This window comes from Diospyros lotus, chromosome 5 (genome assembly GCF_014633365.1).
Source record: "Diospyros lotus cultivar Yz01 chromosome 5, ASM1463336v1, whole genome shotgun sequence".
In the NCBI taxonomy this organism is placed as follows: Eukaryota; Viridiplantae; Streptophyta; class Magnoliopsida; order Ericales; family Ebenaceae; genus Diospyros; species Diospyros lotus.
Window position 1 is genome coordinate 32,733,733 of NC_068342.1, and position 144,179 is coordinate 32,877,911.

Below are 144,179 nucleotides of genomic sequence, written 5' to 3' on the forward strand. Positions count from 1 at the left end.
TGGAGCCGTTTGAGACATTAAAATCTTGCAAAAACTAGTCATTAAACATGTTAGTGATGAAATAGTTGATAGTTTTTCACAATGGTCGACAATTTCCATTGAGAAAACTGAAATCCTTTTTCAGCTTGGGCAAACGGTTGACTCTTTTAAAGCACCAGTTGACAATTATATAGGAGCGATCGACTGTTTTAACAAGAAGTCGATAGTTTTGAGAGAATGTCAACATTATACAGGAACATTCGACTTTTTTTGAACTTACACGAAAAGTATAGAGAGTGAAAAATTACTTGGTGAACAGTTGACAAGAACGGTCGACAATTTTTGCATAACCCATTCACCTAAGACTAAAAAAGGGTTGATTCTTTTCGAAAACGGTAAACTCTTTTTCAACTAATTTTCACCAAAGGCTTAAAACAGTAACTCTTTCTTAAAAATAGTCAACTCTTTTTCAATTGTTTTTCACTTAAGGCTTAAAACTGTTAATACTTTTAAAAAATTGTTGACTCTATTTGACTGTTTTTCTAAAATATTTTTCCTTGGTGTTAGAAGAGTGTTTATGCTTTGAAAATATTTTGACATTCTAAATCATTTAATTTTAAAATAAATTTTCTTGAAGTGCATAATATTATCTTTCAATTTAAACTTCATGCCACAAAACATTTATTTTCATTAAAAAATATTTTATCATTTGACATGATTTGCAATTTACATTTTCGATCTCTTTCAATTTCCAAAGATAAGTTGTAATTTATTTTCAAATGCCAAATATATATGAAGTTTTTCATCATCAAAGGTAAAACAATAGGGTTACTTGTCCAAATGCTAGTATTAATGGTGCTAAAAGGTCTTATGCAGCTGCAATAGTGGCTTCCTAGTCTAAAAGGCAAATTAATTGTGATGAGGGGAATGCAAGTCTTGTACAACGAAGTTATTGGGGTCATGACATATGAGGTATATTGTTTACATATATCAACAATGTCATTAGGTGTTAATTTGTATGATTGATTGAATTTAGTATTTATTAGTATGCAGTTGCTAAGTTCCACTCTAAGAATTATACATGCCTCAAGGGAGATAAAAGAGCTCAACAGTTGTCACAGGTGACATTGACTTTAAACCACCAAGGATGAATTGGAAAGGGAAGAATGCAGTAATATCCAGCCAACTTCATCAGCAGAAGGTTGACTAGTTGCAAAGAAGACAAGAACAAAATGGAGCCACCTCAACCCAAGACTCCAGACAACCAATGTGCTTTATCAGCAAAGTGCCACCAAGCAACCAACATTTTAGGGACATGCTTCAAATATAAGTACTAAACAATTTATGTAATTAAATAGTGCAATCAACACTTAATGTTTGTTTTTTTGGATTTAAACTATTAGGTGAATATTGAAGTCCAATATGGCATACCTTGTGTTGAATGTTTGATTTTGAAATGAACTTATGCTTGATACCTTGTGTTGGATTGGGAGTGATTTGCTTGACAGAGGTCCAAAATGCCAAAGTATATTATAACAACCTAAACACCGAAAGAAAACAAAGGATTAAATTTTTCATTCCAAAATTCAATAAGAACAAGTTCAACTTGGAGTTTACAAAAACATAACCAAAATCAAGTTCCCTAAAATATAATTCTAGAGTTGAACTCAGAAAGGTCTAATTTCTTCCTTCACTCGGACCTACAGTTCTCCAATATCTATATTCCAACAAAGGTAGATGACATTGACAGCAAGCAGCAAGAAAAGACATGGTTCCAATTTTTTACTTCAAGCTATCCTCTTTTTCTCAAGCTCCTTCACTCTTTTCCCCATTAATAGCATACTGGACGTGATCAAGCATGGGAGGATCATGCCATTGAAAAAATTTCCGTGCTTCACCTCTCTCTGTAAGTCAAGCTCAAGAAACAAACCCAAACCTCAGACAACAACGTATTACATTATCTAATATGGAAAAAAGTTTAAATTAATTACCCCATATCAATGGCAACGGCGCCGTGTCGGCGAGGAAGGCCAGACTCAACAATAGCATGGTGGCTTCAAGCAACGACGCTGCATTGGCGAGGAAGCAGTGTCAGCGGGGAATGAAGGAGTCAACAGCAGAGAATGTGGCCCATCGTGAAGGTTGAACTCTTTTAGCTGTTAAAGGATTCAATTGCGCTTGAGTGCACGGTATCTGCTATATAACTAGAGAAAGAGATGTGTAATAGTTCAAAATTAGACAGAGGAGGGGCACAATATATCTAAGTCTGAGTTGAAGGTGTCACACGGCCAAAATGAGAGAGGTCAAGGTTATTTTGATACCTCTTGCCTTAATAACATAAAACATATAAATAAAATATTTCTTTCTTATAAAATAATCCAATTTATTAGGACCCGATTATTTCTGAAATAATTTTTTATATTTTAAATGTTATTTTTAGATTTTTATAATCAACTAAAAAACAGAAAATGAAATTGTCTTTACTTTTGTCTGAATATTAAAAAAAATCTGAAAAAAAAAAGCCAGAAAACGTAAAAGTATTAAAATGTTATAATTTTTTATAAAGAAACTTACTAAAAATATAATTTCCCACGTAACAGTTAACACCCACATTAGATACAGAGTCAAATTGAATGTTTGTTTTTATTTTTATTTTTTAGGCGAGCAGTCAAATAATACTTCTGTTTCTTCTTCAGTGGCAATGCCATGCAAATCCCAAGCGTACAGATCAAATCTTCTGTAATTCCCATTTTTAGAATTTCCAAAACGAAACCGTTCTGAATCCACACACCAATTAGATCATATCTTTGATGGATTTTCCATTCCCATTTAAGAATTCCTTTAGGCATTCCCATGGCTCATCTTCGCGCAAGCATTCCACGAGAATCTCCACCGCCGCCGGCGACGAGGAACTACCCATTCTCATCGATCCCCACCCCCTCGGCATGGCGGCCCCCGGCGATCAGGACGATCGCCGGGACCGAGAGGTCATCGTCATGGTTGACCAAGGCGAGAATATACCGGCCTCCTGGAACAGACAGCACCATCGCCGTCCGCTTTCCGCTTCCAGGGACGTGAAGGTCTCCTTCGTGTCCCGCTCTGCCGATAATGCCTTTGATATCGAGCCCGAAACATCCATGGCCGACGGGGAGGAAAACGACGAGGGTGGCTTCCAACATTTCCAGAACCGTTCCCGGCGGCCGAGCGCCTCTCCGGAAGACGGTGGAGGAGAGGTTTTGAGGTGCACGTCGTTCGACAGCCGGCGGAAGAGCATGCTGAGGACGAAGACGAAGTCCCGGTTGATCGACCCGCCGGAGCCTGAGCCCGACAGTCTCTCCAACCGGACCGGAAAGTCGGGCCAGCTGAGATCCGGCATGTTAGGTAGACCATCGGACGAAGAAGAAGACGACCCATTGTTCGACGAAGACATTCCCGAGGATTTCAAGAAATCCAAGCTCGGCGCACTCGTCATCCTCGAATGGCTCAGCCTCATACTGATCGTCGCCGCTTTGATATGCACGCTCGCTGTCCCGCAGTGGCGAAAATGGCAAATCCGAGGACTCTACTGGTGGAAATGGGAGCTTCTGATTCTTGGTCTTATTTGTGGAAGACTGGTCTCCGATTGGGTGATCAGAATTATGGTTTTCTTCGTGGAGAGAAATTTTCTGCTGAGAAAAAGGCTTCTTTATTTCGTCTACGGATTGAGAAAAGCTGTGCAGAATTGCATTTGGCTGGGCCTGGTCTTGCTCGCCTGGCATTTATTGTTCGACGAGAGATTCGAGGAAGAAACAAACAACCAGTTCGTCAGATTCGTGAACAAGGTTCTGCTTTGTTTCTTGATCGTTACGTTGCTGTGGCTTGTGAAGACGCTCATGGTTAAGGTCCTGGCCTCGTCCTTCCATGTCAGCACCTTCTTCGATCGAATCCAGGAATCGTTGTTCAACCAGTATGTCATCGAAACGCTCTCAGGCCCTCCGTTGGTCGGAATCCCGCACCGCCGCGAGGACGAGGAGCGGTGGGTGTCCGAGCTCCAGAAGTTGCAGAACACCGGCGGCGCGACTCTGCCGCCAGAAATCCTCTCGCCACAGGCAGCATTGCCTTCGTTCAAGAATCGGGGGGTTATCAGGAGCGGAAACGGTCAAGAATTGGAGAATCCGTTGAGCCAGAAGTCGAGAGAATCGCTCAAGAAGCAGGATTCCGGGATAAGCATCGATCATTTGCACAGGCTGAATACGAAGAACATCTCGGCCTGGAACATGAAGAGGTTGATTAGAATCGTCAGGCATGGCGCCCTCTCTACCCTGGAAGAGCAGATTATGGAATCCAACGACGGCGACGAGTCGACCCGGCATATAAGAAGCGAACTGGAGGCTAAAGCTGCCGCAAGGAAGATCTTCCAGAATGTGGCTGGAAGGGGCAGCAAGTATGTTTTCATCATTTTACTCTTTCCTCTTTTAACTATGAGACCCGCAGTCATCATCCTGTGTTTGCAATTGTTGATTTCAAGACACGGCTTTGAAATCGATCTCTATTGTTGTTGTCGTGTTGCTGGAAGGTTCATCTACCTGCAGGATATAATGCGATTCATGCGAGAAGACGAGGCTTTGAAGACCATAACCGTTGTTGTGGGATCAGCGGAGGGCGAAAGAATCAGCAAGGCTGCACTGAAGAACTGGGTGGTAAGTAAAATTTAATCGCAAACCCATAAATTGCTTTCAGCTAGTATTTTTTTGGTGCTCTTATTACAAGACCTAGCTCGTTGATCTTTCAGGTTAACGCTTTCAGGGAGCGGAGAGCTCTAGCCTTGACGCTCAACGACACGAAAACAGCCGTGAACAAACTGCACCACATGGTGAATGTAATTGTCGGCATCGTCATAGCCGTGGTTTGTGTCCTCATACTTGAAGTGGCCACCAGTAAGTTTCTTCTCTTCCTGAGCTCCCAGATTGTTGTTGTGGCATTCATATTTGGAAACACCTTGAAGACGATATTTGAAGCCATCATCTTCTTGTTCGTGATGCACCCATTCGATGTGGGCGATCGCTGCGAGATCAATGGAGTTCAGGTATATATATATATATGTATATATTTGTCTATCGTTAATTCTTAGCTTCAGGATTAATCCACATCATTAATTTCCAAATTCAGAATCTAAGATTTGATATGTATTGCTTTAATTAATTTGCTTGGTTAATTTCAGATGACAGTGGAAGAGATGAACATCTTAACCACCGTGTTTCTGAGATATGACAACCAGAAGATCATTTATCCAAACAGTACTCTCTCCACATTGCCCATCAGCAACTATTATCGCAGTCCAGACATGGGCGATTCCGTCGATTTCTCTGTCCACATTGCAACTCCAGCCGAAAAGATTGCCATTATCAGGCAAAGAATCACAAGGTAATTAAGTTTGCTTTTTTTGCTTAATTTGCTTCATTGACTACGGAGATGTCGTGTTGAGTCTCGTGACATTCTCCAAATAGATCTCCAGTGATATAACATTAACATTCTTCTTGCCTGCTTGCTTTCCTTTCTTTAACGATGATCAGTTACATTGAGAGCAAGAAGGACCACTGGTACCCCTCTCCCACAATCATACTGATGGATATACACGGACTAAACACAGTAAAGGTATCGATATGGCTGAGACACCGAATGAACCACCAAGACGTAGTGGAGAGGTTTCAGAGGCGAGAGCTCGTGATAGAAGAGATGGTTAAGATTTTCAAAGAGCTCGACATCGAGTACAGGCTGCTCCCTCTGGACATCAACGTTCGCAGCATGCCAACCGCTATGGAATCCACTCGGATGCCTTCTAGCTGGACAGCCTCTTACCAGTGAGCAATTAAATTAAAGGAGTGTGTATACGCCAAATTCTTAGAACAACTTTCTTGTAAAGGTTAAATCTACTTGGACATTGGAGGCATGGAATTTTTTTTTCCAAGACATTCCCCATAAGGTCCATTCGTAAACCTTTACTATTTACATCTTATTTTCAAAATCTTCATTTACTTTACCTTTTATTTTCATTATTTACTTTTTTTCAAATTCACTAGATATTATTCTCGATCCAAAATTTAAATTTGACTGAGATTGAAATTCCTAATTTTATCGTAATTAGGACTGCAAATTTGACTATGATTAGAACATCAAATTTGATTTTGATTGGAATTTATCTCATCAAAATATGATTTCTCGTGTATATCTACAAATGATTTTATGTCTATAAATAAGTGTTTAATACTCTGAAATTAGTGTAGCAATATCACTTTTGTTGCAGTAATATCATCTTTGTGATATTTTGGTAGTAGCTATATCACTCTTATTGTACCAATTTAATCATAGTAATATTTTGTTATATCTGCATGTGATTTTTCCCGATTTGAGTTTTTCACGTTAAATTTGATGTTCGTTTATATGGTTGATGGTCAATTTGTTCGTGATTTGTTTTCGATCCAAATTCATAACAATTCTCTTAAGCGATCCTAGAAAGGTTTACAGAGTGGTCTCGCCTTTCAATCGAAACTCTTGTTATTGGTTTAGTTGTCAAGGTGAGATCTTTGTAAGTGCGTTTATTTTAATAAATCAAACTTAATTTAAATCATAACTCATAATAAAAGGTCAAAATCTCAAATCATTCCAAAATATCGAGTTTATGAAAAAAAATTAACTTTTCAAGTGTCCTAACCAAAAAACTTAAGAAATTTTCAATGTAAATTTCTAGATCACTATAGATCGAGACATGAATGTAAAAGTCATCTATTTTTACTAAAATAAAATAACAGGCTTTAAATGAAAATAGAGTTCAGGCAATGGGTTTGCATGTTTAATACATTTGATATTCACCAAAATAAAATCTATATATATTTCTAGTGTATCTCATAAAAACACATATAATATGTACAAATCATTACATATCACAAAAATAACGAAACTTCTCAAAATCTATGTTTCAGGAATTTGTTTCCCTTTCGAGCCACTCGCCTTGCTTAAACGTTTGAATATTCTACGGGATGACCCAAGTTAAAAGATGAATTTTTTAAGTGAGCACCAATAAATAAAGCATTTATATATAATGTGTGTATGAAAGAAAATGCAAGTTTCTATTCCACAATCCTATTGAAATAGTAACAATAATTTATATATGTATTGCACTGATTATAGCAAATCCTCATAATGATAAACAACAATATACTCAGCACAATAACAGCATGGAAACAAAACAGTAGGTAAAGAAATAAAGTATTCTGCAAACCCAGATTTGGGCGAGGCAGGCGACAACCGAAGAATAACATATTGGCAGGTACACATCCAAAATAGGAAAACCAGCAGGAAGCAAAAGGAAAATGATGACCGAGGCACGTCGAAAAGCGTTGTTCTGAAGATAGAAATGCCCTGCTCCAGTCACACGCAAGCTCTGGCAACTGTCTCAGCATGATCCAATGGTCGGCTCTGACGAGTCGACAACCACGAATAGTCAAATCTGTCAAAACTCCCAAAGACACTTGCTCTCTGTGACTGATAGAAACTCGGGAAAACAAATATGCGAAGGAACTCTGAAGCAGGTGATCCAACAATAAAGCTCAACTAATCTTATATAGTTGAGTTGAAGGCACCGAACAGACGTTTCATTCAAGACAACATTGATTGCCAGCATAGATCTTTGATGCTTGAAGCAACTGAAGTGACGGGAAATCACACAAAAGCCTGCTTAAAATCCTACATGTGCTCAAAAAACAAAATGTCGTTGGAAAATTTTGAAGGGAAGAAAAGAAAAGAAAATAAAAATAAAATAATTATTATTTAAATTTTCATTATATAAAAATATATATATCACTAACTTGCCTGCTCAGACGAACTACGATGCCCGCATGGGGACCAAGGGGATCACCCACTCGCAAAATTTGGGTGCCACGTGGGGCCCAACCCCAAGTGTAAGGAAGGGATATAAACACCCGCTCCCTTCCATTTGCACAACTGATGTGGGACACAAATGCGCACACACACACTTACACTCACACACAGACACACAACAATCCCCCACGTGAGTATAAGTGTGCTAAAACAAATAAACTGATATGACAGCGCCATGGAGAGAAAACAGACAAGTTATACATTAGGTAAGGTGTCTTTTGGATTTGAACATTTCTTAGTGAATATCCATCGAACTTACGGAAGAAGTAGTGAAGCCAGCTTTTAAACTATCCTTCTTGTGGTAAATTAAAAAAATGGATATCACAAACAACTTGTCTTATACCATTGAGTTATATACGATTATGTCTATTTTTGTCCTAGACAACATCCTGAATTCATGAGAGTTCTAGAGAACCCAATCCCTTTGAACAATTCTCATAGAAGTGACCCATTTCTACTCTCACATAGGTTATCATTGATTAAGAATACTTTGTCACTACTCCTCTCGTAACAAGATATCAATATTACATGTATCATCAACAGATCACACACTTTTTTTTTTTACCGCGAACTGGGGAAGAAACTATAAGTTCCTTAGTGTGTAAACTATGAATTATTCTAACCAATTTGCCTATTTAATCTAGATCTTGGGATCTCCAATTAACTAGGTTAGGTTACCATCAAAAAATTCATTTCACAAGCTTTAACCCCATTCCCTTAGACGTATAGGCGGCTTGCTTTCTTATCACTCCTTTGGTCAAAGGATCGACCAAATTTTCCTTAGACTTCACATAGTCAATGGAAATTATTCCATTGGTAAGCAATTGCCTTATTGTATTGTGCATGCACCTTATATGTCTTAACTTCCCATTGTAAACACTATTTTTAATTCACATCGAAGCACTTTAAGTTGTCACAATAGATACATATGGCATTTACAGGCTTTGGCCACAATTGAATGTCTTTAAGGAAATTTCGAAACCATTTTGCTTCTTCACCTATTTTATCCAAAGCAATAAATTATGACTACATAGTAGACCATGCGATACACGTCTGTTTTGAAGACTTCCACGACATAGTAGCACCACCTAAGATAAACACATGCCCACTAGTTGTTACAATAATATCATCTTTGTGATATTTTGGTAGTACCTATATCACTCTTATTATATATACCAATTTAATCATAATAATATTTTGTTATGTTTATCCATGATTTTTCCGGATTTGGTTTTTCACATTAAATTTTATATTCGTTTGTATGGTTGATGATTTGTTTGTGATTTGTATTTGATCCAAATTCGTAACAATTCTCTTAAGCGATCTTAGGAAGGTTTGCAAAGTGGTCTCACCTCTCTATTGAAACTCTTGTTATTGGTTTAGTTGTCAAGGTAAGATCTTTGTAAGTATGCTTATTTTAACGGATCAAACCTAATTTAAATCATAACTCATACTAAGAAGTCAAAATCTTGAATCATTCCAAAATATCGAGTTTAAAAATAAAAATAAAAAGACTTTTCAAGTGTCCTAACAAAAATCTTTTGAAATCCTCAATGTAAATTTCTAAATCACTACAAGCCAAGACATGAATGAAAAAGTCATCTATTTCTACCAAAATAAAATAACAGGCTTCAAATGAAAATAGAGTTCAGACAATCACTACAAAAATTTTGAGTTTTAGCAATAGAATTCTGTCGCTAAATCCCAAAAAATTGTCGCTAAATCAATTTAGCGACGAATTAACGACATAACATATCCTTCACCAAAGTGCTCATCAGTAAATTTTTCTAGTGATAGATCAGTCGCCAATTTAGCGACGAAAATTTCTTTGCTATTTCGCCTCTAATTCAATCGTCTAATATCATAACCAAACAAATCAATGACGGAATATTCCATCGCTAATAATATAATTTTTTAAAAATTTAGCAACAAAAAATTTCATTGCTAAAACATATTAAAAATTTAAAAATATATATATACAAAATTAAAAAATTATTTTAGTGGCAAAAATTTTCATCGCTAAATTTAAAAAAATTACATTTAGCGACGGACATTTCCATCGCTAAAACATATTAAAATAATTAAAAATATATATATACAAAATTAAAAAAATTATTTTAGCAACGAAAATTTCTGTCACTAAATTTAAAAAAATTACATTTAGCGATTGACATTTCCATCATTATATTTAGCGATGGAAATTAAAACATATTAAAAAGAATATTTTCGCGACGAAAAATTTTCGTCACTATGTTATTAAAAAATTAAATTTTTATCGACAGAATGGCATCACTAATTTTATCTCCAAAATAAATACATTTTTATTTTTTAAAATATAATTAATTATTAAATTAACCTAATTAATTTGAAATAATTTTAATTCTAATATAAATTAAAACGAGAATTATATAGAAATTATAAAATTTATATTTATCAAATGAAAATTAATATTCAACTAAAATATTAATAATATTTGAAATATCGTATTGACTGTTAGATAAAAATAGTTACGAAAGTTAATTGTTTGGATCGTTACTAGCATTAGGTGACTCAAAGTGGTGAGTCGACTATGGATGAGAAGAAAAAAAAAAAAGAAACATGGCACGAGTGGATGCAGCAAGTTGTTCAATTAGAGCTCGCATCTAAGACATATGTCGTCAAACATTGTTCAGCTTCTGAGCCTACAAGTTTATCTCCTCCATCATTTCTTGTATGACAAGATTTTCATTGAGGGCAAATGAGACAGTGGATGAGTTGCCGACGTTGAAGAACTTCGATTGAGATAAAGATCTTGTACCGTAAATCCTTTTCTTCTTATTTTTTTTGCTGCCTAACTAGAGGAATATCTTGTTGCAATCTGGCTCGCAAGGCTCCTCGAACTCCTCATCCAGTTGAGTCACTTGCTCCAGTGACTATCCGTACGTTTCCTACGACAATTTAACGAAAAAAATAAAATAAGTTAATTACGAATATTATAATTTATGTTAATTATAAAAATGATATTGTTTATAATTAAAAAAGACTTACAGTGACGCTCGCAAAATGTCCGTCGACATACGTCCTCTTTCCTCCTTCAGCTTTTTTTGAATGAGTTCATTCGAAAAGTTCAATCAGCGTGGGCTCCCTCCCAAACTTCTCTCTAAAAAAAAATGTCATATATAATTAATAACTTTAATAATAAATAATTACAAATATTAACAAATTAAATAAACTAAATTTCTCACCATTCGTCTATTCTGCTCCGCTGAGGATATGGAGCCCGTGTGGCCGGAAAGATCGATGCTAGGGCCACCCATCTCACTCAAGCGGTTCAGCAATGCTTGTGCAAACCGTTTCTTGAAGGTTTCATCTTATTCTCATTTCTGCATCCAACGGTCCTAGACATCATTTGGCACAAAAGCCAATTTTTCATTTGCATGCCACATATGAATGTTGTTGATGTATTACTTAGCTACTTTTTGTGCCCACTCTCTCCTCACTAATGCATCAATCGCAGGATCCCACTGACAAGTTTTCTATAAGGAAAAATAAGATTAAATAGCTGAAACATCTCTACATTGATAATTAACAAAAATATATATATATTATTAATTTAAATTTAATACTAGAAATTCATTCCAGTACAAGCCATTCGTCTCTGAATGCACTTTTTTCCAAACATGGCCCTCCTTATAAAGACATTTCTTGAAGATCGTCGATATAATATGGGAGATGTTAACTGTACGACAAAAATGCTCATGTATACAAATAATAATAATTAGTATAAAAAAATAGCATATGTCATAATGTAAAAAAAAAATAGAAAAAACAAAGTTACCCATCGCCATCTAACTCTATAACATGTCGAGATTCAGACATAGAAAAACCGCCAACCGAGTGGGATGATGGAGCTACCGGTGACTTTGCAGCATGGCCAGTGCCGAAGCAGCTATAGGGGCAGCAACTGTAGATGTTATGGGAGAGGAGGAGGCCAATGAAACATCCTCCAAAATATCCATTGGTAGAGATGTTGCTGCAGGAGATCATACAATATGCGATGTTGCGGTAAATGAGGTGGAAGTAGCAGTGGACCCAGAAGTGCTAGGTTTAAAACCACTGTGTCCTACACGATAACGTCATCTAGCTCCCTTCATACCTAGAATGAAATAAATCAATTAGAGAAATTAATATCATTAATAATTAAACATAGATATATAAATCATTGAATTTACCTCTAATCATTATCATATAAGTCTACATATATGTCATTTGAGTCTGAGTCATCATCAGAATCTGATTAAAGAACTTGTTCATCCTATGATTCAGAGTCATATTCAGAGTCTGATCACAGGACTTGCTCATCATAAAATTTTGACTTATCTTTAGAATTGAATCTCATAACTTGCTCATCATTCAACTCTGGGGTTTCGTTAGATTCTGATTACATAACCATCTTATCATTTAAATCTGCGTCGTCACCATCATTCACCATCTCGGTGATTTAGGCATCATCAACCACGATATTATGTAGTTCCACGTCATCCTCTTGGTAAGGCGATGCTTCAAGTGGAAAGGTTGTCTCCTGATTATTAAAGGATTGTGGAACCTCCACCATAAACTTGGGTTTGACTTTGATTACAACCAACTAATCGCTTTTGTTGAGCCTCAAGCTTGGATATTCCCAAAAATATACTTGAATCGCTTGAGAAGCTAATACAAATTGTTTATTTGTATTCTATTTCTTCTTTTCATTGACCTCGACAATCTTGTATGCAAGATGAATCTTCACTCCCTCGTTCAAAGTTGGAATAAACCAATCGCCCTTGAACAATACGACTTTTTTCATTGATGACACTAAATGATACTCGAGCTCGACGATCTCTGTTATCTGAGCATAATAGTCCTTCTCAGGATCATCGTAGTTGGATCCTTTAACGCACATGCCGCTATTTATAGTGCCTTTATTCGAATTGTGGCTAACCGTGTAAAATTTAAATCCATTGAAAATGCAATTAGGGTACACTATAACAATGTTAAAAGGCCTTTTTGTGAGGTCCCTTATGTATGAGTTGGTCACATTGTTCGTAGGATCACAAGCTTATTAAATAAGAAAGATATATAAGAAATTGGGTTGAATTAATATTCTAATTAATCAACTCACATAGTGATTGAACCAGGAAAGGAATTCATTATTTGTTAAGTGTTCAATGACGTGGTCATCAATGCTGGGATTACGTTGCCTTAGCTCAGCATCGTAAATTATTAATAAAAAAGAAAAATGAAAATAACTACATTAGACTATTTAATTTAAAGATAATTCAGAAATTAACAACAATTAATTAGCAAAATCTTACTGCAGATACGGTTCTACTTCTGGGCAATTCATTAAAATATATATGTGCACAACATCGTATTCTTTACCGAACAACATTCGTGACTTTTTACATTTGAATGGTCTACAAAGATGCTTGAAAATGGATAACTTCCCCTCTTGATCATTCCCTTCATTTACAACACCAGCATTGTTGCACAACACTTGTGTATACCTTGTAACAACATGGTCCTCAAAGTAATAACAACATAACAACGACGCTTCCTCCACAACATATGAATTAGAAATAGAGCCTTCCACTCAAGCTTTATTTCTAACTGTTTTCTTCAACTTTCTAAGGTATCTATATCAAACGTGTATAGTTGTCAAAGAAGAGAACTACATAATGAATATGTTTCTTGGAAAATAGAAAAGAAATTAAATTTAATAAAAATAGTACCTTTCAAATGGATATATCCACCAATATTGAACCAGACCTACTATCCTTGCTTCATAAGCCAAATGGACTAGAAGATGCTCCATAAAGTCAAAGAAACTTGGAGGGAATATGAGCTCCAACTTACACAAAGTGATGGTTATGTCATTCTCTAATTTCATCATGTGTTCACTTTTAGTAGCGGTTGATGTCAAATCTTTGAAGAAAAGACTCAACTCAATTAGTGCCTCTCATACTTTTTGTGGCAGTAATTCCCGAAATGCAACGGGCACCAACCTTTGCATGAACACATGACAGTTGCGGCTCTTCATCCCAAACAACTTAAGCTTCTTCGTGTCAACACATATGGCCATGTTCGACACATACCCATCAAGAAATTTCAGGTTTTTTATCCACGCACACAGGGCGGCTTTTTCTTTCTTGTTCAGAGTAAAAGTTGGTTGAGCAGGGCGACGACAATACTGATTCAACTCTTCTCTTGACTTCATTGTGTCCTTGGTTTTACCCGATACATTCATTGCTCTATTGAGCACATTTTCAAACACGTTTTTCTTTATATGCATAACATCCAAGTTGTGTCGAATGAGATAAGTTTTCCAGAAAGCCAAATCCCAAAAAATGCTCCTATTCTTCCAACCACTACCATGACTATTATCCGCATTAGTCTTTGCAGCATTGGGTTTTGTTGCCTTCACTAGACCCAACTCATCTAAGGAAGCAAGTATCTCAGGTCTAGATAATACAAGAGGTTCTATTTTTTTTTTTTTTTTACCAAAGTATTCTTATGGAATCCATACCTATTCTATCGATATGGATGATCTCGGCTCAAGAACTTTTGATGGTTGTCAAACCATGAAATCTTTTGACTCTTTGATAAGTAAAATGCGTTCAAGTGATTCATGCAATAAAGATATGCCAGCTTTCCTGTCATGGTACCCCGAGACCATTGAATATGCAGGAAAATCACTAATAGTCCACATCAAAGCCGCTTTAAGTTTAAAATTTTGTTTTAATGAAATGTCATATGCGTACACACCAACATCCCACAAATGTTTTAACTCGACAATAAGGGGTTGTAAGAAAACATCAAGTTTTGCCGTAGGGTTCTCTGGTCCCGACACTAGCATCGTTAAGAAGATTGTTGTATCCTTCATACACATCCAAGGTGGAAAATTATACACCATGACAATGACAGGCCAAGAAGATTATTGCTTCCCAAATTGACCAAAAAACTGAAACCCAGGCAGGGGAATTCGACGGATGACGCATGACGCCATCTTCAACCACATGATCCGCATACCACTTCATTTCTGCTGCTGTTGAATTGGATGCATACAGTCTCAAAAGCTGAGGAGTTAAAAGGAAAGTAGTGCATCTTCTTATAAGGAACACAAGTTTTTTGTCGTTTGCTAGTGTCGGCTTGATCCACTTGCTTATACCGTTTCTCATGAAAAAACCTGAAGACTGTTAAATCACTTTCATCACCCCAAAAAATCATACAATTGTTTCTACAACAATCAATTTTCTCAACAAGAAGGCCCAACCCTCATACCAGCTTCTTAGTGTTGTAAAAATTATCAATCATCGTATTAGGTTTAAGAATAATCTCCTTAAGTAAGTCACAGAGTTGATCAAATCCCTCTTAGACAGATGGTGCTCCGACTTAAAGCTAAGCAATCTACCCATAAGTGACAACTGCGTATGATTTCAACAACCAGGATATAACTCATTTTTCATAGCACTCAGCATGTCGTAGACAGATGGTGGTCGTAACGTGGCCCAAATGAGGTGATGGATTGGGGAGATGTGTTAGGGTGTTAAGTCGAGTAAGGTACTTAGTAGACTCAGATTTGTGGGAATACTAGAAAATAATGACATGGAATGTTTTGAAGAAAATGTTAGACGTTATCATGGGAATTACGACTTCACCTTACTGAAATAGAGTTAGATGCAAATTTGAAGGACCCATTATTTTGAAGGATGTGTGTCTCTCCTAGTGGTTTGAGTGAACCAATGAGAATTTCAAAGATAAAATTTTCTTAAGGGGGGAAGACTGTAACATCCCGATAATTCGGGGGTAGATAATAATAGTTAATTTTTATATTTGATTTTTATATTTGAAGTTAACTGTGATCTATTGAGATTTTGTGGATTTGAGAGATTCAATGGAGAATATTAAATTTATTATATTTTTTAATAGGAATTAAATTACCATTAAGTGTTTATAGTTAATAAAGAAAAATATTAATATAATAGTTGATGTGTATATGGAATTTATTTAAAAATAATAATAATAAAATAAGAAAAGTGAAGGGAATCTTAAAGTGAAGTGGTCGTGCATAGTGATATGCATATATGTGATGATATAGTATATTAATAGCAAATATTAATTTAAGTTAATGCAAGTTATGCTAATATCATATTATATTAACTTAATAAACATATCGTGTGTGTTATAAAAGCAAGGAAAGTAGGGATGAAGAGACTTCTATGAGCTGCCACCTTAACTAATACATATGTGTGTGTGCGCATGTCCCTAGCATGTGAAAGTCAAACGCTGTGGCTGGGAAGAAATGAGGACGCTGCCGAATTGCAAGGAATAAATATGTGTGTGTGTGTATCTCGAGGGGCTGGTTTTTGGAGGAAGCTAGAATTTTTCAGTAAGGAGGCGCCCCAAACAGCGCCATTTTAGAGGGGAGAGTCAGTGCTCCTGGGCTGCCACGCGGCAGCCTCTGGTGGTTCCTTCTTTTAGCCTTTTAAGGTAGTGAATTGTGGGTGAAATCAGGGGAATTGAACAGCAAACAGAGAGGAGAAATTATAGAGAGAGGCAGCGCGGTGAAGGTTGAAACGGGGGAGGAAATTCAGAAGAAATCATGGAATAATTTAGTGTAATCTAGATTTAAATACTCGGGTAAGTAAGGAAACATCTATTAATAATTTTGTACGGTTGGAATTTAATTTTAGATGGGACTTGATTAATTTTGGGAGATTATGTTAATTTGCAGCGTGTATTAATTTGGTGGCGTGCGAGCGTAAAGACGTTGAAATCTGCTAAATAGAGGCAAGCTCCCTACTTCCTTTGTGAGCTTATCCCATTTTATGAATTTCAAGCCTTTCCTTATATTAGATTTTACTGTAATTTTGTGCTGTCATAATTTTATGATGTTATTTCTATTTTCTGTTACTGAACAAGACAATGGCATCTTTTTCATTTGATGTATTAGTTCTAGGAATATATAATAGAGGAGCTGAAACCCCAAATGGGTTAATGAGGCATTTATAAATTTTCTCTCTCTCTCGAATAGGTTCTCTGTTTCAAATATGGTATCAGAGGGAAGAGAAACAACTGACCAGGTTTGATTTTGATGCATAGCATTTAGTTCAGCCTCCATAGCATCCCTCCAATGAGGAAACTGAACTGCTTGAGAATAATGTTGTGGCTCTAGAGTAGAAGAAACTAATAAAATGAAAGAACTATGGGAAGCTAAAAGTCTGTCATAAGTAAGATGATCATTCAAGGGATAAAGAGTCTGAGTATTTGACAATGGTTTTCTAGTTAGGAGACTACAATGAAAATCTTAAAGATAAGATGGTGGTTTAATAACTCGGGTTGTCCTGCGAACAGGAAAAGTAGGAGCCGCAGTAGAAGAAGAATAAGGAACAGCCAAATCAGAGGAAGAAAATGGAGCTAGATCAGAGAAAGTTGGAGTATGGGAAGATTGTATGGAAGGAGAAGTCTCATGAGGAGATGAAGAAGATGTCATCTCCAAAGATGGCATGGGCAAAACAAGATCGGGAAAAGGATCAATCAAGTCAGCAGAGGAATTAACAGTGTGGAAAGGAAACACATGCTCATGAAACACAACATCCCGAGACACTAATATAGACTTGCGATGAAGATCATACAATTTATATCCTTTCATGCCTGGTGGGTAGCCAATGAAGACACATGCAGTGGCTCTAGGAGAAAACTTAGTCCGATGAGAAGGTAGGGTGGAAGCAAAACACAAACATCCAAACACCCTCAAAGAAGCATAGTCAAGAGGAGCATGGTATAACATTTGATAAGGTGTTTGAGAATGTAAAACAGCAGCTGGTGTTCGATTTATTAAGGCAGCCGCAGTTAGGACACATTCCCCCCAAAATTTTATAGGAACCCGAGACTGAAAAAATAGAGCCCTAGCCACATTCAGTAAATGCTGATGTTTACGTTCTACAACAGAATTCTGTTCAGGCCTTTCAACACAAGAAAATTGGTGAAGCACCCTTTTAGATGAAAAAAAATTCGTAAAAGATAATTCAGGGGCATTGTCAGACCTAAAAGTCTTGATAACTGTATTAAATTGAGTTCCCACACAGTACCAAAATCTGCTAAGTATGTTGAGTACTCACCTGTCTGATGTTAAGATTGATGCGGATGCTTCAAAAACTCCCGATCAGGCGTCAGGTATATGTCTTTCAACAAATATTGCTTCCAGCCTACGTTGTCCTAGGTTTTGGATAATAGACTCAGGGGCTACAAGTCATATATGTTATGATCGTTCATCTTTACAACATTCTATTGGTTGTAAATGGGTGTACAAGATTAAATATAACTCAAATGGTTCTATAGAACGATACAAGGCTCATTTAGTGGCCAAAGGATATACTCAGCAAGAGGGTTTAGATTTTTTCGATACATTTTCTCCTGTTGCAAAACTGGTAACAGTTAAGATTTTACTTGTTCTTGCTGCTGTCCATAATTGGTCTCTTGTACAACTTGACGTGAATAATGCGTTCTTAAATGGAGATTTGTTTGAAGAAGTGTATATGGACTTGCCCCCTGGTTATAAGCCTAAACCTCGTCTTTTGGGAGGGCGATTAGTGTGTAAGTTGCACAAGTCTATTTACGGCTTGAAATAGGCTTCTCGTCAATGGTTTTCGAAGTTTTCTGGGGTTCTTATTAAACATGGGTTTCATCAATCTCGATTTGATTATTCATTGTTTACTAAGGGTACTGACAGTTCTTTTGTGGCCTTACTCGTTTATGTTGATGATATTATCATCACCGGTCCAAATGCTGCCACCATTACTTCTCTAAAGGAATTTCTTCATCATCATTTTAAACTGAAAGATCTAGGTCGGTTGAAGTATTTTCTTGGCTTGGAGATAGCTCGGTCTTCTAAAGGTATTTCTCTATCTCAGCGTCATTATACACTTCAGCTTCTAGAGGATACAGGTTTTCTTGCTTGCAAGCCTACTTCATTACCCATTTTACCTAATACCAGATTATGTTCCTTTGAGGGTGATTTACTACCTGATCCTTCAGTGTATCGAAGGCTTATCGGTAGATTGCTTTATCTTACAGTTTCTAGGCCTAATATTACCTTTACTGTTCATAAGCTCAGTCAGTTTATCTCACAGCCTCGTCAGCCTCACTTAGATACTGCTCATCATTTGTTACGATATCTTAAAACAGCCCCCGGTCAAGGTTTGTTTTTCTCAGCTAATTCTTCGCTTTAACTTAGAGCTTTTTCTGATGCTGATTGGGGCTCCTGTTTGGATTGAAGAAGATCTACTACTGGGTTTTGTATTTTTCTTGGTGATTCTATGGTTTCATGGAAGGCTAAGAAACAAAGTATTGTTTCCCGCTCTTCCGCAGAGGCTGAATATAGGGCACTTGCATCCACTGCAAGTGAACTGGTATGGATCACTCAATTATTATTGTTTTTCAATGTTCATACTTCATCTCCTACTCTTCTTTTTTGTGATAACCAGGCTGCCATTCACATTGCTTCCAATCCGGTGTTTCATGAGTGTACGAAGCACCTCGAATTGGATTGTCATTTTATTCGCGAGAAGTTGGTTGCAGGACTTGTTAAGCTGCTTCCCATTCGCTCATGACACCAGCTGGCTGATGTCTTCACCAAAGCGTTACCAGCATCCCTTTTATTTCCTTTGTTAGCCAAGATGGCTGTTCATGACATACACAGTCCATCTTGAGAGGGCGTATTAGATTTTACTGTAATTTTGTGTTGTCATAATTTTATGATGTTATTTCTATTTTCTGTTACTGAACAAGACAATGGCATTTTTGTCATTTGATGTATTAGTTCTAGGAATATATAATAGAGGAGCTGAAACCCCAAATGGGTTAATGAGGCATTTATAAATTTTCTCTCTCTCTCGAATAGGTTCTCTGTTTCAAATACCTTAATTCGATTCGGTTTCGCGTATTAGTTATAGGAATTGAGGAATTTATTATTGTGAATTAATTTAAATTAAATATGAGACTCGCTAAAGTTTTATTTGTTGTGTGCTTACGGGGTATTGTATTGCCCATGTTTCTTTGGGAATGATGTGTGACCTAAACCGGGGCTAGGTTCCTAGTGGATTTGCAGGATTGGGTTGTGGTTATGGTGTCCCGCATGTGGTAGTCTGGATAACTGGAGGCATGAGCTATTGACCGGTGAGGTGATATGTTGACCATTTGGTGACCCTGGAGCGAATCGTCGACCGGGCCAAGGACGGCTATCGACTGGTTGATCCCTAGTCATAGATTATCGACCCGTGTTTGGTCACTGTCGACCACCTCTTCCATTATGTGACATATTGCATGGCATTATAATGCATGGGACTGGGTTTGCATTCATTGGGGATCATGTTTCTATATGTTGGGGGTATGAGCATTGGCATGACACAGTTGGCCTGCTAAGTGCTGACTTGTGTATATTAGGCGAGCATATGCATTTAGAGCATTTGCTTGTGTGAGTTCCTATGTAGGCGTAGCATGGCCTGATACTTGGCTTATGGGGGTCTTGTCATCATGTTAATGCTGCAGAAGCCATTGCATTTATTACTTGTTGCATTGCATGGTTATAATACTGGACATTTATGCTTGCCAGGGCCTCGGGCTCATTTATTTATACTAGCCAGCGCCTTGGGCTCATATATCTTTGCTAGCCAGGACCGCGAGCTCATATATCTTTGCTAGCCAGGGCCTTAGGCTCATATGATTTATGCTAGGGCTTCAAGCCCATATGGTGTGTGCTAGCCAGTCCATGGCAGCAGCAGGTTTGTATGTGGACTTGGGTGCCAGGTTGTGCATTTCTTCTATGGGCTTCAAGGACTACCACTGTGTGCATTGGTTTATTTATTTATGTTGACAGCTGCATGTTGTAATGCATGTCATGGCACTTTGATTTCCATCGCGACATTTGATGGGTGATATTCAATTTGGGAGATTTAGTCCCAGTCATACCATATTTCTTTTATTGTGCTTGCTGAGTCTTGTGACTTACTTTTTTTTCCATCATTCCAGGTTGAGAAGAATAGTGCTCAAGAATGGTTGCTTTAGTGATTGTGGATCTTTTTTTTGGATTCTATGTGTATAGGGCAATCCCAGTCGAAAAAGATCTTTGGGGTGTGAGTTGTGATCAGGGGCTTTGATAGCGTATATATTGTATTTGATTGATCGATGCTTTATTGTGTAAGGAAATGCCCTTGAGGTGTGTATTTATATTTAATTTGTTTCCGCTGTTGTATAATAATGGGGTAAAATTTCAGCCTATGCATTTAAGTTATTAGCTAGTTGTAAATAAAAGATCCAGAAAATTCTAGGTCGTCACAAAAGTCATCGAACGGGAATCTAAGGCTAACTTCCAACAAATCTCACTAAATCGTTATGAATTATTTAATTAATTTTGTTCTTTATTTAATATAATTTCTTGAAAAAATCCGATAGAGTCTCCCCTCTAACCAGAATACACCCCCTGGAAGAAAAAAAATACAAAAATATTGCACTTCAATATATGCAACTTCATCAATTCTCAAATCATAAGATACTTCATAAAATCACAACAAAATTCATCTCATATATCTTAACAAGTCATTATACTATAATTTCAACGAACAAAAAATAACATTTTTATTGATATTATAACAAAAAATATATTAATAAAAAATAAATTAAATTAGAACCTAGAAAAGAAGCAGAGATTGCTAGTGGAAAAGCAGCTAATGTGGCAACAATATGCGAGAGATAGGAAGCAGGGGTAGGTTAGATTTGCAAGGATACAATAAACAAGGTGATATCCGTACAATTCGGGAGGTTACTGAAGAAGCTTGTGTTGTGTTAATTAAATAGCCATATCATATGTTTCATCAATCTTACTTTTGCTGGAGAAGAATTAAGGAGATAAAATAAAATCAAAATAGGGCATTATTTTTAGAACAAAGTATACAATATGTCTTGATTGTTTGGCAGAGAGGATTGGTATTATAAACACAATCTTGTAAAGAATAGTTGAATTCTATATATTATTATAATGTTATTTTCACCAACCAACGTGAACTTATGGGAAATAAATCATACATTCGAATACCCCAAAAAAATCCAACAACACAAACTCTTGTAATTCCAAGGCTAGAGAAGAGATCGTACAGAAGGAAGAGAGATGGATGGAACGTACCTAAGGTTGGTGGAAAGGACTGAGTGGGGGCAATGGCGGTGCAAGCATCGGTGGGTGAACTAACAGCGATGGCGGGTTTCTGTGGCTGATGGAAGGAGGTAGTGGCAGTGCGAACGATGGTGGGGGCAACGCGGTGCGAGCGACAACAAATGCGATTGGCAGTGGACGCGGGTTTCTATGGCCAACGAGTGGAGGCGAGGTGATGCAAGTGACAATGGCAAGGGCGACGGTGTGAGTGGCAGCGGCGGCGGCAGTGCGAGCGGCGGTGGCGAGGTTAGAGCTGAAGCGATTGTGTGAGCGGCGATGGCAGGGCTAGAGCGACGACATCTTAGGGACACAAATAGGGATGAGAGGGATTTGGGATTTTTTTTGGGGTGGGGGTGGGCGGAGGGAGGGATTTTGCCATTCCCGCCTCTTTCACTTAGGGTGCGTTTGATTGCAAGGATGGAATTTGAGTAGAAAGAAAATGAATTCCATGGAATTGAATTGCCTAGAATTAAATTCTAGGGAAAATGTCAATTAAAGGTGTTTGATTAGTTTAATTTTCTACCTAGAAATTACTATACTTTTCTAACTTTTGGTGTTTGATTGCCATTATTTTCTATGAAAATAGTCATTTTTTTCTCACTTTTGGTGTTTGATTATCATTATTTTTCCTAAAAAATAGACATTTTCCATGGAAAGAATACTTTTTTTATCTTGAAATTTGTTCATTTTTATAGTATTAAATTTTTACAATAATACAATATATATTAATAAATTATACACAATTATTTTATAATACATTTTAATAAATTATACATAACTATTTTATCATTACATTTTAATAAATTATATACAATTATTTATCAAATTTTTATATTAATATATATATCAGAATAAAGAATAAAAATAATTTTGAAAAATAAATACATATAGCTATATATATATTTTTCTTTGTTCAAGACTCTGCATAATAAAAAAGAAACACATACAAGGTACATAATGAAAAAAAATAACTAGAACTAAAAATCAATGGATTGAAAAGAAAGACAAAGGCAAGCTATCCCTAAAACATTACTTGGTTGGAAATAGATAAACAGATAATAACCAATCACAAGTCCCATTGCAATTCCTATTCCAAACCCAAACCAAATCTGTAAAAAATACATCAATATAAAAAATATGCAATTATCAATATATCTACCACTTCCACCAAATCTACCGTCAATAAAAAAATATGTAGATGACTGCATATACATGATTCAAACGCCAACTAACAACTACTACTACTCTCTCACTTAAACCCAATCTAACTAAAAACTCACTTTAGGTAAGAAATTGAAGGAAGAAATTCAGCCCAATATATGAGCAAAAAGCATAAATAGAGTACAATTCTTGATCCAATTTCATGCCAAGGGGAGTAGTAGGTAAGCATCATCAGTCATCCAATCCAATCCAATCGGCTGTCACTGCACTTTCTTGATCAAATTAATTCAACAGTGCCCTTCAAGTAGCCAACAGCTCCTGAAATTAAACACATATTTGAGAAAACGAAATGCAAGAGAGATCCAAGTAATTAATAAGAAGCATAAATAATAGAACTACTAAATCAGAACACTGGACAGATAATTTATATTTGACATAAAGGGGCAATGAAAACATAGAGCATGCAAGATCAAAAGTTTAATATTTTATAATAATTTATATAGCAATCTTACGCAAATAGCACCACAAAGAATTCCTAAACCCAGGCAAAACATCAATGTGTATCCAAAGTAGAAGCTAGTCTGGAAGAAGCAAAACAATTTTTATACAAAATATTATATGCATAATGTGAGACAAAGCAACCCTAAACAGAGACCAAGATGATGCAAAAATTGGTCTGTAATTTCATCCTAAGTAGGTTATGACAAATTCTATCACTCATTCCAAACATTCGTAAAATAAAAAAACGACTGATTGATGTTACTAAAAAAGATGACAAATTAAATTCGTAAAATTCAAATCATTAGGAAATCAACAGAGTCAAGTCATCTGGAGCAAAAGGGACGTAATTTTTTTAGAACAAAAAGTGAACTATTATAAATTTAATTATAACCAATTAAACAAATAAACAGAAGAGTTTTTTTAGAGAAACAGCTAGTATTTTCAACATTAATCAAAATATTCCAGTCAAGTCATGTTTTATCCATCTCAAAGTGCACAGACACAGAGTAAATGAATAACACATAAATGAATAAATTACAGCTCAGTTTGGTCATTGGTGACCATGTAGCACAATGTTAACAGCGTCATTAAAGAAATGTACTTTGGAAAGTTAAGTTTTATCTGTCCCAATGTGCATATTACACAGAATAACAGATAAAATCGAACAAATTACAGCTTAGTTTGATGACCATGTAGAATGAAGTTACACAGTCAACAAAGAATTGTACTATAAGAAGTTATGTTTTATCTATCTCAATGAGCATAGACAGACACAGGATAACAGATAAATGAACAAATTACAGCTCAATTTGGTGGCTAAGTATATGAAGTTAACACAGTAATTAAAGAATTATACTTTAAGAAGAGAGACACGCACATAACACAAGCAAATAAATCAATATATCAAATTATATTGGTGTACAATACTAGTGCATGTCTATGAATAATGGGCACCTTGCACTATTCGTTTCTGCAGCCAGTGACTTGTCCATTTTTTCAGAAACTCCATGTATCAGCTATGTGAAACACACTTTCTCAACCTACAATGGCATATGCCTCATTTAACAATATTTTCATTTGATTCTACACAAGTGGACCCAGAAGTATATATCACAATATGCAGAAGTGAAAAACCAAAGCTACTTTGGTTTCTTTTTCCTTTATTCCACACAAATATGGACATATATCAGAATATTAAATTTATAATGTTGAGAAGTTTTCTGTATTATAAATTTTTAGAACAAAAATTGCCCAAGATGGGGAAGATGGCGACGAAAGCTTACCGTGGACGAAGATGGCAACGAGGATGAACGGCGGTCTGCAAGTCGGAATCGGAGGTCGACTTTGGCGGAGATGGCGAACACAAATATCGCTCGCTGAAATAGAAACCAAGATCACTCGCTGAAACAGAGAACAAGATCGCTTCCAGTGGACGAAGACTCCAGATCGATGGTTGAAGACCAAGATCGCTCACTGAAACAGAGAGAAAAACCAAGATCGGTGGACGAATACTAAGATCGCTCGCCGGATCTACAGAAATAAGAACAGAACGAGGACGGAAACCTTACCGTGGAAAAAGATGAAGATGCACTGGTGGTGTGAAACTCGAAATCGAAGATGGCCTTCTGCGGAGATAGCGATGAAAACGAATTCAGAGCTGGTCTTTTGTGGAGATGACGACGAAGCCCAAGTCGAAGATCGATGGCGGTGGATGGCGAGTCACATGAAGTCGGTGATGGTCTTCTTCGACGGTGGATGGCGACTCACAGGAAGTCGGAGATGGCGACGAAGCCCAAGTAAGGGCTCGACTTCGGTGGTGGATGGCGACGAGGAGGAAGGGGACGAAGTCGACTCGAATGGGAGAGGAAACCCTAGAGAAATCGATGTGAACTGTGCTGTGCGCGCGGTGATTCAATTCCCTGGAAATGGAAAACAAGCCCCCCGCAAGGAAAATCATTTCCCGCAAAAGCGAGAAAAGGGCGTCACGTGATCGAAAATGGGAATTTAATTTCTATAGAAAATAATTGTAATCAAACACTACAAAAGTTAGAACTTAGGTAGAAAATACTTATTTTCCATGGAAAATAAGTGAATCAAACATGACCCTTATTGTTAATATCATTGTTGCTATTATGATTATTAGTATTCATATTATTATTATTACTATCATAGTAATAGTGTTATTATCATTATCACTACTATTATTATTCTTATTATTATGCTTATTGTTATACTCTTTTTATTATTATTATTATTATTATTATTATTATTATTATTATTATTAGTTGAAAGCATTCCCAGCAGCTTTTGTTTCCCACCTTCATTTGCTGCAAGTCCCTGAGCCATTTTAAGCAATTGATTGAGGCGGTGGTGTGGCTGAGCTTAAGGAGGGTTAGCCACGTGTGTAGCGAAGTGTTAAGTGGATGGGGAGAGAGGATTGAGTGATCAGTTGTGAGTGGAGAAGAAGAATAAAAAGGTGAAGAAGAAATAAACGAAGAAGAAGCAGAGGAGGAAGAAAGAATTGCATAACAGAGAGGGTTCGGGTGCGTTGCTGTTGCTTTCGATTCTGCAAATAGGCAAGCTTCTTCCCTTTTTCTCTACCTTAAATAGCTGTTATCTAATGGTGGGTATGTAAGGTCAAAGGTCTGTCAATTTACTGTTGCATCTTGAAGCCCTCTGTAATTATATACACATATATAACGTGTACACAGGCAGAATGGAGATTTGGTTGCACGCAGTAGTCTTGTCGAAGCCCAGTTTAACCGTTTAATCTCTGCTTTCCTTGCTCAATATCCTGTTTTCAGTTGGGTTGGTGTTCATTTAAGCTAACTTTAATCTTCTTAAGCTCTAAATTATGGCCATTGCTCTCGCTAGTGGGGTGAGAACTGGACTGATATATACATATATATATATATATATATCAGCGGTGCATGCTGGGTTAGCCGAGTGAGAGAGCAGTTCCTGTTCCTCTGTTTTTCCCCCTCAATATGGTTGATTTGGTATAATCTTGCAAAGCTCATAATAGTTTACTCAAATTCTAGATCCTGGAGATCTCTCTCGCTGGAGATGAAATGTGACCCAAGTGCACCCATATATATATATAATTTGGTAATGTATGTTGAAGGATGGAAGTGGTAGGCAGCAGCGTCCTTGTGCCTTTGGGAGTATAAAGTATGTTTATATATATATATATATATATATACATTTATGTAAATGTTGCTTAAAGATTATAAGCATAATTTGAGTTATCTAAATAAATAATAATAGTAATAGATAATATTAGTAAAGATTATTTTTATTATTATCTTTCTTTCTTAAAAATAATAATAGAAATAATATTAGTAAATAATGAATACTGTGTGTCATAATTCATTAAATTATATATATTATAATATATTTTTAATAGTTATGTATTATATGTAATAACTCATTGAGTTATTATAAAATAAAGGTATAGTTTAATAAAACCGTAGAGGTTGTAAATATACCTAGCATGTCTTGACTGCATTTCTAGAGATCTTGTTCACTCTCTACTTCTTAAGTGGAATGAAGTTAGGTTATCCTCAGGGTAGTATCCAACCTAGGGCCGAGTTTGATTTCAGGGTTAGCCAAGTCTCTAGATGTGTCATGTTCTCCCTCCAAGAGGGCGATCTATTATGGTGACGAGTGTTAAGCTACTGGTTGTCGACCGCTACGTCCTGGTAGATGATGGTTGGTGATATGGGCCCAACTATCGACTATCGTGATTGGCCACAAACGAGCCAGGGCAACTAATACTGTCAGTCACCCACCTTTTTGACATATTGCATATCAAGGTATTGTGTGTCGGGATTTGGGCTGCATCCATTGGGGGACTCATGTGACTAAATGTTTGGCCACGTGCATACATTGTTGTTTATTTTATCCAATAGCTAGCTAGTCATGAGCATTGCATTGAGTGTATTTGCCTATGTGGGCGGGCGTGACTTGATGCTTGGTTTTATGGGGGCCTTGTATTAGGTTTCTGCCCATGTGTCACTGCATGTTATATGTGTGCATTTACTTGTTGTTTGATGCCGGCTTTTGATTGAGACTGAGACCACAACTATGACAGTGTCGGGTACACTGCACTGGTTATATTTCCACACACGCGAGTTCTTTTTGATGGGATTTATCGCAACCGAGTCAGACGATCACACAGAAAACCAAGAAAAATAAGAGAGACACACGAGATTACCCAGGTTCACCCCAAGTTAGCGTGTTGTGACTCGGTGAGGTCGCTCCCACTTGAGGTTTTCTTTACAGGTTGCAGGTTCAGTCTGCATTGGCTCACTCAGGTATATATCATGGGTTTGGGTGCCATTATTTTCTTTTGTGGGCCCCAAGACCCTATATGTGCGCATTTCTTTTATGCACGAGATACCTGGCATTTGTTTGTTGACATGGACATGCTTTGCATGGATACTGCATGTTAGGTGCAAGGTACTCTGTAGTGCTTATTCTTGTTGTTCGGTCCTTTTGTATGAGCTTGTTGAGTCTTGTGACTTACTCTTTTGCTTCTCTTCATTCTAGGTAAGGGCAAGGGCAAGATTGGGGATGGTCCCAATGAAGTCTAACTTTTCCTTAGATGGTGTACAAGGCAGGTCGAGTTAGCTTTATCTTATGGCTTTTTGCACTTTGAGACTTTGGGGATTTCAACGTCTTCTATGGCAGGTTGTGGTTTGTTTTGTGGTTTGGATTTGTCTTTGGCCAGGGATTGTAAATGTAGCGTTGTTGGGCCTGTGGTGTTTTGTTATGTATGGGGTGTTTTGAATTTTGTTTTAGATTCATGATCATATTTGAATGTGAGGTGCATGCATGACAGGTTTTGTATTCGTTATTCGGGACACCTGCTCGGGTTCTATGATTAGTCTGGGGGACCTGGGTCGGGGTCCTACAAATGCAGTATCAATAGTACAAAGGAACGTTAGTCTTATATAAAATTTAATACTTTATTATATAAGAAAGAGAAATTTTGTTATGATGTTCACCAATAATTAATTAATAAATATATAAGATGATAATATTTGATCAAAACACAATGTATTTATTCAAACTTACCATTACATTAAAAATAATAATTGACATTATACAAAAATTAATTAAATATCGAATAGTGTACTAAATATATTATTAAATAAATTATATTTTCAACAAATTAGAGATGGATTTTAAGACTAATTTTAAAACACATTCCATTGCTAGTAATAGCGACGGAATATTTCAGTGATAAATTTTTTTTTTCATCTCTAATTACATAAATTTTTTTATTTTACTTATTTTTAAAATTTAACAACATAAATGTTAAATAAAAAAATGTTGTAATTAGCGACGAAAAAATTCTGAACCTAGCGACGAAAAAAGTTTTCCATCACGAATTACATATTTTTTTTAATTTTAAAATTTTGCCACAACAATTTCAGTCTGTCACTAATTTTAGCAACGGATATGTTTTTTTGTCATTAAATTTAAAAAAAATGTAATTAACAACATATCATATTTTCCATTGCAAATATTTTTTCTATCTCTAGATTCAGTGACAAAAAAAATTTGTCATCGCTAAATACATAAAAAAAATTATTTTATTTTTATTTTTAAAAATTAGCGATAGACATGCTTTTCCATTGCTAAAATTAGTGACAGACTAAAATTTTCATCGCTAATTTTAAAAAACTTTTTGTCTTTAATTTTTTTATTACTTTAGCAACATAATACTATTTTGTCGCTAATCCGTTGCTAATTTTACGAAATTCTTTTTCTGTAATTCGTCACTAAAAAATTTGTCGCTAAATGCCAAATGTTTTATAGTGATGGGTTTATATGTTTAATACATTTGATAATACCAAAATAAAACCTATACATGTTTCTAATGCATCTCATAAAAACACGTATAATATCTACAAATCATTACATACCACAAAAATAACGAAACTTCTCAAAACCTATGTTTCAGGAATTTGTTTCCCTTTCGAGTCGTTTGCCTCGCTTAGGATGTTTGACTATTCTAGGGGATGACCGAGTTAAAAGATGAACTTTTTAAGTGAGACAATAAATAAATAAATAAAATATTTATATAAAATGTGTGCATGAAAGAAAATAAGAAAATGCAAGTTTTATTCCATGATGTTGTTGAAAAAGTAACAATAATTTGTATATGTATTACACTGATTATAATAAATCCCCAGAATGATAAACAACAACAGTATACTTAGCATAATAACAACATGCAAACAAAATAGTAGGTAAACAAATACAATACTGCAAACCCAGATTTGGGCGAGGCAGGTGGCAACCAGAGAATAACAGATCGGCAAGTACACCACCAGAACAGGAAAACTGACAACAAGCAGAAGGAAAACGACGATCGAGGCACATTGAGAAGAGTTGTCCTGAAGATAAAAACACCCTACTCTGTTTACATGTAAGCTCTGGCGACTGTCTCAGCATCATCCAATGGTCAGCTCCGATGGGTCGACAACAACAAACAATCAGATCTAGCAGAACTCCCAAAGACACTTGCTCTCTGTGACAGACAGAAACTCAAGAAAACAAATACATGCAGGAACTTTGAAGCAGGCGATCCAATAGTAAAGCTCGACCAGCCTTATATAGTTGAGTCGAAGGCACCGAACAAATGCTTCATTCTAGACAACATTAATCGCTAGCATAAAGCTTTGATGCTTAAAGGAACCGAAGCGATAAGAAATCACATGAAAGCTTGCTTGAAATCTTACATGTGCTCGAAAAATAAAATGTCGTTGGAAAATTTTGGAGGGAAGAAAGGGAAAGAAAATAAAAATAAATACTTATTATTTAAATTTTCATTATATAAAAAATATATATATCACCGACTCGCCCACTCGGATAGATGGCGGCGAGCATGTGGGGACTAAGGGGCTCGCCTACTCTTAAAATTTGAGTGCCACTTGGGGCCCATCCCCAAGTGTAAATGAGGGGTATAAACACCCACTCCCTTATCTTTGCAGAGCTGATGTGGGACACAAAAGTGCGCACACACACACACACACACTTACATTCACACACAGACACACAATAATCCCCCACATGAGTGTAAGTGTGCTAAAACAAATAAACTGATACAATGCCACGGAGAGTAAACAGACAAGTTACGCATTAGGTAAAGTGTCTTTTGAACTTGAACCTTCCTTAGTGAATATCCATCAAGCTTATCAAAAAATATAGTGAAGCCAGCTTTTAAACTATCATTCTTGTGGTAAATTGAGACAACAAATATCACACACAACTCGTCTTATACCATTGAGTTCTATATAATTGTGTCTATTTTTGTCTTGAACAACATCCTGAATTCATGAGAGTTCTTGAGAACCCAAACCTTTTAAATAGTTCTCATAGAAGCGACCCACTTCTACTCTTACATAGGTAATCATTGATTAAGAGCACTTTGTCACTACTCCTTTTGTAACAAGGTATTAATATTACTTGTATCATCGACAGATCACACACTCTTCTTTCTACCGAGAACTGGGAAAGAAACTATAAGTTCCTTAATGTGTAAACTATGAATTATTCTAACCAGTTTGCCTATTTAACCCAAATCTTTGGATCTCTAGTCAACTAGGTTAGGTTACCACCAGAAAATTCATTTCACAAGCTTTGGCCCCATTCCCTTAGACATATAGGTGGTTTGCTTTCTTGTCACTCCTTTGGTCAAAGGATCGACCAAATTTTCCTTAGACTTCACATAGTCGATGGAAATTATTCCATTGATAAGCAGTTGCCTTATTATATTGTGTATGCGTCTTATATGTCTTGACTTCCCAATGTAAACACTATTTTTAGCTCTCATCAAAGCAGTTAAGTTGTCACAATAGATACATATGGCATTTATAGGCTTTGGCCACAATGGAATATGTCTTCAAGGAAATTTCGAAGACATTTTGCTTCTTCACCTGTTTTATTCAAAGCGATAAATTTTGACTCCATAGTGGATCGTGTTATGCACGTCTAATTTGAAGACTTCTACGACATAGTAGTACCACCTAAGGTAAACACATACCCACTGGTTGATTTAATCTCTAAATTATCTATGATCCAATTAGCATCACTAAATCCTTCCAGTACATGTGGATACCTCGTGTAGTGCAATCCATAATCAAACGTGTACTTCAAATACATAAGTACCTTGACAAGGGCATCCCAATGGTCACGTCTAGGATTGCTCGTGTATCTTGCTAACTTACCTACTGAGTAGGCAATATTGGGTCATATACAGTTCATTATGTACATCAAACTCTCGACAACCCTAGAATATTCTAGAGAAGATAAACCTTCACCATTATTTTTTTAATTTAGAATTTGGATAAGATGGAGTAGCTGTTAACTTACTCTCGTAATGACCAAATTTCCTCAACACTTTCTCTATATAATGTGACTGAGAAAGTACATATCCTTTTGTATTTCTTGTTATCCTAATTTCAAGAATAATATCAGTAAGACCAAGGTATTTCATGTCAAAGTTAGAATTCAACATGTTCTTTGTGAATTCTATGACACTTCTATTAGTGCCCAACATCAACATATCATCCACATACAAGCATAAAATGACACATTAGTTATTTATGATTTTGGCATAAACACACTTATCACACTTATTTATCTTAAATCCATTCAATAACATAGTGTGATCAAATTTCTCATGCCATTTTCGTAGTGCTTGTTTCAACTCACAAAGAGACTTTATCAGTTTACAAACTTTCTTTTCATGTCCCTTTACAACAAACCCTTTAGATTGTTCCATATAAACTTCTTCTTCTAAATCTCTATTTAGGAATGCAATCTTTACATCCATTTGGTGAACTTCCAAATTATATAACGCTGCAACCGCAATCAACATCCTTATAGATGTGATCATTGTCACCGGAGAATAGGTATCAAAGAAGTCTTGCCATTCTTTTTGACGATATATATCCTTTAGCTACTAAATGACATTTGTCATCAACCTTTAATTTCCTTTTAAAGATCCATTTCCAATCAATTAGTTTACTTCCAAGAGGTAAATTGACCAATACCCATGTCTGGTTTTGCATAATGGATTTCATTTCACTATTGATAGATTCCTTCCAATACAGAGCATCAAAAGACTCCACAACCTCATTAAAAGTTTGAGGCTCATTTTCTAACATGTAAGTTAGAAAATCTAATTCAAAGGAAGTAGCTTTCTTAGCTCTTTTGCTTCTTCTAGGTTCAACCTCAATTCCTAACTAACTTGACCTTTAGAAGAACTCACTTCATACTTTCTCTTGGAACCACCGTCATTGTGTCTTTCTTCCTTGAAAGGGAATATGTTCTCAAAGAACTCAATTTCAATAGATTCCATTATGTTGTTGCTATTAATATCATGAATCTCTGATTTTACCACTAGGAACTTATAGGCCACACTATGCAACGCATAGCCAATAAAGACACAATCTATAGTTTTAGATCCAAGTTTAGTCTTTTTTAGTAAAGGACCTTGCACCTTTGCCAGACACCCCTACACTTTTAAGATTTTGTAAGAGGGTTGCTTCCCATTCCACACTTTATAAAGAGACTTGTCAATCTTTTTATGTGGAATTCTATTCAATACTAAATTTCTTGTAAGCAATACTTCTTCCCACAAGTTATAAAGTAAACCAGAACTATTGAGCATGTAATTAACCACGTCCTTCAAAGTTTGATTTTTTCTTTCAAGTATAACATTTTGTTACGGTGTATAAGGTGTTGTGGTTTGATGGATTATACCATAAACTTCACAGAACTCAAACAAAGACGATAATTCATATTCACCTCATCTATCTGATCTTAACACATTTACTTTCTTTTCGAGTTGATTTTCAACTTATGCCTTATATGTCTTAAAAACATCTGAGGTCTCATCTTTACTGTGTAGTAGATACACATAACAATATTTACTACAGTCATCAATGAATATGAAAAAATATTTTTTCCCACCTCTAGTAGGAATACTCTTCATGTCACAAACATCATTGTGAATTAGATCAAGTAGTTCACTATTTGTTTCCACATACGGGAACAACTTTCTCGTGAACTTTGATTCGACACAAACTTAACATTTGTGTCCTTTGTCAATACTAAAGTTAGGCAATAGTCCTAAGTTTACCATTCTTTGAAGAGAACTGTAAGCACCCCCATCCGGTCTATCCGAACGAGTGCGCTCACAGAAGGGAAGAGGAATAGACAAAAGACAGAAATGCCCTGGCATGCATAAATAAGAAATTTAACAGCGGAAGCAAAACGGTAAACATGCATGCCCACAAGCACCCCGCTGATACAGCGGTCATGAAGTATATAAAAATACATACAGACCCTGTGCCAACAATAGGAGGTACAAATGACAACCTGGCACAGTCAAAAATAAAAGACAGCGACTCTAGCAAAACATCAGAGATGACGGGGGCAGCTAACTGTACACCTTACCAACACGGCCGGCTGCTAAATGGAACGATCCTCGCCCTCGGCCTTTGCTTTACCCTTACCTGGAATGATGGAAAGCAAGGTGAGTCGCAAGACTCAGCAAGTTTATAAGAAATGAAAGGCTATAAATAAAAGAAGAGACCATCCCAAACACAGCCCCACAAGTACACACAAGTCATGAGACGCTACAACACAACAGTGCAGTATAGTGAAAGCACATACCGGTCCTTGGGGCCCACACAAGACACCTGGCACCCAAGTCCCATACCAACCTGCCGCTGCCCTGGAAGGCAACAATATCCTCAACAAACCTGTGCGCACTGTCCCGGGGCGGTACTCCCGTCACCCGTATCCACGTCAGTACTCCCGACAACCGAGCCATAGGCTCCCTCGGAACGGTACTCCCGTCCGAGAACTAAATGCTATCAGTAGCCATGCAATGCACATAAAATGCAATGGCGTAGTGAGCATCAACGTGATACCAGGCGCCCATACATCCAAGCATCAGGCCATGCTCCGCCCATATAGTAAGCCACACACGATGCATATGCCCGTGCTGGATGCATCATAATCAAGCTAAAATGCCCGTGACCAAGCATAACCAAATCATGTTAATCCCAACATGCAGCCCGTACCCATGTGCACATCAAGCCATGCAACGAGAATAAAATATAAGCAGGCATGCTATAATCACATAACGGCTAAGCAAGTTAGCAGTGCCTGGCACCGGTCAACGGTCAGTGGGTAGGAGAGACTCGCCGGCGGCCTAAGGTAGTCCGTACGACAGTCACTCCGTCACCGAACCATCGATCCTAGCCCCCACTGCACAACCGCTCCAGCCAGAAAATAACCAAAAATCCAATTAATACCCGAACCGCTAAGAACCTAGCCCCGGGTGAGTACGGCATCATTCCCAACAGGCAGGGGGGTGGCACAAACCCCCATAGGCAACCAACGAATAAAACCCACGAGATCCATTTAATAAATTAAATCTTAAACTAACCGTTTAAAAACTTCATAATTAATTAATGGCCGAAACAAACGAAGGGAGGCCCAATAAATCGCCAACGACAGAAACGACGAGATAGGTAAGAAGAACTTGCCTTAACAGAGATATCCTTAGGCTCGTTGGGTCCAAAAGCAGTAAAAATTATACAAACTGCAATATCCCAATTATTTGCCAAAATTAATAAAATTGGACGCAAAACGAAATTCTGACCGTACAGAATATTAATTACTAGCTGCTCTACATACCTGGATAATTAAATCAGGGATTAAACGGAGTTTAATCCAATTTTTGAAGCCCCAAAATCTCAGAAATTTCTCTCGCGCACGCTGCTGTTCTTTTCTGCAATTTCCTTACTGTTCGCATGCAAAAAGAACGCCCGAAATCGGGCTTAAATCGGCCAAAAACGAGCGGCTGAGGCGCGGCCACGTGGCAGCGCGCGGGCCAGCCACTAGGAGCCACCGCCATTGACGAAACGACGTCGTTTCGACGTCTAGAGGCTGAATTAAATCAGCCAAAAATCCCCCCCCTCGCGCACCTGCCCGCGGATTCGAAGCCGCGTCCACCGCCTGGCCGCCTCGCGAGCGACCGCTCGCGCTCGCATGCATCTTCAACCTATATATGCATTATGATATATTTAAGGTGATTTGAGCTCTTTTCTGCAATACACGCCAGCACCCAAAACTTTTCATTAATTGCACTAACGCCCACTTAATTAATTACATTAACTCCCGAAATTTCTGAAAATCCCATTATTGAATTTCTTTTAATTTTCCTGTAATTCCAGAAATTCCTAAAACAAATTAATTAATTATTTTAATTTCTTATTTCCTTAAAATCACATAAGTAAATTTTATTAAATCACAACAAATTATTTTAATATTTCCTTTAATTTAAATTACCCCAAAATTAAATTAAATTGGCATTTACGGGGCGTTACAAGAACGATAATTGACATGCCATAACCTAGAGTGCCACACATTATATAACTCAATAGTATAAACGAAAGCCTTGTTCTTATTATCATTACTTTTGAGAACTTAGGCCAGTACATTGAATTGCTATTATGCAGATAACCCCTTCCCACATACATACCCCCCTTAGTCAGAGTAAATTTGTCTGACTCAAACACAAGTCTTAACCCATTTTTGTTCAATAAGGTTCCAAAAACTAAATTCTTTCAAATTTCTAGCACATGACACGCATCATTAAGGGTAAATATTTTTCCTAAGGTCTACTTCAATAGGACCTTGGCTTTTCCTTCCACAGTAGAAGCTGAAACATTTCCCATATATAGCTTCTCCATGCAGTCTAATTTCTCATATGTGGTGAAAAATGACTTGTCCCCATAGATGTGCCTCGTGGCCCTAGTGTCTATCCACCAACCTTTGTTGTTAGACGTACCCTGCAGACATTAGTGACAACAACAACAAGGTTGTCATCTTTCTCCATCATATTGGCCTGACTGGGCCTGGACTTGCGCTGGTAGTTGTCAGAGCTTTGTCTTTTCTTATGATGGTTTTCCTGGATGTGCTTGTTGATGGATTTATTCTTAGGATGCAAGTTCTTCTTCTTAGCTTGTTGCCTTTTGGGTTAAGTCTTTAGAGCGTTAGCCATATTAACCCTAACTTCATACTTGAGAGGGACTTTATCTCCCTTCCTATTGTCATTTTCAATGCGGAGTCTGACAGTCAAATCCTCCATGGATAACTCTTTTTGCTTGTGCTTGAAATAGTTTTTGAAGTCTTTCCACGAGGATGGCAACTTCTCAATCACAACGACAACCTAGAATGGTTCATTAATGACCATCCCCTCACTCAGCAAATCACTAATGATGATTTGTAGTTCTTCCAACTGGTTGACCACCAACTTGGCATCAACCATCTTGTAGTCGAGGAATTTCTTGGTGCTAACATCTTTCAATTTGTACTTCTTGTCCAGTGTCTCCTAGAGTTGCATGGACGTTTGATAGACTGTGCAGTAGACATTGTATAACGAGTCTGCCAGCCCACTCAGTATATAGTTCCAATAAAGGAAATTTGAATGTTGCCATGCCTTCTTGGCAGCTTGAGTCTTTACCGTGACATCTTCTTCGGGAGTGATCAGACACTCCTCCTTGAGAATATGGGCTAGGTTCAGGGTGGTGAGGTAGAAGATCATTTTTTGTTAAATTATTGTGGCTTCTCGACATGAGGTGTCGCCTTGGTGACAACCGGTCCAACAGCAACTACCGTGATAGCGGCCAGAATAGTGGCTGGAGCACCGGCACTAGCAACGGTTGATGTTGCGGTAGTAGTAACATTGGCAGAGGTGGAAGACATTTTTTTTTATTTTCTTTTTCTGTTTTAAGATTGTTGAAACAGTAACAATAATTTGTATATGTATTGCACTGATTATAGAAAATCCCCATAATGATAAACAACAATAATATACTCAACACATAATAGCATGCAAACAAAATGGCAAGTAAAGAAATACAGTATTGCAAACCTAGATTTGGGTAAGGTAGGCAGCAACCGGAGAATAACATATATGCAAGTACACCACTGAAACAAGAAAGACAACAAGAAGCAGAAGGAAAATGACGATCGAGGCACGCCGAAAAGCGTTATCCTAAAAGCAGAAATGCCTTGCTCCGGTCACACGTAGGCTCTGGCGACTATCTCAACACGATCCAATGGTCAGCTTCAGTGGGTCAGTGACCACAAACAATCAGATCTGGCAGAACTCCCAAAGACACTTGCTTTCTGTGACAGACAAAAACTCGAGAAAAAAATATGCAAAAGAACTCTAAAGAAGGCGATCCAACAGCAAAGCTCGACTAGCCTTATATAGCTAAGTCAAAAGCACTGAACATACACTTCATTCAAGCCAGCATTGATCGTCGGCATAAATCTTCGATGCTTGAAGCAATCGAAGTGACAAGGAAATCACACGAAAGCTTGCTTGAAATCTCGCATGTGCTTAAAAACAAAACATCACTAAAAACTTTTGGAGGGAAAAAAGGAAAAGAAAATTAAAAAATATATATTATTATTTAAATTTTTATTATATAAAAATTATATATCATTGACCCGCCCACCTTAACGGATGGCGATACGGGCGTGGGGACCAAGGGTCTCGCCCATTCGCAAAATTTGGGTACCCCTTGGAGCCCAACCCCAAGTGTAAAGGAAGGGTATAAACACCTACTCCCTTCCCTTTGCACAGCCGATGTGGGACACAAAAGCGCGCACACACACTTACACTCACACACAAACACACAACATATGCCATTTGTGACATTCTCGACCTCTTTATAAAATCTTTTTCAACTTATGCTAAAAGCACCTCTTAGAAGGTCCCCGACCACATCACCTTGGGACCGAGTGAGGTAACATAAAATAACATGGTCATACATGATAATAAAAGCAAATAAGAAGCCAAAATAGAGTACATTTCCAAAACTAATATCGCAAGATGCAAATAAGAAGTCAAAGTAAAGTACATTTGCAAACTAATTTCTCATACAACACGAAAAGTCACAAAATGAGAGTTTGTGAATAGCAAAACCTCATCTTTGAGTCTCTTTGGAGAAAATCTTGCTTGCTCATCTTAGTTTCCCAACCTCTCCCTGAACACCTTGATGTAATCTTCTTCTTTCCTTCACTGGTTTTCTCTTTTCCTTGCTCATTTTTCTATTCTTCTCTCTTCTCTTATATTTACTTCAAATCTCTTAAATGAGATATCATTCCCCAATTTATGGGACCCCTCATCTTTCTTATTAAGAAGCAAATTAATATGAGGGATTTTGTGTTTTATTTTTATTTTTGAAACTTTCTATTTTTGTGAAACATTCCTATATATATATATGTGTGTGTGGGCTATATACATGTGGGTATGCAAGAAGATGAACTACTCAAGGCATTAATGTAAGAGAACCACTCAAGGTAGCCTCTTGGTGTGCACCCCCAGGAGGATGGGTTACCCTAGGTAGCCCTTGGTGTAGGCAGGAAGCAACTATTTGCTCGCTACTAACTCCAAGCTAAAGGGTCCTTTTCATAGAAAGGGATCTCTGCTGGCGAGGGGGGTGTTGGTAAGCTACCAACCTGCTAATTTTCCCTTTCCTTCCATTTTTTTATGTTATATATAAATAAATATATATGTATACTTTATTATTTTATATATATGTACATATATTATGCACTTATATATACAATCATGTATATATAAATTTAAGTTATTAATCTATGTATAAGACTAATTTGAATTTATTTTCTCGAGTCACCAAATATTCTAAAATATTTTGAGGTATTATAGATATACCTACATATACATAAATCTATACATACATATATGCACTTTTATATATGCAAACATAAATATATATACTTACACATGAGGGCATGCATACACAGTTATATATATTTACACATGCATATACATTCATCATTCATTACATACATATATATTTATGGACTGTGCTACTTGTACCGATGGGATGACATGCTCGATGATCGAATAAGATTTCATCCGATGATGAAGTCTTGTCTTCATCGTCCGGGCTTCATCCAGAGGTGATAACGACGAGGCGACGAGATGTTGCAACGGCTGTTGGCACGAGGCACCGCAGCGAGGCGACGTGGGGCAGCGATAAGACAAGGAAATATAGAGCTTGCTAGAGGCAACCATGGCAGATGAGAAAGGAGACGACCAATGGTAGGGGTAGTGTATCTGTAAATTGGATGAGGGCATTTTTGTCATCTGATACCTTCAATCATCCTCTTAGTAAGGCAGTTGTTTGTACAAGTAGTATTTTTTTTTATATTTATATATGTATATAACTAATTTTTGAAAAATAATTTATAATACTAGAAAATGAAATAAAAAATAATTTTTATATAAAATATTTTAAGTCAGAAAAACGAAGCCATAATAATAAAATTATGAACTCATTTACAAACTCAAATCCATTTGCAAACAAGTAATAAATGACCAAGCCAATAAAAAATATTCCTTAACCAAAGAAATAGGAAAAAATTTGGGGGGATTTTTAATGGGTTTATAGATAAGATAATAAAAATTGAGAGATTTTGCATATTAAATGATCAATTTGAGTTAATCTATGAATTTAAAGGTTTGGACTCAGAACTCAAATGGAATTAAGAAAATAGTAAATTATATCAAGTATTTTTGAATTTTGACAAAAAAAAAGAAGACATTTCTAACATTTTAAAAGTGACAGGAATCTCCCTTAAGGTTATTAGCCATGAATCAATTCCCTTTTTCAACAAATAAAAGTCTATTAATTTTTTTAAAATATCCAAACTACTGCTCATTATCTCTCTCTCTTCTCTTATGTATTTACAAAGAAAAAATTAAAAAAAATAAAAAGATTATTGATGGTGATTGGCTATGTTGGAAACAACCATTATCGACAATGGAGGAATTCAGACTAGATTTCTTCATTGAAGTGGTTGAAAAAACATAGAAAAGGCCAGATCTAGGCACTTTCAGTTGTGTGTATGTGTGAAAAAAAGAGATCGAGATGATAGAGAAAAAGAAAGAAAAGTAAAACCATTATCGCTTCACCACTACATGACCACTTCTAATCTCCTTGCTCCACTACAAGCTCTATTACTATTTCTTGTTGTCTTGATACAACAATTAATTTGTAGTGCGAGAAAGTAAGCCTCAACTTAGAATGATCCCAAAAGTTTCAGGTTTGAACAAAAGCGATCCCCAAGCTTGCAAGTCTACGTGTAGGTGATAAGGAAACTTGTAAGTCTGGATGTAGATAATCAAGAGGTTTGGGTGCAAATGATCAAGAGACTTGGAGGTCTAGATGCAAATGATCAGGTGTCCTGATGACTGAGTGCTCTGATGATTAGGTGCCCTGAAGACCAAGTGCCTTGATGATAGAGTGCCCTGTTAAGAAAACAACTAGTTAAGGTGCGGGTAAGTGTCCTCGCATAAACCCTTAGATGCATAAGTTAGTCTTCAAATGCTTGAGCACAAAAATGAAGTCCAAGTACTAAAGTGAGCTTACCTAAAAGAAGAGATGGCTCCTTTATTTATAGAGGAAGGAGATGAGGGACACGTGGAAGCTAATCCGCACTTTTAAGATGTCATATTCTGAGGAATCTTGGAATAATCCTATAGGTCTCGGGGAGGGTCTTGGAGAGAGACTCCATGGGTTTGGCCTAAGGGACACCTTGGAAAGGTCTCTTGGCTACATGAAAGGCTTCTGGGGCGTGCCAAACCATATGGCTGGGCTTAGAGATACGAGTGGCCAAAGATTGAAGAACATGATCGAGTAGAATGCACTTCACTCGGTCATGGTTGAGTATAGGCTTTTCCACTCAGTCTTGTGGTTCTTTTAGTCCTTCTTCTTGCTCGTGTTTGCTTGATAACTTGTTGCTTAGCAAAATCTTCTTCGAAAATGAGTCAATTGTGCACTTTGAGAAGGTAAGGCCACTCATGACTAACTGGCCTTACTTCCATTTGATACTCCACTCGGTTATGGCTAGGACTTTTGCTTTCTTTAGCTTCCATTAGGCTTTTGGCCCATTTAACTCACTTGTTGCTTAGTTTTGATGGTTTTGGCTTGCAAGGCACCTGATCATTTGCATCCAGACCTCTAGGTCTCCTAATCAATTGCATCCTGACTTACAAGTCTCTTGATCATTTGCACTCAAACTTGCAGTCCTGGGGATTGCTTGCATTCAGATTTGAAACTCTTTGGATCATTTTAAGCTAAGGTTCACTTTCCCATACTACAAACTAATTGTTGTATCAAGGCAACAACTCTACTACTACCATTATAGAGAATCGATTGCCACCATGCTCCACCATGAGCACTACCACAAATCTAACTCTCCATCACTATCTTTTTTCCTTTCTAATTGATCTCCATTTCTCTAATTAGTCATGGTCACGAACGAAATTGTCTTATTTATAAATGCCACTACTAGGCTACCACTGACATCCCCCTCATTAAACACCTCCTAATCTGTCTTTGATCTTTCTCTAATCTCTAATCATCTTCTTTTTCTTTATTTGAAGTTGAGAAATGTGGTCATCATTGTTTAACATCACTAACATTGTGATGTTCTCATTTCTTTTCTTTTTCTTCTTTCTCTCTCTTTCCTTGCTGTAAAGTTCTTCAATTTATGAAGAACGTTTCCACAATCCAAAGGTTAATCAATCTTTTCTTCAAAAATATCAAGAGAAAAAAGAAGAAAAAGGGAGATGGTGAAGAATATGATGTTGACATTTTCACTAGATAAGAGGCGAATAATCTTTAAAAAAATGGATGGTTATTAGGTAAAACATTCTATAAAAGAGAAAGGGGAGAAGAAAGAAATAAAGAGAGAAAACTTAGATAACAATGGAAAAATGGGATCATTTTATGTAATAATTTAATGGCAATAGAGTCCTGGTCTTTTTTTATATGTTAGAAAGGTCTATGTCATTTTGTTAAATCTTAAGAGTTGTTAGTACAATTTACCTAAAAAATAAATAAAATTAACCCAATTCTATAAGTTCGGATCAATCTAAAGGCTACTTAAACTCAACCCCAAAAAACCCTTTATCAATGAACAAAAATTTTGTTCCCACAATTGAGAGTGCGAGAGTAAGTTTCACCATTGGATTGTTTAAACATATTTTTAACAGTAAATTATATATAGTACTTTTGAGGTTTGGTAAAATGGCAGAAACTTTCTTAACATGTCAAAAATAACATAGACTCCCTTATTGTTAACTTCTTGTTCAAATGAACCATTTTACCCTGTGTGTTAAACTTTCTTAATGCTTTTTCTCTCTTCTCTCCTCCATCTCTTACCAAGGTAATTAGTTCTTTTCTTCAGCACATAGTGACCACATCTTCTCCAACAACCCTATCTCTTTTCTCTCTCACTTTGTACTTGGGTTCAATTTTGTAAGTGGATTGAACCTAGGTCGTTTGATTTCACTTTTCGATTTATGATAGACAATGGCTATTTCTTAGCTAACAGCAAGCCAGCAAACCCATTGATTTGTTAGCCAACAAAAGAAAGAAAGAGAAAAAAAGTTCATAGTAGCGACAATAAGATATAGTTTCTCTCTCTAGATTCCTTCGTTGAAGTCGAGAAACCCAAATCTAGGTTTATTCAATTCCATTAAAGGTTTCATTAGAGAATGTTGAGTTATGTTTTGATGATGAAATATGATGAAATCTATGCAAAACTTTAATGACTTTAACAATAAGATGTTAATCGAGTAAAGCCCAGTGTCAATCGAGTAACACATCACTTACTCAAGTAAAGTTCATTGTTAATCAGTATATATGTGTGGAAAAGTTAGTTTTAATTGACTTTCAAAACATTACTCAAATAATCCATTTTGTTAATTAAGTAAATCAATCTATAGGCTTAAGGTTAATCAAGTAAAGAAATGTTTAGTTGAGTAACAAGTGATCATACTCAACTAACTTATCAAAGTAATTGAGTAAGATTTGAATTCTTTAATATTTAATTGATTATATACTTAATGTATTCGAGTATTGAGCTGAAAAAGGCTTAATCGAGTGATCTTAAATGTTAATCAACAAATTGAGAAATTAGTTGAGTAACTATATTCATAAATCAAGTAAGAATTAAGGTTAAAATGACAAATCTTTATACTTGTTTCATTAATCGCCTAAAAGGGAATGTTAATCGAGTAACTCTTTTTTTAGTCAAGTAATCAAATATCTTACTCAAGGAATAATACGAGTAAAAAATATCAAGTCTCTAAACTTGAACATTAGTTGACTAAGAGGTTATGATTTAATTGAGTAACTAAATGTCTTAGTCAAGTATAATATGCTTAACAAAGAGTGAGTATTTGTAACTAATTTAATAATTGACTAAGAGGCATCTTGTACTTGAGTAATGACATGATTTAATTGAGTATAAAAAATGTTTAATCAAGTAACCAATCTAAAGTAAGAAAATTAATCGATTAATATATATCTTGTACTTGAGTAATGTCATTATGTAATCAAGTAATTAAGTAACTTACTCGAGTGAGTCTTTGTATTTGAATTGTTAATCAACTAAATAAATCTTGTAGTCGAGTAATGCCTGAACTTAATCGACTATCTTTTAAGCATACTCGAGTATTTCCTAATTTTACTCGAGTAACACTGATTTTTACTTAACTATTTATTTGAAAATATAGTCGTTATAGAGCATTTAATGCACGCAGAGTTAACTTTTTCAAACAAAACTAGTGTACTTAATACAATTTGATTGTTCTCTCATGCAATAGGAATGAATTTCAATTTCAAATCCTAAATACTAACCGTTAATGTGCATATGGAGAATGTTTTCTGCAAGATAACGGGTACATGCTTTTATCTATTGGACAAAGCTATAGAGTATTAAAAATCCTAAAGCTGTACACAAGAGATGCAAGAGAATAAAGTTAGACACTGAACCAAGGTGATTTGAACATCCTCAAAGTCATTCTCAAATTAAAAAAGCTTTTATCGCATACATCATTTGATACATTGTAAAACCAAGAGTGATGGTGCATTATTTTTTACATCATTTTCAATCTTTGTATCCATGAAAAGCCTTCTATTGTTGAGCGCTTTATTGTAAGCTTCTATGAGTGATCAAACTTTGCTTCTTTAAGCTATGGTTTGTGCTTGAGCCACGAAAAAATATTTGTAAAGGCTTTAGATAATCCTTGTAAAAGTTGTGTAAAGAGGTTCTAGCTTACCCTTTTAAAAAGTATTGGTCCTTTCAATAATGGCCACTCAAGAGACGGGTGAATTAAGTGACTAAAATTTTAACAAATTTTTAAGAAAATCTATTTAAAGTTAACTTTATAAGAAAATACTTTTGTGTAAATACATACTAATGTGATTGTTTGAGATTTTGGTGAATTTATACAACAAGTTATAAACGAAAATGTAGAGACAAGACACCGCAATTTTGTAGTGGTTTGGTGATCAACACACCTACGTCTACTCTTTTAAGGTCTAACCACCCTTAGAGTTTTACTATATCAACACACCGAGACTTTTACTTTATCTCACATAAAAAACTAGTTACACACCTAGATTTCTCTTAGGTTCTAGGCACCCAAATAATCCACGAAAATAAGTCTATCAATTACAAACCTTGTCCGCACTAGGACACAAATGAAATCAACACTAAATAAAATATGATGCAAGGCAATAAAGATATGATAAAATATACAATGACCTCAAATAATGGAGAGACTCGGGTGAATCTTTGAGAGTGCCTCTTCTTCATTTGCCTTGTGGCTTCTAAGGGTTTCGCAATAGAAAACTTGAGTTTTGGGTTGCTTGGAATGCTTTAAAGAATAAGCTTGAGAGTGCTTTTATATGCAAAATTGTGTTCTTATTTTCTAATTTCGTGCTTTGGGTATTTATAAAGACAACTTTGAGAAACTTGAAAATCGTTAAAAAAATTCGACCATTAGACTATGACAGTCAACTTTTCTAACCCAGAGTCAACCATCACTTAAACTCTAGTCAACTTTCAAGTAGCCAAAGTTGACTACCATTCAAGCGAGAGTCAACTATCCAAGAGTAGCTTTTGGTCAGGTCGATTCTACATAATCTACTCTCGACTAGATCGACTATGCATTGCCATAGTCAACTGGCATCCCAACAATTGACTATCCATCGTTGAGAGTTGACTCTTGGTCAAGTTTTTCAGAAAAACTAAGGCTACATTCTCTTTACATTTTTAATTTTTAATTTTGAGTTTTAAATTCATTTTCAGTTTTTTGTTTTAATAGTCTATTTTTAAAAAACTGAAAACGTGTTCTTTTTGTCATTTTAAAAATTGTTTCTTAAAATAGAAAATTAGAAAATGCGTTTATTTTATAATTTTGAGAAAAATTATTTTATGATATTTTATTCAATGACTTTGATTATTAAATGATAAAATTAATTTTTTTAATAAAATTTTACTATTAAAATAAAATAATAAATTTGATTAATAAATTGTTGACATGAGTGATAATTTATATTAAATATTATTATATATATGTAATATATTTAATAATATACCATATGTTATCTTATATTTTTAATTATAATGTAGATATACTATATTTTCTGAATTTTAAATAAATATATAATTTTATTTTAAAATTTAAGAATATTTTTTTTCCTTTTTTTCTTTTTTCTCTTTTCTTTTTTAGAGCCAAAACATGAAAAATTGATTGTGTTTTTCATATTTTGGACTTAAAAGATTGTTTTGGCTGAAAATAACTAAAACAACATTTTATTATTTTAAATTTCCTTTACAATTTTTTTTCTTATTTTCAAAAATGTATTTTTGAAAATGACAAAATAAATGCATTTTCATTATTTTAAAAAACTAAAAACTAAAAATGGTCTGAAAACAATAAAAAGAATGCAATATAATATATTTAAATCCTTGTTTGGTTTAAAAATTATTTTTGCAAAAAATAACAGTTTTGATAAAATAGATAATATGAAAAAATATTTTATAACTTAACATAAATGATTAAGGGCTTCAAATTAATATAGTTTTTTAAAATATTATTTTTGTTAATTATCAAAACTTATTTAGAGATCGAATGGAGCAAGTTGACTCAACAAAAGGTACATAGTAAGTTGGTTGAAAAATCTTTTACAAGAAATTAATATAATAACGTAGGTAGTAGGGTTGAACCACTATAAATATTATATTCTATATTATTTAAATTTCTTTAATTTCAACAATTTCTTTGGGTGAACTTAATTTACCATCTTTTAAGCTAACAATTTCCTTTTAGAGAAAACCATTTTGGTTCTTTTATTGAAGCAATTAGTCGACAGAAACCTGGTAGTGGTTGTCAAGGAATAGGTAAACACCATTAATGTTATCACTTTTTATTTTTTCTATTTCTATATAATTACAAAAGGAAAAGAAAAATATAAAAGGGTATTTTGGGTATTAATGAATAATTAACTCTCATTTATTCATAATAGGGGAAAATGATTTCGATCCATAATCTTAAAAAGTGTATCTATTATTTTTCATATGTCAAAGATGTTCATGTTAATTTACCCAATCTCAAGTGTACTCGATGTAATTTATCCTATTGTTAAAGGCCTACTTATTTGTTAAGTCAGGAGTTTTGATTGAGTCTTTATGGTTTTATTTTTAATTTTTTGAGTACTTATATAAGTTAGTTTAATTTTTTCAAATTCAATTTTATTTGTTGATAATAGTTTCATATTTCAACTTCAATGCCAAAGACAGTTTATTTAAATTATTAATCCGATGAAAGGCATATTTAAAAAGTCTAAGTTATAAAAATCTTAAATATTGAAAATAAATCATAGAAATTTACTTGAAAAAGATCTAAATTATAAGTGATTTGTGTATATATATATTTATATTTATATATTTATTAGAGAGAGGAGAGAGACAAGGAGAAAAATAGTTTTTTTTATCCAATTTATTAATGGTAGGGATGGTTATTATAATTTTAGGAAACAAAGGGATATCACATATAATTTCAGGGGGTCAATGTAATTAGCCCAAAAAGTCCGAGTTAGGTCCGAGTCCACCAGGAGAAGAAGCAGTCGTCACTCAATAAACTCAGGCGAGTTGTCACTATTTCTTGTCTTTCAAAGTGGGAGGGAAGAGAGTGGAAACTGGGGTACCAGACAGAGGGGGAGAGGGGCTCATGTAATGGCGAATCTCTCAAGCCTTGTTCACGAACTCCGTGAACGCATCGCGGCGTCGTCATCGACTCCTCCGAGCCGCCGAGACGACGAAGCTTTGGAGATCAGATTCCGCGCCGTTCTTCCCAATCTTCTTCACGCCTATGTCGTCCCATCTTCTTCAGGTTCTTTCTCTCATCAATTTCTAATTTTTTTCATCTATATACCTATGCAGTCGCATTGATTATTGTTTTTTTTATTCTTTTTGGTGTATAGCAAACGAGAGAGAGGTCATTGCCGTACTGAAGCTCTTGACCCACACAGCGAGGAACTTCCCTGGAGTTTTTTACAATGGCAAGGCTGCCGCAGTCCTTCCCCTTATTGGTCGTATACTGCCGTTCTTTGCCGAACCATCGTTTCGGTGAGTGCTCAAGAATGATTCTCTTCAATCGTTTTAATGAAATTTAATGTAGTTTTGATTCCTTAGTTTTGAGTTTTGACAGAAATTTTCGAGTGCGTTCTGAAAACAATCCAATGGTTCTTTTGTCAGTTATGCAATTACTCTTTACCTTATTTGGGCATTTTGAAGTCTATTCAATTTTTGAAATGTGGGATAACCCTTATTGTGGAGCGCTGCATTACTCGTGTAGTAAAAATGAGCTGGAACCACTGCACAGGCACCCAGATTTAGTGTTTAATCCGTAAGAGTTCTCACATTTTCATGAACAAATGCAAGTAAAGAAGTTAGTCCACAATCAAAGATTAATGATTGGGTCACGGAGTCTCAAGATTTTGATAGCAAAATGTATGAAAATGGTAGAAATGATGATTAGGAGAAGAATTAAATTATGTGTCTCCAAAAGACAAGGTGTGTTGAAAAGAGGGCTAAAATGTTAGTACAAAATAGATATAAAGTTTGGTACTCAATAAAGGATTAATCAAAGAATTAATGGAGTTGGGATTCTTATGGATAAAACTTCAAATGATGAGGTAATGGATACAAAGAGAATAGGAGAAAGATTATTGCAGATAAAGTTGTTTTATGGGAAGAAACTATAAATATTGTTAGTACATATGCACTGTAAGTTGGGTTAGGAGAGGAGAAGATTTAGAGGGTTTGGTACAAGAAGTGCCTATAGGAGAGAATACCATTATATAGAAGGTAACTTAAACGGACATGTATATAAAGAAGGGAATGTGTATAGAGATGTACATGGATTTGACATATTTGGAGAAAGAAATAATAAAGATAAAGCTATTCTTGATTTTGCCACGACAAATGAGCTCATCACAGCCAACACTAATCCATAAGTTTAAAAAATGGGATGAATGCCTACTTCAATAGCTTTCTTTTATCTTGTGATAAATCTAATTCTTGTGAATTAAGACTTGTTGTAGCTTCAGGTTGATTATATCCATTTCCCATCTAATCCATAACCTTCAACGAGATAAATTTTTTCCATCTTTAGGCACCAAAACTTTTTTTTTTTTTGAAAGAAGGTTAGATTAGATTATATTAATGCATAAAAGCAAGGCCACTAGAATCAGCAATTAAATAACTCTACCTAATATGAACAACCACAAGAAAACCTGAACTAGACAGAGAATGAGATACTGAAATCAAAACCCTCTGATGACAGAATTGCTACCAAGATACATCGAGAAATCATCACCCCTAGACAATGAAAAATAGCCAGGAGAGATTGATGCCAGACCAACATTTGACCTGAAGCTTGATTCACTGAATATTCATAAACAGGAGCTTGACCTCTGAGACCCATTGCTTCTAACTTCAACCTCATTTGCCCGTGAAAGATGAAAAACAAACTGCTTCTGCTCAACTCAAATCACTCATTCTTTAGGACAGCCTTCAAACTATCAAAGACACAGCAAGGAGAAGCCGAAGAATACATGGATTACTGTATTTCCAACCCCACCTTAAACTGACTTCAATAAATGAAGACCCTCGGAATCCAATCAGGATTAGAACTTATTAAAACAGAAGATGATCTGATACTTCTGTCATGACCCTATGAGCAATAAAGGAGTATTATTGTAATAGGGTAGAATAATTTGTTTTGGATATTTTAGCAATTAGTTAGGTGCACATGGCTGCATGTGCAAGGTTGTTAGGAGACAAATATACCTATATAAGGCTGCTGTAAATGGAGGGGATTCTCATGTTGAATTATAATTGAAATTCCAATTTCTCTCTCTTTCCCTCCCTCTCTCTCTCTCTCTCTCTCTTTCTCGTTCTCCACTGTTCCATCCCTTCTCTCCCTAATTCTATTCAATCTCCCCCTTAAAATTCTTCTCTGTTTCTTCCCCAAATTCCTTCCAATTACTTCTAAGACCCTAGCTAAACCCTAGGGTCATGACAACTTCCAATCAGCCCGAGGCAATCATACATTATTCCCTGACCCCCTAAAACAAGCCTTAAATTCTGAAAACCAGCTCACAAATTGCGCCCCAAGGCCCAAGATCATTTATAAAGATAACTCAGATGCCGCTCTTACCATCTTATCCCTCTCCACTTGAATAGCACCTTCCCGAGCAATAATTAAATTTAGAACACTGGAGTCATCACCACTAGCTGACAGTTCCTGAGTTTTTCCCATAAACCAAGTTGCCTCAGCCTCAGCCATAATATCTGAATAACTTCCCAGTCCTCCACATGTCTGCCACCAAACTCCTGCAACTGGATTTCATTATTCAAATTGTTACTATTCTGCATACCACCCTTCAAAGTAGAGCTAAGCTGACTTTGACAGGGCCTATTTTTTCCAGCTTCCCACTTCCTTCTCTGATAAGTCAATTGAATAGTTTTTACCTTCCTTGTATTAAATTTGAAGACTGAAGCCTTTCTTTGCGAAGTTCCAATAGGGTCAACTTTTTGATTATCAAGGTCTCCCTTTCCCAGAAGAAACTTACCCTGACAAGCTCTGAACCATTACTCCCTTGGAGAATTCAACCACCGACAGATTGCAAGAAGTTGCAAATTTGGTTCCCAAGAATTTGGAGCAAAAACCCAAGGCCAGATTACAGAGAAGTTACAGGCAAACCCTCCTTGTGCGTGCCTTCATTTGGCCCAGAATACAAAAACCCTGACTTGAAAGTCTCTTGGAAATGCAAAATGTTAGATGCATCAAACCTCGAAATAGCATTAACTTTCAGCAACTCCCCAGACAAACCACTTCTATTTTCCAAAAGGTGACACTCCTCCAAAGATTGGGAATAACAGACACAAATTCCCCCACTTCAGCCGCTGAAGAGCCATCCTTCAAACTTTGAAGTACATCCTCATCCCCAGAATTCAAATTTGAGTTAGAGATATTAGAATATGATGAAGATGAACAGTCATCAGCAACCTGACTGACTGGAGCTGAATTGGAAACAAGAGAATGAAAACATGGAAATTGATGTGAAGGAAGAACAGATTCTTCTGAAATTCTGATATAAAAAATGCATCCATCAATTTTGGACTGCAAAATCCTGTTGATATTACCTAAAAAATATGTAGAAATTAGTAGCCTTGCAATGCCCGGCCTTCTTCTACCTGAAGTGTCAGAATCTACAAAAGTTGAAACAAAATGAAAACAGAAGGTTTGAAAAGAAGTAGAACCTCATCCAAACTGATTAAAGAAATAAAATGATTTTCCACACATTACAATAGAAAGGCTATCGAATATATATAGCCTTGACTACTATGCCTACATATCATAACTAACTAACAATCCTCTATAACTGGAACCACAGTTTAATAATACAACCTGCCAAATACAAACACAGCATACAAGAAACAAATGTTATAAAGAACAAAGGCTACAATTGAGCTGCCTCATTCTCTTCAACATGCCCCTTCAATTGAGACCTCCTTGAAGCATTCTTCTTTGCTGCTGCTGTAACTGTTAATTGCCGATACATAGGTGTCATTTGAAGACCAAGCTTATTACACAAGAACAGAAACCTATCCTTAGGCAGACCTTTAGTAAAGATATCAGCAATTTGGTACATTGTAGGAACATAACGAATTTCCACAGCACCACACTCAACCTTTTCCCGAACGAAATGCACATCAATCTCTATGTGCTTGGTTCTTGAATGGAAAATGGGATTTTCAGAGATAGATTTTGTTGCCAAATTAATACACCAAAGAACAGGAGTTTTAGAGCACGAAAACCCAAGCTCATGAAAAAGAGATTTCAACCATAGAATTTCTGTAACTCCTTCGGCAACAACCTGATATTCTGCCTCTCCAACAGATCTTGCAACAACTGTTTGCTTCTTAGATCCCCCAGCAAGGAAATTATTTCCAAGAAAAGCACACCAACCACTAGTAGACTGCCTTGTGATCTTGCAACCAGCATGATCCGCATCAGTATAAACACTTAGAGGCAAATTTGTAGATGATGGAGTAAATACCAAACCTAAGCCAACTGTCCTTTTAAGCTAGCGAAGTAACCACTTACAAGCCTGCCAATGTTGATCCTTAGGACAACTTAAAAATTGACTTAACTTGTTTACTACAAATGCAACATCTGGTCTGGTGTATGTAAGGTACTGAACACTTAACACTTACTCAAGAAGAGCATTAGTTGGGCAAAAGTTTTGTTATCATCAAAATCCATGAGCTGTGCCCTGGAGACTAACACAATGCATATGACAACATGTGATGTTCATATATTTGTAGTTTCCAGAAAGAAGAAAATAACATCGTCTAATGGATGCATGATGTTCATATTATATGGTAATTGCTAACTTTGTTTAATATGCATCCTTGTTTTTAGTTCAGACTGGATGTTCTTGTATGCTTTGTATATATTTGGTTGTTAAATCTGACATATTATGTTCCAGCTCCCGGCATGGAGTGATTTTTGAAACAGTTGGGTCTCTTTTATCCTTGATTCGCACAGGAGATCGAGATGCATACCGCCAGTTTTTTGTTGATTCCATGCTAGCAGTTGAAGGTATGAAATGCAGCCTACAAGAAGTTAACAGTTGTTGAAGTATGTTATTGCATCATCTAAAGAACTGAGTTATAAATGTGTTATTTCAGTTTTTGCTGCATGGTGGCACACTTGTTTATTATTCTTCAAGCTTACAAAGAATGTTCCTGGAGAGTAGCAGATTATTTTACTCTCATCTCTCTCTCTCTCCCCCTCCCTCCCTCCCTCCCTCTCTCTCTCTCCATCCATCCATCTATATACTACTTCTCCAGTTAGTTTTTCAGGGGCTTAGGCGAGGGGGGATGGACAACACTTATCAAAGAAGTGGAAAGAAAGCAAAGAAAAAAAGAAACAAGGAATAGTTAAGGCACATAATTTTTGATGTAGTATAAAAACTCTGCTGTTATTTATTCAATATTGTTCTCTTATCCTCACATCTCTTAGAGCTACAGCTAGGTCTATTACAATCTGTTCAATTATGTTGCATTACTACATATCTCATGGCATGATCAGCCCACCCTATAAACCTAACTTGCTCGTCTGCACACAGATCTTCTATATGTAGCTTCACTTTGTGCTGATGATTCAACTGTATCTAGCAAAGTGTCTTTGAAGTGCTTCTGTGAGTCATTTAATGGAATTACCAGTGGCCCTGCTCTTCTCAGTGACCTTCCCCCATGCAGCAAAGCTGTAGATGGTCCTGCTCTTCTTATTAACCTCACTGGCAAACAAAGGTGGTGTCCTTTTGCTACTTGGGTCATTAGGCTGACCTGTAGATGCCTTACCGAGGGAGCCCTATATGTTGAAGGACTCATCAATGTGTCATTTATTTCGGCTGCATTTACTCTGCTATGCTATGGAGACGCTGATCTGCATATGGTGGGTGCATTTTAATTGTAGATTTCTAGTTATATGATTAGCTTTATCAGCTGACCTGGACTTAGTTGTTTGATAAATGTCTTTTATTTTTATTTTTTGGTCATTGTCTTTGTGAGTTCCAAGCTTATAATGGTACATTTTCTAACAAATAAAATTTCATGAAGGCATGCTTTGACTTTGCCCGAATCATTGGAACAGTTATGGACTATGATGTTGTTCCTAGTGAGAAATTAATTCAGTTGATATCAGCTATATTAAGTGAAGATGAGGAAGGGCTTCCAGTGTTCAGGTACATCTTTAGATGTTTGATAATTGATACTACTGTTTGCTGGTAACTCTCTGTGTATGAAGCTTGACCAGTCCTTTACTGAGAGCTATACAGATTCATGAAAGTTTCTGACAAAATACTTTGCTTGGATATCATTTCTCCATTCTGTGCAACGTCAAAAAGAAACCCAGCTCTTGTGCTTTTGATGCATTTTTAAGTTTGGTTTCAGTGGATGTTGTGGGAGGTTGTGTTAATTTTTGCTAGTAGTCATCTTAAATGTGGACATTTTTGTAAAGCCATCAAGGAAAAAATGTATATACGATTGCAAAATTTTCTGGTCTGTTTTCCAACTTATTCCTAAACTAGGAAAAAGAACATTTATGTGGAATGGAAAGGGCCATGCCTTACTAGTTCCTTGGGTTCAAAAGGCATTTCCTTGAAATTAGTATTGGATGCTTTATAGGTTATTGAAGTGGTGATGCGGATTCGGACAGAGTTTCACTTGAATTTCTAGCATGGTTGGAGGCAAAAGAAATTTGTAGTCTTGGATGAAAGCTTTTCTGTTTTTTATGATTTTATTTTGTATTTTCTGAATTTTTTAATTTTATTATGATATTTCTTTGCATGAATAGATTGTAGGTATGATTCTGCTCATACAGGGGAACTTTGGGAATAATTTGCACAACAGGAATTCTTACCTCTTGCCTTCTTCATTGTCCTCTTTTCTATTCTTGTCCTTCTTTTGCTTTGTTTGTTTCTCTTCTTCTTCCCCCTTTTCTCATAATCTTTTCTGCTTTCTCTTTAATTCACCAACGGACTGAGGATTCAAATTTTCTGTGACACATTTGATACCAGAATGGCTCAAATCAATGCTTTCTCTTCTCTAAGCTTGATTCAAAAGACTGTTAGGTTAAGGTTTTTATGTTTTTGTTTTCTTTGGCTTGGTTACTTTCGGGACCAAAACTTATGAGAACTTTTAACACACTTTGTTTTCATATAATTTTTACTTCGGTATGATAACAGCATACAAAGCCTTTATTCTACAATGTTGGTTCTGCTTCATGAATTCTAGCACTCTAGTCATTGTTGTCTATGGCCATATCTTCTATAAGGCCTCTATAACTAATAGCATACTTGAGTGTCTCCTTCCAAGTTTTTAGGTCTTCCTTTACCTCGTTTGTTGGCTACTTGTTCCGTTTGGTCAACTATCCTCACTTGAACCTCTCTTGGTGTTCTTACAAAATCAAATCATCTTAATTGTGTCCCAGGCATCTTATTTTCAATAGCAGTCACTTTGACCTTATTATGAATAACACAATTTCTAATTTTATCTTTCTTGTGTGGCCCCACATCTAGTTTAGCATCCTCGTTTTTGTTATGCTCTTATTTTTTCTTAATCTTTGCTCAATGACTCTCTTCCAAAGTTTCATAGTGACTCATTAGCTTGATTCCTTTGTATTTTTGTGTGGTAACAATTTTTGAAAATAGTGAAAAAGCCTTATTATAATATTTTAAAATGGGCTGTTATGAGATCATTTTCTTCAGAAAAGTTTTCAGGACCAGTTTATGAAACCTGTTACTTTGAGTTTTATGTACTGTGGAACCATAAAACAGTTTTAGAACTAGAACCATGTTGAAATTGTTAACCACCATCTCATCTAAAAGTTTAAGCTTTAGATAGAGGGCTAATTTTATCTTTTTATATTGTTTTGTTTTTACTCTTGACACGCCTTCTTATATGTGGTCAGGCTTCATTGTGTAACTGGTCCAAACACGCGCTACAATTTAGATATTAGGTTAGCAGTGAGATTTAATCTCAAAACCTTTGCCTATTCTAATATCATGTTGAAACTGTTAACTGTCATCTTATTTAAAAGCTTAAACTTTAGATAGAGAGCCAACTTTATCTTTTTTATATTATTACTTTTACTCTTGACAAACCAAATGGATATTGAATTTCTCTGTTGCTTCCCAATTAATTTGTATCCTTCTTGCACTTCTTTGACCAGAATTAACTCAGAACACTTGAGTTGACATCTCTTTACTATTTGACTTTAAAACAACAGGTCTACATTGAATTGGCATACTGATGATATCCTGGTGTTCTAGTGTACCTTGCTTGATTATTTTCATTAAAAATACCGTTACTAATATTAACCCTCAAATTGCAGAAACACTGTTTATGATTCTTCCATTGGTGGTTGCCTTCATGTACTGTACTCTAGTTGTCCTGATGATGTTGTCAAGTTGACTGCTGCAGATATGGTCAATGTTTTCCCGAAGTCAATGCAGAAAACAAGTAGCCCAGAGCTTAAGGTTAAATTTTGTCCTAGTTTGTTATTATGAAGAACATAATTGTTATTGCTAGGAGTTCTTTCAAGAATTTGGTATAACTGAATTTCTTCTGTAAGATTTTGACTGTTTTATTATTTTCCAGGCTGCTTTATGCAATGCATACATTCGAATTGCGAACTGTTGTCCCCCTCACATTTGGAGGCCTGAATCCCTTATTTGTTTGCTTTGTTCCTCAAATGCCTGTTTTGCATTGATTGATTGCTTACGAGTTGCTCTATCTGCAATTGGTCCTGATGTTGTTGACGAAGTAAAAACTGATGACGGTGAAATGCTTATATCAAGTGGATATGATAACTTAAGGGTTGGAGGGAAAAGACCGCCTCATGACCTAAATAATTTCAAGTTAAAGCGTCAAAAGCTAGATCAAGAAGTTATTAATTCAAATGCCAATTTCCAGGACACAGACAAGGGTGTGCATAAATTTACTTGTGGAATGAAAAAAGAGTATGGTGAATATATGCGTGCATCTCTTTTTTCATTTGTTGAATTTCTCAGTCCTCCTGGTGAAAAAGTCAGTTTATTAAGCCCGGAAGTTGCCTTAGCAGCTCTTGGCACACTCAGCATTGTTTTCTGTGAATATCCACAGGCAAAACTTTCACAGTGCATTTTTGAGAGAATGGATGACTGGATCCTTTGGATATGCAAGCAGGTTTCTTCATTTTCTCTTTATGACTGATTAACTTATCCTATATTTACTGGCTGTAACTGAGAATTTTATCTTGTAGGCCATGCATGCTACTTCACTTTCATTTGATTTATGCACCTTTCTGGAAGCAGTTCACAGTATGTTGCTCGTTAAATGTAAGGCCATATGTCCTGTTTTAAAATTTTTCATCCTAAGATTCACTAACTTTGTATTGGTATCAGGGTAGCATCAATCTGAGAAATTGTTTCTAATACTTGATGATAAATCCAGCAGTTTCAAAAGGGAAGTTATATTGAATATCTTAGATGCTTCTTTTAAATAAGCTACTCCCATTGTGTTGAATATTTATGCAATTGCATATTTTATCTTTATTTTTATTTTAAGCTTTTTGTTGTTATTCAGGTGTTAACTTGATTGATAGAAAGTTTATGTTTGATCTCCTCTTTCAATTTATTTTTGAAATTGTAAGAAATGAACACTAGCATTTAAAGTTTTGTCCAAGTATAATCAACTTACAGAGAGAATCACTCCCTTCGGTTTAGTGTTCTCTTACTAACTTTTAGTTTCTGTGTGTGCATGCATATTTGCTCGCTTGTGCAGTGTTGTTTAATCTGCTAAATTCTTCTATTGTGATTTTGTGACTAGTCTCAAGTGTATTTTCCTTCAGGTTCCCTTCCCGAGGAGAATAAGCTTTTTACATATATGGCTGCTAGTGCTGATCATATGCTTTTGGTGCTTAAGCTTCCATGGACTCATAGTGTTGCTATTGGTGAACCACACGCTCCATGGAAGATAAAATGTCTCTCCGTGCAAGTTTTGTCCAAGATGGGATGCATATTGCAAAGTGGAAGTAATCTCGAAGTTCTGGATTTGGGTCTTCAAGATGAAGCAGAAGAAGTTAGATCAGAAGCTGTCATTTCTATGCCTGTAATTGTTTTGTGGTCTGATTTTTCAGTACTGACACCTATGTTCAAAAGGCTGCAGTAAGTAACCAATGGATATCCTTGTGTACGTTCCTGCATATGGCTTCGTGGCTAGTGTGTTCCTACTCAAATGTGCTTCAGAATTGGACCTAGTAAAAGGAAAACGAGAACGGGAAAAATAAATAAAAAATGTTTTGATAGTGTCAAGTTTTGTTTCTGATTGATTTACCAAGATATATTCTTATTGCTCCTGTGAATTGACTATGATCATTTGTTGGCCACTATAAAAATGCTTCTCAAATTAATTCAATGATAGGACTTATAATTCTAATGTTACTCTGAAATTTACTTGTATTTTGGGTTATTGATACTGCTGGGCTAGCATGTGGTTGTAACCAATTGGAAGATGCCATATGTCATCTTGTCTCAAGACTTTCAACTGATTGTTGGCTAAGCTTTTCTCATGCATCTCGTGTATGTACTGGATCTCAAATAATTATTAAGATTTCCAAGTTTTTTATTTGTAAGTTAAAAGTTCCGAAGTCAAATATAATAAGAACTAAGAAGTCTAACAGCCTATAAGTTGGTTTCTGAAACCAAACCAATTTTAGCTATTCTTTTACTTCAGACCTTTATTGACTTATATTCTACCATGCTGAATGCTGGATGCTATCATAACCTAAACTTCACACAGGCTCACTCACACAGCTGTAGGTGGCTTTGTCTATGATCTTAAAAGCTGTCCTATATCTGCATCATTATAAATGCTAATCATCTTAATCTAATAGATGCACTAACCAACATAGATGTTTGATGTAACGTAAGTGATAGATAACAAATCACGAAATAAGATGAGGGCAGTGACACTATATCCTCTTTCCTTTCTCCACCTTGCTTTCCTTTATTCCTTCTGTGTTTTTTCTCTTTCCCTTTTTTTTTTTTGGGGGGGGGGGGGGGTGTTGAATTTACTATCATTTCTATCTCATGCTTTTTTTTGCATCAAACATGTGCACTGGAACTCAAACCTGCTCTACCAGTCTTTAGCACCTAACTTTTAGGCATGGCCTATTCAATGGCCCCTCAATATAAGTTGAATTATCATATATATTTAATGCAACTTTCAATTTGTATCAGTATTTAGGTTCCTAGTTTCTTTCTTGGATCTTTCTCAGATCATATTAATACAGAAGGTTCAACAGGCCACAATGTTTCTCTTGCTGTATTGATGAGGAGAAAGCATGGATTGGCGCAACTTGAAAAAGAATAAACCAGATGCATATCTACCACACTAAAAAGAAGGGATGATTCTTTTCTGATCAATAAATAACAATATTGAATTGAGTTGCTGTTAAGATGTGTATTACAGAAATTTGATAAGATGCTGAAAGATTTTGAGATTGAGCATCAGTGATTCAATCTTATTGGCTACGATGAAGATAAATACTATATGATGAAAGTATAAAACCATAAAAGAAACTAGGAACCTAAATACTGATAAAAATTGAAAGTCACATTAAACATATATGATACTTCAATTCTTGATAATTCAACTTATATTGAGGGGCCATTGAATAGGCTATGCCTAAAAGATAGGTGCTAAAGACTGGTAGAGCAGGTTTGAGTTCCAGTGCACATGTTTGATGCAAAAAAAAGCATGAGATAGAAATGATAGTTACTTCAACACTTATAAAAGGAATAATTATGGGAACTGCCTGTTTTTCTTTGTAAATATTGTCCCCTGGATACAAAATCATGTACTACTGAAGTCCTAGCTCTAAACACACAAATGAAGCTAAAATGTATTTAAGCCAGGGTCATTTATCAATGCCATGGACTCATTGTTTGTTTATTGTTTTTATGCTGTTTGATCTGATGAGTTTTATGCTAGCTATTGGCTACCTAACACAACCCTCCTTTATCCAGGCTTAGGACAGGCTGTAAATAGGAATTCACAAGCAAAATTTTATTACTATCATTGTAATGACAGTTAAAAATAATACTTAAAAGGATCTAGAAGACAAGCTGGTCTTTGAAAAAGGAGCACAAGGATAGTACTATAGGAAAGGCATGTTGCATAGGTAGTATATCAGATAATTGTTTTTGAAGATGCTTTGTATAATAAACTTAATGTGCTACCATGATCATTCTTTCTGAAACATATCTGTGTAAAGTTATGAAGTTGATCTTGTGATGCCTTAATGTGATTTTGTTCCTTATAGTTCATGTTAGGACAAAGAAAGGTCTTACAATCAATAAGATTGGTTGTGGTACAAACTATGGAGAACAGTTTTTTTTAATGTTGTTTGGTTGGGGAATTTATTTATTTCAAGTTGGATGGGTTTCAAGGGATGGGAATGGCTATCTACTTAATTTACTTTTGGATCTTGGTTCATATCATTAGTTCATGTTGACATAGTAGAATGTGTCATGCCTGAGCAAAAGATACCTTAGCTAGATTTTTTTCTAATTTATTGCTGTGCTCCAATGTGCCTAACTCTATGTATTGGATTTAATAGTGGCCATAAACCTAATTCTTCTGTCTGTTTTCTGCTTCAAAATTGCAGATTGTTGGAGACAGAGAAAAATGAGCAAGTCAAAAAAATCATTCCTCTTTCTCTTGGTTATTTGGCATGCATTTATGGATCTTCTAATGGTGTCTCTGGTTTTTGTGAAGCTCGTTGCAAATTATTCCTAGCAAAAGGGAACCTTAAACAGAATTCCACAGAAGAAAATCTATTACAAGGATTCTGGTGCTCAAAGTGTGACAAGAGAGTCATACATAATCAGGAGTTGTACTCAAGGGTTGTGCATTTACCTGACATTGAAACCATAGAATCTGGTCCGTGTGATTTTCTCCATCTACAGGCTCTATTTTTGAAGCTTCTTCATGATGAGTCATCTGAAGAAGTTCAAGTTGCTTGTGTGGGTATGATTCAGAGGATCATTGCTCATGGAACTAAGGATATTCTGCTTAAAACAAGGTCTGAATGGATGAGATCTGTTGAATACCTGCTCCTTCACAGAAAAAGGGCTGTGAGAGAAGCATTTGTCACACAGATTCGCTACTTTATTGAGGAGTCTATCTTAAATTGTTTATTTTTGGATGAGGAGGAATCAAATAAAAGCAAAGATCAGAAGTTCTTGGACAAGATCAAACATGCTTTAGCAGCAGCTAATGACCCTCAGATATTTGAGACTCTTCTAGAATCCACTGCAGAGATTATGATTTCAGTTGATATTCATAGTCAACTTTTCTTGTTTTCTCTCATTTTATTGGTTGATCAACTTGATAATCCACATTTAGTAGTGAGGTTGACTGCATCAAAATTAATAAGCCAATCCAGCTATTTCCATCTAAGAGGAGAATTTGAACTCATTCTGTCAAAGGTTATTCATGTTCGGAATGAATTATATGATTATTTATCTCTGAGGCTTGTAAGCCGTCCAGAAATGGTTAGAGAGTTTGCAGAGGCTGTCCTCGGTGTGAAAACTGAAGAGCTAGTCAATAAAATGGTTCCCATCATCCTTCCAAGGCTAGTGGTTACTCATCATAATAATGATCAAGCTTTTGTTACCTTATATGAGTTTGCCAGGTGCCTGAACACGGATCTGGTGCAACTGATAGTCACCTGGCTACCTAAAGTGCTTGCCTTTGCTCTCCATCAAGCTGATGCTGGAGATTTACTCACTGCTTTGAAGTTCTACCATGTGCAGACCGGATCTGACAACCAAGAAATATTTGCAGCTGCATTGCCTGCACTTTTGGACGAACTTGTGTGCTTTCTAGACAGCGATTTGGATGAGACAAGCAAACGGTAAAAAATTTCTTTACTAAACCTAAGGATTCTGAGGAATTGACATAGGCATTATTAGTTTATCAAAGTCCAAAACCAGCATTAAGTGTTAAAACTTTTTATTAGTGTTCTAACATTGAAGAATTTCTAAATTAGGCCTTGCTTAACCTGCATTGCATTCTCATACAATCAGGTGATTTCCAATTGATCGAATGGCAACTCTCCCCCTCCCCCTTCTCTCTGTCTGTCTATCTCTCTCTCTCTCTCTCAATTTTCATCCTGAACATGGTTGCTGAGAAAGCTTGTCTGCATTCTTTTTTTGTCTTTTTGCCTTTTTGGTCCTTATTTCAATTCTTTTCAAACCTGAGTTACTTGGTAATCGCATCCAATTTTGGGGTTTCTTTAGGTGGCCTTTGTGATTCATCTCATGTTCTAACTACTATTATATCTTTGAAAGGAGACATTTGTGAGTACTATAACCTTTGATGTTTACAGGTTAGCTAGGGTGCCTCAGATGATAAATGAAGTTGCAAGAATCCTGACTGGAACTGAAGATCTTCCCAGCTTTTTAAAGAATCACTTTGTTGGCCTTCTTAATAGTATAGATAGAAAAATGCTTCATACTGAGGATGTATCATTGCAGAAACAAGCCATGAAACGCATAGAGATGCTGATAAATATGATGGGTTCCCACCTAAGCACTTATGTACCTAAAGTTATGGTTCTTCTCATGTATGCTATCGATAAAGAGTTGCTTCAGGCTGAAGGTCTTCATGTCTTGCAGTTTTTTATAAAGCAGCTGGTTAAGGTGTCACCTTCTAGCATCAAACATGTAATATCTCAAGTTTTTGCTGCTCTTATTCCCCTGTTGGAGCGAGATAAGGATCATTCTTCTTCAAATCTGGGTAAAGTTGTGGAAATCTTGGAAGAACTTGTTTTTGAAAATAGGGATATCTTAAAGATGCATATCTGTGAGTTTCCGCCCTTGCCCAGTATTCCTGCCCTAACAGAAGTAAACAAAGTGATACAAGAAGTACGTGGGTCAATGACTTTGATAGACCAACTACGAAACATTGTCGACGGGTTAAATCATGAGAATTTGAATGTTAGATACATGGTGGCATGTGACCTGAGCAAATTGCTGAACTCACGAAGGGAGGATGTCACTTCTTTTGTTACTGGAGAAGTAGGTTCAGATATGGATGTCTTGAGTTCATTAATTTCTTCCTTGCTTAGAGGTTGTGCAGAAGAATCAAGGTCAGTTGTTGGACAGCGGCTGAAGTTGATATGTGCCGATTGTCTTGGGGCACTGGGAGCAGTTGATCCTGCCAAAGTAAAGGGTTTTTGGAGCCAGCGTTTTAAAATTGCCTGTTCAGATGATGATTTAATCTTTGAGTTGATCCACAAGCACTTAGCCAGGGCTTTTAGAGCTGCACCTGACACCATTATCCAAGACTCAGCTGCATTGGCTATACAGGAGCTGCTCAAGATCGCAGGTTGCGATGCATCGCTTGATGAAAATGTAGCTTCTGTCCGGCAGACAACGAAGTGTGAAAAGTCATTGAACGTTCCACTATCTGAGAGTACGAGCACAATGGATTCCAGTGGAGTGAATGGGAGGGGTCAGAGATTATGGAACCGTTTTTCTAATTATGTCAAAGAGATAATTGCCCCTTGTTTGACCTCAAGATTTCAGCTTCCGAATGTAGCAGATGCTGCATCTTCTGGTCCTATTTACCGCCCGTCCATGTCATTCAGGAGATGGATATTTTTCTGGATAAAAAAATTAACTGCGCTTGTAACTAGTTCTCGTGCAAGAATTTTCAATGCCTGTCGAGGTATAGTGCGTCATGATATGCAAACAGCAACATATCTGCTGCCTTATTTGGTGCTTGATGCTGTCTGCCATGGCACTGAGGAGGCACGGTGTGGAATAACAGAGGAGATCCTATCTGTTCTTGAAGCTGCCGCATCTGAGAACAGCATGGCTATGGTTAATGGGATCAGTTCCAGACAAAGTGAAGTTTGCATTCAGGCCGTGTTTACTCTTCTTGATAACCTTGGCCAATGGGTAGATGATGTTAAGCAAGAAATTGCTCTTTCTCAGTCTCTTAAACAATCAAATTCTAAGCAACAAGCTGCCAAATCAAAAGAAGCAAGCACAAATTCTACAATGGATGCAGACCAACTCCTTATGCAGTGTAAATATGTTTCAGAGCTTTTGGCTGCAATTCCTAAGGTGACTCTTGCCAGGGCCTCTTCAGGTGTCAGGCTTATGCTAGGTCCTTGCTGTACTTTGAGTCTTACGTGCGAGAGAAGTCGGGATCTTTCAACCCTGCAGCTGAGAGGAGTGGCATCTTTGAGGATGAAGATGTCTCATTTTTAATGGAAATATACAGCAATCTGGATGAGCCAGATGGTTTGTCGGGTTTGGCATATCTCCGGAAATCAAAGAGCTTACAAGATCAAATCTTAATAAACAAGAAAGCAGGAAACTGGGCAGAAGTTTTGACTTCTTGCGAACAGGCTTTGCAGATGGAACCCACTTCAGTTCAGAGGCACTCAGATGTCCTTAATTGTCTTCTAAACATGTGCCATTTACAAGCGATGGTCACTCATGTAGATGGATTAATTTCTAGGGTTCCTCAATACAAGAAAACATGGTGCATGCAAGGTGTTCAGGCTGCATGGAGACTTGGCAGGTGGGACCTGATGGATGAGTACCTTAATGGAGCAGATGGAGAAGGTTTACTATGCAGTAGTTCTGAGAGTAATGCTTCCTTTGACATGGATGTTGCGAAGATTCTCCAGGCAATGATGAAGAAAGACCAATTCTCAGTTGCTGAAAGAATTGCACTCTCAAGACAAGCTCTGATTGCTCCTTTGGCTGCTGCAGGCATGGATTCTTACACCCGAGCTTACCCATTTGTTGTAAAGCTTCATGTGTTACGAGAACTGGAGGACTTTCACACTCTCCTCGGTGGTGAGTCTTTCTTGGAGAAGTCATTCCATCTGGGCGATCCAGAATTCTCTGAAGCAGGGGAAAACTGGGAAAATCGGCTCAGATTTACACAATCATCTCTCTGGACAAGGGAGCCTCTGTTGGCTTTCCGAAGACTTGTTTTTGGTGCCAGTGGTCTTGGTCCTCAAGTTGGGAACTGTTGGCTGCAATACGCAAAACTCTGCCGGTCTGCCGGTCATTATGAGACCGCTAATAGAGCAATTCTAGAAGCAATGGCTTCAGGTGCTCCTAATGTTCACATGGAGAAGGCAAAGCTTCTGTGGAGCACTAGGAGATTTGATGGTGCTATTGCAGAGCTGCAACAAAGTCTTCTGAACATGCCAGTGGAGATCATAGGCTCTGCTGCAGTGTCATCTATCACTAGCTTTTCATTGATTCCGCTGAACCCACCGCTTATGCCTTCTACTACTCAAGCTCCGAATGAGAATGTGGACATTGCAAAAACAATCCTCTTGTATTCAAGGTGGATCCATTATACTGGCCAGAAGCAGAAGGAAGATGTAATCAGTCTTTATTCTAGGGTGAAGGAACTCCAGCCCAAGTGGGAAAAAGGATACTTTTATATGGCCAAGTATTGTGATGAAGTGTTAGTTGATGCCAGAAAAAGGCAGGAGGAAAATTTCGAACTAGCTTCCAGGATAGTTCCATCTGCTTCTGCTTCTGCTTCTAAAAATTTAAATGCTTCTACAAATTTAAATACAGAAAAGAAATGGTGGTCTCACCTTCCTGATGTGTTGTTATTCTATGCAAAGGGTCTTCACAGAGGCCACAGAAATCTCTTTCAAGCCCTTCCAAGGTTACTAACCCTTTGGTTTGACTTTGGGAGCATTTACCAAAGAAGTGGTTTATCCAATAAAGATATGAAAAATGTCCATGGGAAGGTAGTGATGTTACTGTACTGATCTCCATATTTTTCATTGAAATAGCACTTGTATTTTTGTCCATCATCTATCAATAAGTTGTTTATAATATTCAAGCCTTTCTTTTACAGGTAATGAGCATCATGCGGGGGTGTTTAAAGGACCTTCCTACATATCAGTGGTTAACGGTTCTTCCTCAATTGGTTTCTAGAATTTGCCACCAAAATGAAGAAATTGTTCGGTTGGTCAAACACATTATCACCTCTATTCTCTGTCAATACCCCCAGCAAGCCCTTTGGATAATGGCTGCAGTTTCAAAATCTACGGTACCTTCAAGGAGAGAGGCTGCTGCAGAGATTATACAAGCAGCACGAAAAAATTCAAGTGCACGAAACAGTGGCAACAATTTATTTGTTCAGTTTGCTGCCCTGATTGACCATCTAATCAGGTTATGCTTCCATGCGGGCCAGTCGAAGGCAAGGACTATTAATATCTCAACTGAATTCAGTGCGTTGAAGAGGATGATGCCAGTTGAAATCATAATGCCCATCCAGCAGTCCCTCACAGTTGATCTACCCATGAGTGATATGAGTCTGACTGACTCACTTAGATCTAATATTTTCTCAGCCATAGAGCTTCCCACGATATCAGGTATTGCAGATGAGGCTGAAATTCTGTCATCTCTTCAGCGACCCAAGAAAGTAAGTGTCTTATACAACCTGTGGTCAGAATCATATTGCTTGAAAGTTTCTAATTGTATACCCTGCTGGTTCAGCATTTTGTTGTTGTTGTTGTTGTTGTTTATTCTTACTGTGCTACGAAATGGAGTCCCATGGGCATAGATGATTTTTGTCCAAATAGGCTTTTATTGTATTTGTTCATCTTTCTGAAACTTTTGGAAGGCTGCCTCTAAAATATTTTCTGAATGACAATAGTGATCATGAATTACAGAGTATATGAACTAAATATCTCCTTTAACACCAAAAGGAAGTATAATGGTGGTGATCTGTAGGGTTATGTTGACTTTGGGCAAAGACATATTTAGAGTCCATTTTAGTGGGGATTTCATCCTTTTCACCATTTGCAGGTTGTTCTTTTGGGCAGTGATGGTGTCAGACATCCGTTTCTTTGCAAACCCAAGGATGACCTTAGGAAAGATGCGCGCATGATGGAATTTAATGCTATGATAAACCGTTTATTATCAAAGTGTCCAGAAAGTCGTAGGAGGAAGCTTTACATTCGCACCTTTGCAGTGATTCCTCTAACAGAGGATTGTGGTATGGTGGAATGGGTGCCCCACACTTGTGGGTTCCGTCACATACTTCAAGACATTTACATAAGTTGTGGGAAATTTGATAGGCAGAAGACAAATCCTCAAGTTAAGCGAATTTATGATCAATGCCAAGGAAAGATGCCCGAAGATGAGATGCTGAAGACCAAAATTCTTCCAATGTTTCCTCCTGCTTTCCACAAATGGTTTTTGAATACATTCTCTGAACCAGCTGCTTGGTTCAGGGCACGAGTTGCTTATGCACACACTACTGCTGTTTGGTCCATGGTTGGGCACATTGTGGGCCTAGGAGATCGGCATGGGGAAAATATTCTTTTTGATTCTACCACAGGTGACTGCGTTCATGTTGACTTCAGTTGTTTATTTGACAAAGGTTTGCAGTTGGAGAAACCAGAGCTGGTGCCTTTCAGGCTAACCCAGGTAAGAAAAGTACATTGAGGTTTATGACTTCATGACCAAATTTTCTCAGTTGTCAAGAGTTTTTAAAGTTTTACAAATTGTTCTGCAAGAATATCATAATCGATTTTCATGTCAATTAACTTTGTTCAGTTAAGTTATTGTGACCACCAAGTGCTTCATTTAGGAAAAAGAACACTATCGAATCCTGGAAACCAAGATTAACTTGGAATGATGTAATAAACAAACACATTAACCAAAATTATGGTCCTCTCTTAGTAAGAAAAAAAAAATTATGGCCCTTAAGTTTGGCTTCCAGAATTCCTAGATGTACCTTGATGGTGTGGGATCAAGAAAGAGAATCCATCCAGCTGTTACCCAAGTAGTTGAGGACAGACTCTAGTTGAGTTTTGCTGCAAATAAGTTCTGGAAATCCTTTACATCAACATATGTTGCCTCAAAACAGATGCATTCTTCCCTCATTCAAGTGCATAAAATAACAACTTAATTTTCTGGTTGACACAACCCAATTTTTAACTATGCCTGTCGGTTAAGTTCTTAAATTCCTATTCTGATTGGGCATGCAGAACATGATTGATGGTTTGGGCATTACTGGATATGAGGGTATTTTTCTGAGGGTTTGTGAGATCACTCTTTCAGTACTCAGGGCCAACAGGGAGACTCTGATGAGTGTTCTTGAAACTTTCATCCATGATCCTCTTGTGGAATGGACTAAATACCACAAGTCTAGTGGAGTAGAAGTTCAGAACCCCCACGCACAGGTTAGGATTATCATTTTTCTCCTTTTCATTGTTTTAACTAATTATGCTTATTGTTCACTATATATATATATTTTTTTTTTTTTCTTATAGGGCTTTACTTTTTACAGGCAACCTTAATAAACTTTTCACTTCTAAATGATGTTCAGTGAATTTTATGTTTTGAAATTGTTTTAAGATGGTTCTATTTCACCCAAAAAATGTTTCAACAAAACAAAAAGGAAAAATTGTTTATACTTGTGCTTAAGTTGATATATCTCCTTGTCACCATGAATAAATGTTATGAAATAAGTGATTATAGTGACTAGGTTTAGTTATTTAGTTTCACATTCTTTATTATTGACTTCTGAACCGAGAATTGTTGGAAGAGAAATTCTCCAATAATCTTTTTCATCTGAACAAAAATCAGATAAGTTGATTGAAGGAACTTATTCAAGTAGGAAACTTTACTCGAGTAATTAGGTGATAAGTCTCGGATCTGAGACTTAGAGCAATTCCAGAATATATTGTAACAGTAAGAGAAATTTGAATAGAGAGAGAACATTTGAAAAGGAGGAGGCAGAATTGAGAGAGAGACGAGAGGGAAAGAGGTTTTGCAGAGAAAGAATTGTGTATTATCTCATACATAATTCCCATCCTCTTACATCCGATTCCTTTTATAGGCGCCTCTTCGGTTGTAACTTCCTTAACCGAAAGAGTACAAGCTGCCTAAGCCTTAACTGCTAGGTACAACAATGTTTATTTACTAGCACTAGCACTAGTTACAATTATACCCCCTCGGCACCCCCTTAGGGTCATGACATTCTCCCCTCCCCTTGAAATCTTTCTTGTGCACAAGAAAGGACAGAAGATGAGTTGCTCTTGGAAATTGTTTTAGTAGATCCGATAGATATTCCCAAGTAGTGTTATCTAGGTATAACCGCACACCTAACTACAGCTTGTTACAGCCATTTGGTTGCACTTGCTTTCCTCTTTTACGGCCCTATAACAAATATAAGTTCAATTTTCATTCTACCAAGTGTGTTTTACTTGGTTACAATCAAAACCAAGCTAGGTATAGGTTTCATCCTTCAGGCAGAATTTATGTCTCTCGTCATGTTGAGTTTAATCCCTTGGAATTCCCTTTTCTTCAATTGTTTTCTGCTTTCTTTTCGTCACCCTCACGGTCAAGTTCAAGGGGTCATTCCACTGCCTTTCTTCATCCTATTGTTCCTTCTTTTTCTTCATCTTCTTTGTTCTGTCCTCGAGCAGCTTAGTCCCTGTCCTCAGGATTCCCTAGTCTACATTTTGTGCCATCTCCTGGAACATCCTTATCGGACACGTCTCCTACATCTAATGTGCCTTTGCCTCTTGTTCACCCTGTTGTTTCTAAGCCCAAACTTGTTAAGCCTATCCCAACACCCTCTGTTCATCCTATGCTCACCAGACTTTGAGCCAAATCTCTTGCTATGTCTCCTCCACATGCCTTAGTGAGTTCTCTTAAGCCTAGTTTAGTAAGTGAGGCTCTTTTAGATCCATAGTGGGTTAAGGCTAAGGCCTTGGAGAGGAATCATACATGGGTGTTGGTACCCTTTTCCAGTGACATGAATTTGATTGGAAATAAGTCGATTTTTCGGATTAAGTATAATTCTGATGGGTACATCCTTAAGTATAAGGCTCGGTTAGTGGCAAAGGGGTTTCTTCAAAACCCGAGTGTTGATTATGTTGAAACGTTCAACCCTGTGGTCAAGGCTACCACTATTTGCGTTTTGTTTTCATTGGCTGTGTAGTTTGGTTAGGATATACAACAGGTGGACGTGAATAATGTGTTTCTCAATGGTGATTTGAGTGAGACAGTGTATATGGTCCAACCTGAGGGCTTTGAGAGTTCTCAGTTTCCTTAGTATGTTTGTCAGCTCAGGAAATCACTTTATGGTCTAAAGCAGGCTCCTCGAGCCTGGTATACTAAGCTGAAAACAACACTTCAGTGTTGGGGCTTTGTTAGATCAGTGTCTGATGCCTCATTGTTCATCAAACGGGCTGTTGAATATGTGTTGTTTGTATTAGTATATGTTGATGACATCTTGATTACCGGCTCAAGTTCAGTCACTTTGCATGCTTGTATAGTAGATCTTGATCATGCCTTTACACTAAAGACTCTAGGAGCTGTGAATTATTTTTTGGGTTTTGAAGCATAAAAAGATCACACTGGTCTCTATCTTAATCAATCCAAGTACATTCGTGATTTGTTGGGTAAGGCGTCAATGCAGGACTGTAAGCCTTGTAGTTCTCCTATGGCTGCTGGTACTTCTTTGATAGATGACGGAGAATTGTTTTCTCATCCTAGTTTGTACCGTACACTAATTGGCTCACTACAATATCTCATCTACACTCGCCCTGATATTGCTTACACAGTGAATAAGTTGAGGCAATTTATGGCAGCTCCTAAGATGCAACACTGGTTGGCATGTAAGAGGTTTTTGAGGTATATTAAGGGCACGATTGGTCTGGGATTAGTGTTCACTTCCTCACCAAAAGATCTTTCTTTAGTGGTCCACACTGATGCGGACCACGTTGGTTGTTGGGTTACACGTAGATCCACCAGTGGTTACTGTGTTTATATTGGTCCAAATTTGGTTGTGTGGGGCTCTAAGAAGCAATCGGTTGTGGCTAGATCTATTGCAAAGGCTGAATACCATGCGGTTGCCTTGGGTGTGACTGAGCTTTTGTGACTTAAGCAGTTACTGGTGGAGTTGGGTTATCCGTGTGTGACTACTCCCATTGTGTGGTGTGACAATTTGGCTGCCAAAAGCATGGCAGAAAATCCAGTGTACCATTCTTGTACGAAACACATTGATGTTGATGTTCATTTTGTGCGTGAAAAGATAGAAAATGGTGAGGTGGACATCATACATGTTCCTACTGCTGAGCAAGTTGCTGATGTGTTTACTAAGGGGTTGTCTAGAGATTGTTTTGAACTGCTATGCAAGAAGTTGGGCCTCACAGAGATACTTGGGTGCTTTGAAGTAAGGATAGGTTCAAGAATGTTAATGCAACCGGAGCCTAAACTGAAGGGGAGTGTGGAAGTGTTAAATAATTGAGACAGTTTAAGTTTGCTTTCAGTTGTTAGTTGTAGTTGTGTGGCCTTAATTATTCATTAGTTATGCTATATGTCTTTCATGTATGTTGAGCTACTTATATAAGTAGCTCAACTATTTATTAAGTGGGCAATTCTTTTTTCGTGATCTGCAATTAAGAGATACAGTTGTTTTCTCTTTCTCAACTCCTTTCTTGTTATGTTTTCTGCCCTATCTTAATTTTCACACATTAGTCTCGGGGTGGTATGTCGTGGACATGTGTAGCTCGACCCCCAAGCTTTTGAACAATTCTTGCCAAAAATGACTTGTAAAAATCTTGTCCCTATCAGATACTATTGATTTTGGGACCCTATGAATCTTTACTACCGAGTCCAAGAACTGTCTAGCTGTTTCTTGAGTTGTGTATAGGTGAGTGAGGCTTATAAAATGTGCAAATTTAGTCAACCTGTCCACGATCACCATAATCACATCCTTACCTTCGGACTTAGGGAGCCCTTCTATGAAATCCATCGATATCCCTTCCCAAGCTTACTTTGGAATAACAAGGGGTTGGAGTAATCCAGGGAGTGCCATGTGCTCATGCTTGCAATGCTAACAAGTGGGACAAGCCAGCACAAAGTCTACCACTTCCTTTTTGAGACCTGACCAAAAGAAAAGTTGCCTTACTCGGTAAGTGAGAGTCATGAAGGGATTGCAGGATTTTGTTCCTTAGCAGTCGGTCATTTCCCACCACTATTCTGCCCTGAAATCTGATTAACCCATTAGAAAATATGTAACCTCAATTCCCAATTGGCTTTGCAACTAACTGCTCTTGTAACTCCTTAAGCCAATTAGTATGCTCATAGCTTTTAGTTATCTCCTTCACCTAATCCTGTATGATAGCTGTAATGGCTTGACAACTACCTTCTTCTTCTCTTCTAGACAATGCATCAGCCACTTTGTTCTCCTCCCTTATTTGTAGTGTATATTATAATCTAAGCCAATAGTTTGGAGACCCCCTTCCTTTGCAAGTGGATATGCAACCTTTGCTATAGTAAATATCTCAAGCTCTCATGATCTGTTTTTATGATGAAGTGATTGCTCTTCAAGTAGTGCCTCCACTTGTCTACCACCACCAACACTGCTAGCAACTCTTTGTCATACACACTCAACCCCAAGTGCTTTGGGGCAAGGGCCTAGCTAATGTATGCCAGGGGTCTCCTCTCCTGCATGAGTATTGCTTCCACCCCAACCTCACACGTGTCGGTCTCCACCACCTGTTTTTGAGAAATTAGGTAGGGTTAGGACCAGGGCTTGTGTCATGGCCTGTTTGAGTGTTAGAAAGGTTGCTTTTGCCTTGGTGTTCCATTAAAATTTGTCTTTCTTCAGCAACTCTGTTGTTCAAGAGTTATCTATTAAAATTGGGAGCACTGGCAATCCAAGAAATCACCTTATGAACCAACAAATATGTTCACTCTTGAACACTCTCTCATCGATTCAACAAATCAACATAAACAGAAATTAAAAGAATCGACACAAGACAAAGTTAGAGCAATCAAACCACATAAAAGACACCGAGAATTATCCTGGTTCGAACTAGTTTACACCAGTCCTACATCCAGCCTTCTGAGAGAGCAATCCACTATAATCTTGATGAAAAACAATACTGAAGAAATCTTCTTTTGGAAGAATAATCCACCGTATTTTATTCCCTTGGGGAATGCTACAAATATATATACAATGGATCCTAAGAATTCTGTTAAATTTTAGAGATTAGATTCCTACTTTGTAGGACTAGATTACAACAACCTTAAATGCAAACAAATCTAATAAAAAGGAAAGATAAGATATAATAGCAATATAAATCAAGATAAATCACAGAGGATAAATCAGCCGATAACGAGCTTAGTAGTTCGGCAACTTGGCCCTCCATCAGCGCAATAGCTTGGCCTTCTATCAGCTCGGCAGCTTGGCCTCATTAGCTCAGCAGCTCGGCCTTCCATCAGCTCCCAACACTCCCCCTCAAGTTGAGGAATAGATACAAGTCATTCCTAGCTTGCCAATTAGTAACTCGAACCCTAGCCTTGCAACAGTTTTTGTGAAAATATCAACCACTTGATTAGTAGTTGGAATGTAGGATAAGCTGATACCTCCTTCAATTTCCCTCTTTATAAAACTGCTGTCAATTCTTACATGTTTCATTCAGTCATGTTGAACCGAATTCTTCACAATACTGATAGTAGACTTGCTATCACTATAAACTTTTGTTGGTTGAGATAAGGATATCCCCAAGTCTTCCATCATCCTTTCTAGCCAAATAACTTCACATATCCCTTGAGCAATAGAACGAAATTCGGTCTCGGCACTGCTTCGAGCCACTACGGATTGCTTTTTGCTCCTCCAAGTAATCACATTATCCCATAACCTGGTGCAATAACCTGAAGTTGACCTATTATCCTCACGTGAATTAGCCCAATCAACATCCACAAAACATTCAATTCTTCTTTCATTAGTTTTCCTGAACATCAGCCCTTTCCTAGCCGTTCCCTTGAGGTATCTTAGAACATGGAACACTGCATTCATATGTTTTTGAGTAGGGGAATGCATGTATTGACTTATGACACTTATTGCATAGGCTATGTCTGGCCTTGTAAGTGATAAATAAATTAGTCTATCATGCAACCTTTGGTACCTTTCTTTTTCAACAGGAGTGTCTTCTTTTTTTTCGACATTCCAACCTTTTTCTAGAGGAGTACCAACCAATCTGCATGCTAACATCCCAGTTTCCTTTAACAAATCAAGTGTGTACTTCCTTTGAGAGATGAGTAGCCCTTCTTTACTCTGAGCCACTTCCATTCCTAGGAAGTATTCAGATCATGTGGATACTCAAGGCCATGGGAATGTAGTCCCAATTGCTGCAGAGTCATCCATTAGTTCAACTCTTCAACAAACAACAACTTCGGTTGCAGTAGTACCTACCAACACCCTGTCAATGGATAGCCACACCCTGCAAATCACGCAACATAGGGGAAGAAATTTCAGAGAGTGGTTTCAATCCGTCACCTAGGTGATTAAAGGCAAGGGAAAATATGGCTATCTCACTGGGGCTACTCCAACTCCACTAGAAGATTCCAAAGAGTATCAATGATGGAAGGTAGAGAACTCGATTTTGATGGCTTGGCTTATCAACACAATGGAGCCCAAAGTAGCCCGATCCTATCTGTTCTACAAGATTGCAAAAGAGGTATGGGATGCAGTCCAAGAAATTTACTTTGATCTAGAAAACACAGCTCAGTGTTTTGAGATTAGAGTAGCAATTAGGACTACCAAGAAGGGTAGTTTTGGTGTTATGGAATATTACAATAATCTAATGGAGTTATGGCAAGAGATGGATTTGTTTTATGATCCAAGTTGGGAGTGCGATTGATAGCCAAAAATACAACAAGATGCTGGAAAAAGAGAGGATTTTTTACTTCCTCCAAGGGCTCAATCCGGATTTGGATGAAGTGAGAGGAACACTCCTAGGTACCAAGCCATTACCATCCCTCTGAGAGGTATTTGTAGAGGTTAGATGGGAGGAAAGTAGAAAGAAGGTCATGCTTCTAGCCATAGAGCCAAATTCAAGGTCTGCTCTTGTTGCTACCAGGAAAGAGGACAATCTGAGGGATAAATAGTGGTATCAGTAGTGTAACCGACCCTACCATACAAAGAACACATGCTGGAAGTTACACGGGAAGCCACCAAACAAGAAACCCAGATCTAAGAGGGAAAAGGAGAAACCAACTTATGTTGTAGCCAGTATCCCCACCGGTGAAAAAGGTTTATGTATGGGTTTAACAACTGACCAGATTGAATTTTTATAGAAACTATTGAATGGCTCTCACATTGCAAAGGAATCAGATGATTTAGTAGCTAATCCCACAGCACCTATGGCACAAAAAGATAACTAGCCTCTTTCCTTAACTGCTGGGAGGATGAAAAAGAAGTTATTGGGTGGCAGATACTAGGGCATTTGACCACATGACTGGATCTACTGCCATATCTGAGAAATTTCATATTAGAGACAAGGATTTAACCGTATTGATGGCGGATGGTACAATATCCTTAGTCAAGGGAAAAGGGAGTGTTTGTGTTGCTAGTTTACAACTCAAATCCATGTTATATGTGCCCAACCTAAAATGCAATTTACTATCTGTGAGCAAGCTAACGAGGGATATGGATTGTATTGTAACATTTTCCCCTTTATATTGTGTCTTCCAAGACCGATCCTCGGGGAAGATGATTGGCAGTGCTAAGGAGAAGGATAGACTTTATTGGCTATCCGATAACAAGGCTTTCCCTAGTCAATTTCCTCCTAGGTTTTCTCTTACTGTTAGTTCAAATTCTAAAATTTTGTTATGGCATAAACGTTTTGGTCATCCTAATTTTTCATATTTGAAACATTTGTACCCAAATTTATTTATCCATAAAGAGAAGTTGGTACTTAAGTGTGATCATTGTATTCTTACCGAACAAACTCATAGTTCTCATCAATTGAACCCATACACTCATCAATTGAACCCATACACTCTTTCTAAACCTTTCCACTTGATCCATAGTGATATGTGGGGGCTGGCTAGAGTTCCAAACTTGAATGGTGCTAGATGGTTTGTAACCTTTATTGATGACTACACAAGAGTGTGTTGGTGTCACGACCCTAGGGGTGAATCAATAAATGGTTGTTAATAAATACTTGTATGTGTTGTTAGTTGCTAACTAGATGAGGGTTAAGTGGTGTCATGACTCTATGAGCAATAAAGGGTATTATTGTAATAGGGTAGAATAGTTTGTTTTGGATATTTTAGCAATTAGTTAGGTGCACATGGCTGCATGTGCAAGGCTATTAGGAGACAAATATGCCTATATAAGGCTGTTGTAAATGGATGGGTTTTACATGTTAAATGATAATTGAAATTCCAATATCTCTCTCTACAATTTCTCTCTTTCCCTCTCTCTCGTTCAACACTGTTCCATTCCTTCTCTCCCTAATTGTATTCAATCTCCCCCTCAAATTGGTATCAGAGTAGTCATCCTCGGCTGTGAGTTTGGAAATTCAATAGTGTTCGATCCAATTTGGAGGTAATCCAGCCAGAGTCGAAGCAGAGCTGGTAGATCACGACGGAGGTAGGCGGTTTATAGAAGTGGTCTGAGTGTCGGAATTCTGGTAACGGAACCGATCGAAGAAGGTGCAGGCCTTGTCGTTCACATCCAGTTCAACTTGCGGGCGTCACGGAACTGGTCGAGTTGCAAGGAGCGGTTGGGAAGCTAAGGTACAAGTGACCACGGCTTGTGATTTGGAAGAGTTGTTCGACTTTTCTTGGAAGCTCTTGGCCAGCCGTTTACACATCATCTAGCGAATTCAAGTAGCAGTGTCGCAGGCGAGTCAGGTTATTGAAGGCGAGGACGAGACTCACTTCAGAGGCGACTTGAAGGACTGGAAATTGAGATCGGCGATTCTCTTTGTTAACTAAGGCCAATTCCGAGTGATCGTTTTTTGCTGGAACTTGGGCAATCTTCGGCAATTGACGCAAATTAGGAAGTTGATGACGAGAAGCAACTTCCTACGCCATTGTTGAACATCAGTGAGTTGTTGGTCATAGGCGGTTCTAGCAAATCAGAGTGGAGGTGATTCCGACCCAAACTGATGGTGATTGGGTGAGGCGAGCACGAGCAAGCAAGTCCGATCCAAACGATGAGAAGCGATTCTGGGTGAGGTGAGTGCGAATTCAATCAGGTGCATTGTTGATGCGATCACTTTGATCAGTTGAGGATTTCGACCCAGATGGTGAACTGTAGTGGATGTTTTGTGAGGTGAATTTGGAGGCCGAACCGATTCAATTGAGTTCTGGAAGTATTTGCACAGTAGAAACGTTGAGATTTGGACTCGGGAGTGGGTGTAGCTATTTAACCAGCAGTGAGTTCTGGTGATTTTGGAATCAGAGGCGATTGCAATTGGGCTGGGAACCTTGGGCGGTGATTGGGTTGAGAAGAACTGCCATTAATTTTGTTAGACGCAGATGCCTGGGGGGATAGACGACTGTCGTAGTGCTGATGATTGGAGTTCGAGAGGCAGCGAACTTCGTCGGCAAGCTGGCCAAGTGAATTTCGATCCGTTTAGGCTATTGCCAACCAATCTGGTTAATTTCCCAACGATAGGGCAATCCCCGATTCGGGCATGTGAATTTGGGAGGTGAAGCAAGGTGGAAGGAGTTCCTGTTTCTTGGCCTATGGCTGGTTTTGCCCATGAAAGTTATGCCAAGACAGACAAGACATATGTGAGGCCATGGAAGACTCAATTGCAGCAAAAGAATGCTTCATTTTCAGCTAGAATGGAGCCTCAATGTCAACCAAAGGAGGCTGGATTTTCTGTTGGCAGCAACAAGGACAAAAGAACAAGCAATGGGATTCATGAAGAGTGAGAGGAGTTTGGCCGTATGTTTCACGAGAAGCTGCAAGAGTTTGCGATGATACTTATTAAGAAGTATTATTACAACTTTTCGATGGAATACTTTGATGATTATCACAGAAGTTTTAACAAAGAGGAATTCCTTGGAGTGGAGCAGTCGAAGGAGGAGACAAGATTACGAACAATCGATTCATTGCCTGCTCTAGACTTTGGGCAGAAAAAGAAGCATTCTGATGGAGGCAACAATGACAAGAAGGATGATTGGTATTATCTAAAGAAAATTGGTAACAATCAGTTGGGTGGGACAACAGATGCAATAGGAGAATTAAAGGAACACACTAGTTCCTTTGGAAATGAAGCTCCTTATGAGGAAAGCTGGGAAGTATTTGATCAAGTGACCAACAAAACCAAGGCCAAGTTGTTACACTTGGCATCTAATGCATGGACTGAAGGATTAGATAACGTGAAGGGATTTTTATCAAACGATAAGAGGGAGACAGCCCCAGCAGAAGGAAGACTAGCTGATCCTAAACGATGCCACCATATTGCTGCCAATTTTGGAGATGATAAGAAGAGGGGAACATATGTGGTAACTGGTCGGTTAGAGTTTCAGAATGATCGACATTTGAAGGCTGTAGGGTTGTAGATTTCAGCTGCTACTTGCGACAAGGAGCAGCTAAATTCATTGAAGGCATTTGATATGAACACATTAATAGGTTTTGGCATTATATTGGATCCCCAGACTATGAGTACTAGCAACCTTAATTTGGTAGCTATTGCAAACCCAAGGAAAATAGTATGTTACTTTTTGGAGGAAGATGCAACCTTGTCTGCAATGATTATCATTTTTGTTTCAATTGAGAACCTAAAAATGAAGAAGAAGAGACCTAGAAGGAGGAAGAAGGAAAGAAGGATGAACCAGATGGAAAAGGGTGGAATTGGATGAAGAGCCATGCCTACTTGTTGCAAGTTCTTGGGGACAAAAACTCTCTTAAGGAGGGGGGAATTGTCATGACCCTATGAGTAATAAAGGGTATTATTGTAATAGGGTAGAATAGTTTGTTTTGGATATTTTAACAATTAGTTAGGTGCACATGGCTGCATGTGCAAGGCTATTAGGAGACAAATATGCCTATATAAGGCTGCTGTAAATGGATGGGTTTTATATGTTGAATGATAATTGAAATTTCAATATCTCTCTCTACAATTTCTCTCTTTCCCTCCCTCTCGCTCTCTCTCTCGTTCAGCACTATTCCATTCCTTCTCTTCCTAATTCTATTCAATCTTCCCCTCAATTCTTCTCTGTTTCTTCCCCAAATTCCTTCCAATTACTTCTAAGACCCTAGCTAAACCCTAGGGTCATGACAAGTGGTTAGGGAATTAGTTTACTGTTTTGGCTATTATGTTAGTTAGTTGTTATATGGTTAAGAATGTTGATTGCTGGAAGCTCTATAAGAGACCTACAACAGTATGAGGAAGGGCATCATAGAATAATGACAAGTCCTTTTCTTTCAATCCTCTCTCTCTCTTTCTCTCTTTTTTCCCTTAATCTGTTCTCTCTCTCCCTCTAATTCTGTTCTTCTTCTTCTAAATTCCAATTTAAACCTTAGGACATCCTAGGGTCTTGACAAGTGGTATCAGAGCCAATGTTCTTGGTTGTGGATCCCACTAATTCTAGTAGTGATTTTTACGATTTCGGCGATAAAGAATCCGGTAGCGGACCCAGATTTTAGCTGGTTCAGTTGGGGCATGACATTGGAATTTATGAGTGAGCAAGTCCGGCTTGATTACAGGAGCAAAATGGACGGACAAAAGCAGGTGACCTGGGTTGACAGACACAAGCAAGGCGCGACCCAAGACGAGGTAGTACGACGGACGCGAAGCTGGTGCAGCTGCAAGAGGCGGTCTTGATTAAAGCTTACGGACAGATGCGAAGCGGGTGAAGCAATTTGAGTTTGGGGTGGAATTGACCAAGTTGCTGGAGATAATTCAAGAAGCAGCAAGTTCGGTGACTCCGGAACAATTAATTCCATTAGAGTCATAGGCTTGCGGCCTTTGGACAGTGATTGGGTGAGTGAAGGCATGGTGTGGAAGCAGGCTCGGGCGATCTTGAATTCCTTGGTGCAATTCTTGGCGATGATTCCAACAAATTCTGACTTCTAATCAGGCGATTGTGGGTTCGAGTCTTAAAGACGAAGTGGAGTAGCGGACCAGAATTTCCTATTTGACTTTGGAAAACGACTTGGCCTTCCGACGGTGCTTCCGATGACTCTTAAGAACAAGTTTGAAGCTATCAGAACCCAACCCAAATTCTGCAGGACTCCAGTTCGAATTGTGGAGGGCGATTCTTACCGTAGTGAGAAAACAAAGCAGACCCAAGGAATTCCGGCCGAATTCCTTTGACCCAAGAACTGGGCGATTGCAATTGGGTCCAACACAGTGAGATGAGTGGGCCCAGCAGTGTTCTTGGCATCAGACGAGGTCCAAGAAAGGATCTTGGAGGCGGTCAAGAGCGCGCAAGCGACTCGGTGTAGTAGGCAAGCCAAAACAACGGTGATATTGGGCGAATTCAGAGCCAAGCTATCCTCGGCCACTGACTTGGATCTGGACGATTCAGGAATGGGGTTACCAAAGTGGAATTCTTGGCTATCTGTCCTGGGTGATTACTGTGAAGCAATTTCGGACGAAATTTCAGTGAAGCTGATAATAGGTCAACTTGAAGGCAGTACAAACTCGATCAAATTTGGGAAGGGAAGTTACGCACCAAAAGCAGTTTTAGAAGCGAGCCATGGACACAAGATTTGAAGAAACATGCACTAAAATCAACAGATAGTTGGATGAGATTATGATTATGGTGGCCAAATGATTTCAGATTTGCCTTCCAGCTGAGTTACTTTCTAAGGAGTATGGGGATCCGATTATTTAGAGGAAGAGGTTAGAACCGGCGACAGGTGGAGATCTTGACATTACTCGTCCATGGAGTCAGCTTTCAAAGATAAAGGAAAGCTCTAGATCCGCAGTAGGGCCAGTTCGAGCAAGCAATGGAAGCATACCTAATGCTTCCAGTTGGCAGACAACGGGTGGAGTAAAATTAAACCAGGTTAGAGATGAGAGATACAGTGAAAAACTCAATAATCTAAAACAAGAAGGCTCTGTAACAGATTACAAGGTCAAGTTTGAGGAATGGAAAGTGCTGATGCTCGACTCCCATCCAACCTTGAATGAGTCTTACTTTGTGTCGAAATTTACTAATGGTCTTGACGATGCGCTAAGACTTAATGTGCAAATATGTTGTTTTACTACAGTGGAACAAGCAGCGGAGAAGGCAAGGCTGCATGAATTGGCATTAGAAGCCATTTACAGAAAACATGGACTGCAACTGGAAAATTATCATAAGAGCAGCTCGCAAGTTTGTAACGGACCACATGTAGCTAAAGGAGTTTTGATGGAACAATCTAGATCGGAACAACTTTACATTAGCTCCAAGGAAGCTGATACTGAAGTTGTTGAGGGTGGACATGCAACCGATAAGGATTCAGACCAAAGACAAAAACTAAAGGCTAAGGGCGTGAATGGTTCTAAGGAAGTGGATTCAAAGAGTATGGTTTCTTTGCCTTTGGTTTTGGAAAAGACTGAGGAGTCACAGATTTGGAAGATGAAGGAACAAAAGGGTGCTGCCATTTGGTTCATGAGTTTTGATATTGTGGAAGAGGGGGTTGTTGGCATTTAGTTCGGGAGATGGGACATTGGAGAAGGGAGCCTTGACATGGGGGTCTACATTTTATTTTTGCAAGAAAAACAAAAGCAACAAAGTGTGAGAGAAGACAGGCCAAAGCTTCGAAGGAGAAAGAAAGCAAGGAGAAAGAGGAGAAGAATAAACCAGATTGTTAAGGCTGGAATTGGCTGAAGAACAAGGTCAGTGGTTGTCAATTCTTGGGGATGAGAATTGTTTGAAGGGGAGTGAATTGTCACGACCCTAGGGGTGAATCAATAAATGGTCGTTAATAAATACTTGTATGTGTTATTAGTTGCTAACTAGATGGGGGTTAAGTGGTTAGGGAATTAGTTTACTGTTTTGGCTATTATGTTAGTTAGTTGTTATATGGTTAAGAGTGATGATTGCTGGAAGCTCTATAAGAGACCTACAGTATGAGGAAGGGCATCAGAGAATAATGACAAGTCCTTTTCTTTCAATCCCCTCTCTCTCTCTTTCTCTCTTTTTTCCCTTAATCTGTTCTCTCTCTCCCTCTAATTCTGTTCCCCTTATACCCCTCAACGAAATGGGATAGCTGAAAGGAAAAACTGACATTTGCTTGAGGTAGCTAGATCTCTCATGTTTACTAGTTCTACTCCTAACAAGTATTGGGGGGAAGCGGTCCTAACAACATCTTATTTAGTCAATAGGCTGCCTTCCAAAGTTCTAAATTACCAAACTCCGTTGCACAACCTCATGGCTATCTTGCCCCATGTTCTAATTCTCAACACTCTCTCCTAAAGTGTTCGGGTGTGATATATGTCTATCAAACCAGCCCTAATCGTTATAAACTGGAACCTAGGGCAGTATTTATTAGGTATTCTCCTACCCAAAAAGGATATAAGTGTTTTTACCCTATATCACAAAATTTTTGTGTCCTGTGATGTAACCTTTGTTGAAGATGAGTTTTATCACTCAAGTACTCCATTACAAATGAAAGAAAATTACTGGGATCATACCGTGCCAATGCATATTACATGACCAATTTCTTCTCCTCCTCCTAATGATAGTCCTATTCAAACAGTTGCAGCTGATCATTCATAGTTGACACCATTTGAACTTAACAATCTTAATTCATCATCTTCTCAAGATCCTCAACCCTCAACAGAACCAGGGGTAACTAATTCAGGGGAAGATTTGTGCCTAGAAAAGCCAATAAAAGTTTACTCAAGACAAGCTAAACATCCAGCTTCTCAATTCGGCCAACCATTAGAACCAAGGGGAGGTCCAACAAATGAGGAGGAAAACACTACAGCCAACGGTGATTTGAACATCCTTATTGCTCTTAGAAAAGGGGTAAGGTCGTGTGTTAAGCATCCAATATCAAACTTCTTGACATATTCCAGGTTATCCCCTTAATTCAAGGCATTCACTACCACTATGGATGAAGTCACTATAACTTGGAATATTCAGGAAGCATTAAATAATCCTAAGTGCAAGGAGGCAGTGATGGAATAAATGCGGGCATTGAACAATAACCACACTTGGGATATTGTAGATTTCCCAAAGAACAAGAAGATTATAGGGTGCAAATGGGTGTTTACGGTCAAATACAAATCAAATGGAGGTATAGACCGATATAAAGCTAGGTTAATTGCCTAAGGATTCTCTCAAACCCAGTGTTATTAAAGGCCCAACGTGCACAAGGGTCTTGGAGCATGAGGTGCAAGGCGAGGCGCGAGCCTGGTGGAACTAGACGCAAGTTAATAAAAAAAATAAAATAAAAATATGTCCTAGTTGAAGAAAAATGTATAAAATAGGTCATAACTTCTAATAATATTTTAACAAATATGTTATAAAAAAAATATAAAATTCAATATATGCTAACTATGATATTTCCATGCTAGATCTTTTCTTCTACCAGCAGAGCTACTATTAGGATTAGGATCAATAGTGTTGGATGACATTTTAAATTTTTGATTCCTGCAAGATTCACAACATGTCAACAACGATACCATTCTAAAGACAATCTTAAGAAAAATAAAGAGATAATACTCAAACTCAAACAATCATCATGCAAAGTTCTAAACAAACACATAAATACTACAAGTCCACAATCAATAAACACTATAAGTCCACAATCAAGAAAATGTTTTCATTTTGAAAAATGCTATTTTTCTAAGTCTGAAAAATTAGCGCATTATAAGGAGATATATAAGAAAATGTTTTCATTTTGAAAAACTATCTCCCAGTATTTTGATAGCTAATATTCGTTGGTGTTAAAATGATTTTTAATTAATTTTTCAAGAAATAGTAGGTACGTATTTTGGGGGTGGTAAAATCGCTAAATCCCGAATTTGTACTAAAATCAAAATTCTATTTTCTTATTGTTATGGATTTTGATTTTTTAGATATTTTTATTGAATCCAAATGGGGGGTACTTTCTTATTTACATTTATGTATTAAAGTAAATGAAAGGTAAAATGTAAATTAAATAAAATATGGACATGTATTTAAACTAAAGAAATGTAAATATGTTGTAATGTATACATGCTAGAATCGAGAAGAGGGGAGGCTGGAACCAAGAATGGTAGCTGGTTTATTTAAGTATAATTTGAATTAAGATTAGATTTGATTAAAATATAGCAAGAAATCAATTCCAATTTAATATTTTCTTAAAATCTGAAAACTAATACTAAAATTAAACTAAAATAAACTAGGCGCAGCCTTGGCACGCCTAAGCCCAAGGCTACGCCTGAGGGCTTGGGCGTGCCCAAGTAGATCTCGCCCGCCTAATTTGTTGCTAGGCGCCAGGCTTGCGCCTGGTATCAAGGCGCGCCTTTAACAACACTACTCAAACCTATGGGATAGACTATGAGGAGACTTTTGCTCCAATAGCAAAGTTAAATTCTATAAGAGTGCTGTTATCCATTGCTATTGTTAAATAAGATAAGTAAGGGGGTATTAGTGTATTTATCTTTAAGTAAATGTATGTATATATATGCTTATGTTGTACTCTTGAGGTATATACAAATAGTTCCTTTGTATTTATCTAACATGGTATCAGAGCCCAAACCCTAACCTAACCCTAGCCGTCGCCGCCGTCAGCCGACGCCATCACCGCCAGTCGCTTCGCCCGCCGTCGTCATCACTGCGGGTCTCTTCGTCGGCCATTGGTCCCTCACTGTCGCGGCTCTTCTTCTCTAGATCGCGGCTCCTCTTCTCTAGATCCGGTCCGGCCACGCTCAGATCTCGCCTTTTCCGTCGCCGCGCCTGCACCCTCGCCCTCGCCTTTTCCGTCGCCGCGCCTGCACCCTCGCCCTCGCCCTCGCCGTTGCCGCGCCTGCGCCATCGCCGTCGCCACACCCGCGCCCGCGCCCGCGCCCGCACCCGCACCTGAGCTCGCCCTCCAAATCCAGCGGCGCCCGACCTCGCCCTCACTGTCGCCGCCTCTATCCCGGTCATCTCTCTCTTGCCTTCGCCGCGCCTGTCCAGATCCGGCCATCCTCAGGCGAACTCCGGTGACAGCTTCAGCTTTTGTGCTCCAGATCTGCCCAAATCTGGTATTGCTCCAGATCTGTTCTTTCTTTTCCTTGGTCGTGTATCCTAATCTGCTCCAGATCTGTCTTCCCTCTCTTTGGTTGTGTAATCAAATCTGCTCCAAATCTGCTGTTCTTTCTGCATCATGGATTCATCTCCAGCTCACTCTTCATCCATAAGCCGCTCCACCATGTCCACACCAGTGACCATTCCCCATTTTTCGGGCACACCGGTTATTACAACGGAGAAATTGAGCGAACATAATTATCCCACTTGGTCATGTGCAGTTGAAATTTGGTTTCTTGGTCATGGCCTTGAGGATCATTTATCGAAGACTATTTCAACTGTTTCTGAGGGGGATAAACCTCTTTGGCGGAAAGTGGATGCCCAGTTATTGAGTTTATTGTGGCAGACCATTGAGCCGACCTTAATGCCGATATTTCGACCTCTTTGGGAGTGTAGTGCCCTATGGACTCGGGCTCGTGAGCTTTATACTAGTGACATCACTCGTATTTATGATGTGATTGGTGCCTTGTTCAATTTACAACAGACTGATTTGGATATGACCACATATTTGGGTAAGCTTCAAGCTTCAAGCTTCTATTACTAACTTTAACGAGTTGATGCCCTTTGATACCGATATCAAGAAACAATAGCAACAACGTGATCAAATGTTTACTATCCTCTGTCTTCATGGAATTTGACCAGAGCTTGACTCAGTTAAGACACAGATTCTCGGCAGTGCCTTTCTTCCTCCTTTGACAGAAGTATTTGCCAGACTACTTAGAGCCTCCTCTATTATTGTTGATCGTGGCATGTTCATTGCTGGAGATCACTTCGCCCTAGTTACGACCCCGACTGGTCGTGGTGGTCGTCGGGGTAGTGGTCGTCCACGGCCCCAGTGCTCCTATTGTAATCGCCTTGGTCACACTAGAGAGACTTGTTATCGCTTACATGGACGTCCACCTCATGCAGCCAGTACTGTTAACATGGTTGTGGGCGTTTCAGAGGGTCAGGCATCTATCACACCCAGTGATTCCTCACCAGTGACTATCTCTGGGGGGGAGTATGCTCAGTTTCTTCAGTTCTGGGCAGCACAACAGGCTACTTCACCTGTCACATCCTTTGCTGACACTGGTAACCCTACTGCTTGCTTTACTAAGTCTTCATCTTCTCTTGGCCCATGGATCTTCGACTCTGGTGCCACCAATCACATGTCTGGTAATCGTTCTCTCCTATCTCATGTTCAAACTTCGCAGTCTCTACCTCCTGTTACATTGGCTGATGGCTCTCAAGCCTCAGTCACGGGTATTGGTACTGCATTACCTCTTCCTACTTTACCATTATCATCTGTTTTACATTTACCACAATATACCTTTAATTTGCTCTCTGTCAGTCAACTCACTCGCAGTCTTAATTGCTCTATAACTTTCTCGTCTGATTCTGTTCTTGTGCAGGATCGGGGGACTGGACGGACGATTGGCACGGGGCTTGAGTCTCACGGTCTCTACTATCTGTCTCTCCCTGCTTCTTCAGCGGCATGCATGACAACAACTTCCCCACTACAAGTCCATTGTCGGTTGGGACACCCATCTCTTCCCAATCTCAAGAAGATGGTTCCCCAGTCTCTCTAGTATTTCTTCCTTAGAGTGCGAGTCTTGTCAATTTGGGAAACACATTCGTAGTTCTTTCCCAAGTAGAGTTACTAAACGTGTTAGTTCTCCTTTTTCCGTAGTCCATTCAGATGTATGGGGTCCCAATTGTGTCAGTTCACAAGACGGTTTTCGTTATTTTGTAACATTTATTGATGATTTCTCTCGGACTACATGGTTATATTTAATGAAAACGCGTTCAGAGTTATTTTCAGTCTTCACTACATTTTGTGCTGAAATTAGAACACAGTTCAATTTGCCTATCCGTGTTCTTCGTAGTGATAATGCTCTTGAATATTTGTCTCTCCCATTTAGATCTTATATGACATCCAATGGGATTCTTCACCAGACTTCGTATCCTAGAACCCCACAACAAAATGGGGTAGCTGAACGCAAGAATCGCCATTTAATTGAGACAGCCCGCACGCTTCTTCTTCATATGCATGTTCCACTTCAATACTGGAGTGATGCTGTCTTAACTGCATGTTACTTAATTAACCGCATGCCATCTTCTGTTCTTAATGACCAGATTCCTCATTCCATTCTTTTTCCTCGGGTTGACTTATATTCTCTTCCCCCTCGTGACTTTGGGAGCACGTGCTTTGTTCACCATCTTGCCCCAGGTCGTGATAAGTTATCTGCTCGTTCCGTCAAATGTGTTTTTCTGGGTTATTCTCGCCTTCAAAAGAGGTATCGTTGCTACTCTCCTCAATTAACTCGATGTTTTGTTTCAACGGATGTTACCTTCTTTGAGTCATCTCCTTATTTCCCTTCTTCATCTGTGATCTCCGATTCTGTGTCTGTTGGGTTACCTTTACCTGTTCCTTCTCTTGACCTCACATCACCTCCATCTCCAACGCCTTCACCATCTCCACCATCCTTTGTCTCTCGCCTTGATCGCTCTGATCTTCAGGTCTATCAACGGCGTCCACATCTCGTAGCCCAACCAGCACCGACTGTTGTCGCTAGTCTGCGGGAGCCGTCTCCTGACTCATCCCCGGTGCCAACTCGTTCTTCCTCCTCTGGTCTGTCGCCTTCGACTTTTGATCTTGACTTGCCTATTGCTCTCTGTAAAGGTACTCACCATCCTATCTCCCATTTTGTTAGCTATGATTATTTGTCCCTTGGATATTCTGTTTTTGTTTCTTCTTTATCTTCTATTTCACCTCCTAAATCTATTCCCGAAGCTCTTTCCCATCCAGGGTGGCGGGCTGCTATGGTCGAAGAAATGTCTGCTTTACATTCCACTGGGACTTGGGACTTAGTACCTCTTCCCAAGGGTAAGTCTACTGTTGGTTGTCGCTGGGTTTACACTGTTAAAGTTGGCCTTGATGGTCGGATTGATCGTCTTAAGGCTCGCCTTGTTGCTAGAGGATACACTCAGGTTTATGGTCTTGATTATGGCGATACATTCTCTCCTGTTGCTAAGATCTCCTCTGTTTGCCTTTTCTTATCCCTTGCTGCTATGTTTCACTGGCCTCTTCATCAATTGGACATCAAAAATGCCTTTCTCCATAGCGATTTATAGGAGGAGGTGTATATGGAGCAACCTCCTGGCTTTGTTGCTCAGGGGGAGTCTGGACTGGTGTGTCGCCTTCGAAAATCTTTATACGGTTTAAAACAGTCTCCTCGAGCTTGGTTTGGTTGATTTAGTTCAGCTGTTCTTGAGTTTGGGTTAACTCGGAGTGAAGCTGATCATTCTGTTTTTCATCGTTCTCAGTCTGGCGACCACATTCTTCTAGTGGTGTATGTTGATGATATAGTACTTACAGGGGATGATGATGTTGGTATCACTGAATTGAAGGCACATCTTCACCAACAGTTTCAGACGAAGGATCTGGGTCCTTTGAGATATTTTTTGGGTATTGAGGTAGCTCGGTCAAAGCAAGGCATCTATATTTCTCAAAGGAAGTATGCCTTGGATATGCTAGAAGAGACAGGATTGCTTGGATGTAAACCTACAGATACCCCTATGGATCCAAATATCAAGCTGTTACCGAAACAGGGGGAGCCTCTTTCTGATCATGGGCGCTACCGTCGATTAGTTGGGAAACTTAATTACCTCACTGTCACTCGTCCTGATATTTCATTTGCTGTGAGTATGGTAAGTCAGTTCTTGGATTCACCTTGTGACAGTCATTGGGATGCAGTGATCCGTATTCTTTGATATATTAAGGCTACCCCTGGTTGGGGTATATTGTATCAAAATCATGGGCACAGTCAGATTGTGGGATGTACAGATGCTGATTGGGCAGGATCACCTAGTGACAGGAGATCCACATTTGGATACTGTGTTTTTGTGGGTGGAAACCTAGTCTCTTGGAAAAGTAAGAAGCAAACTGTTGTTGCCAGATCTAGTGCAGAGGCTGAATACAGGGCAATGGCCGTAACAACATGTGAGCTAGTGTGGTTGAAACAATTAATTGAGGAGTTAGGAGTTACGCAGGTTAAGCCTATGCAATTGGTTTGTGACAACCAGGCTGCAATGCATATTGCCTCTAACCCTGTGTTTCATGAGAGAACCAAACATATTGAAATTGATTGTCATTTTGTTAGAGAAAATGTGCTCTCTGGGGATGTAGTTACAACATATGTGGGTTCCAATGATCAACTGGCTGATTTACTCACCAAATCGCTTAGAGGGTCTCGTGTGAATTATATTTGTACCAAGTTGGGCATGTTCAATATATATGCTCCAGCTTGAGGGGGAGTGTTAAATAAGATAAGTAAGGGGGTATTAGTGTATTTATCTTTAAGTAAATGTATGTATATATATGCTTATGTTGTGCTCTTGAGGTATATACAAATAGTTCCTTTGTATTTATCTAACAGCTATAAATCTAGACTAGGAATTGTTCCAATTCGAAATAAAAAATGCATTCTTAAATGGGGAGTTAGAAGAAGAGGTATACATGAGAATTTCACCCAGATTTGAAAAATAAGAGAGAAGTGGCAAGGTATGCAAATTACATAGGTCTCTCTATGGGTTAAAACAATCTCCAAGGGCATGGTTTAAGAAATTCAGCTCTACCCTCACTAAATTTGGTTACAAACAAGGTGAGACTGATCATACTCTCTTTACTAAACATGCTGCTAACAGGAAAAGATGCATCTTAATTGTGTATGTAGACGATATAATTGTTACCAGATATGACACTCATGAAATTGCAACTTTAAAACAGAAGTTAAAAGAGGAGTTTGAAGTCAAGGAATTGGGCACAATGAAGTATTTCCTTGGAATGGAAGTGACTAGAAGCAAACAAGGTATAGTAATCTCTCAATGAAAATATACTCTTGATCTCCTAAAAGAAACTGTAATGTTGGGATATAAACCAAGATATACTCCTCTAGAAAGAAATTGAAAATATGTGAAAAAGGATGGTGACCCACCGGTTGATAAAGGGAGGTATCAACGACTAGTTGGGAAGCTGATTTATCTCTCTCTAACTCCTCCGGACATAGCTTATGCAGTGAGCATCGTGAGCCAATTTATGCATGTTCCCACTCAACAACATTTGACAACTGTATACCATATTTTGAGGTACTTGAAAGGAACACCAAGTTTTGAGACTCTCATTAATAAGCTAGGAATGAGATATATCTATTCCTTAGCTTGAGAGGAGGGGGGGGGGGGGGGGGTGTTGGAGAGTCCTAGGCTACTAAGGAATCTCACCGACAGGAAAGAGTGTAACTGCTAAGGAGTCTACACAAGAAACAAAGACGTGGGCCCCGATCATGTGCTGATAAGTAGTGATAAGGAGGGATTGAAGACCCAAAGAGATAATCTAGATAAGTTCCTAAAATTCAGGAGAAATCATAGGAGTAGGATGTGTTAGATATCTTGTGTGTATCTTAAATTTTTGTTGTATCTTATCTCCTAAATATTAGGATTAGATAGCATAGAAATATGTATAAAGTTAGCTCTCTCGATTAATCATTGTAGTTTTTTGATTTCTCTCAAAGTCAGTTTTTTGGTCTCGTGTTCCCTGCCTAAGGGACCTTACTTTGTTCAAAATCAAATGTTAGGGGACTAACTATCTTGATCCAATCAACCCCCAGGACAAATCACATCCTCCTAGCTCCAAAACCCTCAAATCCATTGTGAATTCTTACCCTTACATCATCCACTTGAAATCAGCACACTTATAGTGGCTATACATTCTATTCCCATTCGCCAACATTACTGACAATGGTATAGCGGTTGTCATTTTACACTTGAGCTTAGTGGCAGTAGCTTCATTCAAGAAGCTATGGGTGCTACCACTTTAGAACCATTAACCTCTTCCTCCCTGATTGTCCTTTCACCTTAATAATCTTCCCTGTAGGCCCTCCTTTCAAAGCATGGAAGAAAATTTCTCCTCCCTCATCTTCTAGTTTTGCTTCTTCTATGTTTTTCGGCTTCTTCCCCAATGACTTATCCTTCCTCTCCTTCCCCCTTCATCATCCACACCTTCCATTTTCAGCAATTGCCTTTTACATTGGTGGCCTAAACTATTGCGGTCACCGCACTTATAGCATAACCCCAATTTGCCTCCTTTGCTCTGTTGTGGTACCCTTGGTTAGGGTAGTGCCCACCTTAGGAGGTTCCATGATCACCCCTGTAATTGTCCCCTTTGGATTCACTCCCATTGTCTGCTTAGAATTATAATTTGCTTTAGGCCACACCTTGTTTTTTTGGAAGATAGCCTCCAGGGTAAGCTCTTGTAATCGAGCTTTCTCAGCTGCTTGGCTCACCGTAGTAGGCATCATCATTTTCACCATAGATCTAAGCTCATCCTTAAGGCCACTAACAAAATTTAACACAAAGTACTGCTCAATTAAGGTTGGTTGAGCATTCCACATTAAGCTTCTCAACTCTTCAAATTTGTCTTGATACTCGATCATTGTCCCTACTTGTTTCAGCATCTTAAATTCCTCAATTACGTCAAACATGTTTCTTTCTCCAAAACTTTTGCACAACTCATTAAAATCATCCCATCCTACTTCCATCTCCTTAATTTTTATCCATCCTTAGCACCATGAATCGGCCATATCATTAAGATAGGCCGCTACCAAGGTTACTTTCTATCCTTCCACCACATTATAGAATTAGAAGAACCTCTCACATTGACAAATCCACCACCTAGGCTTGGATCCATCGAACAAAGGTATGTCCAAACGAGGCATCGGTGCATGATTAGGAGTATGGGGAGTTAGTCCTCTTACCTGCACTCCTGTATCTTCTTTTGACAGCTCATTTGTAACACCCCGCCTCGCTGGGTGTGCCACTATAAGGAGTTGCCAGGATTTTCGCCAATACATAAGATCCATACATGCGCAGTGTTTTCAAAAAACAATCTTCACATGCTAACAAAACCCCAGAACCCCCGTCCAACCTTTGTATTATTAAGACCAACAGATCTAAACTAAACAAAGCATAACCTCATGCAACAGAGGTTCCTCTCTACTCACATAGGTCAACATACTTCCCAAAAACCTTTCCATCCTATCAAATTGATTTTCACGTGTGCTTGATTCTCCAACATACCTATCATTCCTTCTTGGGGCATTCCTATGATTACCTTGATCTTCAAGATTATCTTCCTCTCTCCTTCCATAACTGTTGACAATTGATTCTCTAGGTCGCCGTGTGGTTACCATCTGAAGCGATAAATGAAAATAAATTATACTCGAGTGATACCGTTTCTCGTAAAGGTAGTTTTATTCCTTAAAGTGAATCTACTTAGCATAACATTCTAACATAAAAGAAAATAAGCATAAATTTTTTTTCTTCGACTAATTCTTCGGCCTCCAAATCCATGGCTCCTTAGTATCGATGTCATTGTCTGACTTAGCCGGGGGTCTTTTATCCTCATGAGACTCCTTGTTAATACTGAAGTCGATGACATCCTCTTCTTCTTTGAGTTTCGCAGCAGCAGCATCTTCCTGAGCTTCTTCCTTCATAGCCTCTCCGTACAGATTCTCGTACTGTGCCTGAATCCTTACGCAGAATTCGTTTAAGGTTTCAAATTCCCAATTTGGCTATATCCACTGGGCATAAGTCTTCCATTCCCCTACCAACATGTTGATAAGATAGTTGATCTAGTACTCTGCCAAATCTCCTAATTGTCGATAGCTCAGGGGTACATCATCTATGATATCCTCCATTGCATTCAAAAACACAATCACGTCTTCCTCTTGTGGGTTTCCTCGAGTTTCGATCCTTTGCACCCAATGAGTCAACAACACTTGGTCCACCATTGTTGTTATGACACAACACTTGGTCCACCATTGTTGCTAATAACACATAAATTCTACTCAGAAACCTCGAACGTATGTGTCCTAGAGTTTCCATATTGTTTCTTCTAAGTTTCAAGTGTTTCTTAGGATCCATAATCCTACTCTAAGTTTTCGTCCAGTAGTCCTAACCAAGCTAAGTTTTACAATTTAACTAACCTAAGGCTCTGATACCAATTATAACACCCCTCCTCGCCAAGCGTGCCACTATAAGGAGTTATCGGGATTTTCGCCAATACATAAGATCCATACATGCACAGTGTTTTCAAAGAACAATCTTCAAATGCTAACAAAACCCTAGAATTCCAGTCTAACCTTTGTATTATTAAGACTAATAGATCTAAACTAAACAAAGCATAACCTCACACAACGGAAATAACAAAACCTAACATCATATGATATTACAACCGTTTAAACAAACCATCTTCCAAACAAAATAAGGATTACATAACTGAAAGAAAACATAAATATCATCTAACACGCTTGTACTTCCTCAACTTTATCCGATCACGTCCTCATCTCTGTTGCGACTTTCGTCTGGAACGTCAAATGTTCCAAGGGCAGAACCCATATTAGATGCTGAATCATCTAAGTGATGGCACATAAAACAGTTTTAGAGAATGCATGAAATGAACATAAGCATGGCATATATGAAAACAATACGACACGTCACCCTTGAGAAATTTTCCTGACATACTCAACCTCTCGTGGAAAATCCACCCCACACACCGTTGGGATTGACCTTGTCGCGACATAGTTAATCCCCGAGTGCCTATCCACGTCACCCGATCACCGGGATTAACCTTGCCCCATTCTCAAGAAGACCCCATCCCATCTCACCGGATTATGACATGATTTCAATATAACAATGCAACGAAACCACTTGCCATGCAATTTCACAAATCATATCCAATAGATGCAAAATGTGAAAAATAACTCGATATGGATAGAATGCTTAAAAAAAAATAGGTAGCATAACTACGTTATCACTTTAATCTTTATAATCTTCTCTTATCTCGAACCAACCTTATCACTTAGTCTCATCCATGAGAGAAATATCAGGATTTGATTTCCAACACTTATCAATTTATTCTCGGTATTCCATCATCAATGTCAGTTCAAATATATACAGTAGTACTTCCTATAGTTAGTCTATTAAATTATAGGACTGATTGATATATAGATTTATACTTCCTATAGTTAGTCTACTAAATTATAGGACTGATTGAGCAGGAATCATAAAAGAAAAGCTAACAATCATAAACATGGCAACTTCCCAAAATAGGACTATCCTAAAAGGATTTCTATGAAATTAATATTATTCTGTGATTCTTTGCTGAAATCCAACAACTTATAAGTTTGGTCTATCCATTTAACAACAATCACGACCCTTTCTCCACTAGGTGGGATACATGAATTTTAGATCTCCAACCATCTGTATCCATAACTTTATCTTCTATAGTATCGTTATAACCTGTGTCATCTAATTCTCACCAAGTTTATTTTGGTTTTCCTCTCTTTTGCTACAAATCTTCTCCATTTCATCCATTCACCTTATAAGTGCATCTATTACATGTCCAAACCACCTTAAATCGTAACTATCATCTATCTTCAGTAGGCACCAGTCTAACCTTACTGTGTATAATCTTGTTTATATTTTTCTTGTATGGCCCACATCTTCTTTAACATTCTCGTCTTAACTACGCTCATATTTTGCACATCTTGGCAATTAACTTCTCAACACTGGTCTGTTCATTTGATGGCAATTTTTTCATTTCTTGGTCTATCCATTTGTGTGCAACATATTTTGAAGAGGTAACCCTCAAGAATACTGTTTATGAAAATTGCAGCGAGCCATCAGTAATATTGAAGCACGGCTACAAGGAGTTGTTGTTGGTGTTGGAGCAGCACCATCTCTACCTCTTGCCATTGAAGGACAGGCTCGTCGCTTGATTGCTGAAGCAGTTTCACATAAAAACCTTGGAAAGATGTATATATGGTGGATGCCTTGGTTTTGAGAGGAGCAAACTAAACACGTTTTACTGTAGTTGTCAAGGGTAAGTATGTCTTTGGTTCTTATTGTTGTTCCTTCCAATCTTATTGAGATAGTTCGTTGAAAAATGAGTATATACTAGTAAACTAGAGTTATGAATGTGCATTGCTCTGTGTGTGGATCAAAACCATGATCTTTGGGTCCTTGGATGGATTTCATTTAGTTGCACTACATGTTGCGGCCTATCTTCATATGTCATCTTTCAATGAGACCTAGTTTCACATATATTACTTTGAGTAATAATCTTGTAAGTTTCACTCAACTGGTATTTATGGGCTTTCCATTTTGCTATTTACCAGTAGGTTGGTCTTGCTTGATGTTTGATCTGTTCTGTGATCATGATACTTTACAGACCATGAGCCTGGATCAAGAAGCATTATTGGTTTTGTTCTTTTGTCTTTTATCTATTCCTGTGGCATTTTCACCACATTAGTTCCAACTATACAACAAAATTCATGTAGTCAACCCCACCTCGTGGGATTAAAGTTCGATATGTTGCTAGTTCTAACTATAGAACCAGATTCAAGGAGGTAAATATTATTGTCATTACCCCTGCTAACTTGAAATGAGAATATATACAAGAATGTTAGTGATGTAGACGGTGTGGACTTGAGTGTGGAAGATGAGAGCATTAGTACTTTTATGCATGCAAATTAAGTAGACACATGCAATAGTTTTTCATCACCTAAAAATAATTAAGTTGGTCAGATTTAAATAAAAATTACTAGTTTTATCAGTATCTCCATAATTTGTGTGATTGTGTACTTTCAGCAGAGTTGAGTATTTAAGTTGAATGGAAAGAATCTATTCTGCTTAGAAACTGTTGACTTATTATTTGGAGTGGTTTAGCCATTCAGTGTCATTGGCAAGCACAACTTAATTCCTGACAGAATGATTTTCCATTTGAACCTGTTAATCCCATGCCACCTAAAGGCCAAATAGCATCCATGCAAGTTTACTAACAATTTTTCTTGTTCACTTTTATAACCAGTGATTTTCAGCTGACAGAGATGCTTTATGGAAATTTATTGCTTTAAGTGAGCTTCTGTCAAAGATTGGGCATTATTTCTAGATTAGACTTAAGTTTGGTCGTCCATTGCAGCATTTTTATGCCAAAATCTAATTCCTATGTTTAGAAGCCATGGTGGTTATGGGTGAGGCGAGAAGTTGATCAAATCCTCGCGGATACCTTTCTGCTGGCTGCAGCCCACCCTTGTTTTGTTATGATGTTAACCCATTAGAGTTCAGTTTGTCCCCCATGGTTTATTTTGTAGGGATAAAAACAAGATTTTTTTTTTTTTTTTTTTGTAGGGAGAAAAAAGTGAGGGTATCTTGATAAACTTGACACAAGTTTTTTTGTTATTTTTCATGCGAGTAATAAGGACCTTATAGAAAATGAGACTATAGATAGAAATGACTGATAAGTTAAAATTTATGTAGCCAATCCCATATAGTAGGATTAAGACGTGATATGTGTTGTTTTGTTGGTTTCATGCGAACTGACTTTACCTTGATGTCATTATTTTGTGGAGGTGCAGGGGCTGACAGGTGCATTCGGTTTGGGGCAGAATTACATCCACGTACATTCTTTTTAGGCATTAATTCCACACTTCTGTGTTTTGAGGTGACACCTAGACCAATGGGATTTTTCTGCATCTCAAGTTGCTCTATAGACAGAGATCTGTTGGCCAAAGGTAACATACGAAGTGTCTTAGTTTGGGCCAAGCAACAGGAGCAGGAGTAGTCAGGCTTGCAAGGTCCTACCTCCTTTGCTCGAGCAGACCTCCACCCAAATTGTTCTGTCTCCATTTAGTCAATGCTCCAACATCTCTTGGTTCAGCTGAGTACCTTCTCAACTTCGGCATACTTCTATCCAACACTTGGTTCTCCAAAGGCTTTTATCCTCCAAAGCAACGATCAGAAGTATGGCCTAGGATCAGCTTAGTTCTGTTATTACGAGGTCCCTAAGCGAACTTATGGCACTCGGGCTAGATCATTTTTCCTCAATTGATGACGCCTACATGAAGACAATTTCAGAATGACTAACATGACATGGACTGTCCACCTCAATACTTAGAGCACGCATGACCACGAGTCCCGCTTGTGGCTGTGAAGGCTTTGGGAATTCGAGCACCAGTAGAAATTGCTGTTGCTATCTCTAGTTTGTTGGGAAAAAGCCACAAAACAGTCGCTTTTCACCTGTCATTGCTGGTCATGTGCCTGGTGAGTGGCCTTGGGTCTAATCCTCTTATAAATAGAACCTTGACCTCCATCTTTGAAAATGATATATCCATCCCTCTCTTTCTCTGTATATATATAACCCCAGTTCATCTCGTGACCAGTAGAGGATACATGTGTCTATTTGTTCATTTAATACTTGTTCACTTGATTGCGTGTAAATAGTTGAGCAGCAACTTATGTCCTATTTTCTTGCAGCCTAACTGTAATATACCACGTTTCTTACAGGTCAACACACTCAATGATCAGGGGCACTGGCCTTTTATGCTATTAGATAGAAAAACAGATGCAAAGAAACTTCATTCCATGGTAGACTTTGTAGTCATTATTAATTATGGTTGTTTTGCTTCTTGCTTTTTTGTGTTATCATACACTTTTGAGCTTTACAGCACCTGATATGATTGGAGACAACTTGGAAAATATTGAAGCAATCATCAAGAGAATGGCCTGTCAAGCAATGAAGCTAAGGTAAGGATCTTGGCTCTCAGTCTTGTGTTTGTCTATACCTACTATCTATTTGCTTGTTATCTGGCCCCCCTCTCTCTCTCTCAAATGATTGTGGTGGGAAGGAGATAGAACCATTTATTCTGCTTTCTCATGTAGAACACCCATAAGATCTGACAGTATCCCTGGACCAAACTCATTGGCAGGTTCCATCTTTCTGTGAGCACGAGGAGATATTGCTGAAGTTCACTGATAGATGCATTAATGGGATGGAATCTATGGAGCCACCACGTGCCACTAGGAATCTTTTAACTTGATTCTGGTATTATGCGCGTTATACCCTTGGCCATTTTGAGACGAATCTTCCTTTGCCTTGATATCTCTAATTATGGGAACTGATGTTTTAATAAAAATCCATTGCTTAATAATTTTGGTATAACAGGAGTTTTGTTAGTCTCTTTTTATCAGGGTCATTAGAAGACTAGTATCAACCATGCACATCGGGATTTTAGGTTACCTTTTCTGTTGCCTTCATGTGTTGTAATCAGGTCCTCTTTTACCTTTTTAACTAAAGACTTATTCTAGTGCATACACTTTCCTCAAAATAGCCTTTATTGGGCTTTCTCCCACATAATTAAACCATTTTAATTTTGTCTCGTGCATTTTGTCTTCAATGGGAGCATATCAATTTTAGTCTAAATACCCTCTTTTTTAATTTAATTTTTTATTGCGTGACTGCACATCCACCTTTAACATTCTTATCTTCTTTACTCTCATACTTTGATGTCTTATAGCGTTAACATGTGTCATACAAAAAATTGGATTATAGTTGTCTTTTAAAATTTTTTCTTTGAGCATTGGCGATCCTTAATATCATATAAAATATCTGATCACTTTTTTTATTTTAATCATCTTACCTTATTTCTTCGGATAACATCCTTAGTAATCTCTCCATCTTTTTTAGATAATTGATTCAAAATATTTAAATTGTTCTTTTTAATGAATAACTTGATCTTTAACATATCATCATTCACACATATTTGTACTGAACTTGCATTTTATATATTTGATTTTTAATTTTCTCAATCTAAGATCTCTGGATTTTAAAGTGTTCTTTATACCTCAAACTTAGTATTCATGTCTTCTTTTGTGCCACCCATCAAGACAATGCCATTTGCAAATAGTATATATGACGTCACAAGCGTGGATGTGTTTAATTAGTTCATCCATAATTAGGGTGACAATATGAGGGCTTAATGCAAATCCTTGATGCAATTCAATTGTAATTGAAAAACCTTTAATATCTTCTTCACATGTTATGACACAAACTTCTGCACCATGCGGTGTTAATAACCTATATAAGCAATTAAAATTCTTTTCTTTTCTAAGATCCTTTGTAACACTTTTAGGGATTGTCACAAGATTTTCTAATTCTATAAACATTGTATGTAAATATTTTTGTTCATCTCTATATCTTTCCATAGACACCTCAACAAGAACATGAGTTTGGTTATTGACTTATTAGGCATGAAACCAAATTGGTTTCCACACACCTTAGGGTATCTTATTAACCTTTCCCCAATCACTTTCCGAAGTTTCGTACCGTGGTTCATTAACTTGGTTCTTTCTATAATTTAACTTGAGCATTCTTATGCATTCTTCCTTCACTCATTGGCGTCCTCTTTGTTTTGATTTTTTTCCCCCCCTCGTACTTGTTCATTCCACTACCAAGGCTTTTTGGTTTGGTACATTTCTCCTCAATTCATAGTGGTTGACCCAACAAGTTGTATGCTGGTTGTTGGCTACCCAAGGCAAGAAAGCTTCTTTTTCATTTTCTGGCCCAAATTAACTCAGTTAAAATCCAGGTCTGCGCTGGTGCATTCAGGCATAGTTACGGGGATGGGAGATTACTGCGACAACATGTAGAATATTCAATTAGACAGCAAAATTTTTTATGTGAAGACCACTGGTTGGTCTGCTCTGCTAGTCTGCATATCAAATCCTGGACTTCATTACCCTTCATTTTGTATAAGATCGATCTTCTCATATATGTTCTAGTACAGTACACATTAGTTGGCTATTGAAGTTGCATATGGGCTGCAAAGGCATTTGATGTACACTCTTTTTCTTGCTCTTGCAGTTTGATTCCTTGTAAATGTACTTGCATGAACAACTAACTGAGCTGGGCTTACGACATGAACCTTATAGTGCAGAGGTGGGGCAGAAGTATCCCTTTTGGTCAGGCAATATAATGGAACTATTGCACTTGGATGATGTGAGGCAGCATTACTTACATCCTTGCTATTTGGATGGTGAATTTTGTTTTTCTAATGCTGGAGTTTCCTCTGTGGAATATATATATGTATATATATGCTTGGATCGTTACTTTATTTTGTTTTATATACCTCGGTGAAACCAAGGGTTGAAATGTTTTGATCAATATCACTTGATGTCTGAAACTAGAGAGGTAAAAGATGTTGAAATCAAGAGGTACCAGAGATGGATGAAGCAAACCAGTGTTTCAACACTCTTCCTTTGGCAACAAAACATCCAACATTGTACCTGTCGATTCTCATCGGACAATTCATCCGAACCACCATCTGCTTTACCAAACCTTTCACCGGCGACTCACCCCTGATGTTGCTATGCTTCCCCGACCCACAAACGACTGTAATCTGCGCCGGTATCTTGCCCTCATTCCCGTCCCGGAGCCTTGTACGGAGCTCCTCCGCCCACTGCAGCATGATCAAGTAGGCAGAACCCAAATGCATTCCGTGCAAATCCAACTTCCCCTCCAAACCACTCCATTCCATAGCCTTCTCCAAAACCGATGATCCCATCAGCTCCTCCACCAACAATCCCTCCTCGCCCTGCAAATTCTCTACCAGCTCTCGGATTGAAATGGGAATGGTTTTCATGTCTCGAAGCATTTCCATCATCTTTGGGCACGAATTCAACACGGAGTTGTAAGTCCGAAACGAAAAGGGGACGCCGGTTTTCTTCATCCTTTGCAGCCAAAGAACCATCTCTGAGAGCTGGCTATGAGCTCCGAAAGACGAAAGCACCATGTTTGAACAAATTGTGTCCGACCCTAGACCTCGAGATTCCATTTCAGCCACGCATCTCTTCATATCGTTGAACAAACCAGATCTTCCATAAGCATATATCACATACCTGAATTCAAACGCGGATGGGTCGAATCCAAGACCTCTCATCTCTTCCATCAAATTCTCAGCTTCGAGAGGCAGACCCATGGCGCACAGGCCACCGATCATCGATTCGTACGCGCGGCGTTTCACGTAAACGGAGGACGAAGTGCAGGCCAGCTGCTTCAGCCGTGCGTAGGAGTCGAAAAACCCTGGATTGGATTTGTGTTGGGAGTGAGAAACTATCAAATTGCAGTAGAAGAGAGCCAGATCACGTTCCCGAGACCCTAATTTGGAGACGGACTCGGAAACTAGGGTTTCTGCATCGTCCACCTGGCCTTGTTTATGAAGTAGAGCCACCAAGTCTGCTACCATCTGGGGGTTCCAAGTAAACCAAGACGCCTCACTGATTCTCGAATACAACTGCAAGAACGATGAAAAAACAGTAAATTGCAGGTACAAGTGTGTGTGTGTGTGTGTGTGTGTGTGTGTGTGTAGAGAGAGAGAGAGAGAGAGAGAGAGAAATACGGGTAAGGCGAGCGAGGAGAAGTGTTGATGAGGGGTGCGAGCGGAGAGAAGATGGGAGAGGAGGTTAAGAGCTACGGATTTGGACGAGGAGAGTACGAATTTGCGGATTAAGCGGTTGGAGACGGAGGGATCGGAGATGGCGGTGGAGAGAAGAGAGGTTAGAAAGCGGTGGCCTTGCTTGCTTAGAGCGCAATGGATTGTGAACGGCGGCGGTGTCGGCGTTAGGAGGAGGAAATGGCGGTGCGGCCGGTGGTGGTGGTGGCTACACGACAGTCGCAGCGGTACCTTGATGCTTCCAGTGGCAGCCATGAGTGGCAGCTATTCTAGAATTTGTGTAGTAGTTTGGATCATTGTTTGGAGATTTCTTGCGACAATAAGAGGATCAAAACAAAAACAAAAATCCACAAGAGTAGTTGGTTGTATGGCAGGAAGCAACAAATTAAGGCGTCACAAGTAAAGTTTCTATGATACCGGCATTGTACCGGCACCGGAGCATCCCAACCATTCAATTTTCATAGATGATGAAGGGCAGCTGTTGAATTTCAGTTACAGCTTTCTTGCTTGCCCTGTTAAACTAAACTGGGCCATGAGTAGATTAAATTTTGGGGGCCTTATTGATATTACTCCATACTTTGAGGGTCTTTAGAAAATAAAACAAAATTCCATTCATTCTTCTCCTTTCTTCATGGTTGAGTGATGGCATCCATCGACTAAATCTCAAAATCAATGGCTAAAGAAACAATGCATGAAGGAGATGAAGATTAGAAGAGAGACAAGGAGATTGTGAGCAATAATTTAGACTCGCTCCTGTTTGAAGCTCAAAATTTGAGGGTGAAAAGTTTGGAGATGATGGCTTGAGCTCGAAATAGCAATGAGAATGATAGTGGTGACATTCGACTAAGGTTTTGGTGAGGGAGATTAAGATGGATGAAGAGAAAGATGTAGATTAGAGAAACAAGGCAATTGTGAAAGATAATGAAATCGTGATTGAGCAATGGTTGTGATTCATTGTTGTTCGAAGCTCAAAATTTGAGGATGGAAAGTTAGTGGAAAGTTCGATTTTGATTAGGGTTTTGATGAGGGAGGTCGAGATGGACAAAGTGAATAATGTAAGTTAGAAAGACAAGGAAGCGGCGATAGTCTTAACTTTCTCTTTCTCTTCCAATTCGACACAGTTTACCAATGGTGTCGTCCCTAGAAGTGGAGCAGACGTAGTGACAATAGTGGCACACGTCCTTGGAGAAAATGCAAGGCATTAGACAAAATAGAAGAAGAAAAAAAAGAAAAAAAAAAGAAACAAACAAACAAAGAAAAAGAAAAAAAAAATGAGAAAGAAACTAATAGGTTGTTTAAAGAATATTTTTTGTTTTCTATCTTTAATTATCATCTCTATTTCTATTTTAATAAAAAATTAGAAAAAAATGAAAAGTACATTTATTTCTGTTAAATATAAAAATTAGTTTTAGATTTTAAAAATGAGAAAATGTATTCAAAATCATGTTATTTTTTATTTGAGATCGATAATCATCGTCTTTTCAAAGAAAGAAAAGAGAAATTTAGAGTGACAACGACGACGTCTCGATGATCAATTTCATAGGAGATGACAAATCGAAGAGATGAAGAGTTGGAGAGGATAGGTCTGTGATGATGTTTCGACAATCGAGATTGTTCTGAATGTGAAAAAAATGAAAAAATAAGGTGGCTCTGAATCTATGAACAAAAGAGATATAAGGCAAGGGTGATTGTGAATCTAAGGAAAAAAAATAAAAAAATAAAAATATTATGGACAAGGTTCGAAATATAGAGTCAAGTGAAAACACGTGTCCTGTTTAGGAAATAAGTGAAAAATAATAATAAAAAAAAAGGAGTTGAGAACATCTTTGAGATATTTTCAAGGGTCTATTACAATTTTAAAAACAAAAAAAAAATATTTTCTATTATTCAATTTAAAAAATATATTTTGAACACAATTTTTAATTTTTTTATCTTTGGGGAGATATTTTTCGAAAAATTACTTTAGTTTTCTACAAGTAAACATATTCTAAAATTTTGAGAAAATAAGAAAAAAATGGTTATTGCAATTTATTCTTAGATTTTGAAAATATATTTTTAAAAATAAAATTTATGTATTTATTTAAAATTTTAAAAATATAGTATATGCATATTAATTAAAAAATATAGAAAAATATATAGTATATATTATTAGAATATATTGCACATATTATGTAATATCTTTAATATAAAGTATATATATCATAGACATTTAGTAATTCATTAACCAAACTTATTAATTTGTTATAGTCATAAAATATTACTAGAAAGAGTTAACTTTTACCATTTAATAATAATTTCGGGAGATAGAAACAAAGATAAATTGGATAATAATATGGCTTTTAAGTCAGGTCGTTGTTACATCATCTTTCTTGTCCAATTCATCTGTCAAATCATTATTCAACTGCATAAGTTAATAATTTCTATAAAAAAAAAATTATAATTGTAACTTGTGACAAAGCATTTAGTCCCATTATTGTTTTATCTCATTATTAATTTAATCCCATCATTATTTAATATGAATACATAATAACATGTTACATCAATGGTTAACATTATCCATTCTAACTTTATATATAATTTGGTTTGGAGTCTATCTGATGATATTAAGGGTAAGGGGTGTTTAATCAATCCAAACCTAATAAAAATCAAAATTAATTAAAATCTTAGATAGAATATCAGACTATATAAGGATGGAACAAGACCAGACCGAATCAATTCGGTCCAGTTTGGTCCTATTAAATTTGTATATACATACATACAATAATATAATAATATGTATTATTGTATAACAATATATAATGTCGTATTTATAATAATATAGCTGTAAATATAATAGTATAAAAATATGTTGTATTTATAATAGTATATACTGTTGTAAATTTGTAACAATAAATACTATTGTAAATACAATAATATAGCAGTATTTACTGCTACTTAATATATGTTAGTATATATAGTAATTTATTTGGCCTTTCATTTAAAATCGAGACTAGATCAAAGATTGATTTTAAAATTTTTCAAATCGAACTTATTCAGTCTCAAACCAAACCAAGTTTTTCGATGTATTCTGGTTTGGACCGAAATTTGAACACCCTAATTATGGGTAAATTACAACAAACACCCTTTATTATAATGAATCTCTCTCGATATTATAAATTATGTATCACTTTTCTCATATTATTAAAAAATGATTGATAGTTTTTAAAATTTTTCAAAATAACCTTCACTTCCTCATCTCCTCTGTAATATAGACAATTAAAAAAAAAAAGACACATGTTGGTCAATGATGCATGGTTAGCTGACATTGAAATTGCATGGGGTTTTAGAAACTCAATTGTCAACAAGGTATGCATATATATATATATAGAGAGAGAGAGAGAGAGAGAGAGAGAGAGAGAGATCTGATTAGTTGAGTGTTACGTACATCCCAATAGCTGGCTCAGTAGTTCTAGACTCGGGACGTGGCGAGGCTGACTCAGTAGCTCAAAACCATGGACTCTAATAGTGCACCCATGATAGACCCATAGTTGAGATTCCTAAAAGTCGTGGAAAGGTCCGAAGGTTCCGCCAAGCTCTAAGACTTGGATGGATGACTTTGTGAATTGATTGTGGAGTGTTGTAGAATCGTAGCTTTAGGAAGTGGGTTGTGCATGTAGCCACTAACCCTCTGTTTCTGCCCTGTTTCTGACTCGTGTTTCCGCTTATTTCGTTTTCTATTGGTTTATTCATGTATTTACCAAGTTATCGAACGTTGTTTTGAGGGGAATGAGAATTACCTCTCAAGTTTCATTATCTTTTCATACTTTGGGAGTTAGTGTTCACTCAAAGAACACCCAAGTTCGTAACAACTAGTTTTGTTGTTGAGAGGATTCTAACTTGCTCTTCGGTTATGAAGGTCCAAGAACTAGCAGAAGAATTAGTAGCTTTTCATGAAGAGAGTCAACGTCAGTTCGCTGAATTGATTCACCAAATGCAACAACTTCAAACCTACTTGGCCAACATGGATGGTAAGATCGAAGAACTTTGCCATTGCAGGTTTCCATGGAGAATCTAGGAACTCAGTAGCAGAATCCACCAGTAGCAATTCCTCCTGAGAAAGGCCTGAATCTTCGCACGGTGTGTTTGGAGGTTCCAAGGTTCAACGGCACGGATCCAAATGACTGGTTGTTCCGGGTAGAATTGTTTTTCAATTCACAGAATATATCATGCATTACCAAACTCCACCTTACGGGTTTCCACATGGAGGGAGTTGCTTTAACTTGGTATCAACACATGTACTCCCACAACCTGTTTTGATCATGGCCCGAGTTCATAGAAGCTCTTAAGCATCGTTTTGGTGTTTCCTCTTATGTGGACCCAACAGGAGAATTATCCAAACTCACTCAAATCAGCACCTTAAAAGATTATCAGGATGTCTTTGAGCGCATGATGTCCCAGGTGACGGGTGAACGATGCTCTACTTACTAGTTTCTTTGTTTCAGGACTACACCCTGACCTTAGGCGTATGTTGCAGTTGGATCGACCTAATAATTTGAACCAAGCAATGGAGCTAGTCGCTGCCCACAACACTCACCATGCTGATTTACAAAGCATTCTCCAGACAAGAAAGGGACACTAGGGTTACACAGGGTCCAACGCGATGGTAACGCTACAAATGGCAGTCACCAATATAGTCCACCACAAGCTCGTGGGTTACTACCATTACCACCGAGAAAGACACAAAGAGAACGCAGCATCATCCCTATTAAATGCCTCACCCCCAAAGAACTGCAAATAAAAAAGGAACAAGGACTTACTTTAATTGTGATGAAAAGTAGAACTTGAGGCGTATGTGCAAGGGTTTGTTTATGCTCCTTATCGGGGAAGAAAAAGAAGGTGAAATTGATAATGTCGAAGATTTTGAAGTAGTGTCTACGTACCGACATTGGTGAACAAGACTACAATGCAACCAACATGGATTCTCTTTCAAGACTACTTAATCCACGGTCTCTCCAAGTCAAGGCAAGCTTGCAAGGCGAGAATGTGACTGCTTTCATTAACAATGGCAGTTCACATAACTTTATCCAAGAAGCGCTAGTAGAGAAGCTGTGCATGACCACTTGCAAAACACCTAAGTTTTGTGTTCTTTTAGAAAGTGGGAAATCTTTGTTATGCTCTAAGTTGTGTCCCCAGGTTGAGCTTTACCTGTAAGGGAATCATATCTAAGTGGACCTCTTTGTTCTGCCTCTCTAAGGATTAGAAGTGGTATTGGGCATTCAATGGTTAGCTACCTTGGGATTGGTTTCACATGACTACAAAGCTATGGTCATGGAATTTGCAACATATGGGCGACAAGTAGTTCTCACAGAATCCTCACATGGACAAGAACCTCAATCCATGTGTCTCCAAGTGTTTAAGTTGCAAAAAGAATCCACCACTTGGATAAAACCCCACCATGCCACCCCTTTGCCACTCATCAACACGGGCCCAGCCAAGGAGAAAGCATAACTCTCCCTCATGGACCAAGAGGTAAAGACCCAATTGAACTCTCTATTGTCACATACCCATCCTGATTTACTTGGGATTCTTCAACGCTACAAGCACATCTTCACAGCACCAAACACGCTGCCCCCATATCGCGGATGGGATCATCACATCCAGTTGTTACTTGGCACCAAACCCATCAATGTAAAACCATATCATTATCCCTATAGTCAAAAGGAAGAGATTGAAAAGCAGGTTAATGAGATGCTAGAAACAGGTATCATCAAGCCGAGTCAGAGTCCATTCTTTTCTCCAATATTACTGGTATGTAAGTAAGATGGAACCTAGAGATTTTGTGTGGATTATCGATCCCTCAACACTGCTATAGTGAAAGATAAATTTCCCATGCCCACCATTGATGAACTGTTAGATGAATTACATCCCTCAACACTATTAGTTCGGTCGATTACCTGAAGAAATTGAACCGACTGATATATGAAATGACGTCGACTGATCCTCCTTGATCAGGCGTCTAATAGCATGCATGATGTGTGCTTTGGTTGCCTAAGTTTCTTAACTAATCAATCGTCTATCCATTTCCATTTTTCGCCTAACAGTGTGCACGTTTTCATAGTTAAAATCATTTTGCCTCAATTTGTCATCTATCGTGTTTCATCTGTTGCTTGGCAGATTGCATGCATCTTTTGAATATTGTTATATAGCTTGAATCGGGCGACTAATCCATTCTCATATGTCACCTGGCAATATGTATGCATGTTAATCATAGTGTTATTTATGTGATCTGTTGACTAACTATTTTCATCTGTTGTCTAATTTTTGAATTAGTGCTTTAATCTATCAACAAATGTTTTGCATTGGTCGACTGATTTTTTCACAGAATTCAAATAACGGCTAGTTTTTGCCGCATTTAATACTCGTCCACTCCATCAAATGGTTTGATTTTTGAAACTTGCACCCACAACTATAAATAGGTGGTTGGGACTTCATTTAAAACTCTTAGATCATTCTTCTACCAAGCTCTCAAGAGATCAAAGCTTTTTATTGTGCTTACATTTTTATTCTCTATTATTTAGTTTATAGGTGAAACCAATTTTGAACATTTTGAGGGTTTACACAAGAGTTTGCAAACAGAAATCCCTTCAATAAAACTATATGAACTTGCAGATCGACAACCTGCTGTTGGAGGGCAAAAATATAGGATACACAGTTGTAAATGGGATCTTAAAGTCTAGCTTGAGCTTCATATGATAGTGTAACGACAGCCCTATAATGGTTACTTACCAGAAGCTGAGTCAGGAGTTTGGAGACATTACTGGCACCAAAAACCTCGTGGATAGCTACAAAATGAGTAGGTCCTTCGTCATGGCAAAAGTAAAGGGCAAAGACGCACCATTGGGTATATTTTATTCTTAAGAACTTGCAAGCACCGCATGGAGAACCAGATCCTGCCATGATCTTCCAGTCATTTCAAATTTTTTTTAATCAGTGTCTTATTGCTGTTTTTAGGGCTTTGATCAACTTCGTTAGCTGTGAAACAACAGGCTAATGGCAATGAAAGGTTGAGGTGGAAGAGGATATGGGGGATTTGCAGGTGGGGGTTTGATGGATGGTGGGTTTGGGGGATTTGGGGGGTTGGTAGGTTTAGGGATTTAGGTGAGACACACACTGTAATACCCCGAGAGCCCAAGATTAGGTCCAAGAATGGACTCTAAAAAAGCTAGTATATATATATATATATATATCGAGGATAGCAAGGAAGGAAACAACACTAGCTAAATACCTTTTGGGATGAATGTAGGTAAAGAACTCCCGAATTAAGCGTGCTTGAGTTGGGGAAGCTTAAGGTCGGGTGACCCTGAGAAGTTCGCATAGGCCCATAAGGGTAAATTGTTCTGGTCCTTCCTATCGCTCAGTGCGGGATGTTATAGGTGGTATCAGAGCAGACCCTTGGTGAAGGCGGTCCGATGAGGGCGTGGAGTGGCGCCGAGGCATGAGGGCCTAAACAAGGAGCGACTCCTGGCAGGTTTCTAAGATGGCATCCCCCAAATGAGAGAAGATCTGGGACCAGTTGTAAAGTCATATGACGAGGAAGTCATGTGCTCAAGGGGGGAGAATGTAATACCTTGAGAGTTCAAGATTAGGTCCAAAAAGGAACTCTAAATAAGTTAGTATATATATCGAGGATAATAAGGAAGGAAACAATATTAGTTGGATACCTTTTGGGTAGAATGTAGGCAAGGAACTCCTGGGTTAAGCGTGCTTGAACTGGAAAAACTTAAGATTAGATGACCCATGGGAAGTTCGTGTAGGCCCATAAAAGTAAGTTGTTCAAATCATTTCTATCACTCGATGCGGGATGTTACACACATATAAACGCAAGATAAATTTATTAAATTCATGAACAAAATAAAACCCTAACATAAATGGAAAAGAAACGAAAATAAGAACAAACACAAAAACAAAGAAAAAAAATGAAACAAAAATACAAATGAAATTGAGCTCACCGTGAAGTCGAATGAGGGAGACTCAAAAGACTGAGAAAGTAAACAAACGAACAAGAGGGTGTCAAAAAGGAGGGTTAGATAAGAGATACACAAAGGAACAACGAATAACTGAAAAAAATTAAAAAAAATAGAGACTCATCATAGATTCGATTGGTGGGACGACGGAGAGGCGATGGCGAAAGAGGGAGATGCCAGTGGTGAAGAGATTTGAGGGAGATGAGTGCCAAGAGGGTTCGAATGAGAGAGAAGTGATGAGGGTTTTGAAGTGAGGAAGAAGGCCAATGGTGTTGGTCCCTTGACACATACAATGGCCACTCAAGAGGGGGGGTGAATTGAGTGATTAAAACTTTTTAAATCGATTCTTTCATTTTTAAAACTCTTGAGATTTTCTTATACACAAAATATACTTGTTATAAATATGTATGTTGTTTGGAAATGATAGCAATATAAATACACAAACAACCATAATATAAACACAAGATATATAGTGGTTCGGTGTATCCAACACCTACTCCACTCTCTCAAGGTCAAACCGACACTTGAGATTCCACTAAAACCACCACTAGGTTTCCACACAAGATCACCTAGCAAACTTGTACACCCCGAGGTTTCCCCTTAGCTCACCCCGAAAACTATTACAACACAATAATACACCTAGATCACTTGGGCTCTAGGATGCCACTCACAATCCACAATCTAATACAAATAAATCAATCCTATGTCCAACACACTTGGACTACAATGGATATCAATACAAGAACAATATACAAGGCAAAATGAAATTATACAAGTTACCAATAAGAAGAAAACTTCTTCTTCGCCTTGAGGCTCCAATGAATAGATCTTTGAAGCTCTTTGGGCCTTGGATTGCTTTGATTTAGTGCTTGAGAGCTTGGGTGTGCTTTAGGAATATAGGAAATGGTAGAGCATTAGTCTTCTCAAGATTTCTCCCTTTGATATTTATATTGAGGCTCCCAAAACGACCTGCAATGGCTCCAAAAATTCGACCGTTTGAATCTGGCAATCGACTGCTTTAACTAACAGTCGACTCTCGCTCAACCCGCACTCAACTTTCTCACTGACAGTCGACTTTCATTGGCCTACAGTTGACTCGACAGTTGACTGGCCAAAACCCACTCTCGACTGCCTCGACTCTGCATAAACAAGGCTCGGTTATATCAACTGATTCACATCCACAGTCGACTGCCATTGACTTACAATCGACTGTCCTTCACCAGGAGTCGACTCTCAGACCAGATTTCTGAAAAATAAGATTTGCTTTGATAATACAATACATAACATAAATTCATTACAAGATCTTTACATTTCTTGGTTCGTTTTGATACACAAAATACTATAATACTTAACAAGTATCAAAAATCCATTAGGGGTTTTAAACATACTAAAAATAGTTTTACTAAAATTATATTTTCTTAAACATCAAAATACACAATAGGTTGATTGGAGCAACTTGGCTCAAGAAATGGTTATGCTAAAAGGCGAGGAAGGGTCGTCCTTATCTATGTTTTTTTTTTTAAGAATAGAAACGAAATTTGCAAATTTTCCCATTTCAATATTCTGAGCTACCCAAGGGGATTTATTATCCCTAATTCCCTTAGAATAAAATCAAATATTTCTTGTGGCAATGGTTTTGTGAAAATATCCCCTAATTGTAATTCTGTTGGACAAACTCAAGAGATATTTCTTGATTTTGGACATGGTCCCTAAGGAAATGATGTCTAATGTCTATATGTTTTGTTCTTGAATGCAACACTGGATTCTTAAAGAGGTTAATTGCATTGGTATTATCACATCAAATGGGGGTTTGCTTAAAATTTATTCCGAAGACTTGTAGTTCTTAGCGAATTCAAAGAACTTGAGAACAACAACTACCGGTAGCTATATATTCGGATTTATCAGTGGATAATGCTACCGAGTTTTGCTTCTTAGAAAACCATGAAACCAGCTTGTTTCCCAATAGTTGACAAGTTCCGAAAGTGCTCTTACAGTCTATCTTACAACCGGCAAAGTTTTCATCGGAATATCTAATCAATTCAAAATTATCCGCATTTGGATACCATAAACCTACATCTTGGGTTCCAATTAAGTATTTGAAAATTCTTTTAACTGTCAATACATGAGATTTTTTGGGATTAGATTAAAATCTAGCACATAAACATACATTGAACATGATATTGGGCCTACTTGTCATTAGGTAAAGTAATGACTCTATCATACTCCTATAGAGTTTTTGATCTACACTTATTCCTTGATCATCTTTATTTAATTTTGTGGATGTACTCATAGGTGTGCCTATTGCTTTAGCATTTTCCATCCTAAATTTCTTTGACATTTCTTTTATGTATTTTGCTTCATAAACAAAGATTCTTTCTTTTGATTGTTTTACTTGGAGGCCTAGCATATATGTGAATTCTCCCATGAGACTCATCTCAAATTCACTAGTAATTAAATTTGCAAAAATCTTTGCTAAGCTTTTCACTTGTTCCTCCAAATACTATGTTATCGACATATATTTGAATTATTAATATATTGGATTTCTCATGTCTTATGAATAGGGTTGTGTCAACTTTTCCTCTTGAAAAATCTTTTTCAATAAGAAATTTACTCAATCTTTCATACCACGCTCTAGGAGTTTGTTTGAGACCATATAAGGTTTTTCTTAATCTATACACATGGTCCTCTAAATAAGGATCCTCAAAATCGGGAGTTTGTCCCACATAAACCTCTTCATTGATGTAGTCATTTAAGAATGCACTATTCACATCCATTTGATATAACATGAAATTCATGTGAGAGGCAAAGGCTAAATTCATCCTGATTGGTTCTAACCTACCTACAAGGCATAAGATTATTTAAAATTGATGCCTTCCTCTTGGCAGTATTCTTTGCCTACGAGCCTTGCCTTGTTTCTTATTATATTTCCATTTTCATCTAATTTATTCTTGAAAACCCATTTGGTTCCTATTATAGATTTATCTTTGGGTCTAGCAATTAATTCTCATACTTCATTTCTTTTGAATTGATCTAATTCTTCTTGCATAGCCTTAATCCAAAACTCATCTTCTAGGCCTTGATCTATGCAAGTTGGCTCAACTTTTGATATGAAGGCCACATTGTTACAATATTGATGTCGAAACGCCCTGGTCATTATTCCTTAGCTCAGATCCCCTAGGATTTGATCTATAAGGTGGCTTGCTACATGTTTGAACCTCTTAGGAAGTCTATCTAGGTCTTTCTTTTCTAAAGGTTGTTCTTGGGTTTTAGATGGAGAGTTTGGAGACTCGTCATTAGGTTCTTCTTGAATGTTCAACTTCTCAATTTCCTTAGATGGATCTATGGATATTACCTCTTTATCTTCATTTTTTTCTTTTTGTTTCAATATGCTCGTTGAATTTCACATGAATGGATTTTTCCAAGGTATTTGTTGTAATATTATATATTCTATAAGCCTTACTAGTATTTGAATATCCAAGGAAGGTTCCTTGGTCACTTTTAGCCTCAAATTTTTCTACATTGTCCTTTGTGTTCAAGATAAAATATTTACATCCAAAGGCTCTAAAATAGGATACGTTAGGCTTTTAATTATAATATAATTCAAATGGTATTTTCTTGATGCCTTGTCTTAAATTAAACCTATTTAGGATAACAAGCGGTATTGACCGTTTCGGCTAAAAAATACGTTGGCAAGTTATTCTCCAAAAGCATGATCCTAGTTATCTCTTGAAGAGTCTTATTTCTCCTTTCAACAACACTATTTTGTTGTCGAGTTCTAAGTGTGAAGAATTGGTGAAGAATATCATTTGCTTCACAAAACTCCATAAAATGTCTATTCTCAAATTCTCCACCATGATCGCTTCTAATAGCGATAATTCTATCATCTTGCTCTTTTTCAACTATTTTAACTAGTTTGACAAAATTTTAAAAAGCTTCATCCTTTGATGCTAAGAACATAATCCGTGTAAATCTAGAAAAGTCATCTAATACAACATATGTATAAAATTTTTCACCATAACTTATAGTTTGAGTGGGTTTAAATAAGTCCATGTGCAAGAGTTGTAGAGGTGTACTAGTTGATATTTCACTCTTAGATTTAAAAGAAGTTCTAGTTTGTTTTCCTTGGCAACAAACATCACAAGATATTTCTTCATTGAACTTTATCTTAGGGAGATCTATAACTAAATCTTTATTAGTTATTTTTCTAATTAAGCCTGGATTAGCATGACCTAATCTTCTATGCCATAGTAGAATATCTTCATTTTTCACCACAAGGCATTTTGTATTAATTTTCTCAATACTAGCAATGTATACATTGCCTTGCCTATTAGTACAAATAATAATGGAGTTGAAATTATCAATAACGAGATAGTGTCTTTGTCTAAAAATAATTTCATATCCATTATCACAAAATTGACTAATGATAAGAAGATTATGTTTTAAACCTTCTACTAATAAAACATTTCTAATAGTAGTGGAATGTGGTTGGCCAACCGTACATATACCAACCACTTTACCTTTGGCATTGTCCCCAAACGTGACAGATCGTCCATCTTTGGGAGCGAGATCTAAGAATAGATCTCTCTCACTGGTCATATGCCGTGAGCAACCACTATTCATATACCACTTATGTCCTATTGTGGTCCTCACGCACATCTGCATATTTAAACGATCATGCTTTAGGTTTGGGTATCCATCTATAGATGAGCCCCTTGAATCTTTCTTTATTGGGATCAAACGATTTAATTATTTTTTATGTATGTGAATGAGGAGCAACATTTAAAATTTTATGATCTAAATCATTCATTATTTGTATCACCCCTTTGGGTATCCACATTTGTACTATATTGTTTCTCTTAGGTTGGGGTCTCCATCTAGGTTATTTCCATTCTCTCTTAGGTGTTTTGTGCCTTGGTTTGAGTTTTGAATTTTTCTTTGAAATTAATGTGGCTAAACTTTTCTCTATTGCATTCTTTTCTACTAATAGTTTATTATTTTGAGTTTTTAATATTTTATTTTCTTCTTGAAGATTAGTTAATTGATCTTTTAATTTATATTCATTTTCTTTGTTGAGTTCTTGTGATTTTTCTTCTAAAAACATTATTTCACCCTTTAATTTTTCATTTTCTTCTTTGTGATTCTTCTTGATGGTTTTTACTTCTTTCTTAATATGTTGATATTTTATGTAAAGTTCTTCATATACCTTTTGTAATTCTTCTAACTCCATATCTTCTTCTTCTTCTCTTATAGCCATAAAGCATATTTGTGCTTGTTTCTCTTTAGATTGAGATGAATAATCGGCATCCCATGCCAAAAAAATGTTTCTTTGATTTTTTAAATCTTTTCTTTTCTACTTTTTTATCTTCCGAACAATCAAATTGCATGTGCCCACTCTTCTTATATTTAAAGTAAGTAGGAGGTATTTTCCTAAGCTCATTTTCTCCCTTTTTCATTATTCTAGCAAATGCTTTTGATAGAATGGTTGTTTCATCCTCTTCTTCCTCTTCACTAGACTCGATTTCTTCATTCGCTTTTAAAATTAGGGTTTTCTTACCTTTATTATCTTCATTAGTCTTGTTTAATATTAACTTATAAGTTAAAAGTATTCCTATTAATTCTTCAATTTTTAATTCTTTCAAATTTTTAACTTGAGAAATAGTAGTCACTAAAGGCTATCAATCTACTGTTAGAGATTTAAGAATTTTCTTAATTTGATTTTCTTTTGAAATTATTTTCCTAGCATTTTAAGATTATTTATAATCTTTTGGAATCTACCATTCATATCACTAATGTTTTCATTTTGAAGTAGTTTAAATTCTTTATATTGGGACATTAAGAGATTAATCTTAGCATCCTTTACTTGATCGGTACATTCATATATTACTTCTAATTTTTTCCAAATTTCATATGATGTAGAACAAGCAAATAATTTTTCATATTCACTAGGAATGATTGAACAAAAAAAAATTATATATTTAGCTTTATGATCCATTTGGTGTTTTTTAATGTCTTCTTCATTGCAATAATTTTTTTCGATTTTAGATGTAACAAAGTCATCTCTAATTATTTTTCACAAATAATAGTCTATTGAAAATAAATATGACTCCATTCTCATTTTTCAATAGGCAAAATTTGTGCCATCAAAGAATTGTGATCTAAAGGGTGAGGGTCCTTCGACTATGGCTTGCTTAGTAAATGCGGTTATCTAGATCTCTTCTAAGTTGAGGTATAAACTAAGAGTTCAACTATTTTAGAAGTCTGCTATAAGGGAGGGTGAATTGAGTAATTAAAATTTTTCTCTCTTTTAATAAATATTATTGATTAATTATTTTCTTTAAGAATATATATTTGATAATTAAAATAAATTATATTTGAGATTAATAATTAATGCAAACCACAAGATATAACAAAAATAAATAAAATAAAGCACAAGACAATTTATAATGGTTTGGTATTTTCACACATACCTAATCCACTCTCCTAAAATTTAACTATCATTGGGGTTCCACTAAATCAATTTCACCAAGATTTTCACACTAGCTCACCTTAAAAACTAGATACACATTTAGATTACAACAAATTATAGGCAACCACTACACCAATGTTTCTACCTTATCTTACATTGGAAACTAGATTCATCTAGATTTTAATGGTTCTAGAAAACTTTTACAATCCTCAATAATAATTTAAATATTTATAAATAATTTGTTCATACTTAGACACAAATAAGTAATTAAGAACAAATTATATAAAAAAATAATATTTAAATAAATAAATAAATTTGTAACCTCAAATAGAGAAGTTCAGATTTGTCGTACAAGACTTGAAGAACTTTTCTTCTCTTGCCTTGTAGTTCTTCAATGGATGTGCAATAATACTTCGAGAGCCTCAAATTAGTTGGATGTTTTGCTTGAGAGCGTTTGAGAGTTTTCTGGTGTTTTGGATATGTAATGAAATCATTTGGATATTCAAAAAATGAGTTTGGGAGATATTTATAAACTTTTTGACACTTTTCCGACTGTCAAAAATCTGATCGTTATAGGCAAGATAGCTTAGCATAACTTAAAATTAATATATGCACTTAAATAACTAAGGGAGTTTGTAAATCAGCTGGTAAATGAAGGCTGGAGGTCTTTGGTTCAAAACATGGAGGGTGCAACTGGTTGTTAAAATCCTTTTGAGATACATATGCTATAAAAATAGTATATAAATTAATCTAAAATATTTTTAATATGAAATAATATTTTTGATAATGCATATTCTATGAAAATATTTAGTAAATTAATCTAAAAAAATATTTAAAAATATTTTTAACAGAAAATAATATTTTTGATAATACATATGCTATGACAAAAATATAAAAAATAATTCGATACTATAATTAATATATTTAAGAAAAATATTATTTTTGTTAATCACCAAAAATACTATAATTTGTATATTGAAAATTCTCTTTTTATTAATCATCAAAACTTAATTAATATGAACAAGTTGGCTCAACAAAAGCTTCTCAAATGTAGCTTGCTATTCTTAAACTATTCATGTTTGCTACAATTCAGTGAGTTCTCCAAAAAATCAAGAAAGTGGTTAGGACCAAACTTGGTGTAAAGACCTTCATTCCCAAGAGGTGAAATTCTTTTCTTGTTTTAGCAGTTGATACCGTAGTTAAGCATCTACATCCAAGTGATATGATGCCAATTGGATGCGCCTAGCAATTGGGATTCCATGAATTTCAAAGAATTGTTAAGCCCTACATAGGCAACTAGTTGGGTCTTCTCTATTTCATAACGAGGTAAATCCAACTTCACCATTTTAGGGGCAAAGTTGTTGATATGTGTGCCTTACTAGGAACCAATCACTAGAATTTCCTTCTTGCTCACAACTAAGAGCAAGAAGGAAATTCATTCCCATGTGATATTTCTTATTACATTGACAAGAAAGTCATTTACTCATTTACTCATTTAATTCCTTGATGAACTTCTTCTTAATAGGTGGTGTTGTTTCACTTGTAGATGTAGTGCCCTGGAATGCATTATTCCCATTGTTTTGGAGTGATTTGAGCATACTCTTTGTGTGAAATATCCCCAGCTTCAAATAAGCAAGGCAACCAATAGCTAAAGACAATGTGTGTAGGCAATATGCTTGCACGTCAATACACATAGGATCCTGTAATCCAATAATGAAACAACTCACTTTTGTTTGTGGTAAAGCACTAGCTTTAGCTAGGAGTTTCTCAAATGTGGCTTGATATTCTTAAACTATTCACATTTGGTACAATTCAACGAGTTTTCCAAAAAATCAAGGCATAAGGCATAAACACGCCCTCCAAGTTATGCCTAATAGCAATTTGTGTCCCTAAACTCTAATGAGGACCTATCATGCCCTTCAAATTCCAATTTTGATCCTACACACCTGAAATCTCAAATGCATCTTCATGACTTACACACGCTTGGTTAATAACTGGGTCAACAATGTGGGAGGCAAGTGGTCACTGGTGACGGATATGGGTGGGCAACAATTGGTCGGCAATAACAACAATGTGGGCGAAAGATCTAGTCGCTTGCGGTATAAGAGGCGAAAGATCGATCGATCGATTGCCTTTCGTACAAGTGGCCTAGGACGGAGCATAATAGGTTCAGATCTGCTATCGTTGTCCACTTGCATCCATTGCCAGTGATCGCTCTCTTCCCACGCTATCAGCACAACTCTGTTGCCCCAGTTATTAACCAAGCGCATGTAAATCACGCGCACGCATTTGGGATTTTAGGTGTGTAATAGGATCAAAATTAGAACTTAAAGGGTATGACATTCAACTTTAGGGGCACAAATGGCTATTAGGCATAACTTGGAGGGTATGTTTATGTTTTTTGCCAAAAATCAAGAAAGTAGTTAGGACTTGGTGTAAAGACCCTCCTTCATAAGAGATGAAATTCTTCTCTTGTTTTAGTAGTTGATACCATAGTTGAGCATCTACATCCAATTGATATGACGCTAATTGGATGCGCCTAGTAATTGGGATTCCGTGAATTTCAAAGAAATGTTGAGCCCTACATAGCTAACTAGTTGGGTCTTCTCTACCTTCATAATGAGGTAAATCCAACTTCACCATTTTAGGGGCAAAGTTGCTGATATGTGCGCCTTGTTGGGAACCAACCATCAGAATTTCCTTCTTGCTCACAACTAAGAGTAACTAAGTTATCACCAAGATCTTTGGTAGTCTAGTAGCTTGATAACTACTCCATACATAGTGAAAGCTAGTTTAGTTTCTTAGTTACTAGACCCAAGAACTTTATTTGAACTAGTGAAAATGACTCAATGTTCTTCTTTAATCTTTGAATTCATTCATCTATAGCTAGGCTCTAATACCACTTTGGTATGGGCTGGCTACTGGAGGTCTTGGTTTTTCTTATGCTTGAGAATAAAGTGGAACAAAAAAAAGAAATATGGTAGTAGAAAATAGAGTTGGCTGCTTTGAGGGAACCAATCCTCCAAAAAAACAAGTATGAAATAAGATTTGAATAACTCACTTTCTCATTATTCATCTGATCTAGATAGCCCACAACACAATTAATTAGGGGTGAATCCAAGAATTCAGAACGCATAGTTTGAAAATTAAGAAAATCAATATAATGAATTCATATATAATAAAAGTCGTTTTTATTTAATTTGAAGTTGTTCCCAACGAGGTTTGAAACATAAAATTTATTTACAATACAATGGTTAAAAGGAATACGGGCCGACAATTCCAAACCTAAAAAAAAAAAATAATTTACATGGATCTAGACTGAGACTGGCACAAGCTGAACCCCAGTCCAACCCTCCCCATATCCGCCTCTCCAACTAACCAAAATATAAAAACAAGAACAAACAATATCTCGAAAGTAAGATTACCAAAAAATAAAGAAAATGACAATATCTAAGTCAAAGATATGGCTAATAGAAAATAACAAAGGATATTTTGGAGAATCTTGGACCATTTCCCAAGTGCTTATGAACTTAGTAGATCATTACAATTTGAATAAAAAGAAGAGAATCAATGAAAGTTGTAACGACAATGGTGTTTTACGCAGAAACTTGCTGATAGAATTATTTTTGGTTTTTAGAAATTTTGAAGGGTACTTTCGGAATAATCAAGGTTTGACATAGCTTCAATTTTGGTAAGACCAAAATATTGGTATAAAACTAGAGGGTTGACCCATGTTACACAAATGCCAAAAAATAAAAAAATGTTAAGTGAAAGTTCATTGGGTAGCCTTTGACAATAATTGTTTGAATTTTAATTTTTTAAGTAAAATTTTAACTAAAATAAATTTTAGTATAGTGATAAAATCGTTTAAAAATTAGTTACTTTATTAAAAGATTTCATAACACCAAAACTTAGTGTTTGTTTATATATAATACATATAGATATTGAATGAATAAGATTTCAAATGAAGATTTATTTGATTGTGATGATTATTTAATTGTGTAAGTAAAATTTAAATAAAGATAAAATCTAGTGCGGTGATAAAATAGGTTTATTTTAAGTTATGTTGAGAAATTTGTATTTTAATTTATTGAGAAAATATTTTTTTGGTAATCGAATATTTTTTTAGTAAGTTTGATTTATTGATCATTTTCAAAACATTTTGATTCTCTTAAGTTTGATAATTTTATACTTAGATATTTTTTTTAAAATAGTCGAGTATGTTATAAAGTTTATGAGAAAATTTTTATGAAAATCGATTAAGTATGAAAAAGACTTTTTGATAAAACTCAATCGAGTATTGCTCAATATATTTTCAAAAATAATCGAATATGTGAATTGGTCTAATCAACTATCATAGGTTCATACTCGAGTATGTTATGCAAAATTTTTGTTATCTTGAAGCTAAATTGAGTAAGGTACTTTTGAAAGCAAGTAAGGATCTTTCATCACTCGAGTAAGCTTTTCTGAAAAATCGAATATCTCCAAAGCTATATAATCTGAGCATCTTTTTACTCAAGTGTGATGTTCTACCCTTGTGCTTAGTTTTGATGATGAAAAACATATGTTATTAAATCCCTAAGTCATGAATCAAGGTGGTGGTTTTCAACAAAAATCAATTTCAAGTGCATTGTTAAAATGAAAACCAAAAAAGATTTATGATTTTCTATTTTAGTTGGAGATTAGCATAAACAAGTTTTAAGATCTAAAAAGAATCTCCTTGAAATTGTTGGTCAAAATAATTCTAAGGCAAAAGACCAACTAGAACATGTTTTTGAAAGTGTGTTCATTTTAGAAAGTGTTCATTTTAGAAAACTATCTCTTAGTATTTTGATATCTAATATCTCTTGGTAATGAATGGTTTTGATGAATGTCTATATGAAAATCAATTTCTACTATATGGATTATATGAATGAGAAAATGCATTTTTAGTATATAAATCTTAAAGCAAGATATGAAATATTGAGTATGGATGAAAGATTGATTTGTTAAGAATAATTTGTTTCAAATCATACTTTTGATAATCTCAACTTGCTTTAAAGATAATCAAAATGAGTTTTTAAAGAATCGAATAAGGATGATTGAAAATTCAAGATTTTCTATAGAGTAGTCGATTATCAGGATCATTCTGTTGACTATGCTTCAAAATAGTCGACTATTTTTGATGTTCTGTCGACTATTTAAGCATCTGTCGACTATTTTAGCATCTGTCGACTATCGAGTAAAAATAGTCGACTATGCCTTTTGATCTGTCGACTATTTTTGTTTATGAAATTCAAAAATTTCTTCATATCTCAGCATCTGTCGACTATTGGAATGTGTCTGTCAACTATTGAAATTTTGTGTTATAAAATAGTCGACTATTCGTTTTGTCTGTCGACTATTTCTTGCTTTAGTTGTAAAAATAGTCAACTATATATTTCTTCTGTCGACTATTTCTTTTTACAGAAAGCTCCAACGGCTATTTTTTCAAATCCCAACGGCTCCAAACGGCTATATTTCTCTTCAACTTCGTGAGACACTTATATATACATGTCATAGATGATCAAGAGAAGGCTAATGGACGGGAACGAATTGAATTGAGCTTACATTTTACACTCGTTTCTATTTACATTCACTGTGCTTCAATTTTCTCTCTTCAAGGCTGTGATCTTAATTTGTTTACATTCATTTAAGCCTTGTATCATTTTTGAGAGACATTGTAACTAAGAGATTCATCTCTTAGATTCTCTCCAACTATATATTTCTTGTTTTCCTAACTTGTATAGCTAGAGGGCCCATTTGAGTGGGAGGTTTTGTAATTCCTAGTCTCGGACTAGATGACCTACTTGGTTTAAGTAGGGGGTTTTAGTGGATGGTTTGAAAAATCCTTAGTGAGGAGCTAAGGTAGTGGATTAGGCTTGGGTTAAGCCGAACCACTATAAATCTTGGTGTTCTTGTGTGCTTGTGTTCTTTAAATCATCTTTATCTTTCCAAGCATTCCTTAATTCCTCACTTGATTCACATTTGTCATTTTATATGCTTCACGTTTTAAATCATTAAAACTTCAACCTGTATTAAAAAGTTTTTCAAGTTTCTATTAAGTTTTTAAAATAACCAATTCACCCCCCCTCTTGGTGTGTGCCATAGCATCTCCCGTTCTAACAAAGTGAACCTTATTTCTCAATCGACTAATGTATTTTATTAATCGAGTAAATATATGTTTTGGTCAAATGAAGATAGGTTAGTTTCTAGCTAAGTCTCTAGACCTAAATGCAATTGAGTAATATATATGTTGGTACTCGAGTGAAGTCTTATATTAGTTGAGAAATTAGCTTTGTAATCGAGTGCATTATGAAAAGTTTATATGACTTCTATGTTAGTTGAGTAATGTCTTGGTCATACTCGAGTAATCCTTTTATATAATTGATTATATTATATAGCCAATCGAATAGGCTTCTATATTAGTCAATTAAGCCTAATACTTAGTCGAGTATTCTGTATCAGTTTTTAAAAAATATAGCTGTTGAATGCTTGCCAATTTTAACTTTTCAGTTCGTTAAGGGTGCGTTTGATTATAAGGGTGGAATTTAGGTAGAAAGAAAATGAATTCTAGGGAATTAAATTGCAGGAAAAATAAATTCCTGGAAATTGTAAGTTTAAACTGTTTGATTGGTATAATTTTTTATCTGAAAAAAGATGTTATTTTTCATTTTTTGGTGTTTAATTGATAATATTTTCTATAGAATCTGGTCATTTTTCTGGCATTTCATGTTTGATAGACATTATTTTTTATGAAAAGTAACACATTTTTCATGAAATTTAATACTAAAAATATATTAAAAATCATTAAATCCTATAAAAAAATATTCACCGTGGATTGTCAAGAGAATTGTGCATCTAGCATTATCCTTATTGCAAAAGATGAAATTGAAAAAGAAGTAAGGCAGAAATGGCAGCTGGACTTGAGCAATTTATTCATTCTAATTTTTTATTGGATTTCATGCACATGGGTGGTCTTCTTCCTCCTAATTTTCTTCAATACATTGGATGCACAACAGATGGTGGATAGCTCTCTCCTCATCTTCTTTCTCTCCCTTATGGTAATTTTTAGTGCCCTATAAGCGCCGTTCATCCTTCTTCCCGATTTTGCACGCCCTCTATTTCATCTTTCTCTTTTCTTCTTCTTTCATTGTCCATTAAATCCACCACAAATATATATGTGATATATATATATATGTAAAGCAAGATGAACGTCGTGCAAAATTGGAAAGAAGGATGAACGGCACTTACAGGGCACTGAAAATTGGGTGGAAAATATGTATAAGTGGGAAAATGGATTACCTGGAAAAAAATAGCTATCAAACACTGCACAACTAGAAAATTGGGTGGAAAATATGTATTTTCTTTGGAAAAAAATGGCTATCAAACTAGCCTAAATGTATTTCAAACAATATGGACAAAGTTTTGTAAATTTATACATGTTGTTTAATGCTCATAAAGATAAAAAAAAATGGCAATTGTGACACAATTGTAATTTGCCATGTAAGCTTGAAGAAGGCTAGAAGAATTGAATACAAACTCAAAGAGCTTCCTTCAAAAGCTTCTAGCAAATGTTTTCAAAATTCTCCTACTTCTCACGAGCTTATCTTTCAAAATCTTTTAGTGAGATTATTTTTTTAAGAGAGTAATCTTCATTTAAATCTTATAACTCTTTCAAAAAAAAAAAAAAAAAAGCTTAAGTGCTTACTGTTTCATTTCATATTTTTCTCTTGATAAATCTTTTCACAATATTTGTGAAACTTATAAAAGGTTACACTTGATCATTTGAAAGGCTGCATATTAATTTTGGCTGAGCCAAATATAACAAGCCAACTGTAATAGATTACACCTTATCCTAGAAAGGCAATGGTTTGTGGTTGTGATTGTGGTTGAGCCCTGTGAAAAAAAAAAAAAAATCAACTGTAAAAGTTGTATAACTGAGTCTGTTAAAAGATATAAAGTATACTAAAGTACACATGGTGTGTATTTGCCAAATCCTTGATTGTGAACCAAGTTAGTGGACTAAACATTGAAGCTAAACCACTTTATATCCAATGTATTATATTTTTGAATAATGCTATTGATACACCTTTGTGTATACCTTGGGCTACACAAAGGTGTACCAATGACAAAAATGTTCCTCATGAGGCGCATAGAGGCGCGTGAGGTGTATGGAGGCGAGAGATATTTTGGTCAAAATACCTCTTTGTGTAGCCCAAAATGTACAAAAATAATGTACATCTAGCATGATTCTATATTTTTATACTATTTATTGCATTCTTATTTTAATTTTATTTATTTAAATTTAAATTTTAAAAGGGTAAAAAAAATTTAATTCACCTCCTCTTAAATTAACATTTGTATCAAGTTAGAAGTGATGGATTTGAAACTTGTTGATATAATTATTTTTTATTTTTAAAATTATTGAAGGGTATTTTTGAAATTATAAAAATTTGACAGAACTTCAAAAATGGTAAGACTAAATAGGTGTTTGCTACCATAATAATAGAATAGATGTACACATATATGTAGTGGTGCAAATATTTTAATAAATATACATAAATAAGTATATTTGTTATAGATAAAATTAGAATAAAATATTTTATAATTAATGTGTAATTAAATACGTTAGTCCAAATGACACCTATTATGGATTCTTTTAAAATCCTCCCATAGACCAAATTCAATTCTTTTATAAAATGGTCAAACATTAAATATTAAATTTTAAATCTCAATTCTTCAATAGCGAGTCAAATGACTTGGCACTAAGTGAAATGCACCAACCCTTTTATAAGATTTAAGTAACTCAATTGGTTGGGATATGATAAGTTAGAATTTGTATCATTAGGTCATACGTTCAACTCCTTATTCTGTACAGCGAGTTAAAGTCTTTACTTGCGATTTATATCCTTTATTAAAATCAAGCGCACAAGCGGTGAGGGACCGCGCAAAGACACTAATCCCAAGTGTCTACATATAGATTGTATATCTTCTAGCTATTATATTTTATTCCATTATATAAGTAAATATCTATTTTTTTATATAAGTAAATGTGATAATTTAGTGTTATGAACTCTTATTAATAAAATTATTGTTGTTGAAATATAATAATAAATTTATTTAACTAAAAATATTATTGTCAAGCAGTTTGAATTTACAAAGATAAACAGTTTGAGGGCATGGAGAGGTCATAGCGCAAACACTCTGATATTTAAATCAGACACTAAGATAATAAAAATTGTATTGAAACCAGTATTAGAGACATATTTTTTTTTAGAATAAATGTTTGCCTATTTATAGAAGGATATTAAATAATCTTAAGTAATTTGGGATTAGAATTCTTACATATAACGTCTATCTTAGCATTCTGAAACTTATTAGGATTAAGATTCTTACAGATAACGTTTGTATTGACTTGTTCTAACCCCAATAAGATTATATAACGTCTATCTTAAATAATCATATTTTTGTTGGGATAAGAATTCTTTCGAATAACGCCTATTTCTTATAAATGACATTTATCTTCACGTAAAAATTTTCAGATGTCGGTGTAATATCCTAGTATTTTGAAAATAATAATAATTAATTTTATATTTAAAATATTTTTGACATCAATTAGAGATCATAATTGAGAAAACTAATGAGCTTAGAGTTAGTGGACTAAGTTGAAAAAAAAATAAAGGCTAAGTAAATGGACTTAGAGTTAATGGGCTAGGCTAAGTAAATGGGCTTGAGTTAGTGGGCTAAGTTGAAAAAATAAAAGACTAAGTAAATGGACTAATTAGTAGGCTAAGAAAGTAGATTTAAAATTAATGAATTAAATAAAAAGAATAATCTATTTAGAAGAAAATTTAGTGAAAAATAATTAAGATGACAAAATAATTAAAGATAGTAGATAAAATAATTGAGAAATGTTGGAGACAAAGTAGGGTGTGGACAAATAATTAAAGATTATGAGTGAGATTTAATGAAAAATAATTAAGAAAGATGACAAAATAATTAAAGATGATGGGTGAAATAATTGAGAAATGTTGGAGACAAATTAAGGTGTGGACAAATAATTAAAGATAATGAGTGAAATAATTGAGAAATGTTGGAGATAAAGTAGGGTGTGGACAAATAATTAAAGGTTATGAGTAAGATTTAGTGGAAAATAATTAAGAAAGATAACAAAATAATTAAAGATGATGAGTGAAATAATTGAGAAATGTGGGAGATAAAGTAAGGTGTGGACAAATAATCAAAGATAATGGATGAAATAATTGAGAAATGTGAGAGACAACATAAGGTGTGAATAAATAATTAAATATTTTTAGTGAGATTTAGTGAAAAATAATTAAGAAATGTGACAAAATAATTAAAGATAGTGGGTCACTACAATTATTCTAAACTTAACTCAACCTTCTATAAATAAAGGAAACTTAAAATGTTTGAGGACTTAGATTAGAAGGAGAAATGTTGTAAGAAAGAAAGATTTGAGAGTGAGAGAGAGATTGAAAAAAAAATAGAGAGAGAAAAATACCAAGAAATTTCTAGAAAAATTCTATAGGCTGGGTTTAGTAGTTTGTGTGAAAATTTGTGACAAAAGGCGTTGTTGGATACGCAAATCGAGGTTTCATCGCAATATTGAAGAATACCGAATCACTTTGCAGGAAGGTGAGTTATCTTCAAAAATTTTAGAAATATGAGGATGATATTTTAGAATTTTTGATGATGAAATTGGAAGAAAAATGCATGATTATTATTTATTACGGATTGTTTTAGGCAATAGATGCTTGAAAATTAAAGAGAAAATGAGAAATAAATAGAACATGGATTTTGAAAATTATGAGGAAATTTATGGGGCTTAGGAATATTGCTTTAGGAATTATTGAGAAGAGAAATTGAGAAAATTTTATGAGGAAGTATTTATTTCATAATCTTGAGGAAATAATAGGAGGAAATGAGAGAAATTAGAAAAATTAGAGGAAATTAGAAATATGATTTTCTTAAATAATTATGATGCTCAGGGTACTCCAAGGTTCATAATTGAGTATGATTGGAAGTCCGACGCGAATTTTGAGGCAAAGTTATGTTATGGGCAAAATTATTTTTTTGCAAGGTAAGTGGTATTTTCCAACTGGATTAAGTGTTATGATCTTATCATGTTGTCATGATTTGTTATGAGTATGTCATATAGATTCCATTTACATGTTTTGATTTATGAAATATGCATATGGGCATGATGAGATTCACAGTCATACGTTGCATGGGTTTGGGATTAGGTATTGGCTCCGTTACTTTGCCAAGGGTGCACCCATACACCTCGGTCTGGCAGGGAGATTGGAAAAATGACGGGTAATCTTAAGGTGCAGTCGATCCAAACATGAGAGTTATGATGTTATGTGCATTGCATACATACATGAGCATTAAATGTTTTGTATCATTACTTAGATGATTCATCATCTAACCTGGAATTTGCCCCTGGAATATTCAAACGTTCCAGATGAAGATAGTAGTAGAAACAATGATAAATGAGGCATGTAATGGCACTTGGCAACATGCATGATGAGTTGTATAATCAGTTAAACGTATGTTATGTTGCTCATGTATTTAAATTCTGCTACTTCGAATTCTGAACATTTTGAGAAATGATGATGTAGAACCCTATTTAGGGTTAATATTAGTTGAGAATTTATGTTATGTATTAAGTCATATTGAGAAATTTATGTTCTTGTGATGTAAGAACTGATTTATGATTAATGTTATGATGTTAGGTTCGATTCTAACTTCCGTATTTAATGTTTATGATGATTCTCCTTGTGAATAAATGAATGAAAATTTTAGGATGGATAAGAGCAATGATATGGCTTAGTCTTAGTTTTAGTAGTATAAAAAAAAAATTTTATCCCAGAATTGTTCTGAGTTATAACGCATTCGAAAAACGGTGCGTTACAGTCGGAGTTATATAGTTTGGATATTGTGTGAGTTCTCCTCACATACAGAGAATTTTACACCTTTTAACCCAAAAAATTATTTTAAATTTTTTTGGTCTTTTAATAAACTTTTACTTATAACACAACAAAACTAAAATTTTAAAATATCTTGTATATATTTTATTTTAAAATATAAAAAACCTATATTAATAAAATTTAAACTCATAAGTTTTAAATTATAACTAATTTAATTTTAATACAACACAATACATTACCTTTATTTTAACATTGTCTAAAAAAATAAAAATTAAATCATAACTATAAGTTTGGTCTGGGCCTACTTTGTGCTTTGAGATTATCGTTGTTGTGTGGTCTCCCGTTACTCGTGCTCTTAATTTTAATAGAAGAGGTAAATGGCAAGTAAATATTTTATATTACTACATAAGATAAGAAATCGAACCTATGACCTATTAATAAGAATTTTAACTTATCATAATCTAATCACTTGACCTGTACCTTGAGGCTCGTCTCTAGATGCGGTATTAGCATTAGTATTAGCGTTAGCATGGGTGCTCTCAATTGGCCTTTATCAACGCCTTTGTGTAGATCCTAATAACATACTATATATATATATATATATATAAAATAAAAAGGTGGTTTCAGCAGTGAATGGTGAATGCTGGGGGTGGGGTGGGCTTCATCCCATCCTACAAAAACTCAACCTGTTTCGTGGAAGCTGCAAACTACGGGCCAAAGTTACAGTTGCGTAGGGAGGGAGGTTTTCCTATGGTGCGGAATGGTGGGATCAACCAAACCATGTGATCGCCGCTTGATTACGCCACGTACCCCTCCTTCTCGCCACGTGTCCCGCTGTGGAAACCTCACTGCACCAGCCGTCCGATCCATATTCATAATCATAAACAAACCACCAGCCGAAACCCATCAAATTAATCCGTTTCACTTTCGACGTCCCAGTCTCCGAGCCGAGCGAACCAGTCGCGCATGGTTGCCCAAACCCGAAAGCACAGTCTCTCTCTCTCTCCAAAAAGCGTAAGCGTTGTTCTTGATGGATATGTACATACATACATACATATTATATATATACACAGAAAGAGAGAGAGAGAGAGAGAGAGAGAAAGTGAAAGTGTAAAAGGGTAGCCTTCTCTGTCGTTCAACAATCCTTTTACGCCGCCTTTGGTTTCTCTCTCTATTGATTCCTTTATCTGTGGTCGTTCGTCCGTGTAGACAAATCGCGACTGCATTAACCGGTCCGTATCTATATCAGAGGCGTTCTCGATTTCGAAGATGAGAAAGAGGCCTGGAACGAGCCTCCACAGCGCGATTGTCAATGTATGGCGGCGAGAGGTCGGCGAGCTCTCTTCCAGAAGCTTCATTCACCGCCTCCGTGCCTCCGAGGTCTTTTCTTGTTCTCTGTTTCCCCCTTTTAGTTACGACTGCTGGCCATTGATGGAATTATGTGTTTATTTGATTGCCTCAGTGTTCTGTATGCTAATTGACTATATACGGTCCTATTACTAGTTTGAGGTTTTGGTACCGATCAGCTTATATGAGATTGTGGTGTGAAATTTACGCTGATCAAAGATCAAGTGCTTGTATGTGGATTCATCGGGAACTTTAATTAATTGTGTTTAGTTCGAAGGGCATTATTTGGAATCTGTTTGAGCTTATATATGTATGTATGTCATCTTATGTGTTTACAATTAGAACCATGTTAATGGCTTCTCTCGATGTTATTTTTTCATTTTTTTTTTTTTTTTTTTTTGGGGGGGGGGGGGGGGGGGGGGGGTTGTTTGCGGCTAGATAATGATTGATAACAGGAGGCTGAGCATAACTTATTACTAGATTCCTTGATGTTTCGCATTATTATGAGGTGGACAGTATGTTTAGATTTTTGACAGCCATTCTGACATAATATAGCAAATCTATCTATGTACTGGAGACTAAATATTACGTGTGCTCTCCTCTATTTCATTTGTGTAAGAAGTCGTCCTGTACCTATGTCATTTTAAGCTCCTTTATACAACTGTTGATTCTTCTCCTGAGGGCTGAGGTAATGCCAAATCCCACACATGATTGTAGTGGCATTTTGGACTGATGATGTAATGAGAGTACAAGTGATGTAGGGAAAATATGCTGAATCTTGGGTTTAAGCTGACACGCATTACCAGTTCAAAAACAGTCTACCTTTTTCTCTGATTTGTGAGCTCACTTAAAAAGAAATAGGACAATTGTTTCTCACTTGAATCTTTTTTTGCAACTCTTAAAATTTGCCACAAGTATACTGACAATACCTAATTATAGTTATAACTTCTTTTATTTTTGTAATTCTCTGGTTCAGTCCCCCCTGCTGAAATAAATAAGGTTGCTGTCACTAGAAGGACCATTACCATAGCTCCTTTAAATTTTTATTTACTTTTACTGTTGTAATTCCTAATGCAGAAGTTAGTTTTGTAATTCTTAATGTAGAAGTAGTTACTGCCATGCGCAAGGAGGTTAGGAGAATATCAAGTTTGTTAGGGTGTAGGGCCCACCCTGGCAGGAGAATCTCTCCTTCCAAATGCCTTGTGTATATTCTCCCATCCTTGGGATGGATTGCAATTAATGAGAATATCAGAATTCTGCATCGTTTTCCGCTCTTCTCTCTGTTCTTCATCCTTCTTCCTCTCTTCTCTCTTTGTTTTTTGCTCTCTGTTTGGGTGTTTGATCCTTCTAATTCTCATCGGATTGGAAGGAAGAGAATTGTCGGGCTTGGGGTTGTGACAATCTTGGTATCAAAGGAATGATTCTCGGCTGGTACTCTGTGGAGAGTTGCAATGGCGGAAGGAACCCGTATGAAGAATCTAGAGTCGTAGCTGCAGCAAGTCAGCTCAACGATGAACGACTTCCAGAACCGAGTAGATTGTGGCCATGAGGTGATTGTGGCCATTGATTGTAAATTGGAACCATGAGGTGATTGTGGCCATTGATTGTAAATTGGAGAGTTCCATGGAGGGACTGGAGTGGAGATTGGAAGGGTCGATCATGCGAGTGCGGGAAGAGCTGGAAGCTCAAATGCAACAATTCATGATGATGTTCACCCGCTAGAACTCGGTGAGGGCCTCTCCCGACTTCCCTCTTAGAGAAAGGAATGAGCCAATCTTGCAAGGGAATAGAATGAACCCGGGAAATGGGACCTTTGAGATTGAGGTAGACCCAGAGAAGGAGTTGGAAAGGATAATGGGTAGGGATAGAGAAGAACTGCACAACCCTCATCATTCAGGGATTCCTATGCCCTAGATGGAGATTTCGGTAATTGAGGGGGCTAATCCTCGATGGTGGTTGAGGAAATGTGAGAGGCTGTTTGAGTGGTATAACATACTGAGGGTGTAGAGGGTGAGATTGGTCACTGCATATTTCAACGAGGTAGTGGATGCCTGGTTTCAAGGGTGTTTAAGGGTGAGAGGAGAGCATACTTGGGAAGAGTTATCTGAAAAACTCTGTGAGCACTTTGGGGATAGGAGTATGATGGACACCATTGAGGAATTTAATAAACTAAGGCAAACGGGGAGTGTAGGAGCCTATCTACGAAGGTTTGAGGAACTCAGGTCTTACATGATCGACCATAATCCTCACCTCTCAAAAGCTTACTTTGTGTCAAGCTTTATGAGTAGCTTAAGTGAAGAGCTACGGCCAATGGTCAAAATGATGAAGCCCTGGATGGTAGAACAGGCATCTGAGAGTGCCCGCCTACTGGAGATGCTAGTGAAGGCCCTAATAAAGAAACAAAGGTAGCAACCAAGGGGGGTGGTTGTAGGAACATCTAACATGGGAGGAAAGGGCTATAATAGAGATCTAGTGAAGGGGGGCAGTGGAGTGAAAAATGTGATAGGATCAAGTTTAGTTCCCTTTGGAGAGCAACTTAGGGAGTAAAGGAGGTTAGCTGGCCTTTGCTTTTGATGTGGGGATAAGTACCATCCTTGGCATCAATGCAAGAGGCAAATCCTGTTGCTGGAAGGGGATGAACAGGATGAACAAGAGGAGGCAAAAGAAGAGGACTATGAGGATATTGGGAAAGAGGACAATGGAGAGATCTAAATTCACGCTGTGAAGGGAGTAGCTAACAACAAAATCATTATGGTGGAGGGGCAAATTAAGGGTTGTAACCTCTTGATTCTACTAGATCGTGGGAGTACCCACAACTTTCTTGATAAAAGCACGACCAAAAAGCTGAAGTGTCAACTCACAAGGGCTCCACCCTTGAGTGTGACAGTAGCCAACGGTTGCTCATGTGATAAATAGGTCTCTATCAGCGGTCATTGACTTTAAAACCCCCTATGAAAGGTGGACAAGTCATAAACCAAGTCTAAATCACCTTAAGTGTTTGGGTGCTTAGCTTATGCTCATGTGAAGCAAGGCAAGCTTGAACCTAGAGCCAAAAAATGCTTGTTCATTGGTTATCCCACTGGTGTAAAAGGCTATAAGCTATGGAACCTTGAACCTGAAGGGCCTAGAACAATAGTCATAAGAGATGTGACATTTGATGAATGTACTACCATAAAATTAGGAAATAAGCAGCATGATTTAGAGGAAAAGGGAGAGACCATCGATGTGGAAATTTCTGGAATAGGGGCTAATAATTCCATAGAAACATCTGGAAATGATCAGGACCTGAATGAACAGGTCCAGGAAGGAGATCAAGACTAGGGCTTAACTCAATTTGAGGAGAGTGAAGGAGGAAGTGATGCAGACTCTAGCCTAAGGGACCAGCTAGACCCTTCTAGATATAGTGTAGCAAGGGGTAGCTAGCCTAGGACCCGAAGGCCTCCACAACGATTTGGCTACTCAGATTTAATAGCATATGCTCTTATTAGTGCATTAGAAAGTGTAGGAGGGTGAACCCCTCACCTATGAAAAGGCTGTGGCCTTTAGAGACTTTGGAAAATGGATGGAAGCCATGAAGTTAGAAATTGCACCCCTTAGGAAGAATCAGACTTGGGATCTGGTTGATAGGCCTAAAGGACTGTGAATAGTGGGTTGTAAATGGCTGTATAAAATCAAGGAAGGTGTTGGAAACAACCCTAAACCTAGGTACAAGGCTAGGTTAGTTGCAAAGGGTTTTACCCAAGTACTGGGAATAGATTTCAATGATGTTTTCTCACCTGCTGTGAGACATACCTCAATAAGAGTGTTGTTGGCCATCACTGCTCATTTAAACCTAAAATTGGAGAAAATGGATGTAACAACAATTTTCCTTCATGGAGACTTAGATGAGAAAATTTTAATGGATCAACCTAAAGGCTTTGAGTTTAGAGGAGAGGTGGAGAAGGTGTGTTTGCTTAAGAAATCCCTTTATGGACTTAAGCAGTCTCCAAGACAATGGTATAGGAAATTTGATACTGTTATGTTAAAGCAAGGGTACCTTAGAAGTTCCTATGATTGTTGCGTTTACTTTAAATATGTCTCACCTAACATCGCAATTTACTTGCTTCTCTATGTAGATGACATGCTCGTAGCAAGTCAATCCAAGCAAGAGATTCAACAACTAAAGATGAGACTAAAATTTAAATTTGAGATAAAGGAACTAGGTGAAGCAAAGAAAATTCTAGGAATAGAAATCTCTAGAAGTAAACAACAAAGGAAAATTTACCTATCTCAAAAATCCTATCTAGAAAAGCTGATATCGAGGTTTAGAATGGCAAATGCTAAGGTTGTAAATGTGTCATTTGCCTCTCATTTTAAGTTGTCCTCCGATCAATCCCCAAAGGATGAGGAAAGTAGGAAGGAAATGGAAAATATTCCATACTCGAGTGTAGCGGGAAGTTTAATGTATAGTATGGTATGCACTCGACCCGACTTAGCTCATGCAATGAGTGTAGTAAGTCGGTTTATGGCAATTCTAGGAAAATCCTACTGGAATGCAGTGAAGTGGGTATTTAGATATCTAAAGGGATCTATCACAAATGGACTTTAAAATTCTTCTCTTTAATCTTATTTACCTCGCCAAAGGTTGATTTGATTTATGCACTAGCTTCCTTTATAGATTAGGAAGTTGCTAAAAAAACATTTTAAGAAAGATTCTAAACCTAGATTAGGAAACCTATACAGCCTTAGGATACAACAACTTATAGAAATAAACATCAATCAATTTAAATCTAAAAGATGCATTCCTTATAAATAAATACACCAATCATATCTTGTTCCATATGTTGTTTCGTGAATAGGAACGAGATTAGGAATCTTTGTTGCTGACACTCCCCCTCAAGATTGGGAGTGTATATCCTACATCCCAATCTTACCTGCCATCCTTTTAAACATAGCTGCTGGAAGCCCCTTGGTTAGCATGTTTGCTAGCTGATCCCCCTAGGAGATATAAGGAGTACAAATCATCCCAGTGTCTAACTTCTCTTTTATAAAATGCCTATCTATTTCAACATGTTTTGTTCTATCATGTTGAATTGGATTATGTGCGATATTAATTGCTGACTTGTTATCGCAGTAAAGTCTCATAGTTTTTGTCCACTCGATCTTGAGATCCTCCAATAATACCTTTAACCACAATAACTCACACATACCTAGGGCCATGGATCGAAACTCAGCCTCTGCACTTGATTGGGCAACCACATTTTGTTTCTTGCTTCTCCATGTTACCAAGTTACCCCCCAATAAGGTACAATAGCCAGATGTTGATCTTCTATCCACAACTAATCCTACATAGTTAGCATCTGTGTAGGCTTCTAGTAGCATGGCCTCACCTTTCTTAAACAAAATGCCTTTCCCAGGTGTTCTCTTCAAATAGTGTAGAATCCTATACATAGCCTTGAGAAGAGGTTCCCTCAGGTTATGCATGAATTGGCTGACAACTCCTATCACATAGGCTATGTTTAGCCAAGTACGAGCCAAGTATATCAACTTCCCAACCAGCCTTTGGTAAGCCTCTTGTCAATCATATCATCCTCCATTGCCTCTCCTAGCTTGTGGTTCGGATCAATAGGGGTTTTTGCTGCTTTACAACCTAGTAGCCTTGTTTCACTTAGGAGATCCACTACATACTTCTGCTGGGAGATAAAAATAACTTCTTTTGAATGAGCCACTTATATTCTCAAAAAGTATTTCAACCTTCCAAAATCTTGAATCTCAATTTTTTTCATCAAACATTTTCTTAGTTTATCCATTCCTTCTTTATTGTTTTCGGTGACCACTATGTCATCCATGTAAACAATCAATACTATCACTCCCCCTATAGCCAAGTGATGGATGAAAAGGGTGTGATTTCCTTGGCTTTTTCGGTACCTCATATTAAGTAGCACACCTGTAAACCTACCAAACTAAGCCCTAGGTGACTGTTTTAAGCCATATAGGGCTTTCTTTAGTTTACACACTATAGGTTCCTTCCTAGTTGCATAATATCCTGGTGGCACATCCATGTGTACTTCCTCCTTGAGATTCCCATGCAAAAACACATTCTTTACATCAAATTGAAAGGAGTAGCATGGCAACAAGGGAGGGTGCAGGTAGCAGTCCTGAGGAAGTCTAATCTAACTCAAATGAGGGTAGAATTTGTTAAGTCATTTGTATTAGATTAGCTAGAGTCTCGGGAGGGTAGTTATGTCAGGTATGTATTCAGTAGTTCATCTTTTTGTTAGTTGGTTAGTTATAACGACCAAGGTTGTTTGGTCGGTTATGTCTTGTTTGGTCTGCCCTTATGTTTTATAAATAAGGGGTCGGGGGTCATTAATTCTCATTCGGTTTTGATTCTATCTTGGGAAAACTGTGCGAGTATGTGTTGTGTGAAAAAAAAGCTGGTGAGTGCTTTGTAATCTCGGGTTTAACTCTGTATTGCCTAGGAATAGGGCTATGAGAGAGTGTTCTACAGTGCATGTAATCGTCCTTGTGATTCAAGATAGTGGAGAAGAGGCCTAAGGCAGCTTGGATGTAGGTTTCCATAAGGGAACTGAATCAGGATAAATTCTGTGCCTTCTTCTGTGTGTATTCTTCTATTTTATTGTTTCCATATTTTGTTTTTTCTTTCTTTTGTGTGTGGATGTTTGATTAAGTGAGGCGGAAGACTGGGACAACAACAACAACAACCCTTTATTCTGGAAATAAATGCAAGTGGAATAGGAGTAGGGGCAATTTTGGTACAGGAAGGAAGGCCTCTAGCATTCTTAAGTTAGATATTGGGTCCTAAACACTTAGGCCTCAACATATATGAAAAGGAATTTCTAGTTGTATTGATGGTTGTTGACAGGTGGAGGCACTACTTGGAATGGGATAAATTTATAATCAAAACGGACCATGAAAGTTTGAAGTTTTTGTTACAACAAAAACTTCAAACGTAGTTGCAAAGGAAGGGGATGGCCAAACTAATGAGATTGGATTACATAATACAATATAGAAAAGGAAGGAAAATGTAGCAGCTGATGCACTTTCAAGGTGCCATGAAGAAGGAAGTTCTGCAGCTATGACAGTGGTGGTGACCTAGTGGTACCGAGAGGTTATTGATAGCTATGAGGGGGATGAGAAGCTTAGAAATTTACTGGAGAGATTGACTATTGGGGCCAATGAGGTTGATGGCTATACTTTGAGTGGAGGAATGTTGAGGTACCAAGGAAGAATAGTGATTGGAGATAATGCAAACCTCAAAAAAAAGATCTTACAGGCCTTGCATGAGTCTCCATTGGGGGCACATTCAGGGGAACAAAATACTTACATACGAGTTAAATGGATATTCCATTGGTTGAGGATGAAATCAAAGGTTAAGAGGTTTGTGTAGGCATGTGACATCTGTAAGAGATGTAAATCAGAAACGGTGGCCTACCTTGGGCTACTGTAGCCCTCGCCTATACCAGACCAAGCTTGGTCGAGTGTGTTTGTGGACTTTGTGGAAGGATTGCCCAGGTCAGAGGGTAAGGACAGTATTCTGGTAGTAGTGGATCGATTGACCAAGTTTGCCCATTTCATAGGGTTAAGTCATCCCTACGCAACTCAAGAGGTAGCTAGGGCTTTCTTAGACTAGATGGTTAAGTCGGGACTCCTAAGTCCATAGTTTCAAACAGAGATAGGATTTTCACCATCTTGATGTGGTAGGAGTTGATGAGGTCGTTGGGAACAAAACTAAGCATGTCCACAGCTCATCACCCTCAAACAGATGGGCAAACCGAGAGGGTGAACCAGAGTCTCAAGACTTACTTAAGGTGCATTTGTCTCTTATAGTTTGAGGAGGGGCACAGATAGTTATCCCTGGCCCAATGGTGGTACAATACCACCCACCACTCCTCAATTAAAATGTCCCCATTTGAGGCCTTGTTTGGGTACAAGCCATCCATTCTGCCTGCAGTGGAGGGAGGATCCAATGTGGCTTCAATAGATGATTATTTGCAGTAGAAGAGGAAAGTGACCCAATAGCTGAAGCAAGAGTTAGCTTTAGCTTAAAATCAAATGAAGTAATCTGCTGACATGAGAAGAAGTGAAAGAGAGTTTGAAGTAGGGGATGAGGTGTATTTGAGGCTGAAGTACCCTCACCTAAAGTCTTATCACTCGAGGAAAGGTCACTAAGCTCAATCCAAAGTACTATGGGCCATTTCCCATAGAAGCTAAGGTGGGGAAGGTGGCATATCACCCGTTGGTGATATTCCACTAATTCACCCTATATTTCATGTATCGCTCCTAAAGAGATTAGTTGGGGCACAACCAACGGGTTTTGCATTGCCTACCCTTCCTAAAGAGGTTAGCCAGATAGTGGAACATGAAGCTATTTTGGAGAGAAGGGTTGTGTACGTGCATGGAGCTCCTCTCATTCAAGTCTTGGTTAAATGGCAGGGCAGTTCATCTGATGACAACACTTGGGAGTACCTCCCAAATCTCCTCAAGCAATTCCCAAGAACTGATAGCCTCCGTAGTGTTTCTTGAGGACAAGAAAGTGGTTAAAGAGGGGGGAAATGTCACGAGAAGGACCGTTACCACAGCTCCTTTAAATTTTTATTTACTTTTACTCCTGTAATTCCTAATGCAAAAGTTAGTTTATTTACTTTTACTGCTGTAATTCCTAATGTAGAAGTAGCTACTGCCATGTGTGAGGAGGTTAGGAGAATATCAAGTTTGTTAGGGTGTAGGGCCCACCCTGGCAGGAGAATCTCTCCTCCCAAACACCTTGTGTATATTCTCCCATCCTTGGGATGGATTGCAATTAACGAGAATATCAGAATTCTGCATCGTTTCCCTTTCCCCTCTTATTTCTCTCTATCCTCTCTCTGTTTTCTGCTCTTTGTTCGGGTGTTTGATCCTTTTAATTCTCATCAGATTGGAAGGAAGAGAATTGTCAGGCTTGGGGTCGTGACAGTTGCGTGTTTCTAGTTGTAAGATGGATTTCCATGGCAGCATATGTCTGTATTCCTATTCACCTCTGCTTTCTCCCCAGTATATATAGTATTGGCTAAAGTTGAGATGAATTTGCCCCTGAATTTTGATATCTTGAAGTGATTTTCCCATGATTTAAAGCAGTTCTGAAATGGAAAAAATGGACATGTAGATACATAGATTGATTGAAAACTGCATTTCCTCCCCTTTCTACCCTATCTACAAATACTGTAGTTAATGCATAGATAACTGAGATGGATGGCAGCTTATTTAAATTTCTTTTACCAATTGCCATACATAAAATTAAAGTTGAAATCTGCTAATCTAGTTCTTGGAATTGACATGGATTATTATGAGTTGCAATATTTCTAGATTGTTCCTACCCCTCTAAATATGGCATCCAATGAAACAGATGGCTAAATTATTAACCACCATTTGATTTGAAAGTTTAAGTTATTAGATAAGAGAATTAATTTTATCTTTTATATTATTATTTTTATTCTCAACACGCCCCCTCACATGTGGTCAGGCTTCATTGCATAGATGGCTCAACTACTTGCAACAATTTAAATATTGTGTTGGCGCTGAGTTTTGAACTCAAGACCTTTACTTGCTTTGATATCATGTTAAATTGTTAACCAACAATTAATCTAAAAACTTAAGCTATTAGATAGAGGCTTAATTTTATCTTTATATTATCATTTTTACTCTCAACGTAGATGTTTCTATCATTTTGAAAAGCACATGAATGTGAGTATTATTCATTTTTATGTTATCCAATCCCAATGAGAAGTTACTGGGAAACACTTATGGTGATTTCTTATAAGTCAATAGGCATTACCTATTTGGTGTTTTGTTAATCTTTGTTGACTATCGTTGTGGTGATTGTTGGACATGACCCTTAAGACACTTTTGGACTTGCATTCTAATGACACTTTGAAGTAGTAGCCAAATTCTGAGCTCTTTGTTGCCTGTCAAATAATAGTGGTTGAACCTGAAGTTTAAGTGGGATTTCTTAGAATGGAATAGTAAGTTTTGAAGTTTATTGAATTATTCATTATTTTCTTATCTACTGAACTCAATGCTGCCATGAATGCTTTTGGAGTAGGAGCAAGAACAAGATTACAGATCTATAACAAAGAGATTACTTTTTGGTCAATCATTTCGATGAAAGTAAGGATTGATATTCTTAAAATTAGCAACAAATTAACTCTTCAAACTCAGAACGAAACTAAGTCTAGGCACTTTCTAAACATCGTTGCTTGTTTTCTGCAATATATGATGGGGGAATTGGAAGGGTTCTGTACATTTTGCTCCCTTCCTAATAAGTTTATGATTGAGTGATGTTCTATGATCTTATGTTGGTTGGTTCATGTCAATCTGTGAACTGTTCCCATAATTTTTAGGCCCATTTTATTTTATGTTTTTACCTGTTTTAAAAGCAGTAGTTCTTTTTCTACTGAGTTGCTCTTTATTCTTTGACAGGAGAGTCTGGATGTCTCTCCCTCTCTCTCCCCTCTCTCTCTCTCTCATGCAGCTGTATGAGAATCTTTATGTTCTGCAATGCTCTCGTCTGAATTTTTTTTTTCGCTACAGGATCTTGTGCTCCGACTTGATATCTTTAGAAAGCTGGAAAAACACATGGGTTGTGTTAACACAATTAGCTTCAATGCATATGGTGACATTCTCGTGTCAGGCTCTGATGACCGGAGAGTCATGCTATGGGATTGGGAAACAGGGCATGTGAAGCTATCATTTCATTCTAGTCATCATAACAATGTTTTCCAAGCAAAAATCATGCCTTATACAGATGATAGAAGCATTGTCACCTGTGCTGCTGATGGCCAGGTAAATGTTTTCTTGGAATGCTAATTTAGGAACTGAAGCAACTCCTAACATACTGATAGTTGCCTTAATTCTTGATGATAAAACCCATGTGGAAGATCATCAAGGTGAAAAATTGTGCATAATTTGATTCACTAGTTGGATTGAAATGTTTTAAGTATCCTAATGACCTACCTTGTGGTTCATGTTTGTTCTAATGCATATGTTTAGCAACAATTTGTCAAGCATCCTTATTATTCAAGGAGGCTTCTATTTGCTTAGTTGTATTTCTAGAACTTAGGATAAGGCTTTATTTCATGATTTAAAGAATTATTAGTTGTTTGTTTCCAATGTGTGTTTTTTTTTTTTTTTTAATATTAGGTAAGGCATGCTCAAATTCTGGAACGAGGGCTAGTGGAATCTAAATTGCTAGGGAAGCATGATGGTCGGGCTCATAAGCTGGCCATTGAACCTGGAAGCCCACATATATTCTATACCTGTGGTGAGGATGGATTAGTTCAGCATGTAAGCAATAATTCTTTTATTATATTACTTCCTGTAGTTTTTTTGTTCTCTTAATTAGAAATATATGTACTTCTGCATAAACCTGGATAATGTTTCACAGGTGATGAATAATGTTGATGAACTCATAGGTTGGATCTCATTTTATGAATGCCATCTTTAAAAATTCCTTGCTTGTTTTTCTTAATTTTCTATTCATCAGACTGATTTTCTAAACTTAAATGATTTGACACTGATATCTATTTTCACAGTTTGATCTGAGAACTGGAGCTGCTACACAACTGTTTACTTGCAAGTCCCAACCTGATCGGAATTTGATGCCGATCATTCAACTAAATGCAATTGCAATAGATCCAAGGAATCCAAATCTGTTTGCAGTTGCCGGGTCTGATGAGTATACTAGAGTTTATGATGTTCGCAAATATAAGTGGGATGGGTCAACTGATTTTGGTCAGCCTGTTGACTACTTTTGCCCTCCACATTTGATTGGCAATGAGCAAGTGGGAATTACAGGCTTGGCATTTTCAGATCAGAGTGAGCTTCTTGCCTCTTATAATGATGAATTCATATATCTATTTACAAGAGATATGGGATTGGGACCAGATCCAGCCCCAGCCTCTCCAGTATCCATGGGCAGTGATGCAGGTGAAGTGAGCATAGAACATCAGTCAGCAGCATCTCCTTCAAACATGGATACTGATGCTGGAGTTCGTCCTCAAGTCTACAAGGGGCATAGAAACCGTGAAACAGTGAAGGGTGTGAACTTCTTTGGGCCTAAAAGTGAGTATGTTATGAGTGGGTCTGACTGCGGCAGGATTTTCATCTGGAAGAAGAAGGGCGGGGAGCTTATTCGTGTTATGGAAGCGGATCAGGATGTGGTGAATTGCATTGAGTGTCATCCACATACTACTGTTCTTGCTAGCAGTGGGATTGAGCATGACATAAAAATATGGACTCCAACAGCCCTTGACAGGGCTGTTCTGCCCGCAAAAATTGAGAAGGTATTCTTTCTTCATAATATATGTTGGAGACATAGCAATTCTGGATGTAATGTCTTTTGCTTCTTGGATCTGGCCTCGTGTGTTTCATGGATCCTGGCCTTATGTGTTTCTATATACTGTCTTTGGCTTATGGACCATGTATACATGACATTAGGACTATGACTGAGAATCTATGGATCCATCTGTTTTGGGTGCATGGAGATTCACTCTTGAAATCTATGGATTTTGCCAAGCTAAAATAGAAATCAATGGATTTTATAATGACTAGAGAGGACCTGTCTTATGCCTGGTTCCCTTGAATTTGTCTTGTCCACCTACTGAATGGTTTTGGATCTTGTGTAAAAAATTCAGTTCTCCCTATTTATGTGAATTGTTTCTTATCTAAAGTTTTTGTATTATTAGGAACAACCACGATCACAAGCCTTAATCTCACTAAGTGGGTAATCTTAGTTTTTGTATCAATTGTGTTTTATCCCTCCCAAGTTTAGTCTAGGTGTCTAAACTACTTTTGCCATTACTTCCAAACAACAGTCAGTATTAAGCTTCTTCAGATTCATTGTGTATAGAGAGAGGACTCCTGAAACTGACCCAAGTAGTTGTAAAAAATTTTTAAAAAGTAGTTTAATATCTTTTAAGCATGAACATTCAGGGTAGACATATGTATAAGCACTTATTATTAATTTTTTTCCTCTTATGGTGTGAGCACAATTTCTATTTCAACTCTTGACTTGACTTATTTGAATTTCATGATACTAGACCTAGCAAACGCCCCAGTAGATGATGTCCTCACACTACTAGACCCCCCTAGACTTGGCATTTTGGTTTATAGATACACATAGGGCTTAATATCTTTGTAAAAATCATATGAGGCATGGAGGAAGCTCTAATTTCTCTGCTGTTCCTTTTTTGGTAAGGATCGTGTTCCTCGGCGAATTTTTTTCTTTCCCACTGGGATCAGTGAAGAGGAAGAGGAAGAGGATGGTGATGATGATGACTACTATGACTTTTATGATAGTGATGATGATGATAATGGAGATGATGACACTAGTGGTGATGATGATGATGGTGGTGGTGGTGATGACGATGATGATAGTGGAGGTGGCAGTGGGGACAATGACGATGACGTTGATGACGACGACGATGGCGACGATGACGTTGATGACAATGAGGGTGGTGTTGATGGTTGTGGTGAGGATGATGGGTGTGATGATTCTAATCGTGATGTTTTTGATGATTCCTATGATGATGGCAACGGTAACTATGAAAGTAATAATGATGGTGATGATGATTGCAATGATGGATAACATTGATGATTGCAATTGCGACAGCAATGGGATAAATCACATAGTTTTGTTGATGGTGATGATGGTTTTAGTGTTGGTGCTTATGCTGATGATTTTGCACTTTCTATTTCTAGCAGAAACCCAAGGCAAGGGAGTGGGTGTACCAAGTGGCTTCCCCCCCACAGGACCTGATGTTGCAGTTGTTTCCAGTCCTAAGGCGGAGAACAAATCCAGAGCAAGATGGTGAGAGTTCTACTCGGGGCCGGGAAATACTAGAGTTCATCTTGACATTTGATGCCAATAGGAATATTTCCTCTGATGAAGGCAGCGATACCTCCAGTGTTGAATGAATGCTTTGATTCACTTCAATTGAGTCAACAATTTGTTTTTGCGGCATTGTACATAATATGGCCGAACTATTTCCAGATTTTGTTTTTAGCAAATGCCTTATATTTGTGATATCTTTTTTTCATTCATGACCATCTTGTCCTTCCTTTGTTTTTGGCATACAATACTATTTCCATCCTTTGGTATGTTCATATCCAAATAAGAACTTTTTTCTCTTCTTTTTTCCTTTTTCTTTGACAATTCCTTGCTTTAAACATTATTATTATGGGTAAGCGACTGCCTGATTGCTAGCCAAAATTGCCTTCTCAACTTCTTCAACTCCTTGTCTGGCTTATTTGGAGGCGAGAACACATCTTTTGTCGTGGATCTTGCTACACTGAGGAACTCAATCCATGGCCTTTGACAGATGATCCTTTAAACTGCGCGCCACCCAATAATTGACAGATGATCTTTTGTTTTGGGTTATTTGACATGATCCTTTAAACACTATTGAATAACTGATCTCCAGACTGTGGCCACCCCATAATTGGCACACCTTGACTCTAGCTTTCAATTATGGAGTTCCAACCAGAATGACATGGAGATGTACCTATGGATTCCCTGCTGTGGATTCCCTTGATTAGATCACCGTATCCTTCCTGCAAGCATTCAGCTCCAAGTTCTTCCGCTGTACTGAATTCTACTGGTGGCCTTGCAACCCAGATAAATTCCTCTTAACCCCACCGCCAGTTCCCTCGTATGAGAAAGCGAGATTCTAATCTGTGAACCAAACGATCCTGTGAGGCTCCCATCTATGTAAGACAGCCAGTCACTGTTTTCTGAGTCCGGCGGGATGCAGAAGGGAATTTCAGCTGGAGCAAGGTTCTGAGCTTCTGGATGTTTAAAGGGGTATTAATTGTGGTTAGATGGTGTAACCTATCCTTTGCTCTTTCTTGCTTGCAAAGTTCTAAGAGAGGGATAAGATGGCCATTAGCCATGGAAGGGAACATTACAATGTTTCCTTGGTTGCTATCTCTAGCCATATCTCTGGAGGGGCTGGCAGACTTGTTTTTAGTGTTTCTGCGAACATATTGTACTGAGTACCTTGTGTTGGTTTGTTGCCCATCCACCCAGCTAGTTGAAATGAGACTATCTGAGCAAAGCCTAGTTTGATGCACCTAATGTTAGATCTGGAGGGAGAATCCTAACTTCTGAAGAAGTTCCAAACAGTAGCAAGCACAATTTTAATGA

The 144,179-nt window shown here is 37.1% G+C and overlaps 4 protein-coding genes and 1 long non-coding RNA gene across 15 annotated transcripts in view; 3 read left to right on the forward strand and 2 right to left on the reverse strand.

The window, feature by feature from the left end:
- The first annotated feature begins 2,026 nt into the window (after nucleotides 1-2,026).
- On the forward strand, nucleotides 2,027-5,823 carry LOC127802221 (mechanosensitive ion channel protein 6-like). The gene is made up of 7 exons (XM_052337932.1): nucleotides 2,027-2,120; nucleotides 2,640-2,718; nucleotides 2,825-4,402; nucleotides 4,535-4,658; nucleotides 4,751-5,044; nucleotides 5,180-5,382; nucleotides 5,532-5,823. The coding sequence occupies exons 1-7, from the start codon at nucleotides 2,027-2,029 to the stop codon at nucleotides 5,821-5,823; spliced, it is 2,664 nt and encodes an 887-aa protein (XP_052193892.1).
- Nucleotides 5,824-23,148: 17,325 nt separating this feature from the next.
- Nucleotides 23,149-25,809, reverse strand: LOC127802483 (uncharacterized). 2 transcript variants are annotated; one of them, XR_008023288.1, is made up of 4 exons: nucleotides 25,351-25,809; nucleotides 25,066-25,255; nucleotides 24,737-24,822; nucleotides 23,149-23,599 (listed from the first exon to the last, which is right to left on the reverse strand). It is a non-coding gene; the product is annotated as an uncharacterized LOC127802483 (long non-coding RNA). The 2 variants fall into 2 exon arrangements; XR_008023287.1 differs by lacking the exon at nucleotides 24,737-24,822.
- A 22,106-nt stretch (nucleotides 25,810-47,915) lies between these two features.
- On the forward strand, nucleotides 47,916-99,872 carry LOC127801498 (serine/threonine-protein kinase ATR). The gene is given in 21 exon segments (XM_052336704.1): nucleotides 47,916-48,110; nucleotides 48,202-48,346; nucleotides 52,780-52,892; nucleotides 53,422-53,750; nucleotides 53,915-54,039; nucleotides 56,190-56,334; nucleotides 56,456-57,022; nucleotides 57,099-57,174; nucleotides 57,687-58,002; nucleotides 60,507-61,757; nucleotides 62,232-63,991; nucleotides 63,994-65,639; nucleotides 65,750-66,319; nucleotides 66,706-67,329; nucleotides 67,893-68,087; nucleotides 94,598-94,804; nucleotides 96,339-97,023; nucleotides 97,267-97,347; nucleotides 97,428-97,506; nucleotides 97,689-97,804; nucleotides 99,623-99,872. Coding segments are annotated over 16 exon segments (8,187 nt in total). The 5' UTR covers nucleotides 47,916-47,953; the 3' UTR covers nucleotides 94,766-94,804; nucleotides 96,339-97,023; nucleotides 97,267-97,347; nucleotides 97,428-97,506; nucleotides 97,689-97,804; nucleotides 99,623-99,872.
- Nucleotides 99,846-101,709, reverse strand: LOC127801499 (pentatricopeptide repeat-containing protein At2g17033). The gene is made up of 2 exons (XM_052336705.1): nucleotides 101,157-101,709; nucleotides 99,846-101,051 (listed from the first exon to the last, which is right to left on the reverse strand). The coding sequence occupies exons 1-2, from the start codon at nucleotides 101,463-101,465 to the stop codon at nucleotides 99,966-99,968; spliced, it is 1,395 nt and encodes a 464-aa protein (XP_052192665.1). The 5' UTR covers nucleotides 101,466-101,709; the 3' UTR covers nucleotides 99,846-99,965.
- A 26,704-nt stretch (nucleotides 101,710-128,413) lies between these two features.
- Nucleotides 128,414-144,179, forward strand: part of LOC127801404 (uncharacterized) — a 41,066-nt gene continuing 25,300 nt past the window's right edge. Inside the window, exons 1-7 of one of the 10 annotated variants that reach the window (XM_052336509.1) lie at nucleotides 128,458-128,665; nucleotides 128,861-129,031; nucleotides 139,568-139,819; nucleotides 140,177-140,320; nucleotides 140,569-141,318; nucleotides 142,233-142,572; nucleotides 142,739-143,173. In XM_052336509.1, coding sequence (XP_052192469.1) covers nucleotides 128,618-128,665; nucleotides 128,861-129,031; nucleotides 139,568-139,819; nucleotides 140,177-140,320; nucleotides 140,569-141,318; nucleotides 142,233-142,572; nucleotides 142,739-142,848 — 1,815 coding nt within the window. In that variant the 5' untranslated portion in view covers nucleotides 128,458-128,617 and the 3' untranslated portion in view covers nucleotides 142,849-143,173. Of the gene's footprint in view, nucleotides 128,770-128,860; nucleotides 129,032-139,567; nucleotides 139,820-140,176; nucleotides 140,321-140,568; nucleotides 141,319-142,232; nucleotides 143,174-144,179 lie in introns of those variants that run through there. The other 9 variants (XM_052336515.1, XM_052336514.1, XM_052336516.1 and 6 more) reach the window with 9 other exon arrangements.

Excerpts from the sequence above, each read along its gene's own strand:
- LOC127802221 (XM_052337932.1), top strand. The coding sequence starts at position 2,027 with ATGGTGGCTTCAAGCAACGACGCTGCATTGGCGAGGAAGCAGTGTCAG. Across the intron at positions 4,659-4,750 it reads CTGCACTGAAGAACTGGGTG|GTTAACGCTTTCAGGGAGCG; the intron begins GTAAGTAAAATT and ends TTGATCTTTCAG. Across the intron at positions 5,383-5,531 it reads ATCAGGCAAAGAATCACAAG|TTACATTGAGAGCAAGAAGG; the intron begins GTAATTAAGTTT and ends AACGATGATCAG.
- LOC127801499 (XM_052336705.1), bottom strand. The coding sequence starts at position 101,465 with ATGGCTGCCACTGGAAGCATCAAGGTACCGCTGCGACTGTCGTGTAGC. Across the intron at positions 101,052-101,156 it reads TCTCCTCGCTCGCCTTACCC|TTGTATTCGAGAATCAGTGA; the intron begins GTATTTCTCTCT and ends TCGTTCTTGCAG.